This window comes from Lemur catta, chromosome 7 (genome assembly GCF_020740605.2).
Source record: "Lemur catta isolate mLemCat1 chromosome 7, mLemCat1.pri, whole genome shotgun sequence".
NCBI classification, from domain to species: domain Eukaryota; kingdom Metazoa; phylum Chordata; class Mammalia; order Primates; family Lemuridae; genus Lemur; species Lemur catta.
In genome coordinates this window covers 100,771,447-100,907,500 of record NC_059134.1, presented here as the reverse complement: position 1 = coordinate 100,907,500, position 136,054 = coordinate 100,771,447, and the positions used below count along the sequence as shown (strand labels likewise).

The 136,054-nt window shown below is 48.6% G+C and overlaps 10 protein-coding genes and 2 long non-coding RNA genes across 23 annotated transcripts in view; 6 read left to right on the top strand and 6 right to left on the bottom strand.

Annotated features, from left to right (window-relative positions):
• VPS51 (VPS51 subunit of GARP complex) overlaps positions 1 to 14,146 on the top strand; it is a 15,026-nt gene extending 880 nt beyond the window's left edge. The window contains exons 2-10 of one of the 3 annotated variants that reach the window (XM_045556067.1): positions 83 to 212; positions 10,165 to 10,311; positions 10,393 to 10,612; positions 10,752 to 11,469; positions 11,867 to 12,082; positions 12,284 to 12,502; positions 12,896 to 13,017; positions 13,101 to 13,188; positions 13,766 to 14,146. In XM_045556067.1, the coding sequence (XP_045412023.1) occupies positions 83 to 212; positions 10,165 to 10,311; positions 10,393 to 10,612; positions 10,752 to 11,469; positions 11,867 to 12,082; positions 12,284 to 12,502; positions 12,896 to 13,017; positions 13,101 to 13,188; positions 13,766 to 14,026 (2,121 nt within the window). In that variant the 3' untranslated portion in view covers positions 14,027 to 14,146. Of the gene's footprint in view, positions 1 to 82; positions 213 to 10,164; positions 10,613 to 10,751; positions 11,470 to 11,866; positions 12,083 to 12,283; positions 12,503 to 12,895; positions 13,018 to 13,100; positions 13,223 to 13,765 lie in introns of all 3 variants that reach the window. The other 2 variants (XM_045556066.1, XM_045556069.1) reach the window with 2 other exon arrangements.
• LOC123641130 (ubiquitin-like-conjugating enzyme ATG3) lies at positions 6,752 to 10,094 on the bottom strand. Its single transcript, XM_045555629.1, has 3 exons — positions 10,000 to 10,094; positions 9,827 to 9,918; positions 6,752 to 7,371 (listed from the first exon to the last, which is right to left on the bottom strand). The coding sequence occupies exons 1-3, from the start codon at positions 10,092 to 10,094 to the stop codon at positions 6,752 to 6,754; spliced, it is 807 nt and encodes a 268-aa protein (XP_045411585.1).
• Positions 14,147 to 14,213: 67 nt separating the features above from the next.
• On the top strand, positions 14,214 to 19,110 carry TM7SF2 (transmembrane 7 superfamily member 2). The gene is made up of 10 exons (XM_045556070.1): positions 14,214 to 14,509; positions 14,916 to 15,112; positions 15,214 to 15,268; positions 15,629 to 15,823; positions 15,905 to 16,008; positions 17,536 to 17,655; positions 17,745 to 17,913; positions 18,151 to 18,231; positions 18,318 to 18,440; positions 18,719 to 19,110. Exons 1-10 carry the CDS (start codon positions 14,458 to 14,460, stop codon positions 18,877 to 18,879), a joined length of 1,257 nt encoding a protein of 418 aa, XP_045412026.1. The 5' UTR covers positions 14,214 to 14,457; the 3' UTR covers positions 18,880 to 19,110.
• Positions 19,111 to 19,386: 276 nt separating this feature from the next.
• On the bottom strand, positions 19,387 to 20,737 carry ZNHIT2 (zinc finger HIT-type containing 2). Its single transcript, XM_045556071.1, has one exon. The coding sequence runs from the start codon at positions 20,634 to 20,636 to the stop codon at positions 19,425 to 19,427; it is 1,212 nt and encodes a 403-aa protein (XP_045412027.1). The 5' UTR covers positions 20,637 to 20,737; the 3' UTR covers positions 19,387 to 19,424.
• Positions 20,738 to 23,208: 2,471 nt separating this feature from the next.
• On the bottom strand, positions 23,209 to 24,784 carry FAU (FAU ubiquitin like and ribosomal protein S30 fusion). Of its 2 annotated transcripts, none has more exons than XM_045556064.1 (5): positions 24,674 to 24,784; positions 24,323 to 24,423; positions 24,084 to 24,228; positions 23,559 to 23,614; positions 23,209 to 23,384 (listed from the first exon to the last, which is right to left on the bottom strand). In XM_045556064.1, exons 2-5 carry the CDS (start codon positions 24,395 to 24,397, stop codon positions 23,259 to 23,261), a joined length of 402 nt encoding a protein of 133 aa, XP_045412020.1. In that variant the 5' UTR covers positions 24,398 to 24,423; positions 24,674 to 24,784; the 3' UTR covers positions 23,209 to 23,258. The 2 variants fall into 2 exon arrangements, with proteins under 2 accessions (XP_045412020.1, XP_045412021.1); XM_045556065.1 differs by having other exon boundaries at positions 24,323 to 24,405; positions 24,674 to 24,779.
• Positions 24,785 to 24,896: 112 nt separating this feature from the next.
• MRPL49 (mitochondrial ribosomal protein L49) lies at positions 24,897 to 29,663 on the top strand. Its single transcript, XM_045556063.1, has 4 exons — positions 24,897 to 25,032; positions 27,201 to 27,351; positions 28,050 to 28,174; positions 28,288 to 29,663. The coding sequence occupies exons 1-4, from the start codon at positions 24,955 to 24,957 to the stop codon at positions 28,432 to 28,434; spliced, it is 501 nt and encodes a 166-aa protein (XP_045412019.1). The 5' UTR covers positions 24,897 to 24,954; the 3' UTR covers positions 28,435 to 29,663.
• SYVN1 (synoviolin 1) lies at positions 29,574 to 37,178 on the bottom strand. Of its 4 annotated transcripts, none has more exons than XM_045556061.1 (16): positions 37,154 to 37,178; positions 36,147 to 36,295; positions 35,830 to 35,922; positions 35,588 to 35,740; positions 35,425 to 35,473; positions 34,896 to 34,999; positions 33,821 to 33,947; positions 33,626 to 33,725; positions 33,480 to 33,545; positions 33,270 to 33,386; positions 33,011 to 33,174; positions 32,599 to 32,727; positions 32,332 to 32,511; positions 32,058 to 32,244; positions 30,889 to 31,040; positions 29,574 to 30,816 (listed from the first exon to the last, which is right to left on the bottom strand). In XM_045556061.1, the coding sequence occupies exons 2-16, from the start codon at positions 36,276 to 36,278 to the stop codon at positions 30,710 to 30,712; spliced, it is 1,860 nt and encodes a 619-aa protein (XP_045412017.1). In that variant the 5' UTR covers positions 36,279 to 36,295; positions 37,154 to 37,178; the 3' UTR covers positions 29,574 to 30,709. The 4 variants fall into 4 exon arrangements, with proteins under 4 accessions (XP_045412017.1, XP_045412018.1, XP_045412015.1 ...); XM_045556062.1 differs by having other exon boundaries at positions 32,332 to 32,508; XM_045556059.1 differs by lacking the exon at positions 37,154 to 37,178 and adding an exon at positions 36,945 to 37,143.
• A 17,193-nt stretch (positions 37,179 to 54,371) lies between these two features.
• On the top strand, positions 54,372 to 56,125 carry SPDYC (speedy/RINGO cell cycle regulator family member C). The gene is made up of 5 exons (XM_045556057.1): positions 54,372 to 54,513; positions 54,756 to 54,814; positions 55,059 to 55,144; positions 55,250 to 55,421; positions 55,498 to 56,125. The coding sequence occupies exons 1-5, from the start codon at positions 54,372 to 54,374 to the stop codon at positions 55,906 to 55,908; spliced, it is 870 nt and encodes a 289-aa protein (XP_045412013.1). The 3' UTR covers positions 55,909 to 56,125.
• Positions 56,126 to 64,837: 8,712 nt separating this feature from the next.
• On the top strand, positions 64,838 to 90,069 carry CAPN1 (calpain 1). 4 transcript variants are annotated; one of them, XM_045556054.1, is made up of 22 exons: positions 64,838 to 64,945; positions 66,234 to 66,501; positions 66,662 to 66,731; positions 66,998 to 67,116; positions 69,265 to 69,398; positions 69,507 to 69,675; positions 70,402 to 70,485; positions 70,824 to 70,909; positions 71,222 to 71,296; positions 71,431 to 71,591; positions 83,227 to 83,402; positions 84,275 to 84,286; positions 85,000 to 85,211; positions 85,312 to 85,351; positions 85,933 to 85,998; positions 86,079 to 86,136; positions 86,870 to 86,934; positions 87,369 to 87,437; positions 87,694 to 87,772; positions 88,423 to 88,539; positions 88,925 to 88,983; positions 89,361 to 90,069. In XM_045556054.1, exons 2-22 carry the CDS (start codon positions 66,235 to 66,237, stop codon positions 89,385 to 89,387), a joined length of 2,145 nt encoding a protein of 714 aa, XP_045412010.1. In that variant the 5' UTR covers positions 64,838 to 64,945; position 66,234; the 3' UTR covers positions 89,388 to 90,069. The 4 variants fall into 4 exon arrangements, with proteins under 4 accessions (XP_045412010.1, XP_045412012.1, XP_045412011.1 ...); XM_045556056.1 differs by having other exon boundaries at positions 64,912 to 64,983; XM_045556055.1 differs by lacking the exon at positions 64,838 to 64,945 and adding an exon at positions 65,133 to 65,381.
• A 1,505-nt stretch (positions 90,070 to 91,574) lies between these two features.
• Positions 91,575 to 114,221, top strand: LOC123641378 (solute carrier family 22 member 20). The gene is made up of 10 exons (XM_045556052.1): positions 91,575 to 91,955; positions 92,028 to 92,131; positions 93,629 to 93,783; positions 96,256 to 96,424; positions 97,023 to 97,146; positions 97,973 to 98,088; positions 105,021 to 105,235; positions 107,328 to 107,436; positions 107,601 to 107,804; positions 113,710 to 114,221. Exons 1-10 carry the CDS (start codon positions 91,575 to 91,577, stop codon positions 113,804 to 113,806), a joined length of 1,674 nt encoding a protein of 557 aa, XP_045412008.1. The 3' UTR covers positions 113,807 to 114,221.
• LOC123641379 lies at positions 96,729 to 99,233 on the bottom strand. 3 transcript variants are annotated; one of them, XR_006736287.1, is made up of 4 exons: positions 98,017 to 99,233; positions 97,601 to 97,913; positions 97,238 to 97,373; positions 96,729 to 97,086 (listed from the first exon to the last, which is right to left on the bottom strand). It is a non-coding gene; the product is annotated as an uncharacterized LOC123641379 (long non-coding RNA). The 3 variants fall into 3 exon arrangements; XR_006736286.1 differs by having other exon boundaries at positions 97,601 to 98,420; positions 98,649 to 99,233; XR_006736285.1 differs by having other exon boundaries at positions 97,601 to 99,233.
• LOC123641380 lies at positions 113,852 to 120,554 on the bottom strand. The gene is made up of 3 exons (XR_006736288.1): positions 120,441 to 120,554; positions 114,591 to 114,695; positions 113,852 to 114,178 (listed from the first exon to the last, which is right to left on the bottom strand). It is a non-coding gene; the product is annotated as an uncharacterized LOC123641380 (long non-coding RNA).
• Between the last annotated feature and the right edge of the window lie 15,500 nt (positions 120,555 to 136,054).

The following is a 136,054-nucleotide window of genomic DNA, read 5'->3' as shown; positions in this document are numbered from 1 at the left end:
CACCAAAAGACTATCAGTTAGGGGTAAGGCGGGGGGACATGAGTGCCCCCTGACCTGAACACTAACCACCCAACTTCTCTAGCTGCGGAGAGAGTGCCCCCTGGCCCAGCTGATGGACAGTGAGACGGACATGGTGCGGCAGATCCGGGCTCTAGACAGCGACATGCAGACCCTGGTCTATGAGAACTACAACAAGTTCATCTCAGCCACAGGTGATCCCCACTGGGACACACCCCTCACAGTCACCCATTCCTCCCTTGGTACTAAGAAAACCAGCAGGGGATTTAGGGAAAGAAGACCCAGATTCCACTCCTGCCCTGAAATTATTCCACTCTCACCTCTTCCTCTCTGAGCCATCGTGGTTAGACTACCATACAGGTAATAGCTGCTCTCAGAGGGTTAAGAACCAAAGAGGAGAAAGGACAAAATGAAATGAATTTATCTGAAGCACTTGATAGAATTCCTGATACCAAGGAGGCCTCAGGAAGTTTCTCTTATTAGTGGTAGTTTTCATCTCTGATCCAGGTCTATCTTGAGGGTGGTCTTGTCCTTCCTTTCCTATCTTCCTTTCTCCCCCCATCCCTCCCTCCTTCTTTTCCTCCTTCCTTCTCTCCCTAATTAAGCAAGGAGAAAATTTATGACATTAAGGAACACAAAGATCATGTAAAGGCTTCTTTCTTTCTGTCCCCTTTCTTCTCTAGTACTAGACAATGTTCAGCTAACTAGCATTGACATCAGCTTCTGTCCTGTTTTAAGGAGATGGACTGCTCAGAGTTTTGTAATAATTCTGGACCCACATGTGCTTAGTCCAGGAGGCAGATCTAAAGGGTTTGCCTGCAGTCCGTCTCTGGGGTTGTGTTCTGATATCTGTTCCTTTCCTAGTGTCACAATAATGGGTGAAGTGATATATACTCATTGTTCTTTTATCTGATTTGAAGCAGGTTCAGTGAGTAGGCAACTCTTTATTTGCTAGTACTAGCATCAAAACAATAAGAAATTATAATTTCTGTGCTGAGAAATTTCTCACAAGAAATTTCTCACAAGAAGTAACATTACATTTGTCATGTTAGAATATGCATAATGTTTTGACATGTAGCTCTTGCTTAATAGAGATGGGGTTTTTTTTTTTTAATCTTTTTCCTAGGAAAAAGGAACAAAATTATGAAGTGAGGACAGGTGAAGTGACTCACACCTGTAATCCCAGCACTTTGAGAGGCTGAGGTGGGAGGATCGCTTGAGGCCAGGAGTTTGAAATCAGCCTGAGCAACATAGCGAGACCCCATCTCTACAAAAAATTTTAAAAATGAGCTGGGCATGGTGGTGCATGCCTGTAGTCCCAGCTACTCAGGAGGCTAAGGCAGGAGGCTCACTGGAGGCCAGGAGTTTGAGGCTGCAGTGATCTATTATTATGATGATGCCACTGTACTCTAGCCTGGGCAACAGAGCAAGACCTTGTCTCAAAAAAAAAGAAAAAAAAATTATATAGTGGGTGTTAGGAGTCAGGGGTTCTAAATCTGTAAAGACTATAAAGTCTTATATTCAGTCAAGAAATATTCATTGAGTGCCTTCTTTTTTTTTCTTAGTCAAAAGCTGTTTTGCACATTGGGGATATCAATGAACCAGCCAAGCAAAGCTCCTACTTTCCTGGAGCCCACTTCTAGTTGGGGAGACAGACAATAAATGAATACAAATAAAGGTGGTAATATGTGTTACAAGAAAAAACTAAAGAGAAAAAGAGCAGTGGTGTATGTGGTGTCTGCCAGTAGCCAGGATGAGTGAGTGAAGGAAGGCCACTCTGAGGTGGTGACATTTGAGCAGGGCCTTGATGAGGAAGATCCAGGCGTGGGAAGGAGAGGCTGCAGGGAGGAGACAGCAGGGCAAAGGCTTGGAAGACAGAGCATGTGTGGTGAATTCAAAGTGCAGCAGGGAAGTCAGTCGGTTAAGGGTGGGGGGAGTGGTAGACATAGGTAGGGCAGAGAGTTAGTGGTGACCAGATTACGGAAAGACTTGTAGGTAGTGGTGAGGATCCTGCTTTTTACTCTGAGTAAGATGGAATGAGCAGAGGGATGGGGTGATCTGACTTCTGTTTTATATGTATAATGAATAATTGTATGCTCACAAATTGGATAACTAAAGGAAATGTACAAATTCCTAGATAGATAAACTCTAAAACTTTCTCAAGAAGAAATTAAATATCTGAAAGACCTATAACAAGTAAAGAAATTACTAATCAAAAACTTCCCACAAAGAAAAGCCCAAGACAAGATGGCTTCACTGCTGAATTCTACAAAATGTCTAAAGGAGTCATACCAATCTTCATAAACTTTTCCAAAAATTTGAGGCAGGAACACTTCCCAAGTAATTATGTGAGGCTAGTATTACACTAAAGCCAAAACCAGACAAAGTTAACAAAAGAAAAAACTACAGGCCAATATCCATTGATATCCCATATCCCCAAATATAGACACAAAAATCCTCAACAAAACACTAGCAGAGCAAACCCAGCAGCATATAAAAAGGATCATGTGCCATGACCAAGTGGGATGTGTCCCTGAAATACAAAGTTGGTTCAACATATGCAAGCCGCTCAATGTGATATGCCATATTAATAAGATAAAGGGCAAAAAACACATGGTAATCTCAATAGATACAGAGAAAACATCCCACAAAATCTAACAAACTTTCATGGTGAAAACACTAATACATTAGGAATAGAAGAGAACTTCCCTCAACTAGATAATGATAAAACCCCCCAGCTAATATCATAACAGTGAAAGACTAAAAACTTTCCTCCTAAGAGCAAGAACGAGACAAAGATGTCTGTACTCATCATTTCTATTCAATATTGTACCACAGAGTCTAGGCTGGGCGCTAGGAGGCATCCTGATTGGAAAGGAAGTTAAACCATGTCTATTTGCAGATTTCACATCATATTATTTTTTTAATTTTTATTTAAAGCATCTAATTGAAGTTAGACATAATCTTATATATAGAAAACCCTGAAGACTCCACACTCAAAAAGCTATTAGATCCCAAATCAGATATGAATGCTTAAGGAAAAAACTATTAGAGCTAATAAACAAGTTCAGCAAGATTGTAGGATATTAGATCAATATACTGTACAAAAAATCAATTGTGAAACAGTTAAAGGTGAAATTAAGAAAACAATTTCATCTCCAAAACATCAAGAAGAAAAAACAGGAATATATGTAACAAAAGTAGTAAAAGACTTACATACTAAAAACTAAAAAACATTCAAAGAAATTAAAGGAGACCTAAATAAATGAAGACATCCCATATTCATTGATCAGAAAACTTAATTTTAACTTAACACTTAAGATAGCAGTACTTCCCAAGTTGATCCAATGTAATCCCTATCAAAATTCCAACTGCGTTTTTTGGTAGAAATTAATAAGCTGAGCATAAAAATTCATGAGGAATTGCAGAAATTCTGAGGAATTTCTGCAGAACCAGATTGCCCAATCTTACAAAGAAGAACAATGTTGGAGGACTTAACACTTCCAAGTATTAAAACTTACTACAAATGTATAATAACTAAGATGGTGTATTACTGCCATAGGATAGGCATCTAGATGAATAGAATTGAGAGTCCAGAAACAAACCTATACATCTATGGTCAATTGATTTTTTTTTGAGACAGAGTCTTGCTCTGTTGCCCGGGCTAGAGTGCCATGGCGTCAAGCTCACAGCAACCTCAAACTCCTGGGCTTAAGCAATCCTTCTGCCTCAGCCTCCCGAGTAGCTGGGACTACAGGCATGTGCCACCATGCCCGGCTAATTTTTTTTCTGTATATTTTTAGCTGCCAGGTCATTTCTTTCTATTTTTAGTAGAGACGGGGTCTCACTCTTGCTCAGGCTGGTCTTGAACTCCTGACCTTGAGCGATCCTCCCTCCTCGGCCTTCCAGAGTGCTAGGATTACAGATGTGAGCCACTGCGCCTGGCCAATCAATTGATTTTTAACCAGGGTACCAAGATTATTTTTGAGAATACTCTTTTCAACACATGGTGCTGGGACAACTGGATGTCCAGAAGCAAAAGAATTAAGTTGGACCCTTACCTCACACAATATACAAAAACTTAACTCAAAATAGATCATAGACCTAAACATAAGATGTGAAATATAAAACCCACTACGAAAAGAATCTGTTCATCTGATGGTTTTGGCAGGCCTGGAAGGAGATTGTGTCACAGATTAAATGGCTTATAAGCAAAACCAAGAATTCACTGAGTGAAGATGAAATGCCTCTTGAACTGCCAAGCCTCTGCATGTCCTCCAGCAGATCATTAGCCCATGATCCCATTCGCTCTGCTTTTATTGTTTTTCACTGCATAACACTGTCAATGCTATGTTCATTAATTCACTGTCTATGAATTGGCAATAAAATAATCATTTTTCTAACAAAATACACAACTCCAACCAATGGCTCCAAAGCAACTTTAATCAATGGCCCCAAAAGTAATATAGATGTTTCATATTTTATATGATTTTATATTGTAGTATCCTTCTTTCTGGAATCATCTCTAAGAAGGGTAAATGGTCTTACCTCATGGACCAGGTTGCTGATATGAAAGTTCATTTTGCTGATTTATGATCTACATTTTTATGTAATTAAAAAAAAATCTCTTAATTGCTTTACAAGTGTTAGCTCTGTAGGTTCTTTGTCTTGTGCAGTTCTTTCTCTTTGATTTTCTCCACTAATGTTTTCCTGCAATTTTTACGTCTGTTTGTTCCTTGTTGTCATTGTTGCTTTTCTCCTCACCTTGCCCTTCTAGCTGTCTCCTCAAGTGAGATTGTTCCCCGATCCTGCCTGGATAACCTTCCCATAGTCCAGGTGCCACACACAGATAGGTATGGGCGTGTGAAGGTTCACATGTGACTACAGTTAGATATTACCAGATCCCTCTTCATAAATATTGTTTAATTTGCACAACCAACAGCAAATAAGAGAATTCCCCTTTCCAGACACCTTGGCCAACACTAAGTTATCAAAGTTTGCAATCTTTGACAATCTGAGAAGTGAAAAATACTGTCTCATTTTTTTATAGTAGTGTTTTCAGTCTTTTTATAGGGTTTTCTGTTTATACAATTATATCATCTACAAATAGTGATAATTTTACTTCCTTCCCAATTTGTGTATCTCCATAATACATTTCTTGCATCTAATTATGTTGGCCAGTACACACAGAACAATGTGAGATAACAGTGGTAATTGAGGTCATCCTTGCCACGTTTTGACGTTAGCATTGCCTCATTAAACAGAATGCTGATTTTTGGAGGTTAAGGAAATGTTCAGTTTAAATTTTATTGAGGGCCGGGCGCGGTGGCTCACGCCTGTAATCCTAGCACTCTGGGATGCCGAGGCGGGTGGATCGCTCGAGGTCGGGAGTTCGAGACCAGCCTGAGCAAGAGCAAGGCCCCGTCTCTACTGAAAATAGAAAGAATTTATCTGGCCAACTAAAATATATATAGAAAAAAATTAGCCGGGCATGGTGGCTCATGCTTATAGTCCCAGCTACTCGGGAGGCTGAGGCAGAAGGATTGCTTAAGCCCAGGAGTTTGAGGTTGCTGTGAGCTAGGCTGACGCCAGGGCACTCACTCTAGCCAGGGCAACAAAGTAACACTCTGTCTCAAAAAAAAAAAAAAAAATTTTATTGAGATTTTTTTTTTAAAGTCAAGAATAGATGTTGAATTGTCTCTCATCTATTGATATGGTGGATTAATCATTAATGTTAATGCTAATAGTAGTTATTAGTAATCCTCTAATAGTGAACCATCTTTGCATTCATAAACAAAAGCCATTTGATCATATTTTTGTCAATTATTCTTTTAATATGCTGCTGGATTCTGTTTGCTTGTTTATCTATGCATCTCCATTTATCTAATATATTGACCTATGCATCTCCATTCACAAAAGATATGAAAGTGTATTTTTGAGGTATTTTTGTCATGTTTTCATACCAGAGTTATGTTTGTTCCACTAAGTTCATGTGAAAGCTTTTCTCATTTTCTCTGCTACAGTACTGCTTACACAGAGCATTGGAATGAGCTGTCTTCAAGCTGTAGTAACAAGCCCAGACATCATCTGGGCTTAGTGCCTTTGTGTGTAGAGGAAGGCAGTAACGGTCTTACTTTGACAACATTCTCTATTTCTATGTTTATGTTGTCTTGTTTTCTGCACTCTATTTTGGTAAACTCTATTTTTGTGGCAAATTTCATCCATAGAATATACCAAGTCCTTACCAATTTAATGTTTTTATTCCTGTTATCTTTTACATATGCTGTAGTTTCAGTTTTGATTTCTCAATAGTTGGTTAAGAGTGAGAATTTTTTTATCTCCAAATGATGGGGTCTTTTGTTTTCTAGTTGTGTTATTAATTTCTGATTTCATTGCATTATGATCAGATAGTGCTTATTGTCCGTACCATGTCAATTTCTTTTTTATTTTTATTTCAGAATATTCTGGGGGTACACACGTTTTGGTTACATAATTTGCTTTTGTACAGTTTGAGTTAAAGTTATAAGTGTGCCCTTTACCCAGTTAGTGTGCCTTGTACCTTTGTGGTTTTTTTTTTTTGGTAGTGGAACATTTTTTTATTGAATGCATAAACATATAAGTCCCTTTATTAGAGAAACTGTATGTATTGGTGAATATGGTCAATGGTCACATCTATGAGTTAATTCTTTAAAAATCAGAGCCAATAATTAGGATAGATTCTATGCTGTCTTCATTACATTGTAAAGTGCCTTGTGTAGTCATATTCTATTGTTGGAATGACAGCTTGTACAAATTTCAAGAAAATTAGAAGATACATATGAACTCCAAGTTCTCCCCCTCCTTCTGCAACAGTCTCAATGATTTTCTTCATCACCTCAGCATGCCTGCATGGGTGAACTGAACACATAGGAGGTGGTGGGAGATGAGGGTGATTTTCAATGGTCACTGTTTTCTTCACATGATCTTGACTGATGTCTTCATACATGTGCTCAACTGTTAAAGGCTGCTGTTGCTCATCATAGCCAAACAACCATAGTCGTGGTGTCTGGTAGTATTTATCATAAGTGATGTAAAGGTCGTGAGTTCTGGTTTGCAAAATAGCATCTTCACCTCCAGCATCAGTTTTAGCTTTACAAGCTTCTACTATTTTTCTTGTGTCTAGGGTAGCCTCATCTGTTTCCAACAATCCATTCTCTTCATATTCTTCCATATCTGCAGCTTCTCCTTCATCTTCCTCTTCTTCCTCTTCACTTAGTGCTGAACAATCTTGGAGTTTTATACGGTCCTTGCTTTCCAGTGTAATCTCCTTAACTGCTTCAGTTATTCCTGCAATACCTGTGTTGTGGTACCGTTAGGTATGAATTTACTCTATCCTCTTCTGCCCGCTCCCACCTACTTGATTTCCCTTGAGTTTTATTTTCCATATGTGCACGTAAGTTAGATTGATTAGTTCCAATTTGGTATTGAGTACATGCGGTGTTTGTTTTTCCATTCTTATCATACTTCACTTAGAAGAATGGTCTCCAGTTCCATCCAGGTTGTTACAAAAGATAGTAGATCACCATTTTTTTTTTTTATGGCTGAGTGGTTCTCCATGGTATATATATATGTATACATATATATATATATATATATATATGTATACATATATATATATATATATACCACATTGTATTAATCCATTCATGTATTGATGGGCACTTGGGTTGTTTCCACATTTTTGTGATTATGAATTGTGTTGCTATAAACATTCAAGTGCAAATGTCTTTTTTATAAAATGTCTTTTTTTTCTTTGGGTAAATATCTAGTAGTGGGATTGCTGGATCAAATGGTAAGTCTACTGTTAGTTCTTTGAGTTATCTCCATACTACTTTCCATAGAGGTTATACTAGTTTGCAGTCCCACCTATGTCAATTTGTTTTTGTTTTAAAAATGTATTGAGATTTTCTTTGTGATCTGTATGGTACAGTTTTGGTGTATTTTATGAAGTCTTGAAAAAAATATGGTATAAATTACTTAGGTCCACTGTATTAATAATGTAGGTTTTCTATAGCTTCACTTGGTTTTTGTCCACTTGATCTGTCGTGTATTGATGGAGATGAATTAAAGTCTCCTATGAGAGATACATTTTTGCCTTATTCTCCTTGTTTTCCTTTAAGAACATTGATGGGCTGGGCGCGGTGGCTCATGCCTGTAATCCTAGCACTCTGGGAGGCCGAGGCTGGAGGATCATCTGAGTTCAGGAGTTCGAAACCAGCCTGAGCAAGAGCGGGACCCCATCTCTACTAAAAAATAAAAAGAAATTAGTTGGACAGCTAAAAATATATAGAAAAAATTAGCCAGGCATGGTGGCGCATGCTTGCAGTCCCAGCTACTTGGGGGGCTGAGGCAGAAGGATTGCTTGTGCTCAGAAGTTTGAGGTTGCTGTGAGTGAGGCTGACACCAAGGCACTCTAGCCCGGGTAACAGAGCGAGACTCTGTCTCAAAAAAAAAAAAGAACATTGATGGTGTATGTTCAGGAGTGGAATTAAGTAAATTAGTTGGGAAATGTTGGCAATAATTGGACAAAAGATGATGGTGGGTTGGAAAGAAAATGTTGCAGGTAGACCTTCCTCAGCTTGCTGATAGATTGAATGTGAGATGAAGGACAAATAAGAATCAAAGATGACTCTTCAGAAATGGCCAGGAGCCAAGATGGAAAAGATGAGCAGAGGAACAGGTTTAGGGAATGTCAAGAGTTTTGTTTTGGGTGTGTTTGTTTAGGTGTGTTTGAGCTGCTGGTGTGCTGTCCATGTTGAGGTGTTAAGTAGGTCATTAGGCAGGGCTCTGGTCAGAACCAGAGGCAGAAATGGCTCAAGAGAGGGATTGTGGAAGGCACAGATGGTGCACAGATGTCATTTGCTCTGCAGATTTGGAGGGAGTTGAGGTTTACTTTTATTTTTCCCATGAAGTATGTGTATGAAGCAGAGTCCCCAGTTGAAAGTTAGTGAGCATGTATTCGAATGTTGAGAACTGAGGAGAAAATGGGAAAACAGACCCCTAGAGGGTTTGGAAGGATGGCTGGGCAGTGTGGAGTACCACTTTGGGACTTGAGGTCATAAAATTTAAAGGGAGACCAGTTGGGGTGATTTTGTGGCCCTTCTGTCTGTTTAGGTGTCAGGGGTAAGTGGCTAGTTGGGCTTAACTTGCATTATGGGTTTTTGTTTTTTTTTTTTGGTTTTGGTTTTGGTTTGGTTTGTTTTTTGTTTTTAGAGATGAGCTCTCACTCTGTTGCCCAAGCTGGAGTGCAGTGGCATGATCATAGCCTTGAATGCCTAGGCTCAAGTGATCTTCCCACCTCAGCCTTCCAAGTAGCTGGGACTACAGGTGCATGCCACTGTGCCCGGCCAATTTTTTAATTCTTTGTAGAGATGGAGTTGGGCTACGTTGCCCAGGCTGGTCTCGAACTCCTGGCCTCAAGCAGTCCTTCTGCGTCGGCTTCCTAAAGGGCAGGGATTACAGGCATGAACCCCCACGCCTCTATTCTATTCTACAAAAACTAGAAAAATTAGCTAGGTGTGGTGGCGCAGGCCTGTAGTCCCAGCTACTTGGGAGGCTGAGGCAGGAGGGTCACTTGAGCCAAGGAGTTTGAGGTTGCAGTGAGCCATGATCAGACCACTGCACTCTAGCCTAGGCAACAGAGCAAGATCATAAAGAAAAGGATGTGGAAAAATACAAACGTATATACATACATTCTTTCTTAAAGGGAGAGCAGGGAAAAAATAAAGAAAAGGAAAGCTGTTTCAGCTAGTGCTAAGTGCTGTGGGACCTCCTTCAGATGCGGGCATCTTCTGAGGGCAGACATTGAGGATCCCCCCCACCCCCGTCCCCTGCCCCCGCCATGTCCCCTGGGCACCAGGGCTAGGGGCACACAGAGGGGGTGTGGGTGAAAACTCCTGCTGCACTGACATAACGACCCCCATTTGTGCTGCGACCCCGCACCCTGGCAGGCGTCTGGCTCCGAAGCACCAATGCGACGCTGGAGAAGCGGGCTCAGGCACGTTGGTGAAGCGGGTGTAAGAGAGCTTTTGTTCCATGTCTCAAGCTGAGGGGGCGCCTGCCCCTCAGTCATCTCCTTTTCCCTCTCTCTGACCCTTGCCCGCCCAGACACCATCCGGAAGATGAAGAACGATTTCCGGAAGATGGAGGACGAAATGGACCGGCTGGCCACCAACATGGCCGTCATCACGGACTTCAGCGCGCGCATTAGCGCCACACTGCAGGACCGCCACGAGCGCATCACCAAGCTGGCAGGTGGGCGCCGCCTAGCGAGCGGGGCTTCCCCTCCGGTGGGCCACCCTTGGGGTCTGGGGATAACCACATCCTGGTCCGCAGGGGTCCACGCGCTGCTGCGGAAGCTGCAGTTCCTTTTCGAGCTGCCTTCGCGCCTCACCAAGTGCGTGGAGCTGGGCGCCTACGGGCAGGCAGTGCGCTACCAGGGCCGCGCGCAGGCCGTGCTGCAACAGTACCAGCACCTGCCCTCGTTCCGCGCCATCCAGGACGACTGCCAGGTCATCACAGCCCGCCTGGTTCAGCAGCTGCGACAGCGCTTCAGGTGTGGCCCTCGGCCCTCACCGCGCCCAGCCCTGGGCCTTTCTGGAGCTGTTGTCCCGTCCCACGCTTTGCTTTCCCGTCTCCCGCCCACCTACCGGTGGCCCTGGCCCTGCCCTTCACTGTGGTCTCGCTCCCTGCAGGGAGGGCGGCTCAGGCGCCCCTGAGCAGGCTGAGTGCGTGGAGCTGCTGCTGGCCCTGGGCGAGCCGGCGGAAGAGCTGTGCGAGGAGTTCCTGGCGCACGCCCGTGGGCGGCTGGAGGAGGAACTGAGAAGCCTGGAGGCCGAACTGGGGCCCTCTCCTCCGGCTCCCGATGTGTTAGAGTTCACAGACCATGGTGGCAGTGGCTTTGTGGGCGGCCTCTGCCAGGTGGCAGCGGCCTACCAGGAGCTGTTTGCTGCCCAGGGCCCTGCTGGTGCCGAGAAATTGGCAGCCTTTGCCCGGGAGTTGGGCGGCCGCTACTTTGCGCTGGTGGAGCGCCGGCTGGCACAGGAGCAGGGTGGCGGCGACAACTCGCTGCTGGTGCGGGCGCTGGACCGCTTCCACCGGCGCCTACGGGCCCCTGGGGCCCTGCTGGCAGCTGCCGGGCTCGCTGAGGCTGCCACAGAAATTGTGGAGCGAGTGGCCCGTGAGCGCCTGGGCTACCACCTGCAGGGCCTACGGGCAGCCTTCCTGGGTTGCCTGACTGATGTGCGCCAGGCTCTGGCTGCGCCTCGCCTGGCTGGGAAGGAGGGCCCAGGCCTGGCCGAGTTGCTGGCCAATGTGGCCAGCTCCATCCTGAGCCACATCAAAGCTTCTCTGGCCGCAGTGCACCTCTTCACCGCCAAGGAGGTGTCCTTCTCCAACAAGCCCTACTTCCGGGTAGGGCCTTCCCTTGGGCATTCCATATTCATCCTGCTGGTTGGCCCTCCAATACCCTTTTACTGGCACTTGGGGAACTGGGGACAGGTTACCTGGGCACACAGTCATTGCCCTGGCACTCTGGTTGTGGTTTTGGGTTCTCTTGAGGCACAGCCGGGAGGGTGGGGAAGGCTCTGAGGGCATCTGCTGCTGGGCTGAGAGTGGGAGGGTGGCAGGGTCCCCAGGATTGGCTTTCCCCTGTCCCCAAGCAAGGGAGCTGCTCTGGGGTGCTTGGAATGCAGGATGATGCTGTCCCTTGGAGAGGGGCTGGGGCACTTAGGGCTTCAGCAGAGGGTCATGAGCATCCCCTGCCTGGAAGAGGGGACTTGTAGTGCATCTGGGCCCTTCTTCCTCACAGGGTGAATTCTGCAGCCAGGGCGTCCGTGAGGGCCTCATCGTGGGTTTCATCCGCTCCATGTGCCAGACAGCTCAGAGCTTCTGTGACAGCCCTGGGGAGAAGGGGGGTGCCACGCCACCTTCCCTGCTCCTGCTGCTCTCCCGCCTCTGCCTAGACTATGAGACAGCCACCATCTCCTACATCCTCACCCTCACTGATGAACAATTTCTGGTGCAGGTGAACTGCCAGTGCATGGGGGGAAGGGGACAGTGGTGCTGGGAACGCAGGAGGCTGGACAGTTCCCTCACGGCCAGATCCAGACCAGCCGCCTGTGCTCACCCAGCCTCTCCCTTGCCTGGTCTGTGCCCAGCTACTGGTGGCAGTGGCTCCTGAGCTGCCCTCTGTACCCACTCCCTGTCCTTTGCCTCCCTGGCTCAGGACCAGTCTCCAGTGACGCCCGTGAGCACACTGTGTGCAGAGGCCAGGGAGACAGCGCGGCGACTGCTGACCCACTATGTGAAGGTACAGGGCCTGGTCATATCGCAGATGCTGCGCAAGAGTGTGGAGACCCGGGACTGGCTCAGTACCCTGGAGCCCCGGAACGTGCGTGCCGTCATGAAGCGGGTGGTAGAAGACACCACGGCCATTGACGTGCAGGTGCTGCCCAGGTTGGGGGTCCTGGGGGACAACTCTCTGAGGAATGAGACAGCAGGGGCCAGCGGTGCCTGTATCCATGGCCTTGTTCCTCCTCAGCCCTGGATCGTGGCATCATTACCCCCATTTCACCTATGGGAAGCTGAGGTTCAGGGTCACTTAGGAAGTCGGAGCAGGGCTTGTGTTAAAGATTGGGCCTCAGATTGTGTCCTGCCTTTGCCCCACGCCACTGGTTCTATAAATAGTGACCATGTACCAACTAGATACCCGGCCCTGTGGTCACTGTCCTGTGATTCTTGTAACAAATGAGAAGGTAACTTAGAGCATCCTCAGCACCTGGTGGGCTGGAGGTTCCCCATTGTCTGGCCTCCTTGCAGTACCGCCTTTCACCACCAGGTGGGGCTCCTGTATGAAGAGGGTGTTCGCAAGGCCCAGAGCAGCGACTCCAGCAAGAGGACCTTCTCCGTGTACAGCAGCTCTCGGCAGCAGGGCCGCTATGCACCCAGCTATACACCCAGGTCTGGCTGCAGCCCCAGAGGGAATGGAGCAAAGAGGACGAGGGTGCAGGGTGGGCTCTGATTCCTTGTCTCTTCCCATCCAGTGCCCCAATGGACACCAACCTCTTGAGCAACATCCAGAAGCTATTCTCTGAACGTATTGATGTGTTCAGCCCTGTGGAGTTCAACAAGGTCCAAAGTCCCCAGTGACCCAGACCCGGGGAAGGTTGGCTGGAGCAGCCCCAGTGCAAGGAGCCCTAGGGCCCTGTCTGTGTCCAACTAAGGGTGACCCTGACACCCCAGTCTCTGTCTCTAGGGCTGTTTTTAGGTAGTCCAGAGCCCCAACACCACCATTCCACAGCCTTGATCTTGGTGTGTGCCCAGCCTGGGTCTGGGGGCTAACCTAGTATGTCTCTTTGCCCTGGTCCTTGTCCCCATAGTAGTCCTGGGTCCTCCCCAAGGGTGCCTATTCACACCATGGTTTCTGCCCCAGCCCAGCCCAAGCTCAGGGATCTGGTGTTCTCTCTCTGATTCAGTAATGCTCTTCCATCTCTGCAGGCCCCCATCTCTGCCTCTGATTGCTGGACTCTACTTGTCCCCCAGTGATGGAGCTAACATTATATCCCTCTCATCTTACCTGGGCCCCGGGACTTTTTGCCTCATTCCAGCTACTGGCATCTTATGTCTCCCTGGCCCTTGTTCAGAACGTGGGTGCCCCTCCCCCAACACCTGCTGTCACTGAGCTGCATCCCTGTGTTCTTGCCTGCAGGTGTCCGTGCTGACTGGTATCATCAAGATCAGCCTGAAGACGTTGCTAGAGTGTGTCCGGTTGCGCACCTTTGGGCGCTTTGGGTTGCAGCAGGTGCAAGTGGACTGCCATTTTTTGCAGCTCTACCTGTGGCGCTTTGTGGCCGATGAGGAGCTCGTGCACCTGCTGCTGGACGAAGTGGTGGCCTCAGCTGCCCTTCGCTGCCCCGACCCAGTGCCAATGGAGCCCAGTGTGGTCGAGGTCATCTGCGAGCGCGGCTAGGCCCAGCAGCTGCTGTGCACAGGCCTACGCTGGCGTCTAGCCTGCCCATGCCCTGGCCCTGGCGGTCATTTCCAGCCGGCAGGTGTCAGGACCCGCCTAATAAACGTGTGTGGCCTCCTCCTCCCTCTTGCTTGCTGGGCGGGACTTGCTGGGGGTGGGGTTTTGAGGCTGAGGTGCCTCCTGAGGCGCCCGCGTCAGGTCCGCCCCTGAGAGCCGATTGGCTGGTGCGCTGGGCCCAGGATGGGCCGGGGGCGGGTCCATTTAAAGCCCTCTGGACAAGAGCGGTTACTGTCCGAGCTCGGCGTCGAGACAGGTGCAGGCTCAGCGGGCCGGATCCTCTGCATCGCCAAGCCCATCTCCTAGGGGATGGGGCGGTCTGTGTTTCCTTGACCGGCCTTTGTGGGCTCCCACTCTCCGGCAGAACAGAGACCATGGCCTCTCCTCAGGGTCCCCGGGCCCCGCTGGAATTCGGGGGTCCTCTGGGTAATGGGACAGAGAAAAGGGGCTTGGCGCAGAGGCTGAGCGAGGGAGAGCTGGAGGGGGTGAGCTAGGAGCCAGGACTGGGGCAGGATTTGAAGGTGGAAGGCTTTGGGGGAATCCTGGGGTTTGCGGGGAGGTGTCTGGAGAGAGAGAGCTGAGAAGGGGCCAGTCCTGGGTGCTGCAGAGCGGGGGATTTGTGGAGTGGACCGGGAGTTGGAACAGGACGGTCTTCGAGGAGGTCTGGGGGTGGTGGACCAAGATGGAAGTCAGGGAAGGGGACTGAGGCAGCGGGGAGCTTGGGGGCGGAGGGCTGGGAATGCTGAGAGAGCCCGGGAGAAAACCAGGCGCCTGTGGGGGCCAGGGGGAGGGAGCTGGGAGCGGACCCCAACGCCATGGCTCCCTCCCTCAGGCGCTGCGGCGCTGCTGCTGTTGCTGCCTGCCACCATGTTCCACCTGCTCTTGGTGGCCCGCTCAGGCCCCGCGCGCCTCCTGGGCCCACCCCCCTACCTGCCGGGGCTGGAAGCGCTGTGGAGCCCGCAGGCGCTGCTGCTATGGCTCACCTGGCTCGGCCTGCAGGCGGCGCTCTACCTATTGCCGGCGCGCAAGGTGTGGGCTCTCCTCGCGGACGCTCAGGGGAGACGGAGGGGGCTCGGCGAGGGGGAAGATACCCCCCCCCAAACCCTTATCAGAGCCCCTTGTATCCGCAGGTGGCCGAGGGGCAGGAATTGAAGGACAAGAGTCGTCTGTGCTACCCCATTAACGGTGCCTGGGGGACGGGCCCTTGCACTGCAGTTGCGCGGGTGGGGGTGGAGCTCAGGTGTTGCTGGGAGGTCCGTGGAGATTAGCCCCGACCCCAAGCTCCCTTACGTGCCTCTTCTACGCCCAGGACAGACGCCGGGGGGATCTCTCCGCGCCCATAGTCCTCACACCCCCCTACCTCATTTACTGCTACTCTATGCACCAGAGCAGTGTGGTAGGGTGACCTCCCAGAAGGCCACGGGGGCAGTCTAATGTTTGGGGCGAGGTCTGTGGCCTCCCTGAGCTTTGGGGTGTGTATGTATGTATTTGAGGGGAGGGGGTGCAGGTGCACAGCCCCAGGGCTCAGTGTGTGCTGTGGTTCAGGCTTCCAGGCCCTGGTGCTGACAGCCCTGTTGGTGGGGCTGGGGGTGTCAGCCGGGCTGCCCCTGGAGGCACTCCCAGAAATGCTCCTGCCCTTGGCATTTTCGGCCACCTTCACCGCTTTCATCTTCAGCCTCTTTCTCTATATGAAGGCTCTGGTAGCGCCTGCCTCCGCCCTGGCACCTGGGGGGAACTCAGGTGAGAGGGGGAGTCCCAGGGGGTGGAGATGGAGGCAGGCAGGGGAGCCTGCCTCCAGCTTCACCCCCCGTTATTCACCAGGTAATCCAATTTACGACTTTTTCCTGGGACGGGAGCTCAACCCTCGCATTTATTTCTTTGACTTCAAATATTTCTGCGAACTTCGGCCTGGCCTCATTGGCTGGGTATGCTGGGCTTGATTGAGCTGGCTTTGGGGCCAGGGGGAGGGGTGGGATGGTGGAGTCTTGCTTAGGAAGGGCAAGGCCAAAATTGTGCAGACATAAACCATTAATCATTTATTCATACAAACATTTGCTGAGTCCGCCATGTGCCCTAGGCACTGCTCTAGGTACTGGGAGACAAAAGAGAAAAAAATTATAGGAGAAAAAAAATCTCTGCCTCATAGAGCCTACGTTCTAGAGGAACAGACCGACAAAAAAAAAATAAGTATAGATAGCATGCCAGGAATGATGAGTGCTATGGAGAAACAAAGTACTGTGGGAGCTAGGACAGCACGTGCAATTTTAAATAGAGCAATCAGGCGTAGTCTATTTCCAGGAGAATGATCACATGCTCCTTGGTGGTCAAGGCAGTGCAGAACTTAAAATTAATCACTGGGTTAGCAATCTATCTGTCACTGGTGGCCTCTACAGCATTCTACAGCATTTTAACTGGGTTCTTTGGTTATAATCATCCATGCTGGACTGCAGCCAAGATTACCAAGGTCTCTCATGTCACCCTGGAAATGATCTCATCTGAGGCAGGGGCGCCAAGTGCCCACCATGGATCTGAATCCTGGCCTGACAACTGGCACATCAGCCTCTGTGGCTATTTCCTCATCTGTGAAATGGGATAATATTAAAGCTTTCAGCCAGGCACAGTGGTTCACGCCTCTAATCCCAGCAGTCTGGGAGGCCAAGGAGGGAGGATCGCTTGAGCTCAGGAGTTCGAGTTCAAGAGCAACAGTGAGGCCCCATCTCTACTAAAAATACAAAAATTAGCCGGGCATCATGGCGTGTACCTGTAGTCCCAGCTACTCGGGAGGCTGAGGCAGGAGGATCGCTTAGGCCCAGGAGTCTGAGGTTGCAGTGAGCTATGATGACACCACTGCAGTCTACCCAGGGTGACAGAGTGAGATTCTGTCTCAAAAAAAAAAAAAAAAAATTAAAGCTTTCTCCCAAGATTATTGTGAGGATTAGAAGAGGTAAACTTAATGAAAGAATCGAGCTCAAAGCTGCTAAAACACGGGTCCTCAGTACAGGTTGGCTCCAGCTAACCACTGAGTGCTTACCATGTGCCAGGAGTGCTGTGCTTAGCGCTCCATGGCAGGATGCCATCAAGTCCTTAGCTCCTTGAGGCAGGTCTGTAATCACCCCCATCTTCCACATGGGGGTGGGGAAAGTGGGCTTTGGAGAGCGTGAGGAATCTGGCTGAGTGGTGAAGCTGATTCAAAACCAGGTCTGTTTGAACTCTGGAGCCCCAGTGCCCACCTGCTCCTGGGCTGCTCCCCACAAAGTGAGAGCAAACAGGCTGCCAGCACCTTGGGTGGCAGCACTCCACAGTCCTTGTGTCCCTGGGTACAGGCCCTGAATCTACTCAACAAAGGGCTACCGTGTGACTGTGATAGGTGAGAGAAGGGCAAAAGCTGCCAATGTTCTGCCCAGGTGCTGCCACCTCTGTGGACATGACAACCCTGTCCCCTTTCTCCCCAGGTCGTCATTAACCTGGCCCTGCTGGTGCAGGAGGCAGAGCTGCGGGGGAGTCCCTCACTGGCCATGTGGCTAGTCAATGGCTTCCAGTTACTTTATGTGGGCGATGCTCTCTGGCACGAGGTGAGGCTGAACTGGGCAAGGGAGACAGGGGAGGGTGTCTGAGGACCTGGTGGGTACTGAGCCAGTGTGTCTGGGTCCTGTCCCTGCAGGAGGCCGTCCTCACCACGATGGACATCACACATGATGGGTTTGGCTTCATGCTGGCCTTTGGGGACCTAGCCTGGGTACCCTTCACCTACAGCCTGCAGGCCCAGTTCCTGCTGTATCACCCACAACCCCTGGGCTTGCCCATGGCCTCCGTCATCTGCCTCATCAACGGTCAGTCAGGAAGGGGCAGCAAAGTGGGCCTATCATTTCCCTTCCCCCTGTCATTCATTCCCTGTTTATGCAGCACCCACTAGGTAGGTGTTAAGCCCCAGGTGCTTCTCTAAAGCTAGGGGCAGGGTCCTGGGTGTCCAGGCAGAGTCTGGGCTGTGGACAGGTTGGGTGGACGGCCAGGGTCAGGCAGAAGGCTGTGAACCTCAACCTTGACCACCTGCTCATACTCTCCCCCAGCCATTGGTTACTACATCTTCCGTGGGGCTAATTCCCAGAAAAACACTTTCCGAAGGAATCCTTCTGATCCCAGAGTGGCTGGTAAGCTGGGTCTCTAGGGTGCCATGGGTGCAGTGGGGCAGTTGGGCTTCCTGGGAGTTCCCCACCCTGCTACCTATCTTTCCCAGGCCTTGAAACCATCTCTACAGCTACAGGACGGCAGCTGCTGGTGTCTGGGTGGTGGGGTATGGTCCGACATCCCAACTACCTTGGAGATCTCATCATGGCTCTGGCCTGGTCCTTGCCCTGCGGTGAGTGGCCTGGGTGGGCACGGGTAGGGCCGTGTGAAGGGCAGGGGTGGCATGGTGACCACAGATGCCCAGTCTAGGTGTACTGTAGTATAGTCACGGAGCTGGGTATGGACCCAGTGTGGCTGGGGCACACCTTTGTGCCAACCTAATATTGTGGGCCTCACTGCAGACCTTGAACCTTTCATTGTTGAGCCCTGATGCCCTGTGAGCCATTAGACATGGGAACGTCTATGAACTGTGGGGTGGTGGGGTGGTCACAGAGCCTCCCCTACCTACAGGAGTGTCCCACCTGCTGCCCTACTTCTACCTCCTCTACTTCACTGCACTGCTGGTGCACCGTGAGGCCCGGGATGAGCGGCAGTGTCTGCAGAAGTATGGCCTGGCCTGGCATGAATACTGCCGGCGTGTGCCTTACCGCATTGTGCCCTATGTCTACTGAAGCAGTTTTACTGCCCCAAGAGGGGCATATGCCCACCCATCCACCAGCACACCCAGAACTAGGAGCCTGGACACACTGGGGACTCACAGCCCTGCAATCTACCCAGCCTTCAGCTCCACCAGGCAGGGATGAATGGCCTCAGAGAAGAGGGGTTTGGGGCAAGGAGAAAATGAAGCCAGTGCCCCCAAATGGAAATGCTCTTCCTCCTTTGGATAAACATCTGGAACCCTTGGTGCATTTCTCTCCCATTCTGGGGCCAGGGTATTGATGACTGGTTGGGTCAGCACTGATCAGGGAGAAGCTGGGAGGCGGTATGTGGGCCCAAGAGTCTGCGGTCAGCTGGGACAACAGCTATCACTCAGAAATGGTCACTGATTGCTTGAGCACAGGAGTTTGAGGTTGCAGTGAGCTGTGATCATGCCACTGCACTCCACCCTGGGCAATAAAGTGAGACCCCATCTCTTAAAAATAAAATAAAATAAAGAAATGGGCACTGCCAACAGGGCAGACCAGTCACAGCTTTATTAAAGACAAGGGTCCCTAGTTTAGCCAGGGAGCTCCTCAATGAGAGTCCTTGGGGAAGGTGGCATGGGGCCTCGCCACAGCCGCTCCAGCTCCCCAGTGAGGGCTGCCACCTCCTCGGCTGCCACAGCATGGGTTCTGTGGGCCCGGGCACAGTCTAGAGCCAGCGGTGTGAGGGCTGCCTCATTTTCGTTGGTCCAAGCCAGCAGAAATTGGCACTTCTTCCGGGCCCGGTAAAGGCGATCTCGCTCTTCCCTATCCACGGCCTGTTTTCGGGCCCGGCCCAGGGTCTGCACCAGGTGCCCCAATGCTGCCAACGTGTAGCCTTTTTGGTTGGCTGGGCCCTCGCCCTGCAAGATGCGGGCAGCCTCGAGCATAGCACCGCGCGTACCCAGGGGCCCAGGGGGGTGCTCGCCCGCTTCTAGCACGTGGGCTGCGGCCTCCAGGGCTTCCTCCGCACAGGCGAAGATTTGCTGGGTGCCCAGGGCTCCGGAAACACCCAGCAGCGAGGCACAGAACTCAGACAGCAGCGCGTCGTCACCGCCATGGTAGAGGGCCAGAGTGTGCGCGTAGGCGAACAGCACGTTGGGCAGCTGGAAGCGAACGAGCGGCGAAAGTGGGCCACGGCTCAAGCTGGCCAGCGCGGGGATGCGGGTGGGTACGGCGGGCGTACAGGCCCCCGGGGCGTCTCCAAGAACTCGCTCGGCGGCCGCGGGCTCCGCGGCGGCATCATCCTTCACCAATCCCGGCGTGGTCCTCGCAGGGGCGGGCTCCCGTTCCCCGGCGTCACTGCCCGAGGCATCATCCACCTCCTCCAGAAGCCGCGGTCCAGTCCTGCGGCCCCACCACCACGGCCGCCACGGAGGCAGCAACCGCCCGGCCTCGCCGCGGCTCAGCAGCCGCTCGAAAGCCGTCTTCTCGGCCGGCGCCAGCCGCTCCCAGAGTCCTGACAGGCCGCCGGGCGCCGGGCCGGGGCTGAAGCCTGCCTCCGAGGGCGCGTCTTCAGTCTCGCGTTGCTGGCGCAGCCGGCGCAGGGCGCTTGCCAGTCGGCTGGGCGAGGCGCTGCGGCCTCGGAGCTCTCCCAGCACCTGGTCTCGGTAGAAGTCTTCGGCGCAGGTGCCATGCGCCCGGTAGCAGCGAAGCGAGCAGTAGGGCACGTTACAGCGAGGGCAAGTGTAACGCGCCGGCTGGGCCTCCCCTGCCGGGCAGAAACCACAAAGCCCGGCCGGCTCCATGGCAACCGCGCTGCGCGCTGCCCGCGAACGCACACCGCTCTAGTCCAACTTCCGGCGCTGCTCGGTACTTCCGCCTCTTTGCGTGGCCGACGAGGCACTCAGATAAGGCAATGCTTCCGAGGGTTCTCGGCAATGCCCACCCACACTCGGAAGCCACGCCCACCCCTCACACCCAAGTAGTGCTTGGGCAGGCGCAGAAGCCGGTCGTCACGTACAAGCCCCGCCCAGCACGATGACGCAGCGAGATCAGAAAAAGAGCTCAAGCGAGCCCTCCGCCGGTCCCAGCTCGCCCCCTAGTGGTCGCACTAAAACGTGGCCCCAAATTGCCTGAAGAAAAAAATAACTTCCTTTAGCACTATGATGTGCTGTGGCAGAAACCAGTCTTTGCTAAGCATCTGACCTGGGCCAGTAATTGCACCAGGCCTGTGGAAGATGAGGGGGGACCTTGCGTGAAGGAGCCGCTATTTCACTGGGGGGCATAGACAAAGGGGCAGTTAGAGTGCAACAAAGACCAAGACGGGGACACCTAGCCTACCCCGGGTGCGTTGGGGGCATTTCCTCTCTTCCACAGAAAGCAATATTTAAGAAAGATCTGAGCTCCTATTTGATTTCCTCCTCCAAACCGGTCTCTTCATTAAATATCTATACTCTCATTAAGTATCACCGCCATTCATCCAACTTATTTTTTAATTCAGCAATACCATTTCTGGGATTCTATCCTAAGAAAACAATCCTGAGGGGAAAAAAATCTTATCAAAAAATTGTTCATCTATGTGTTTATAGGCAGAAACTAGAGTTAGTGCCCTTCCCCTGCCACCCACACTTTCATCCAATAGTGAGATAAGGAGTAGAACTCTGGCCCAAGCCAAGATCCATAAACCCAGGACTAACTGGGAAGATGCAGACATGGTTGGAAGAGGCAAAGAAGAACGGAGAATTTAAGTCCAAATTCCTGGCAAGGCAGGCTTCTGAGAAGAAAAAGTTCAAGATGTCAAGTACGTCTAGGTTGAGCAGAACAAGAAAGCCAAACCGAAACTTGACCCGAGATCAGAACCTTCCAGGAAACATCCCATAATGTGGATCCTGTCATTGAACTTACTAGGTGTGTAGATTGCATACTAGGTGCCCAGAACACAATGAGCATCAAAAAGAGATGAGGTCCCTATCCTAGCAGAGCTTAGTCTTGTGGTACTATAGGAGTGATGAAGCAAATTGTGCTAAGCTAGGTGCAGTCTTGATCCACGGCACCCTTGGACGTAAGCCCTGTTTTATTTCCTCTCCCCTCACATGCAATCCTAAACCCTGTCATTTCTGCCTCCAAAATACCGTGTTATTTGTTTTGATACAGATCACACTATTTCCCTACCAATATCTGGATGTACTTGAAGATTTTTTTGCATCCTTACTACTACTGGTGGTCTAAGCTACCTGCCCATTCACCTGGATGACACCATAAGTGGTTTTCCTAACTTCCCCCCCAGCCCTCCAGAAAGAGCTACCAGAGAAATTGAGATCACAGTCAGATCACATCTGTCTCTTGCTCAAAACCCTCTGTGACCCCTCCATTGTACCTGGACCCAAACCCAAACCCAAACCCCTCCTCCATTGCTGACAAGGCCCTTGTAGGATCTGTTTATCCACCCTGAGACATCACCTCTGCGCCTGCAGTCCTGTTGGTGTCATTCTTTCCCTAGCTCATCGCTTGATCAGCTCATTTCAGGTCTCTCACATCTAATCTTCAGAGATCTTCCCTAGGGACACTCTTCAGTATGTCTGTCTACAACCCGCCCGCACTTTCATTATAGCACCTTTTCTTTTTTTGAGGCCCTAACACTTGTAACTGTTTTCCTCACTTTCCACCACAAAAATCTAAACCACTAGAAGGCAGAAGCCATGTCTTTTTTTTTTTTAAACAAGAGTTAAAAATAGCCAATATTTGCACACTTACTATGAGGCTGGTGCTAAGCTAAGCATTTTATATCCTTTGCTAGAGGAAACCTTGAATTGGCCCCAGAAGAACTCCACTTCTGTGAACGCCAAAACAAACATCAACTATCCAATCACAGGTGTCATTACGTAAGCAAGGCCAGCCAGGCAATCACAGAGGTACAAACATGGTCACGGTCACTATGGTGCCAATGCAAAGGCAAAATCGATTTCTAAAGCTGAGGCAGACCAGCTTCCTGCCCTGGACTCTACCAAGGTCACAGCTGGTCCCAAATTCAGGGAAAGGCCAGATTCATCTTCTACCCAAACCCTTTCCCTCCCTCCTTTCCATTGCTGTCTCCACAACAAACCTCCCATCACAATGATTCCTGCTACCTTCTGTTTGTGAGATGAAAAAGAAGGACTTGGGGGTAAATTATCAGGGATTTCCCCAACTTTCCATCTGAAGGGCTGGAATCTGGGGTTACTGCTTCTTCACAGGAAGCCTTCTCTTATAGTTTACCACTTTCCCCCGGACAAAGGCCCTTGGCTCTATCTGTCTCACCATTCTTCTAGGAGACACATGAAGAGCCCTAGAAGTCATGCCTCTCCCTCTGGCCCTGAAAATGAAGATGAAACAGTGAAATGACTGGGCTAAGTGGCTTTTTATTAGAGAAAGCCAGGATTACAAGGAACTTAAGAGTTGGCATTGGGGCCCTTCTTCTTGCCAAAGGTGGGCACAACATTGACAAAGCGCCGATTGTACTGCATCCGCCGCTTGGCCCGGCCTGTCTTCTTCTTCTTCTTCTCCTGTTTGGCCACCTGGGAAAAAGGAGGGCTAATCAGACTCTGGTTGACCTCTTCCATGCCTAGCATCCCTTCCCTTGAGTTTATCTCCAGGGAGGGAAAAGGCAGATTGGACAAAAGTCCAGGGTCTTGACTTAGGTGTGATAGGAAAAAACAAAGTCCAAACAACACACTAATACTCTCACTCACCTTAGGAGTCTGACCTCTCACTTTTCCAGCACGCGCCAGGGAACCATGGACTTTACCTGTGGTGGGAAAGGAGGACAGCAGCAGGTAAGAAAGCAAGAAGGCACCACCCAACAGAATCCCTCCTCCTTCAACTCAAGCCTTTAAAGACAAGCTGGGCCCAACAGGTAGTGAGAACAAAGTTGCAGAAATTGGCCTATGACCAAGTTCAGGATTGTCCAGACTTTAAAGAATAATTGAACACCACCTTCAGAATCCAGTCTGACCTCCTGATTTTTTAGTGAGACAAATGAGAGCCACAGAAGGATCTGGTAAGTAGCTGAAATATAACTACCGCCTGGATCAGTCTCCCATGGACCTCTTAAGTGTTCATTCAGAGGGCGGTAAAGATGAAGAATTACCCTGATATGAGGACACTGGAAATCACTATCTGTTTTGCCACGGAAATGACACTAAGTTGCCAGGACCAGGCACCCCATATCCATTAGGAGCTCATAAGCAGCTGAAACAACGTTCCTCCCCACTTACCTCCAAGCATGCGACCAGCTACTTCCAGAGTTGTCAGGGCCTCCACCCCACACTGGCCCAGGGTAGCCTCATCCTCCAGGGGCGTGCCTGCCAGGAGCACGACTTGATCTTCCGGGGCGATGCCCTCTAGTGAGGCTACATGAGCCTACAAGGAAAAATAAGACTCAGAAGTGTTCTCGAGCGGCTCGACGATGAAAAGCAAAAGAGGATGGAGTCCAAGGAGCACCAAGTAACCTTACCTTGATCTGGGCGACCGTCTCCTGGCCAGTCACCTCGAGGGTGTGTAGCTCCTGGGCGCGGACAAAGAGCTGCATGTTGGGGACTGAAGAAATAAAGGCGGCTTGTAAGAGAAGAGAAGAAATGCTCTGTTAGAAAGACGGTCAGGGAATGGAAAGCAGCCCAGAGGGATCGCGCCGGGATGAACTGGTTGCGGTGGCTCACGTGTGGAAGGCCGGGTCTGCCAGGGAGCTCGGATCCTGACTGGACCAGGGCACAGAGCAACCCCCGCCCCTCGATTTCCCCTGCGCCCTCTGACCTCGCGGGCAAGCTGCTACTAAGCCCTTCGAATTTAGCTGTGGCCCAAGCCTTACCTGAAGCACAGCTCCCGCGGCCGCTACTACGAAGATGGAGTCGAGAAAGAGGAAGGAGCGAGGACGCGCACGGCTTCACCGCCGGCTGCGTGCTACGTCACTGCTGAGCGACCGCGCGGGCTTCTGATTTTTGTACCGCCCAAGGCGGCCCTAGCTCCGCCTCCTTACGCTGTGCGCAGGCGTTCTTCCGTCCCAGGCCTCGCAGGCAAGACGGGAGTGGGGTGGGGCGGGACCAGGCCGGTTGCGCGCGCAGTAGGCTGGCGTAGGCGGGGCATTCCAACATGGCAGCTACCATGCTGCGGGTTACCCTACGCGGCTGGCGACCCGTCGTCCAGCGGGGCTGTGGGTTACGGCAGCTGGTGAGAGTTCTGAACTTGGATCTGAGGGCAGCGGGCTGGGTGTGAGGCTCACTGTTATTCGTTGTAACTCTGAAAATCGCATCGCTAGTTGGGGCCTTAGTTTTCCCTTCTAATCGGGGTCACTTGTCTCGAGTGTAGATACGAGACTGAGAGAGAAAGTGGCAGAGACTGGAGTGCGCTTTGGGAGCAGTGTGGTGGTTGGAATTTGGCTGCAGGACTGCCCAGGTTAGTCAGGATTCAGAGGAGCTGCACATCGACTCTCGCTGCCTAATTTTTCCAAGGGGAAACCGTTCCACAGAGTAGGGGTCGGTCCCAGATCATTGGCGACACCTTTGGGAACCCAGAGCTCCTGATATGCAAGCCACGTCATTCTGCTTCACTGCTCTCCTTGTAACCCGGACCCTATCAGAACTCCAGAGTGCCTGTTGAGAGAAGTGTCCAAAAAGGATCTTTAGGCTGGAGAATGAGAGGACAGACTGGAGTGTGACCTTGAGTAGATAGTTTTTAATTTAATTTTTTCTTTTCTTTCTTTCTTCCTTTCCTTTCTTTCTTTCTTTTCCATTCTTCCTTCTTTTCCTTCCTTTCTCTCTCTCTCTCTTTCCTTTCCTTCCCTTTTTTTTTTGAGACAGAGTCTCACTCTGTTGCCCAGACTAGAGTGCCGTGGCGTCAGCCTAGCTCACAGCAACCTCAAACTCCTGGGCTCAAGCCATCCTCCTGCCTCAGCCTCCAGAGTAGCTGGGACTACAGGCATGCGCCACCATGCCCGGCTAATTTTTTCTATGTATTTTTAGCTGTCCAGCTAATTTCTTTTTATTTTTTAGTAGAGACGGGGTCTCACTCTTGCTCAGGCTGGTTTTGAACTCCTGAACTCAGATGATCCTCCGGCCTCGGCCTCCCAGAGTGCTAGGATTACAGGCGTGAGCCACCGCGCTGGCCCTCTTTCTCCTCTCCTCTCCTCTCCCCTTGCCTTCTCTCCCCTCCCCTCCCCTCTCTTCTCTTTTCTTTTCTTTTCTCCTTTTTTTTCCTTTTCTCCCTTCCCCTTTTGTGAGACAGAGTCTCTTTCTATCGCCCCTGCTAGAATGCAGTGGCATCAAGATAGCTCATTGCAACCTCAAACTCCTGGGCCCAAGTGATCTATTCCTGCCTCAGCCTCTCCAGTAGTTGGGACTTAAAGATGTGTGCCACCACACTCAGCTGTATAATTATTTCTTAATGTCAACTATTTTCAGGTGTAATAAAATACCTAATCTGTCACATTGTAAGAATTAAGTGAAAACAATGCCCATAAAGCACTTATTACAGTGCCTGGCAGTGTCTATATGAAGCTAAAACTTTCTAGATAAGGGGAGGGATACTATCATGTGAGTGTGAATGGGGAATTATCGTGTTTGCTTCAAGTGCCTAATCCAGAACTAGAATGTTTCAACAGGATGTTCAGAGGAAACTTAAATATTGACAAATGCCATATTGGTTGTTCTTATGGTTGATCAGCTTTTTGGAAATATACTTGTTTTTTGAGTCCTACAGAAATCCTAAGAAAGGCAGGCTGTTCTGTGCACCTGAGCTTCTCTTCAAGTCCCACCTGCACTCTGCACCCTGGAAAACTGAAGTCTAGTGCTTTCCTATGTCAAGCTAAATAACAGGCACTGACTCTTTGGAAGAAAATGATATTTATTTCGTAATGGACATAAGCTAAGTGTGTATTCAGGGAGGTAAAGGAAGACAAAAGCTTTTAAAGGAAACATGAGGATTACATAATTGTTTTGAGATAATTATCCTTGACTACCAGGGTCAATAACAAGGGTGGCACCAGTCCAAGCTTGGATAGGTAGTTGCTGGGCAGATATCCTCAAAGAAGTGTTTTTTGTGTATGATTGCTGTGGCCTTTGTGCAAAGTTGTGGTTTTTGCAGTTTGTTGTGACAGTTCTCATTATCAGGCATTTGTGCATGAGAACCCTCTTTTCATGGCCTTCCCTGGCTCTATTTGTCAATATTTTTAACCCAAGTGACTTCGTTTTAATTCTGACAACTTTCACACCTACCCCTAGCCTTTTATTTACACCATTTTCTCTGCCTGTAATGTTTCCTTTCTCTTCCTACTGAAGTTCTGCCTGTCCTGTGTTGGGTGTGCTGTTGGAAACAAGGGTTTTTTGTTTGTTTTGCCTCAGAGCCAGACCCAAGGGCCTCCAGATTACCCCAGCTTTGTGGAGTCCGTGGATGAATACCAGTTTGTGGAGCGCCTGTTACCCCCCACCAGGATCCCCAAACCCCCAAGGCATGAACATTATCCCACCCCTAGTGGCTGGCAGCCTCCCAGAGGTGAGCTGGGTGATGGGGATGGTCTGAAGGCCGCAGGGAAGCATTCTCCCCGCCAGTGGTCAGCCTGCCCTTGCTGAGGTTCTGGATTCCCCAGTGGGTTCAGGACTCATGTTGAGATACACCCAAGGAAAGGCCCAGGAGTGGAGCCCTCTGATTCACTGGTACCCATCCATCCACACGGATGGGATCATCCCATACGGGGAAAAGTAAAGCACAGAGAGAAAACCCAAGAGCTCTTGGATCTCTCCTCTCCCCCTAGCAGACTATGTTCCATAATTGAGAACACAGCTTGGGAATCACGGAGTTCTGGGTTTGAATTGGGCTCTGCTATTTACTGCTGGTATGATTTTTAGTTAATCACTTAGTTTCTCCCAACCTCGGTTTCAGCAAAATGAAGGTAATCTGTTCAGCACATAAAGCCCTTAGTGCAGAGCCCAACATATGGTAGGTGTTCAGTGCTTGTAAATCTCAATCCCTTTGTTCCAGAGATTGATTTCAGCCTCCCTGACCCAGTGGAGAAGGGCAAGGATTGGCCCCATAGGGGGACCCTTGGGGTACCAGGGCAAATAATTTGGTCCTGACTCTAAACTGAGAAGAGATTCTCTGACCTGAAGTCTGAAGGTGGCTTCGTCCAGTTGGGTGCCCTGACCCTCTGCAGACTCTGAGGGGAAGGGCTTCACTCTCCCTCCTTGTCACAGACCCACCACCCAACCTGCCCTACTTTGTGCGACGCTCTCGGATGCATAACATCCCTGTCTACAAGGACATCACACATGGCAACCGCCAGATGACTGTGATCCGGAAGGTGGAGGGGGACATCTGGGTAAGTGGGTGGGTGGGTTGGGGTATGGTCCTGACCCTTTGAGGGCTGTAGGGATGGGAGTCCTCTAGAGGGGAGGGACTCTTGGCCAGGCCTGATTTGTCATCTTCCTCCAGGCCCTGCAGAAAGATGTACAAGAGTTTCTGAGCCCACTGCTGGGGAAGACACCCATCACCCAGGTCAATGAGGTGACAGGTACCCTGCGGATTAAGGGCTACTTTGACCAGCAGCTCAAAGCCTGGCTCCTGGAGAAGGGCTTCTGAGGCCCAGCTGAGCAACCTGCATGGTAGCATCACAACAGACTGCAGTCCAGGAGACCTCAGGAGGAGGGATGTGGGTGTTGGAGCCCCTGGGACAGGGATACAGAGAGGGCTAAGGGCTTGGGCAATGCAGAGTATCAGGCCTTTCTTGCATAAAGGGATAAATGGGACCCTATGCACAGGTGTCAGTGCTGGGGGAGAGCTACCCAACACTGGAGACCAACCAGGAACACCCAAGCTAGTGGGAGATGTTGGCTGCTGTCCCTGTCACACACTTTAGCTCCTTCCTGCATTGGGGTTCCTTGGGCTCAGCTTTTCAGATTTGAGGGGTTATTTTCTGGTGGAAACAGTAGCCCAATCTAATTGAGGGGAGGGTAGCACAGGGCAGACCCACTGGGCATGTTTCTTCCTTCGCCCTCTAGGACTCACTGCTGCAAACTTCCCTGAGCCCTTGCTCTAGGCCAGACTTGGTATAGGCCTTGGAGCACAGATTTCTGAGGTGTGGGTCCTGGAGGCCTTAAGTTCCAAGTGCAGTGCTGAGCACAGCAGCACAGAGTGCCCGTGTCAGCCCCTGGGCTCTTTCTATCCGGTGGAGAGAGGTAGGAGGCCCTTTCTGGGTCTCTGTTCCATTTCAGACCAGACTTGGGCCTGACAGCATTTCCAGCTCCTGGATGTTAAGGGATTAGCTCTGGCTGGTCCGACCACCAGGGAGTGCCTGGGAGCTCCTCGCAGCCCAGCACAGGGCCGTCCTCAGTCTGCTGACCTAGAGTCAAGGCTAGTCTTTTGTCCTGCCATCCCATCCCATCCAGCTAGCCTTCACACTTGCCCCATCCTTGGAGTCACAGGCTAAAGGCCTGATGTCCCACCCCATGGCAGCATCAAACTGGCTAAGACAGCTTTCAAATCCTGGCTCTCCTACTTGATTTCTTACCTAAGGTACCGTATTGAACTTCTCTGGGGCTCAATTTTTCCATATGTAAAACGGGCACATCTTCCTAATCAGTTCATGGTCAACAGTGTCCCAAGGGTAGTGCTGGCTTATGTGAAACCCTCACTCCTGGAGATTCCAAGCTATTCTCAAGTCTACAGCCTCAGCAAGGAAATGGAGCCCGACACACTGATGCTATGACACAAGCCCCACCAATCGTTAATGCAAGTTTTTATTTGGCCGTATATACAATTTAAGCTATTAAAATTTGTACAATATTTACAAATTAAATAATCATCTGAAACTGTCTCCAGCAACTCTTGTAACACAAAACCAAGGGGGGAAAGACCGGGGCAGGCAGGCCTTGGCTCCTGTGGTCCCTCCCTGGCCCACAGCCTTTTCTAAACTGCAAAGATCAGGAGCCTGGCACTCCTGCTTCTCTTTCTGGAGTTTAAGCATTCAAATTCAAAAGACAAAATTTAAGCCAAAAGACACACTAGCAAGGAATTCCAATTCTAAACTCAAGAAAAGTTCTGCAAGTTGAGAAGTGGCCTTCCTTGGATTCTGGGGTCTGCAGTGGTTAAGGAGCAGGCACACTAGCCTTCAGCCTGGAGGCCGGCTGGGCAGTGGCTGCTGGGTGAGATGGGTCAGTCTCACCTGAGAGAAGCTGCAGGGGAAAGGGGCCTGGGGGGAGGGGCGGGGCAGGGTCCCTCAGTGCTGCCCGCCTGCCCCCCCACCCCCAGGCACTCCTTTCCCTGAGTTGTGTGGTTGCCAGTAAGATGTGGAAATGCCACAGGGCGTAGGGGGCACAGCCACCACCACAAAGGGCTTCTGGGGAGATTAGGGCAAGAAAAGGAAATCGATACCAGTCTTGTTGGGTAGGCCGGGGAGCAAGTTCCTGGCCTGCCTCCAGCCCCTCTGGAGCCCACACTTGGGAACGGGAGCTAATACTGTTCGGCACTGCAGTGTGACTCCACACACACAAGCAGGGCTAGGAGGGGCTGCCCCTTCTCCTAAAAAGGAATGGGGGAAGAGGGCTTGCCAGAGGCTGAACTTTCTGCTGTCATAGCCCCAGCTGGGCCCCAGCAGGACACAGGGCTGAGTTGGAGAGGAAGGCTGGAACTGCGCCCCCCAACCCAAAGCCCCACAGCTGCCAGGGATTCTGAGGGCTGGAGTCAACTGGGAACTCAGGCCTCTCTGCACTTGGCCTAGGGGATGCCACCACCTCTTCCTCAGAGCTGGGGGTTACTACTCCCTGGTGCAAATAGAGGGAGCCGGCACTTGGTGGCAGGACGTGTTCCAGCGAGGGCTGCTCAAGAGAGCAAGGGCAGGGGCAGGACCAGGGCAGTGTCAGTGGGCAACAGGGGACTCCAACTTCTGCAGGCGGCGGCGACGCAGCTCTGCAGCATCAGGCTCTCCATCCTCAGGCAGTTCCTCGGTGCCCACTGACTCAGGAGCTGGGGATAGAGGTCAGAAGTGGAATCCAGGGAAGTCCTCTGCCCCACCCTCCGGGGACTGATCACACCTACCTGGAGGCTTTTCAGTTTCAGGGGCTGGTGGGGAGGCTCCTGGGGATGGGGTGGTGGCCTCGGAGCTGGGGATGCTGGTGGAAGAGGCAGCAGCGACAACTGGGGGGGCAGTCTCCTCAGTGGGATTGACTGAAGTGGCAGGCCGGGGGGGCCTGGGAAGAGAAGGGAGGAGAGGTGGGCCTGGCTTGGGTAGATTCTCCTACCCTTGGTGAGCCTTGTAGGACGGAGTCTAGACTGATGTGCCTCTGCGGCCCCAGTGACCAGCAAACACAAGTGAACACATGTTGAATGAACCCTCAAGGGCCAAGTGGTTCTGTCCCACCTGGATTGTGAGCCGCTTGTAGGCATAGACTATTGACCTGTTCACTTTTACCCTGGGGTGTCAGGCACCTTATAGGGTAAATAAGTCCCAGAGCACTCAAGCCTTGGACTCCAGTTCCTCTCCAAGCCTGTGCTGTCATTACTTGGTGCCAGGTGCTGGGTACTTGTCACTTAAGGAGAGCACCTAAGAGGAAGGTTTGGAGTGGGGGTTATGAGACGAAACCTGTTGGGTACAGTGTACACTGTTTAGGTGATAGGTATATTAAAAGCTTAGACTTCTCCACTGTGCAATTCAGCTATGTAACAAAAACCACTTGTACCCCCTAAATCTACTTAAATAAAAAATGAGAAAAAAAAATAGGCCTTACAACCCTTCTATTCTGATGAAGTAATGGAGGTCACAGAGCAAGTGAGCGATGGAACCAACACCTGGACTTGGGCCAGGATGGCTCCAAGTGACTTTGTATTACTTGCTCCCTCAGTTCATGGGCAGCAATTCCCAGTCACAGTGTCACCATACCTGAAGGTGTTATGTGTTGAACTAATAAAGCACCGCAGATTCTGAATAATTTGCCTTTGGAAAAATACAGAGGCACAAGATTCAAAGTCAGCTCTCTAATAAACATCGCTCCTACTTAGATCCAGACATGCCTTTGGAGTTGGAGGATAAAAAGGCACCAGGAGTCACCAAGAACTCCCTGAAACCCTGGGCGGGCCTGAAGATAGGTGGCCTGAATCAGCAAGTGTCACAGGTGGCAGGAGAGCCAAAGGCTGAGAACCACTGCTGGGGACCTCTTGGCAGCTCCGCTTCCCCACAAGCCCATCCCATGTTCCCCATGCAGACGCACCCCAAGGAGGCCAGCACAGTGAGGTACTGGTTGATCTGCAGCATGGCGGCGTCCAGCAGCGTGTGGATGTTGCGCAGGCTCTGCAGCCGGGCCTCCAGGTGCTGCCGCTCGTGGCCCTCCAGAGCTCGCAGCTCCTCCGGGGTCAGCCCGGCAAAGCCCGCGGGGGGCACAGGCATTGGGGGGAAGGCTGGAGAGACGTAGAGGCTCAATCTGGGCTGCCCGGGCCTGACACCACCCCAGCCTCCAGAACAACCTGGGGAGTAGCCCAGCTTACCAAAGGGTGGAGGCAGGGGCATACCCATCCAGGGAGGCGGGAAGGGGAAGCCTGGGGCAGAGCTGGCCTCTGTTGCAGAGCCAGAGCCAGAGCCAGAGCCAGAGCCAGGTGCTGGGGCAGAGGCAGCACTGGTGCCAGCAGCTGTGGTTGTGGCTGCTCCACTGGGCCGAGAAAGGGCTGCTGAAGCAAGAATGAGAAGTAACTGTTGCTGGGCCTCTCGTTCCATCCCTGCCATCCCCAGGCTGTCCCGGCACCCAAAAGGCTCACCTGCACTAGTGGACGGAGGGGCCGCAGCCTCTCCTGAGCTGGGGGGAGGTGGGACAGGTGGAAAGGGGCCCATGGGAGGCCACAGTGGGAACATGCCTGGAGGAAAAGGAGGCAGGAGGCCCTGGGGGACTGCAGAGAAAGGACAGAGTGGTAAGAAAAGGGCCAAACTGAGATAGACCCAACTCCCAGGCAGCAGGCTTGACTACTGAGAGCTTTGTCCTCTTCCCATGGGCCCCTGCACTTAGCACTTGCCAAACCGAGAGCAAGCATCTATTTCTTACCTTTTCACCCCTCCCCAGCTCTAACTGTGGGATGCTGGAGGACAGGGACTCTGATTCCCCAGCATCTCCCATACCCAGACCAGGGCAAGTACTCAAAGGTGTACTGAATGGATAAATGAGGGGACACTCACAGTTAGGGGGCTGGGGCAGAAGTGGTGGGGGATGGGGGGCAGGGGGTGGCCCCTGATCTGCAGGCTCCGGGGGTGGTGGTGACTGGGCTGGTAGCGATGCCCGCAGGACATCCATACGGCAGGTAGGGCAGGTCTGCTGCCGCTGGAACCAGGAGCGCAGGCAGCTGGGGATCAAGACCAGGCAGTGGTCAGCAGGTCACTAGGGGCCTGCCTGCAGGGCCTGTGCCCTGATGTGCAGGCTCCCCGGGGCCTCTCCCACCTGGTGTGGAAAATGTGGTTGCAGGGCAGTCTCTTGGCACCAGTCACCATCTCTTCTCGGCAGATGATGCAGACGTTGTCCATTGCCTGGAGTTCCTCTGGGGTGGCATCTGGATACCTGGTTAGGATGCAGGGATGTGTCAGATCCAGAGCTGGAAGCAGGGGGACCTCGGGCAGAGCTTGGGAGAGCAGCCAAGAGAAGCCTACTTACAGTGTGTTCATGTTTCGGATGGCTCGGCGAGACATGATGGCATCTGTCACAGCTTTCTTGAACTGTCTGAAAGGACAGTCAGTGAAAACAGAAAGAGGGAGGGGAGGGGTCAGGACAGGAGGGTGGAGGGACAGGGCTGGGCTCACCTCATGGCCAGGTACATGGGCCGGATGGCAAAGAGTGGGAAGGTGTGCACCTTGATCATGATGGTCATGAAGGCCATGTACAGCAGAACCTTGATGAAGCCTAGGGGAGGGATGCACAGGGCAGCGGGTCACCGGGTCTGGCAGGCAGAGTGGGGGATGCTGGTCCAGGTCAGAAGAGACCCAGGCTCCTCTCACCTGTAAACAGCTCCGTGTAGAGCATGTACACGGCCTTGTTGTCCCAGGGGTTCTCACTCTGGAGGTCCACGGAGTGCAGCACATACTTGATGAAGATGGTGAGCACCATCGTCATCAGGATGGCGTACTGAAGGAAGAGGGGGATGCAGGGACATAAACACACAGCTCCCCTTGCTGCAGCCACACTCTGCTCCACCCAGGCCTGAGTACAGCAGGGTGCAGTGGTACAAGCACAGGCTCTGGACACAGCCAATGTCCTCCTAGCTCTCTCACTCACTAGCTGTGACTTCATTGGCAACTCACAGAATCTCAGTTTGCACATCTGTACGTGACAGAATTAATCGATCCTTTGTAACAGTGTCGTCTTGCTGATTAAGAGATGTGGGTCAGGAGCTCAACACAGGGCCTGGCATGCAGTAAGCACTCAACAAATATGAGCTATTGGCCAGACACGGTGGCTCATTCCTATAATCCTAGCACTCTGGGAGGCTGAGGTGGGGGAACTGCTTGAGCTGAGGAGTTCGAGACCAACTTGAGCAAGAGCAAGACCCTGTCTCTAGCGAAAACAGAAAAACTAGCCAAGCATGGTAGTGCATGCCTAGTAGTCCCAGCTACTTGGGGGGTTGAGGCAGGAGGATCACTTGAGCCCAGGAGTTTGGGGTTGCAGTGAGCTATGATGAGGCCACTGCACTCTAACCTGGGAAGACAGAGCAAGACCCTGTCTCAAAAAAAAAAAAAACAAAACCCAGCTGTTGTCACTGAACACATTCTTCCTCTGCCAGAGACTCGCCTCCCCAGTTTTCCATCAAGCTAATTCCCTCCTGTCCATCAACAGCCAGCTCTGGCATCAGCCTCCAGGAAGCCTTCCCTGAGCTGCAAGTCAGGGCTCCTCCTCCCTTCCAGCCTCTTTTTGTACTCTTCCCTGATTGCCTAGGAGTGAATGTGTGAGGGCAGGGGCCAGATCTGACTGATCGATGCTCTTTGGTGGTAGCATGGGGCTGGCCACATAGCAGGTGCTCAGGCACGTGCAGTGCCACCTCAGGCTTATACCCCCAATATCCCAAGCCAGTTTTACCTCAAAGCCAAACACCAGCTGCACAGAAGCCCCACGAGTCAGGATGCTGTGATAGGCGTGGCTGACGAAGAGGAAGTCCAGGATACCCAGGAGGAACATAAGGGCTGTGGGGACCCCCCAAATGGGGGTGGGTGGGGTCAGCCCAGGGCCTGACAGCCATTTCCTGCACTAGGACAGCCCCACCCCCAAGCCCATCATGGCCCCAGCCATCTAGTCAGGTGGGCACACTCCACTAAACCCGGCCCTCTGGGAACTCCCATTTTGCCTTGGGGGGGGGTGTCACTGGGGCTGCCCTAGCTCCAGGTGAGGAGGCAAAGAGCTACGGGCCCAGGCAGCTGAGAAGCCCTGGGGTGGAACAGGACAGAGATGATGCAAATTAACTTCCTAAATTATCTTTCCTGTACAGCTGTGGGCTGAGGGGGCAGCCTGTGCTCTGGGGCGCGGGTCCATGCCTACTGACTGTTCATGGTCCAGTCCTCCATGGTGCCTTTCCTCCCTTCGGCCCCTTCCCCCCCTGAGTCTCACTCACAGATAATGCGGCAGTGAAAGAGCCAAGAGATGTTGGGGCTGCGTTCCATCTGAGGCAGAACAGAGAGGGGGCCTGTCAGGAAGGCTGGGGCTCACCCCACAACCCCAACCCAGGCTGCACTGCCCCACAAGGCTGCTCCAGGGAACCCCCTGACCCGACTCACAAAGTCCACACGGTCCTCCGCCAGCCAGTGAAAACATTTGAGGAAGAGAAGGAGAGTGAAGAGTGCAACAAAGCGGGGGCTGAAGTCGTCCCGGAAAACGGTGAAGGCCAGACAAGTTTCAGTGACAGCATACCAGGAACGTTCCAGGAGGTGCTGGGGGTCAGGCAGGGAAGAATATGGAACCAAGACATGATGTTTGCCCCGTGCCCTGCCCCTCACCTTTGGGGCAGCCAACCTCTTACCTCCATCTCTGCTGCCCTCAGCTGCCCAAAGAACACCTTGCCCATCACCTTGCCCAGGAGGAACACAAGGACAAAGGCCTGGATGTACAGGACCTAGAAGTAGGGAGAGGCTATGGTTTGAAGTCACTTTCTGCTTTCCTCTGCCTGGGGCTCATCATTCAGAAACCTCCCATGCCCATCACAGTTTATTTAAAGTTAGGCAGCCGGTGTCTACTTCTCTTCTCCCCTCCCTACCTGACCTGTAGCCCCGCCCCTGTCCCAGGCAGACTCCTCCTTCCCTCTCAGAGAGTTCCTCCCTCCCTGAGCCCTGAACTCACAGCCATGCTGGGGCTGGACTTGGTCAAGTACACCACAGTGGGGTAGAACTGGTGTTTGAGGTAGTAGGCGTGAGCCACCACGGCCCCCGTCAGCGCCAGGCTGGCCGCCATCATCACTGCGGTGCGGAACATTGCCCTGGCCTGGAGACCTGCATGGAGAAGAAAACAAAAGAACTTATGTGATGCTCATGCTGTGCAAACCCAGCACAGTGCCTGGCACAGCGTCAATAAATAAGACGGGGGGGGGGGGAGGATCGCATTTCATCCTCAGAATCATCAAATCAAGAATAGTACACGCTCCCCCATTTTACAAATAAAACTGAGACTCAAAGGGGTTAAGTGATCACACTGACGCAAGGCCTGGAACCTGGGCTAGTCTTGTTTCAAATCTAGGGCTGTTTGCACGCTGCCTGCCAAACCTCCTTCTCTAGGGAGGCAATGAGGAAAGGCAGCAACGTCGGAGGAGGTAGGAACTGCCACCACTGACCCTCGAGTGAAGGTGCTGGGATGGGAGGCTAAAGCAGAAATCTGCTCCAGGGCGGGGAACGCGGCCTAGGCAGGGAGAAGCTAAGGCGCGGGGGGCCGCAGCCTGGGTAGGCTACAGCGCTGGTGACAGCTATGCCAGGGTGGGCAGCTCGGACGCGCGCCCCACGGGAGCGAGCTAGGTACGTCAGCCTGGAACCCTGGCGCCCCCCAAGCCCCAGGGCAGTGTCAAGTCAGGGCCCTGGAGAAACGGCCCACCAGCAGGGTGCAGTGGCGGGGCAGAGTGAGACCCCGGCTGCCTTCACGGCCGCGCACCTGTGAGCACCAGGAGTTGCGAGCGTCGCAGGCGGGGCCCAGCCTTTGGGAGAGCGGCCGCCCGGGCGCTCCAAGTCTACCGCCAGCTGACAGGCCGAAAGCGGGCGTCGGGGCTGAGGGGGCGCGCCGATCCCGGAGAACTCTAGGGGAAAGCACAGGTCCCGACCCCAACCCCAACCCCAACCCGGGCTAGACTTCGCCACACTCACCAGGAGCCCAGCGCCGCGAGCCCGCTCAATCCCCGCGACTGCAGCGGCCGCTTGGGTTAACAGCACTCCCCACCCCCTGCGAACCGGAACTTCAGGGGTAAGACACCTCACTTCCGGCGGCGCGGGGCGCGGCGTGGGTCGTACCAAGGGCGTTCCCCCCGCCCCCGCGGCTCTCAGCGCTCCCTGCGGTGCCGGGAGCGGCCGTTTCTGCAGCGAATCTGGGCTTCGTGCCCACGGGGACGGGCTGAGCAAGAGACGCGAGAGGGGGTCGGAAGGGAGTAAGCGGGGCGGGGGGAATCGAGTCCCCCTGTTTATTAGTCACAGATGGTTTGTCCTGGACCGCTGGGAGGCCTCAACCTACTGGTGGGGAACTCTGGTCGCAAAGCGGGTGAGCGCGCCGTACCACTTGGAAGGGGAATGTGCAAGGGACAGACTTTACAGGCAAGGGGAATAAAATGTTTTAGAGCCTCATTCCAGGGAGAGTCACAACAGTTTGACAAGCTGTTCTCTGGGAGAATTGCACGCAGAAAACAAAAATTTGTCTTTTCCATAATCCCTCCCCGTGTTGAGTGGGAGTGAATTTGGTTCCGTGTCTGTCACTGATTGGTTGCGATAAAGTTACGCGGACCAATAAGGAAGAGAAAGGAAATTTACTGGCCTATAGAAAGAGAAGAGCAGGTGAGTGGTTGCTAGGGAAGGCTGCGTTGCCTAGGACTGGGTCCTACCCCAGCTGGCCGATAGTAGCGAAATTGCAGTCCGTGGGCAGGTGATCCTTATCCCGCCTCGAGGAACATTTGCTGCGTAGCGAAAGGGAAGAGCAGCCAGGTGTGCGCAGGACCGAGGAGAAGACACACTTTTAATTTCTGCTCATCTTGGGATGAGAGTGTTGTGTGCAAAGGAATTGACTTCAGCGCCGCATGCGCGCACCCCTCTCCGTGCCTCCAGTTTTGCTGGCGTTATATTGTTTAGCCCTGGGCCATAGCCAAGACTCCCATGGTCCTGGGCTGCCCCGTAATTCAGTTTGTGTCTGGGTCTCAGCCATCTCAGTCCGCTTATTGAGAGAATGGTGCTAATGCATCCACTTTGTGCCTTGCGTTTTCCTCCGTCATCTTATGTAACCATCAGTCACCAACGTTTGTGAGCTAGGTGGTGCTGTCCCCATTTTAAACGTGCAACCTGTGAGGTTCAGAGGCTTAATCAGACCTCTGCTAGGATTGGCGCTGGGTCTGCCTCTGAATCCCTGGGCTATTGGTCTCAGCCACCTTCCCCACCACCTGTAGACCTGGCAAGTTGGGCTTGTAACGAGTTGCTGAGTGGCCCTCCACCCCCATAAGGCCATCTATGACTTTCTAGTGACTACGTCCAATGGTCAGCTTTCAGTCCTTGCCTGACTCAACCTCTCTTCCCTTCTTGAAAGTCTTCTCCCTAAGCTTCTGTGACCCACACGACCTTACTTTTCTCTTTTCTCTCTGGCTATGCATCTGCCCCCTTCCTCTGCCCATCCCTTTATTTAAATGTTGGTGTCCACGTTGGCCCCTTCCCTTTACCTTTCTTGCATGATTTCCTCTGCTCCTGTGGATTCAACCCCCCACCCAGAGCCTGATGACTCCCAGCTGGGTCTCTCCTGCATTTAAAGTAGTTCAGTGCACCTAGACACCATCCACACCCCAGCTCCAAAAACCTGGGCATCATGTTCACTGTGTTCCTCTCCATCTGCCCCCACATCCAAACTGGTGATTAAGTCGTTTGTTCAGTTGATTGGTCTACAAATATGTATCAGCTGTCTCCTGTTTTAGGGACATGGGGTGTCAGTGAACAAAACAAAGATCTCTGCCTTTGGGGAGATTATCCTAGTAGATGTGATAAGCCACCAAACTATAGACATAATGTGAGTGAAAAATTTAATATGTTGGAAGGTAATAAGTGCCACAGGGAAAAAGTAGAGCAGAATAAAGGGGATCAGGAGTGTGGTGGAGTGTTCAAAGCAGGTTGCAGTATCAGCAAAGATAATGGGGTAAGCCTCCTTGAGAAAGCGACATTTGAGGAAAAACTTGAAGGAGGTAATGGCATGAGCCAAGTGGATGTCTGGGTAAAGAGTTGCCGCTAAATAAAGGTGGACTAGTCCTGGTTTGTTGAAGGAGGGCAACATGGCTAGAGTGGAACTAGTAGTAGGAGAGGGGGTCAAGGCCAGATTGTGTTGGCCATTACTGGGACTTTGGTTTTTACTCTTGAGTGACATGAGGAGCCATTGGACAGTGCTGAACAGCGGTGTGGCATGCTCTAGCTCCAGTGTTGGAATAGTCTGTGGTAGGATGGAGGGTAAATGTGGGAGCAGGCAAACCAGTTAGGGGGCTCTTGCAGTGTGTTATGCAAGAGAGGAAGTCCTGTTGACTCTACCTCCTGAGTATCTCTAGAATTCATTCTTTTCCTGCCATCTCCACTAGCACTGTGTTGTAGTCCAGACCATCATCATCTCATGCCTGGGCAAATGCAACAGCCTGCTTTCCCATACTCTCCTCCTTATTTATTATCTGTACAGTGGCCAGAAAGATTTTCTGACACCTCAGCTCACATCTTGCCTTCCCTGCCCACACTCTGTCCTTCAGGCATAACGCCCTGTTTGTGGGGGCCTCAGGTATACCATGCCTACCATGCCCCAAGTGGGCCCATCACCTTTTGCATATGTCTTTCCTCTTCCCAGAAACATCTTTCTCCTTGAGTATCATCACAAGAAGCATTGCCTAACTTCTCAGGCTGAGTGGGGCCTCTTCCCACAGTGCTCTGTGCTTTCTTCCTCATGGTACTTGGTACCCTGTGTTGGCATTGGCTAGATTTAAGTCCATAGCCAATGCCAACACAGATTACCCACAATGAACTCAAGGATGGGGTCCTGAGTCTTTTTATTTCACACAGAGCAGACAAGTCAATTTCTGAGCACAGACTATTACCAGTGTTAAAGAAGGTCATTTCATAACAATAAAGGGGTCAGTTAATCAAGCAGACATAACAGTTCTAACCACTTATGCATCTAATAATAGAGCTTTCAATTACCAGAAACAAAAACTGAACTGCAAGGAGAAATAGACAAATCCACAATAATAGGCAAAGATTTCAATAATCTTTTCTCAATGATTGATAGAAAAAGTAGACAGAAAGTCAGCAAGGATAGAATAGACTTGAGCCACACTATCAACTGTCTTGATCTGATTGATGTTTATAGAATACTTCACCAAAAACAGCATAACACATGCTTTTCTTAAATGCATACAGAGCATTTACCAAGACAGACCATAGTCTGGGATATAAAACAAGACTTAATAAATTTAAAAGAATTCAAGTCACATAAAGAATATTCTGCTGTGCCCACAGTGGAGTTAAATTTGCAATCAATAACATAAAAATTCCTCAAAATCTTCAAATATCTGGAAACAAAATAACACATTTCTGAATAACTCAAGGATCAAAGAAGAAATAGAGATAGAGTTTTGCATTGTTGTCTAGTCTGGAGTGCAAAGGCATGATCATAGCTCACTGTAATCTTGAACAACTGGGCTCAAGCGATCCTCCTCCCTCAGCCTCCCAAAGCACTGGGATTACAGGTGCAAGCCACTGTGCCCATCCTCTTAGAAACTCTTTTGAATCCAGTGAAAATGAAAACACAATGTATAAGAATTTGTGGGATGCCATTAAAAAGTATTAGAGAAATTTATAGCTTATAAGTGCTTATATTAGAAAACAGGAAAGATCTTAAATGTATTACTTCTGTTTCCACCTTAAGAAGGTAGAAAGATTCTGTTTAAAACGGAGCTAGAAAACAAAAAGAAAGAAAAAAAATAGAAAGAAAACAGCAGGACAAGGCTCAGTGGCTCAAGCCTCTAATCCCAGAACTTTGGGAGGCTAAGGCAGAAGATTGCTTAAGTTTGAGACCAGCCTGGCAACATAGTGAGACCCTATCTCTACAAAAAAAATTTTTAAATCAGCCGGACATGGTGGTGCATACCTGTAACCCTATTTATTCGGGAGGCTGATGCAGGAGGATAGCTTGAGCCCAGCAATTTGAGGCTGCAGACAGCTGTGACTATGCCACTGCACTCCAGCCTGGGCAACAGAGTGAGACCCTGTCTCTAAAAAATAAATAAATAAAAAACAGCAAATCAAACCTAAAGTAAACAAAATAAAGGAAGTAATAAAGTCCAAAGAAGAAATCACTAAAATAGAAAAACAATAGAGAAATCAATGAAAGTAAAAGTAGGTTCTTTGAGAAGATCAATAAAATTGATAACCCCCTTGGCAGGTGTGGTGAATCATGCCTGTAATCCCAACATTTTTGGGAGGCTGAGGTGGGAGGATCACTTGAGACTGGGAGTTCAAGATTGCAGTAAGCTGTGATTGCTCCACTGCATTCAAGCTGGGTGACAGAGTGAGACCCTATGTCTAAAAACTGAAAATAAAAATGCCTATCATACAAAGTGGTGGCGATGGTGTGGAGCAGCTAGAACTCTCATATATTGCTGGTGAGAATGCAAGATGGTATAGCCATGTTAAAGAAAAGTTTGGTAGTTTCTTATATAGTTAAACATACATTTACCATATGACCCAGCAGTTACATTCTTAAGTTACCCAAGAGAAATGAAAATATATGTTTACACGACTGGTCATAGCTTCTGAAGTGGTTGCCAGGAACACGGGCTGGAGGAGGGAATGAATTGCACAGTGGCACAAGCAAACATTTTTGGGTTGTGAAAACATTCTATAGCATGGTAGCAGTGGTAATTATATGATTTATACATATTTGTTAAAGCACACCAAATTGTATACTTAAAATTGGTAAATCTTATTTTATGTCATTGTATGTTAATTATACCTCAATAAAGTTGACACAAAAGTTGTTGTAAACAAATATACATTTTGACCTAGACTTTACCCTTTCAGGAGCCTATCCTGTTTAAGAGCTTGTACATGAGCCCAAAGATGTAAGCCCAAGGATGATAGCTACGGCATTGTTTGAAATAGTAAAAAAAATTAATAGAACCACATATTCATTAGGAAGAGAATGGTGAGATCAATCTGATCCAATAATAATCTTTTTAAAAAGCAGATTGAAAAGAATATCAGACCCTTCCATAATAAAAAGTACCAAAAACTAGAAATAGATGGGAACTTCCTCAACCTGATAAATGGCATCTGTGAAGAATCCACAGCTAATTTCACACTTGATGATAAAAGTTCGATTGCTTTCTCTCTAAGATCAGACACAAGAAAAGAAAGGTCCACTCTTGCCACTTCTTTTTAACATTGTACTGGGAGTTCTATCCAGGAGAGTTAGGCAAGGAAAAGACATAAAAAGCTTCCAATTGGAAAGGAAGAAGGAAAACTATCTTTATTTGCAGATAACTCGATCTTGTTTATAGAAAATCCTAAGGAATCTACGCCCACCTAAAAAAAACAATTATAACTAATAAATGAGTTTCAGCAAGGTTTCAGATTAAAAGATCATACGCAAAAATAATGTTTCTATAAACTAGCAATAAGCAATCCCAAAAATAAAACCAAACAAGCAATTCCATTTACAATTCATCGAAAAGAATAAAATGCTTAGGCCGGGCGCGGTGGCTCACGCCTGTAATCCTAGAACTCTGGGAGGCCCAGGCGGGTGGATCGCTCGAGGTCAGGAGTTCAAGACCAACCTGGGCAAGAGCGAGACCCCGTCTCTACTAAAAATAGCAAGAAAATTATATGGACAACTAAAAATATATACAGAAAAAATTAGCCGGGCATGGTGGCGCATGCCTGTAGTCCCAGCTACTCGGGAGGCTGAGGCAGTAGGATCGCTTAAGCCCAGGACTTTGAGGTTGCTGTGAGCTAGGCTGACGCCACAGCACTCACTCTAGCCCGGGCAACAAAGCAAGACTCTGTCTCAAAAAAAAAAAAAAGAATAAAATGCTCAGAATAAATTTAACAAAAAAGTATTAGACTTGTGCACCAACCACTACAAAACATCATTGAAAGAAATTAAAGAAGACCTAAATAAATGGAAAGACATCTCTTGTTTATGGATTTGAAAAACTTAATATTATTAAGATGGCAATACTCCCCAAATTGATCTAAAAATTTGACACAATCCCTACAAAAATTCCACCTGCCTTTATCACTAAAATTGGCAAGGTGATCCTAAATTTCATGTGTAAATGCAAAAGACCAGAATAGACAAAAAAATCAGAAAGGGGAAATGGAGGACTCACACTCCCTGATTTTAAAACTTACTATTGATAGAAAGCTACAGTAATCAAGATGATGTGGCACCACCATTAGGATAGACAAGTCAATGGAATAGAACTAAGAATCCAGAAATAAACATTTATGGTCAATTGATTTGGATTTATTTATTTATTTTTACTTTCTATTTTTTTGTGAGGAGGGGTGTTCAATTGCCTTGTTTGTTTGTTTGTTTTTGAGACAGAGTCTCACTCTGTTGCCCGGGCTAGAGTGCTGTGATGTCAGCCTAGCTCACAGCAACCTCAAACTCCTGGGCTTAAGCAATCCTTCTGCCTCAGCCTCCCGAGTAGCTGGGACTATAGGCATGCGCCACCATGCCTGGCTAATTTTTTCTATATATTTTTAGTTGTCCAGATCATTTCTTTCTATTTTTAGTAGAGACGGGGTCTCGCTCTTGCTCCAGCTGGTCTCGAACTCCTGACCTCGAGCGATCCTCCTGCCTCGGCCTCCCAGAGTGCTAGGATTACAGGCGTGAGCCACCGCGCCTGGCCGCCTTGTTTGTTTTTATTGAGACACAGTCTCACTCTGTGGCCCTGTGTAGAGTGCAGTGGCGTCATTGTAGCTTACTGCAACCTCCAAGCGATCATACTGCCTCAGCCTCCCAGGTAGCTGAGACTACAGGCCTGCGCCACAGTGCCTGACAGGGCTTTCTTTCCTTTCTTTCCTTCCTTCCTTCCTCTCTCTCTCTCTCTCTTCTTCCTTCCTTCTTCCTCCCTCCCTTCCTTCCTTCCTTCCTTCCTTCCCTCTTTCTTTCTTTTCTTTCCTTTTCCAAAGTACTGTAAATACTTTGGAAAAGTATTTGGGGTCTCACTCTTGCTCACGGTAGTCTCAAACTCTTGAGCTCAAGCAGTCCTCCCAGAGTGCTAGGATTACAGGCGTGAGCCATCACACCTGGCTCCGTCAATTGATTTTGAACAAGGGTCCCAAGACAATGCGATGGAATAGTCTTGTCAACAAATGGTGCTGGGATACCTACCTCACACCATACACAAAATTTAGCTCAAAATGGATCAAAGACCTAAAACTGTAAAAGTCTTAGAAGAAAACTTAGGCATAAATCTTCATGACCATGGTCTAGGCACCAAAAGCACAGCAACAAAAGAAAACATAGATAGATAAACTGGACTTCATCAACATTTGAAAGTTTTGTGCTTCGAAGGACACCATCAAGAAAGTGAAGGCTGGGTGTGGTGGCTCACGCCTGTAATCCTAGCACTCTGGGAGGCTGAGATAGTTTTGTAATTTCTTTACCACTTCTTATGCTTATACTTTGTTTCTCTTATCTAAGTGCATTGGCTAATGCCTCTAGTAAAATGTTGAATAGTAGTAGAGATAGTTGGCATCCTTGCCTTGTTCCTGAACTTAGTGAAATGTTTCTAGTGTTTTCACTTTTAGCAACAGGCATGAGCTACTGTGCCCAGCTAATATTTCACTTTTTATTGTTATTGTAGAGTGTATTCCTTCTACTTATTAAAAAAAAGTAAACTGTAAAAAATACCTCCTAAAAGGCAGGTCCTTCAGGAGATATTCTAGAAGAAGGCATTGTTATCGTACGAAATGACAGCTTCATGAATGTTATTGCCCCTGAAGACCTTCCAGTGGGACAAGATGTGGAAGAGGAAGACAGTGATATTGATGATCCTGACCCTGTGTAGGCCTAGACTAATGTGTGTGTGTGTCTCAGCTTTTAACAAAAAAGTTAAAAAAATTTTTTTTTAAATATTGAAAAGCTTATAGAATAAGAATATAAAGAAAATATTTTGGTACAGCTGTACAATGTGTTTGTGTTTTAAGCTAAGTGTTATTACAAAAGTAAAACATTTTTTAAATTAAAAAGTTTATAGAATAAAAAAGTTACAGTAAGCTAAGGCTAATTTATTACTGAAGAAAGAAAAAGAATTTTTAAATAAATTTAGTGTTGGCCAGGTGCAGTGGCTCACTGCCTATAATCCTAGCACTCTGGGAGGCCGAGGCGGGCAGATTATTTGAGCTCAGGAGTTTGAGACCCTGTCTCTACTGAAAAATAGAAAGAAATTATATGGACAACTAAAAATATATATAGAAAAAATTAGCCGGGCCTGGTGGCATGTGCCTGTAGTCCCAGCTACTCAGGAGGCTGAGGCAGGAGGATCACTGGAGCCCAGGAGTTTGAGGTTCCTGTGAGCTAGGCTGACGTCACGGCACTCTAGCCCAGGGAACAGAGTGAGACTGTGTCTCAAACATAAATAAATAAATAAATAAATAAATACATCTAGTGTAACCTGAGTGTACAGTGTTTACACAGCCTACAGCAGTGGACAGCAATGTCCTTGGCCTTCACAGTCACTGACCACTCACTCACTGACTCACCCAGAGCAACTTCCAGTCCTGCAAGCTCCATTCATTGTAAGTGCCCTATACAGTAGTACTATTTTTTTTAAATCTTCTATAGCATATTTTTACTGTACCTTTTCTATGTTTCAATATGTTTAAATACATAAATACCATTGTGTTACAGATGCCTACAGTATTCAGTAGAGTAACAGGGTGTAGCCTAGGAACAATAGGCCATACCATATAGCCTAGATGAGTAGTAGGTTGTACCACCTGGGTTTGTGTAAGTACACTCAATGATGTTGCCTAACAACACATTTCTCAGAACATATTACTGTCATTAAGTAGGTTATTAAGTATGAAATGTCCGATCTCCCTAAGTACTAAGTTTGACAGTTGATATCTCTGACATTTCACTTTGACGGTTCTTGTTTTATTTTTATTGTGAAGGTACATCCTCAGTCTTTCAAGCACATGGTTTGGCTTGTGATTATCTTTCAAAATTTTTTAGATCAATTTTTGTGAAACCATGGATAAGTCAAAAATTCGTGTTATTTTTGAACTTGAGTTCCATCGTGGAGCCAATGCAATGCACACAGACACAGACAGCTCAAAATATCAAGGAAGTGTTTGGGAAGGATGTGGCTGATGAACACACAGTACGTGGATGGTTTGAGACGTTCCTTTCTAGTGATTTTAAGCTTGAAAATGAGCTATGTGGGCAACCTGAGACCAAGGTGGATAATGATGAGATAAAAGCTGTAGTGGAAGTGAATTCATCTCAACCTACGCGTGAATTAGCAGCAAGGTTTGATGTTACTATTCCAACAATATTGGACCATTTGAAACAAATGAGCAAAGTAAAGAAGCTGGATAGATGGGTACCGCATGAACTAAACAAGCGTCAGAAGAGAAATCATCTCAAAGCTTGCCATTCTTTCCTTTCATGACATAAAGCCGAACCATTTCTACACTGTATTGTGACATGTGATGAAAAATGGATTCTTTCTGACAATTGCAAGCGTTCAGCACAGTGGTTGGATAAAAATGAAGTGCTGAAACACAGTCCAAAACCAAATATTCATCAAAAAAAGCTACTGGTGTCTGTTTAGTGGTCCAGCACTGGTATTATCCACCACAGCTTCATGAATCCTGGTCAATAAATTACAGCGATGTCCACTTCAACCACCTGTATGAAATGAGGAGGATGCTTGAGATGAAGCAGCCGAGATTGACATGCACAGCCATGCACATGAGAAGAAAAATAAAAATAAAATAAAAATTTAAAAAAAAAGCAGTCAAGATTGGTCAACAGAGACAGGCCAATCCTCTTGCAAGACAATGATCGACCACGTGTTGCACAAACAACGCTGTTCAAACTACAGCAGTTGGACTTAGAAACTCTCTGTCATCCACCATATTCACCAGACTTGCACCAACTAACTACCACTTCTTCCAGGCTTTCAACCACTTCTTGCAAGGAAAAATATTCAGTTCTCAACAAGCTGTGGAAAATGCCTTTGGTGACTTCATCACCACTCTCTCTCTAGGCTTCTTCGCTGCTGGCATAGACAAGCTACCCTTAAGATGGTAAAACTGTGACAATAGTTTAGGCACATACTTTGATTAATTGTACTGCTTCTTGTTTGAGATATAATAAACTAAACTTTGATTTGAAATCGAACATTTCATATTTAATGACCTAATATTTACATAGCAGTTACAATGTATTAGGCATTGCAAGTAATCTAGAGATGATTTAAAGTATACAGAAGGACATGCACAGGTTATGTGCAAATGCTACCCCATTTTATAAAAGGGACTTGAGCATCTGCAGATTTTGGTATCCTCCAGAATCCTGGAACCAATCCTCTGCCGGGGGAACCAATCCTGGAACCAATCCAAGGGACAACTATAATGGCTCTGAGTTAGGGGCTTAGAGGATGGACAAGGCCGACTTTCTAGTGGAGAAAACACACAAGAGGCAGGGAAATAAGATGATTGCAGATTGATGAGCACTACAAGTAAGGAGTTTGCATTTGATGAAAAGATCATTCCAGCTCTAGAGAGGGCCAACTGCACAAGGAGGTCTGGAGACTGTGTAGGGGACCGAGTGGTAGTCCAGGCAGCAAATGACATAGCCTTGGCCAAGGGAGGAGGCAGTGGGGAGGAGAGGAGGGCATGGATTAGGAAGATCTTTTGAGCTAGAATCCAGAAGGTTTAGTAATAAATTGAATGTTGGGGGCAAGAAAGAAGGTAGAAATATTCCCTAATATTCATCTAGGGGAACAGCAACATTCCCCCAGCAGGGAGAATGAAGCAACCTAAATGAATCTCATCCTAAGGCAGACCTACTGTGTGATTCTATAATGTTTACACAAAGTTCAAAAACAGGCGAAACTAACCTGGGATACTAGAGGCCAGAATGGTGATGAACCTTGCAGGGGTAGGGAGTGGCTAGAGATGGGAGTGGGGGTGTGGGGAGCAGACAGTGGGGCCGCTGGTAATGGGCTGCCTTTCCATCTGGGTGCTGGTTACACGGGTGTGATCTGAAAATCCATTAATCTATAGTCACTTAGGATCTGTGCCCTCTTCCCTGTGGCTGCTGTGCTGCAATAAAAAGTTTACTGACAAAACAATTTCCAGGTTTTTTGGTGTGTGTGTGGGGGGAGTCTGTGTGTGGGGGGAGTCGTCGTTTTTTTTTTCTTTTTTTCAACTACTGTAATTAGATGGGGAAAACTGAGGAAGGCACTTATGGGGCTCGTGGGGGCAGATGATGAATCCAAGTGCAGGTGTTGAAGAGGCAGCTGAGGGTACAAGTGTGAACTTGGGGGAGTAGTCAGGGCTGGGAAGAGCCTCTGGAGCCTCTGGACGGATCTAAAGCTGGTTGAATGGACAATTTGGAGAGCAAATCAGGGAACATGTGTACAACAAAGGGGGCCAGAACCAGGCCTGGAGGGTTGGCTGCCCTCTTCCCACTGCACTCAGGGCTCATCGCTACTTTCTCCAGCTCCTCCCTGCCCCACCCCACCCCCATACCCCGCATGGTCTCATAGACATCCAGCCAGGGCTTGGAAGCCCTGAGCCTCTGGCCCCTTCTCCTACAGTGGCCTGTCCTTCAGCACCTCTCTCCTCTCCCTGTTTTTTTCCCACTCTCTGGGACTTCTTATCTTGGGGAGAACCCCTGCCTTTGAAACCTTCTCACAATCCATTAAAAAAAAAAAAAACACTTGACAAATTACATTTCATCGAATTTAGAAACTTTTGCTCTGTGAAAGACAAGGTTAAGAGAATGAAAAGACAGGCCGGGCATGGTGGTTCATGCCTGTAATCCTAGCACTCTGGGAGGCCGAGGCAGGAGGATTGCTCGAGGTCAGGAGTTTGAGACCAGCCTGAACAAGAGTGAGACCCCATCTCTACTAAAAATAGAAAAAAATTATCTGGACAACTAAAAATTATAGAAAAATTTAGCCAGGCATGGTGGCGCATCCCTGTAGTCCCAGCTACTTGGGAGGCTGAGGCAGAAGGATTGCTCGAGCTCAGGAGTTTGAGGTTGTTGTGAGCTAAGCTGACGCCATGGCACTCTAGCCCAGGCAACAAAGCGAGACTCTGTCTCCAAAAAAAGAATGAAAAGATAAACTATAGTTTGGGAGAAAATATTTGCAAATCATAAATCCAACAAACAGTGTGCTTTCGGAATATATAAAGAACTCTCTAAGACTCAACAGTAAGGAAAGAATCCAGTTAACAAAGGGGCAAAAGGCTTGAACAAAGAAGATATATGGATGGAAAATGTGTTAGTTTCCTACCGCTGCCATAACAGACTGCCACAGAATAGGTGGCTCAAAATAACAGAAATTTCCCATCTGTTCTCTCTTCCAGCTTCTGGTGATTTCCCCATAATCCTTACTTTGTAGCTGTATAACTCCTTTGTCTCTGTCTTTGTCTCCTTTGTCACATGGCTGTCTTCCTTCTGTGTGTCTGCGTCTCTACCTCTCTCTGTGTCTGTCTCTTTCATCCTCCTCTTATAAGGACACCAGTCGTATTGGATTAGGACTCACTCTAATCCCAGTGAATATGATCTTAACTTGATCACATCTGCAAAGACCTGAATAAATATTCAAATAATGTCACATTCTCAGCCGGGCATGGTGGCTCATGCCTGTAATCCTAGCACTCTGGGAGGCCAAGGCCGGAGGATTGTTTCAGGTCAGGAGTTCAAGACCAGCCTGAGCAAAAGTGAGACCCTGTCTCTACTAAAAATAAAAATAAATTAGATGAGCAACTAAAAATAGAAAAAAAAATTAGCCAGGTATGGTGACACGCACCTATGCCTGTAGTCCCAGCTACTTGGGAGACTGAGGCAGGAGGATTGCTCGAGCCCAAGAGTTTGAGGTTGCTGTGAGCTAGACTGATGGCATGGAACTCTAGCCTGGGAGTGAGACTCTGTCTCAAATAATAATAACAATGTCACCTTTACAGGTATAGGGTAAGAACCTCAACATATCTTTTTGGGGGACACAATTCAACCCACAACAGAAAATAAGCACACGACAAGATGTTCAACATCATTAGCCATTAGGGATATGCAAATTAAAGTCACTATGACTATTACAATGACTAAAATAAAAAAATACTGACAATACCAAAATAGCCACTCTGGAAAATAGTTTGGCAGTTTCTTAACATACAATTACCATATAACCCCTCCTAGGTATTCACTAAGTATCTCTGCTAGAGAAATAAAAACTCATGCCCATATAGAAACCTATACCCAAGAATGTTCATACCTTTATCTGTAATAGCTCCAAACTGGAAACGACCCATTCATACCATCGGCTACTATTTGGTAACAAAAAGGAACAAAATATTCGTACATGCAACACGCTGGATGGATTTTAAGGGCATTATGTTGAGTGAAAAAACATCTTAAAAAGTCATATATGGGCTGGGCGCTCATTCCTGTAATCCTAGCACTCTGGGAGGCCGAGGCGGGAGGATTACTTGAGTAATCGAGTACCAGAGTACCAGAGTTCGAGAACAGCCTGAGCAAGAGTGAGACCCCATCTCTACTAAAAATAGAAAAATTAGCCAGGTGTGGTGGTGTGCACCTGCAGTCCCAGGTACTGGGGAGGCTGAGGCAGGAGGATTGCTGGAGCCCAGGAATTTAAGGTTGCTGTGAGCTATGATGACCCCACTGCACTCTACCTAGGGTGACAGAGCAAAAGTATGTCTAAAAAAAAGCCATATACAGTAGTTCCCCCTTATCTGTGGAGAATACGTTTCAAGACCCCCAGTGGATGCCTGAAACAGAGGATAGTACTGAGCTATATATACCATGTTTTTTCCTATATATGCCATGATAAAGTTTAATTTATAAATTAGACACAGTAAGAGATTAACAATAATAGCTAATAAAACGATTTGGCTCACGCCTTTAATCCTAGCACTCTGGGAGGCTGAGGTGGGAGGATAACTTGAGCTCAGGAGTTCGAGACCAGCCTGAGCAAGAGTGAGACCCTGTCTCTACCAAAAATAGAAAAAATTAGCCTGGCGTGGTGGCACATGCCTATAGTCTCAGCTACTTGGGAGGCTGAGGCAAGAGGATCGCTTGAGCCCAGGAGTTTGAGGTTGCAGTGAGCTATGATGATGCCACTGCACTCTAGCCCAGGGAACAGGGAGAGATTCTGTCTCCAAACAAAACAAAACAACAGTGATTATAACAATATACTATAATAAAAGTTATTTGAATGTGGTCTCTGTCTCTCGTACTGTACCTCAGGTAACTGAAACCGTGGAAAGGGAAACCTCAGATAAGAGGGGACTACTGTACTGTGATTTCATTTATAAAATGTTCTTGGAATGACAAAATTAGAGATGGAGAACAGATTAATGGTTGGCAGGGGCCGGCAAGGGGCAGAGGGTGTGACATGAGGGACAGCATGCAGGAGTTTCTTTAGGTGATGGAATATTCAACATCCTGATGGAGGTGATGGTTACACAAATCTATGCAGGTGAAAATTTCTAGAACTAGACACCAAAAATCAAAACAGAATGCATGTAAAAATGATGAAATCTGAATAAGGCTGATAGTTTATTTGTACCAATGGGAACTTCCTGGTTCTAACTGTACTATGGTTATGTGAGATGTTAACACTGAGGGATGCTCAGGGAATGGGACATGAAAATTTTCTAAATTGTTAAGGGACATCTGTGTGAGCCTAAATTCTTTCAAACCAAAGATATTTTTAAACTATTTTCCCCAGTGTGGAGTGTCAGATCTGGCCCTGAGGGGAATGGGCCTGGAAGCCCATCCAGGGGACTCACCCAGGCACAGGCTTCTCTGTGGTCTCCCTTACTGTCCTCTAGCCTTATTTACGGTGGGGAGAGGAGAGAGGTTGAAAACACAGCTGGTCTGGGGAATTCATTCGGTTTCACTGAACACCTTCTCTGTGTCAGGCTTTGTCCAATTCGGGGCCTGGACACAGGACAATTTGGAGGCTGGAACTCTCCACTTCCCGGCTGGGTGGCTGGCAGGAAGTTACTTAACCTCGCTGCAAACAACCCAAACTCTGTGTGTTAGTTGTTTTTTCATTTATAAAATGAGGCTACTGATCATACCCACTTCACGGGGTTGCTGTGAAGAACACATGAGCTGATTCCATCCTAGCCTCTTCAATAAGCACCAGAAGATGTTTAGGGCTGTGGCTGTGGAGGCTGCTGGCTTCACTGCTTCCTTTCCGGCGGAGGCCAACAATACACGAGGGGAACCACACGTGAGCATGTACACTCACAAAAACAGGGTGGCTTGATGAGACCAGGTGGTCAGGGAAAGGGAGCCCGGGAGGTGGCCTGGGGAGGCCATGAAACCCAGACAGACCAGAGACACCCAGAGATACCTAAAGACCTAGTGACCCAGAGTCCAGAGACATCCAGAAACTCTGAGAGATTCAGAGACCGAAAGACTCAGAGACCCATAGAGACCCAGGGAGACTCAGAGAAACCCAGGGGTACCAAGAAACCTAGAGAGGCCAAGAGATTCAGAGATATTCACACAGTCCCAGAGACCCTGCCCCAGCAAGGCGCAATCAGTGAGTTAAAACTTGCCCTTCAGGCCCTTGCAGCCCAGGCCTCCTTTCCAGGCTCAGCACCTTGGCGCTGCATTTATCAAGAGAGGGACGGGGGTCATGTCTCTCCGCTCCGTCCTGTGGGGTTTCAGGCCCTACGGTCCAGCTGGCCTGCCTCTATCCCTCTTGAAGGTGATGGAGCTTTGGAGAATCTTTTACCCCAGGAAGCCACAGCTGGGAGGCGGGTGGTGCCTGGGTTCACTGGTAGAGGCAGAAGGTGTGGGCCAAGCCCCGCCCCTCCTCAGGAAGGGCCGGATTGGTGGATGGGGGGAGCAGGGCGGGGCAGGACGGGCTATATAAGCCTACTGGCGGGGCGGCGGAGAGTTATTCTGTGGGTAGCTCCGGAGCTCAGGTAAGGTTTCTTGCGGGAGGAGGCTGGGCTGCTTGTGGGAACCTAGGTGGAGGTGCCCAGATTGACCCAAGGTGGCAGGTGGCATCTTCTCCTGAGCCGCTTGGTTGACGGCTCTCTCTGGGCATGAGGCCTGGTTTGGGAAGGTAGCTAGAAATGTTTTAGGTGGCCTCACCTCAACTTGCTCTAAATCCAAGTATTTGTCTAGTATCATTTCTCTCTCTGGGCCTCAGTATCCGCCCCCCCGCCCCCCACGTGGTGTACGGGGTCCGTGGCCCTTTCAACTCTCTTCTTTGGTGCAGGGTGGGGTGGTGGTGGTGGTTATGGGTTGGGTGGCCTGAGGAGTGATTAAACTCTTGGGATTTTGGAGTCAGCGGGCTTCACTTTTTTTTTTTTTTTTTTTTGAGACAGAGTCTCGCTTTGTTGCCCGGGCTAGAGTGAGTGCCATGGCGTCAGCCTGGCTCACAGCAACCTCAAACTCCTGGGCTTAAGCGATCCTACTGCCTCAGCCTCCCGAGTAGCTGGGGCTACAGGCATGCGCCACCATGCCCGGTTAATTTTTTCTATATATATTTTTAGTTGGCCAGATAATTTATTTCTATTTTTAGTAGAGACAGGGTCTCGCTCAGGCTGGTCTCGAACTCCTGACCTCGAGCGATCCACCCGCCTCGGCCTCCCAGAGGGCTAGGATTACAGGCTTGAGCCACCGCGCCCGGCCCGGGCTTCACCTTTAACCAGCTGTGAGGCCTCATGCTTCAGGTTCCTAGTTTGAAAATAGGTCTTTTGTTAAACGTGCCTTCCTGCCAGGATGGAATAAAATGACAACCCAAAGGCATTTAGCACAGCTCCAGGCACTTAGGAAGCCATCGCAGTGTTTGCTGCTGCTGCTGTTACCCTCTGGCCTGGCCTGGGGTGCCAGGAGGAAGATGGGGTGGCACAGCCTACAGCAACTCTTTGCTTCTTTTCTGGCCTCGCCCCCCTATGCATCCTTGCTGCCCTCTGCTCTGAGCTTCTAAGTCTCTGCATCAATCCCTCCCCCATCCTGGCCCCCTGTCGCCACCCCCCTTGACCTGTGCAAGGGGGTAGATGCTAAGTCCTGAGCCTGCTTTCGCTACAGGTCACCCTGCCTCGCCCCACCTCCACCCCCTGTGAGATGAGTGAGGCCCAAGACCCTGCCTATGCCCCTGTGGTTATGACCCAGGTGAGGCTGGGGGGCTGCAGCTGGCAAGGTGGGGGCAATGGGTTTCTCCATACCCCGCAGCACCAGGAGCTCCAGGCCTTCCTCAACCTTCTGGGTGAGTTTCCTTGGGAGGTGGGCATGGGAGGGGCTGTGGGGCCTGGTGCCAGAGCAGATGTGAAAGGTAGGATCCTGCCTAAGGCCTCTGTGCCCTCCCCCCAGGTGACCCAGCTTTGGCTGGTGGGAGGGGGTCCTGTCAGAAAGTGGGTTCGGTGGCGGCTTGGGCTTCAGAGCTTCTGATGCCACTCTTTGGGGGGACGGTGGTAACCCGGGTCCCCTGTTTCTCTTCTCTACCCCTAGAAGACAGCTTTGTTCAAGATTTCCTCTCCATAGACCGCTGCTTCCGGATTTCAGATAAGGTGAGAGGCACAGTGCGGGTGAGGTTGAATTAGTGGGAATTGAGTGCGGCTACCTTGTTGGGTCCCTGGTCTGAGGTGGGGGGCACTCCCTTTCCAGCCTTAGAACCCCTGTCTGCGCAGGCCCCTCCCCACCATTTTACCTTTTTTTCTTCCCTGCACCAAGACCTCCTTGGGTGCATGTGAACCTGGCTGCCAGTTCCTGCTCCCCAGAAGCTAACTCCAGCCCTCTTGTCTGTCTCTGCAGTATCTCCTGGCCATGGTGCTGGTCTACTTCCAGCGCGCCCACCTGCAGCTCAGCGAGTACACCCACAGCAACCTGTTCTTGGCACTGTGAGTGGCGGGGGCGGGCGGGGGGGGGCACTGGCCGGGAGGTGTCAGATGGGACTGGGCAGATGCTGTGGCCTCTGCTCCCTGACCCAGTGCTGCTGTGGCTAGGTACCTTGCGAATGACATGGAGGAGGACCTGGAGGAACCGAAATGTGAGATTTTCCCATGGGCCCTGGGAGCAGATTGGTGTCTTCAGGTGGGGAAATTCCTGCAGCGGAGGGACGAGCTGTGGGCGCGGATGGGCTTCCGGGCACTGGTGAGCCGCCAGTGCTGTGAGGAGGTGAGGCTGGGCAGCCTCCTGGGGTGGGGGGAAGGCCGGGCCTCCCCGCATTCACTGTTCCCTCTGCCTCTCCCAGGTCATGGCAAAGGAGCCGTCCCACTGGGCGTGGACTCGGGAGCGGCGCCCCCACCACGGTGGGGTTCAAAGGGCCTGTCCGCAGGTCCCAGCCTGCTTCCCCCGAGGCCCCAGCCTGTCACCGCCCCCTTGTTCCCTCTGTGACTTGCCCCAGCAGCGCAGCCACCACCATCCTTTGCCTGCATCATCCAAATACCCTTCCCTGACCTCGGAGTGCTATCCTCATTCCCAAAATTGTCTCTCAGGGGTCAAAAACCCCTGGGGTGGAGACTTCCTTGTCATCTTGCCCCCCCAGATGCAACTGGAGCCAGGCACATACACCCTCCGCAGTGAGTTGGGGACAGGAGCTGAGGGCCTGGCAGAGCCTGGGAGGCAAGAGTGGGAACCAAGAGAATGGGAGGGAGGAGCATGAAGGCTGGGGGCTCAGCTGGTTTCCTCTCTCTCTGAGCCTCAGTCTCCCCTCCCCAGTCTTCCCGAAGCCTTCCTCATGCCCCAGGCGCTGATGCTCCGCAGGAGGAAGAACAGCCTGCCGCTGGCCACCGACCCTCTACTGGCTGTTCCCCAACCTCCAGCGTCCTGTCTTTGGGGTCTCAGGCTGGCAGTGACACCCCCACCCCTTCCTCCCAACCTGCAACTTCTAATAAATTTGTGTCCATAGGACAACAACTCGGCTGTGCTTATGTCCTGGCTGGGGTCCTTGACCCAGGGTTGGGGTAGGGGTGGGGAGTGTGTTGAGGGAGTGAGAGGTCTGCCAGGGTTAGGATGTGTGAACACAGGCTCTGTAACAGCTCTGCCCCTTCCTACTGGTGGCCAGTTGCTATTGTCCTGAAATGCAGTTTCCTCTGTAACATCTGTCACCTATAGATGAAGAGAGTTGCACAGTGTAGATGGGATTAAGTGAGATGAGGTATATGCAGCCCTGAGAAGAGGGCCTGGAACCTATTGGGAAAAAAGCTCAGATGGAAAACAGCTCTGGACTCAGTCTAGAAATGTCTTCAGGGGCAGGTCTATTTAGGAATAAGACTTGGTCTCTTCCCTGGGCTGCAATCAAATAGAATGTAGTAATTATTATAATTATAATATAATCCTGTATCCCCAAAAAAGACAGAATGAGAACTCAAAGGGTAAATTTCTTATTAATAGAGATGATGGAAAGGCTTCCCAGAGGAGCTGGCATTTGGACTGGACCTGGATATTCATGGAAAGACAGTCTCATGCACCTGTAGTCCTAGCTATTCGGGAGGCTGAGATGGGAGGACTGCTTGAACTTAGGAGGTTTGAGGTTGCAGTGAGTTATGATTGTACCATTGTACTCCAGCCTCTAATAAAAATATTTTAAAATAAAGACTTGGTCAGTTTAAAATTTAAATTCTAGGTCCCTATGTGACTTTGGTGTGTTATTTAATCTCCCTGTGCCTCCATTGCTTCATGTGTAAAATGGTTTTTGGTTTTTAGTGATAGCATCTTGCTCTGTCACCCAGGCTGGAGTGCAGTGGTCTGATCATAGTTCACTGTAACCTTTTTTTTTTTTTTTTTTTTTTGAGACAGAGTTCCACTCCATTGCCCTGAGTAGAGTGCCATGGCGTCAGCCTAGCTCACAGCAACCTCAAACTCCTGGGCTCAAGCAATCCTTCCGCCTCAGCCACCCGAGTAGCTAGGACTACAGGCAGACGCCACCATGCCCAGCTAATTTTTCTATATATGTTTTTAGTTGGCCAGATAATTTATTTCTATTTTTTTTAGTAGAGACGGGGTCTCGCTCTTGCTCAGGCTGGTCTTGAACTCCTGTCCTCGAGTGATCCTCCCGCCTCGGCCTCCCAGAGTGCTAGGATTACAGGCATGAGCCACCACCCCCAGCCTGAGAGCAATCCTCCCTCCTTGCCTTCCAAAGTCCTGGGATTATGGGTGTGAATCACTGCACTAGGCTTGGTGGTTGTGCTTTGAGCTTTGTTTTATATATATATATATATATATATATATATATATATATATATATATATATATAATTTTAAGAGATTTGGTCTTGTGTTGCCCAGGCTGGTCTCTAACCCCTGGCCTCAAGTGATCCTCCTGCCTCAGTCTCCTGAGTCAATGGGATTACAGGTGTGAGCCACCACACCCAGTGTAAAATGGATTTATACAAAGTGAGTGTTGTGGGATTTGAATGGGTTAATCTCGGGGAACGGCTTAGAACAGTGTCTGGCATGAATAGATGGGAGCCATGGGTGTTCCAGTGGAAGGAGCTGCTGCCTTTGGAAAGGCTACAGAGGAAGGTGTGTTTGGGAATGGAGAAAGCTGGGGAGTCTGGACAGAGGTAAGAAAGCCTGGAGATTGAGCATATTAGATGCCAAGACAAGGACTAAAAAGTATTTTTAATTTTTAATTTGTTCTTCCAATAGGTATTATATTCACATGTACATTTGGAACCAAGAGTCACCCACCTCCCCCGACTTTGGCCACCTTGTGTCCTGCCCTGGAAGCAATGACAGTAACAGTTTCTTTTGTGTTTCTAGAGCAAATCTAAACATACAGAATCAAATGTGGTGATTTGAGAGCTCCCAAAACCCTTGGGATTTTCCGAGCGATAGTAATCTTTTGTTCATAGCAAGCCCCTGAGTTATTCCTAACAAGATCACACCTGAGTTTATGCTAATGAGGTGGCAGGGTTGGGGCTGGGGGCTTAAGATTGGGTTATAAACACCCTTGAGCACATAGATGTGCTGGGAGGGTAGGAGAGGGCATGGAAGCTCTGAACCCCCACCCCTAACACCCTGCCTTATGGATCTCTTCCATCTGGCTGTTCCTGAATTGTTACCTTCGCAATAATGTAATATTGTAGCAAGTAAAGCACTTTCCCAAGTTCTGTGAGTTTTCTACCGAATTATCACACCTGAAAAGGGGTTGTGGGAACCCCTGAATCTGTAGTTGGCCAGGCAGAAGTGTGGGTCCCCTGGGAATCCCAATTGTGGCTGGCATCTGAAGTGGGGTAGGTAGCCTTGTGTGATTGAACCCTTAACCTATTGCGTCTGTGCTAACTCCAGGAGTTAGTGTCAAAATGGAATTGAATTGTCAAACACCCACTTGATATTGGAGAATTGGTGTGAAAAAAATGTGTTAATATTTTATGTGAGAAGTGGTGTCAGAAAAAAGATATCACACCAAATATGCATACATTTCCCACCCCCTTTTCATTACGTGCTAGGATTCTATGCTGTGTACGCTGATGACCATAGTCTGAAGATGTTTCCTTTTTCCTACATTCCTTTGTACAGCTGTACCATATTCCCTTCATGGATACATACTGTAAACAAACTGGAGGGCTTCTGCTATTCCAAACACTGCTACGGTGAGTGACTTTGTAGGGTTTCTATTATTCAAATGTAAAACAAACATATCTGTGAAATGAATTCCTAGAAGAATTGCTCAGCCAAGGGCCAAGTCAAAATTGTCATTTTGGTGATTTTTGTCAAACGTCCCTCTATAGAGGCTGTGCCCACATGCCTTGGGACTACAGGTGCACAAGACTGTCTTTCCATGAATATCCAGGTCTAGTCCAAATGCTACCTCCTCTGGGAAGCCTTCCCATCACCTCCATTAACAAGAATCTTACACTTTTGACTTCTCATTCTGTCTTTTTTCGGGGAGGGGGTTGTATTAAAATAATTACAAGATTCTATTTGATTGCAGCCCAGGGAAGGGACCAATGCCCACCCCCCCGCAGCAGCATGAGAAGGCCTATTTTCCAGAACGCTCACCACCCAGTGCGGTACCAGACTTTCCATCTTTGCCAAATTGACAAGTGGAAAACAGTCTCTTGGTGAAGTTTTCATTTGCATTTCTTTCTCTTTTGAGTGAGCTCAAGCATCTTTTCATTAAGAGCTATTTGTCTTGTACCTGAACGGTCTTATCTGTGAACCATCCTGTCTCATGCCCATTTGTCCACTGTTTTGAGTTTCTGATTGACATTTTTTTTCTTGTTTATATATTTAGACAGGGTCCTGCTCTATCGCCCAGGCTGGAGTGCAGTGACACTAACCTAGTCACTGCCACCTCCACCTCCCAGGCTCAAGCGATCCTCCTGCCTCAGCCTCCTGAGTAGCTGGGATTACAGGTATGAGCCACCATGCCCAGCCAATTTTTTTCTTAACATCTTTAAGATGTTAATTGTAAATATTTTTTCACTTCATCATTTCATTACTGTATAGGTTTTTAAGGTAGTAAAAAGTAAAATTTTATGGCCTTTGGGTTTTGTGTCATAGTTTAAAAAGATCCTTTCCCCACTGAGGTGACTGGCCATATTTTTATTTCCCTTTTTTTTACATTTAAATCTTGAGTTCATCTGGAATTTCTTCTAAGATGCAAATTATGAATCCAAAGTTATTTTTTCCTCTTTTTTCTTAATGTCTCTTATTGAATAACTTATCTTTTCTTAACAGATTTGAAATGAACAGTACTTTCATCATCTACTAAATGCCTATTTGTATGTGGATCTGTTTCTAAATTTCTCCATCTTCCGTTCATCTATAAATGGCAGTACCCCTCTTTCATTATTACATCTGCAACATAAATTTCTCACATTTTAACATCTGGTAGGGTTAATCTCCACCCATTACTTCTTTTGTTTTCAGAAGTTTCCTGCTTGTTTAATTTTCTGTATGACCTTTAAATCAGCTTTTCTAGTCTCTCTCCACCCCCAAAAAACCTCTTAGAATTTTTTTTTTATAAAAAGCAGAGCAAACTCTGGGATTAACTGTATTGCTGATAGGTGTTAGAATTTTTAATTGTGGTACATCTATAGATCAATTTGAGAATTCACATCATTATGAAGCAGCTTTGTATCCAGAACAAAGTGTCAGTCCCCTGTCCTCTACTTCTTTTGGGTGGCATCAATGGCCAGTGATCCCCAAATTTGTACCTCTATTTTGAGCATCAGGCCTGTTCCCCACCTCCAGCATCTCCCCTTGGATGGGGGATCCCGAAGATACCACAAACTTGACCCTGCACTGTTCCCCCAGCTCAGTGTGAAGTTCTCCCTTCTCACCAATCCACTCAGATGCTCAAGCCAGGTCAAGAGTCTGGAGTTTGTCTTTAGTCTTGGTCTCCAAGGCCATATCTAACCGGTGATTAAGTCTATTGTTTTTAATATCTTTATTGACATAAAATAAACCAAACCATACATATTTAAGGTGCACCATTTTTGTTTGGGTATACACACATCTTTATAAGCCATTATTATAATCAAGATAACGAACATATCTATCTCCCCCCCCAAATTTCCTCAAGCCCCTTTGCAATCCTTCCCTCCCACCCTTTTCCACCTGCCAGTTCCACCCAGGCAACCACTGGTCTGCTTTGTCACTAGATTAGTGCATATTTTCTAGAATTTTCATATTAAAAGGAATTACGTAAATGGAATTATATAGTATGCATTCTTGTCTGGTGGGCTTCTCACACTCAGTAGTATTCTGAGATTTATCCATTGTTCCTTTTTATTGCTGAGTAGTATTCCATTGCATGGATACACCACAGGTTTTGTGTTTATCCATCACCTGGTGAGGAACATTTGTTGTTTCTAGTTTTTGGCTATTACAATTAAAACTGCTATGAATATTTGTGTACTATTCAGTAAATGCCTAGTAACAGAATGGCTGGATCATATAGTAGGTGTATGTTTAAACTTTTTAAAGATAGACTTTATATTTTACAGCAGTTTAAGGTTTACAGAAAAATTTATCAGAAAGCACAGAGTTGCCATGTAGCCCTTCTCCTATTATTAACATCTTGCATTAGTGGGGTATATTCATTACAACCAATAGCCAGTATTGACACAATATTATTAACTCAAGCCCATATTTTACATTAGGGTTCACTCTTAGTGTTGCACATTCTATGGGTTTGAACAAATGCATAATATCATGTAGCCACCATCACAGTATCATACAGAGTAGTGTCACTGCCCTAAAAATGCCCTCTGCCCCACCTATTCATCCCTCCCTCCCTCTCCAAACTCCTGGCAACTTCTGATCTTTTTGCTACCTCTAGTTTTGTCTTTTTCAGGTCATATACAGTAGTTGGAATCATACAGTATGTGGATTTTTCATACTGGCTTCTTTTACTTAGCAATATGCATTTAAGTTTTGGCCATATCTTTTCATAGCTTGATAGCTCATTTCTTTCTATTGCTGAATTTTAAAGAAACTGTCAAACTATTTTCCATAGTGGTGGTATTATTTTACACTTCCACCAACAGTGTATAGAGTTCCAGTTCTTCAACACCCTTGACAACACAGTCAATCTTTTAAATTTTAGCCATTCTTGTAGGTGGTTCTTCTAGAAGTAGTCCTTCTAGTAGGTGGTCAATCTAATGGTTTTAATTTTCATTTCTTTTTTTTTTTAAGGCAAGCACAAAAATGAACTATATTGAGGAGAGAAAGATAGGATTATAAGGCAAGAGCAAGATAGGTTACAGAGCATGATCCATACACCACAGATGACAACCGGACCCAATGTCGCAGCAAAGGGAGAGCAAAAGGAAGGGCACAAAAAGGTTTAATTTGCATTTCCCCAAGAGTACTATGTAGAGTGTTTTTCGTGTGTTTACTTGCCATCCATATACCTTCTTGAATGAAGTATCTTGAATGTTTTGTCCAGTTTTATTGGATTATTTTTTTCACTTGTAAACAAGTTCTTTATACAAGTTCTAAGTACAAGTCCTGTGTCAGACATAATTTTTGCAAATATTTCCTCCTATCCTCCTAGACTATGGCTTGTTTTTTTTTATTTCCATAATGGTGCATTTTGAAGAATGAGTGTTTTATTTTGATGAAGTTCAACTTATTGATTTTTTTTATTGTTTATGCTTTTTTGTGTCATATTTAAGAAAGCTTTGCCAAACCCAAGATTGTTAAGGTTGTCTCCTGTTTTCTTTTAGAAGTTTTATAGTTTGCAGGTTTATATTTAGGTATGTAATCCAGTTTGAGTTAAATTTTGATATGGTGTATCCTAAACAGTCATCAAATCCATCTTCTACCTGCCAACTCCCTAGTTTGAACCACCATTCCCTGTCCCTGGACACCTGTCCCAGTCTTTTGTTTGGATTCCCTTCTTTTCCTACCCCCTACCCCCAACCCACTCCCCTGCAACCTCCACTTTCCATTGTACAAATCTGGTTTTTAATTTTTTTTTTTTATTTTTTAGAGACAGGGTTTCACTCTGTTGCCCAGAGTAGAATTCAGTGGCCTGATCATACCTCACTGTAACCTCAAACTCCTGGGCTCAAGCAATTCTCCCTCCCAAGTAGCTGGGACTACAGATGTGCACCACCACACCCGGCTAATTTTTATATCTTTTGTAGAGATGGAATCTTGCTATGTTGCCCAGGCCAGTCTCAAACAGCTGGCCTCAGACAATCCTCCCAACTCAACCTCCCAAAGTCTTGGGATGACAGGTGGGAGCAACATGGGGCCCCTTTGTACAAATTTTTTCAGTCTTCTACCTCAAGTTGAATAAAATCTAAGCTCCTATGGCCCACCCAGCCCTGCCACTCTCCCCTCCCTTCTTTCTGCTTAAGCAAAACTAGGCAGACTTCAGTTCCCCTATCATGCCAAGACTTCTTGCAGGCAATTCCCCTAGCTGGCATTACCCTGACCCCTGCTGTAACTCCCTTTGATTGATACCTCCTTTAACACCTGGACTAGATCAGGCTTCAGTGGGCATTACTTTAGCACCAACTCTTTCCTCCCAGTTAACTACAGGTATAATAACTGGTTCAACATCTGCCTCCTTCCGAGGGGCTGAGGCTATGGGTCTTCACCATCTTATGCCCAGGTGAGCACAATGCCCTGTGCATGTAGGAAATGTTCAGTGCCTATTTGAGTAATGAACAAATACAGTCAGCAGAAGTGGCAGAAGGTTTGTGAAAGTATTGTGGGGACTGTAGGACATATGGGTTGAGCCAGGGGACTCTGCTACCTGTGCGGCACATCTTTCCTCTCCCAGACTTCCCTTCTCCCTGTGATCTCACCACAGGGAACAAACACTTGCAGTTTCCTTTATTGGTGTGTGTTCCTCCAGCCTCTAGGCTTTTGCCCTCACTGTTCTTTTTTTCAGAGACAGAGTTTCGCTCTGTCACCCAACGTGGAGTGCAGCGCCCTGATCATAGCTCACTGCAGCCTCCAATTCCTGGGCTCAAGCAATCCTCCTGCCTCAGCCTCCTGAGTAGCTGGGACTAGAGCTGCTCGCCACCACATACAGCTAATTTTTAATTTTCTGTAAAGATGGGGTCTCACTATGTTGCTCAGGCTGGTCTCAAACGCCTGGCCTCAAGCAATTCTCCCACTTAGGCCTCCCAAAGTGCTGAGATTACAAGCATGAGCCACCAAGCCTGGCCTGGCCCCCTTGCTGTTGTTTCTGCTAGGAACACCCTGCCTAGCACCTTTTCTAATTGACTCCTATTCATCCATAATCAGGACTCAGCTTCCTTAAACCTCAAAAATGGACCAGGAGATCACCCTCCCCCAGCAGGGGCTGGTCTGCCTTAGTCATGGGTCTCTGCTATGCAAAGACCTGCCAGAAGGGTTTAGTCAAGATAAATGGTGAATGGTGACGGGCATATAGCCCAGGAGCTGGCTCCAGCCCTGACTCACCAGGTGAGGGGGTTCAGACAAGTCACACCCTCTCAAGCCTCAGTTTTCCTCATCTGTAAACTGGGGGTGAGAGTGGGATCCAATTAGATCAGTGGCTCTTAACTTTTGGAGTCATGGGCCCCAGAGTCCTAGGAAAGCTATGCACTGTTTCCCCGGCAAAATGCTGTGTATAGGGCCTATAAAGGGTGCAGCAGCTGCGGGGCTGGGGCTCCAAGACCAGCGAAAAGGCCTGACCTCGGGACTGCTGCAGTCCCCCCAACCCCTTCTTGACTCCCCACCTTCTTGTAGTCCGTGAAGCAGGATCTCTGTGTGCTGAGTGGGCCTGCGGTCCTGCTCGCAGCCTCTGCCGCCTTCTCCCGGGTAGGGCGGCATATGGGCGCTTCCAGATGGGTGGGCTGAGGGCCTGAGGGAGGGGGCAGGAACGTCCACTTCTCCGTTTCCCGGTTCAAGAAACCCCAGAACGCTAGAGAGAAATGGGCTCCCACGGTTGCTCACCTCCAATTCATTCGCGGCACATACCGGGAAACCAAGGCCCCGCGGGCCAGGGACTTACCCAAGGTCACGAGGCGAGCCCCGGTTCCCCCGCGCCCCGCCCGCAAGCACGGGGCCGCGGAGCGGGGTGGCGGAGCCCGGGGCCTGAGCTCCAGGGCGCGGGGGTGGGGTGGGGGCGGGGAGGCGGCCCAGCCCGGAGCCGGGCTGCGGCGGCGGGGACCCGGCGGGGTGGGGCTGCCTTCTGCCGAGCGTCCGGCAGGGGTCCGCTGGCCGCCAGACCTGCGGGTCCTGGAGCAGCTGCCGCAGTCTGAGGTAATCTCGGCCGCGCGCTGGGGACCGGCTGGGAGCGGGTGAGGACAGCTGCGGCCGCGGAGACAGGGGCTCTGTCTGGGGAGGGGGCGGGCCGGGGGCTGCAGGGGGCGGTGCCACCAGTGCTTGACGACGCGGGAGTGCCCGCCGGGGGCGCAGCGCGGGGTGGGGCAGCCCGGCCCTGCAACTCGAGCTGCTGCCCCAGGTTAAAAATACCCCCTGCCCTGCCCTCCCCCACCCCCCGCGGTGCCCTTCCGTCCCCAGCCCTCCCCATCCCGACAGGCGCCGGCCCCTCCCCGGGGACAACTCTGCCTTTTACTGATTTGCCCTCTTGTGGAGTTGCCCGGGGCCCTGTGGAGGGAGGGGCTGGGAGACACCGAGAGTAAGAGATAGTCAGAGACCTTGCCCGAGAGATAAGGGAGAGCCGAGAGGAAGCGGGGTAGGAGCCCGAGGAGGAGGAGGAGAGAAGAGAGGGAGGGCGGAGGGGCGGCGGGAGGAGGGCGGGGAGGAGCGCTCTTCCTGGTTGGGCCCTGCCCTGAGCTGCCACCGGGAAGCCAGGCGCAGGGACGGCAGCGGCCCCCCCAACACCCCTCCCCCAGGTAAGAAGCTGGGTGGCCGGGCTTGGATTCCCTGACCCCAGCCACTGCTCCGGGGCTGAGGGCTGCCCCAGCTCAGCCCTTGCTCGGGGCCCTCTGCTTGCCTGGGACAGGGGTGGGGGCTCCGGAAGAGGCACAGCCCAGGCGCCTACCCCTGCCTGAGCTCACCACTGTCCCCAATGGCTGGGCTGGGGCCCACCAGCTCTGCATCCCAGCTTGTTCAGGGGTCTGGGGAGGGGGACCCCGACTGCCTGGGGTTTTCAGCCCCAGGGAAAGGGGCCAGTGTGCTAGGAGCTTGGCTAGTTTGGGGAGGGGGTTACAGGCTGGCAAACAGGGTGAGAGGCCTTCCTGGGGTGTCCCACCTTCCCAGTTCCTTGTGCCATCAGGAGGCTCCGCCCTGCCCCACCTGGCCCTCTGGCTGACTACAGAGCTGCAGGCCTAGGACAATGGGAGCCCTGAAAGCAGAGGTGGTGGCAATGTATGGGGGTAGAGAGGTGGTGGCGGGCACAGTCCAGAACTGGGGAGTCCCTTTCCTGGATTGTGGGAGCATAGGGAGGTGTCTGAGAGCCTGACTCCATGAGAGGAGCAGTGAGGCAGGCAAACCCTGGGCTTGGGGCAAAAGGGTGGGTGGGGGCAGGAGGGTAAGTGCTAGTCCTGGAAGGCCTGGGTTCTGAGCAGGCCCATCTGTCCCATAGGATGGCAGAGGAGATCATTACACCCGTGTACTGCACTGGGGTGTCAGCCCAAGTGCAGAAGCAGCGGGCCAAGGAGCTGGGCCTGGGCCGCCATGAGAATGCCATCAAGTACCTGGGCCAGGATTATGAGCAACTGCGGGCACAGTGCCTGCAGAGTGGGGCCCTCTTCCGCGATGAGGCCTTCCCCCCGGTGGCTCAGAGCCTGGGCTTCAAGGACCTGGGTCCCAACTCCTCCAAGACCTATGGCATCAAGTGGAAGCGTCCCACGGTGAGGGGGGCCATCCTGGGTGGGACTCAGCTGACTCCTCATCCTGGGTGAGGATAGGGGATGGGACTCCAGGTCCCTGGTGGGGAGGGGGGTCTGGGGTGGGTGGGTGCCAGTTTCTTGGAGAAGCCGACACAGGAACAGGACTCTGGGTCTCTCATAGGAGCTGCTGTCAAACCCCCAGTTCATCGTGGATGGAGCTACCCGCACAGACATCTGCCAGGGAGCGCTGGGTAGGCCCCTCGGAGTGGGGTTCCGGCTGTTTTTTCCACGGTAGTTCCCCATTCCCGTTCCTTTGGGCTCTGCCCCAACTCCTCCCTCCTGCAAGCCCAGACAGGCTCTGCCTATCAGCACCGGGGCTGGTTTGCCCAGATTCCTGGGTCTTTTCTGTAAGCTAAGCGGAGTTGGGCACCCCAGGTTCTCCCCTGAATGAACATCTGTGTGCACCCCTCCGGGGCAGATTGGTAAAGCAGGCCGATGTGGGTCCCTCTCATCCCAGGGGACTGTTGGCTCCTGGCTGCTATCGCCTCCCTCACCCTCAACGACACCCTCCTGCATCGAGTGGTTCCACACGGCCAGAGCTTCCAGAATGGCTATGCCGGCATCTTCCATTTCCAGGTGAAGGGCCCTGCACCCACCTGGGGAGGAGGGGTAGCAGGCACTGGGGGAGATGCGGAAAGGTGACCCATAGCACTCTGAAGTTAGGGTGGCCAAGGGCCACACCTTGCGGGGGCCAGCCCTCCCTCTGGAAGGTATTTGACCTCTCAGTGCCATCTCAGGTCTATCATGTGTGAAACTGTTGGGCAGGTATTTCGGCTGGCAGTTTTCCTGGGTGGTTGTATTTATTGGGTAGAAAGTGCTGGGGAGAGTAGAAAGACTTCTGTTATATCTTGTGGGAAAAATTTCTTTCTTCCTCGAGGTCTCAGTTTCCCCATCTGAAAAAGGAGTGTTCCACTGGGGCAAACAGATCGGCACATGTGGCCCTCCCCACCTGTCAGTCCTCCCATCTCCCACCTCCTCCTGGGCTTTGGCAACCTCTGACAGCCCCGCAGAAAAGAAAGTCTGTTTACACCAGCTTTTCCTGACGTCGTTTGCACACAGGGCCCATTTTTCAAGTCACAGAAATTAATTCTCAATGAGCTGGTGTTGGGAGAGACATACCCCAGCAACCCTGGATAAGACCCTCCAGCCTTGGTGGCCCTAGCCCTGTCCGGAGGACTCCTGGGTGTCCCCTCTTTCCGCCTAGTCAGGGAGCCCCTTACCCCACCCTGTACTCGTCCACCTTGCGCGGGAGGAGGTGGCCTAGAGGACCGTGTGGATTCACCTTAGCCGAGCGCCACACCTGCCAGGCTCTAGTCCGCAGGGGCGCGGCCTCGTCGCCTCTTTCCCCTCCCCCTTCCCTCATTCCTCCAATCTGCTCCTCCCTGGCCTCTAATTGGCCTGCTCAACACCCCCCCCCTTCATGCTCGCAACTTGTGCTCCTTGGGCCCCGCCTCCTCTCCACCCTCATTGTTCCGCCGTGGCCCCTCAGGTGGTATCTGGAGTACTTGTTCGCTTCTGGCTCCAGGCGCCCTGGGCCTGGGCCCTGACCCCTTCTCCTCCTCTGGGAAACCTGCCTCTCGTGGCATCTCTGAAGGGAACCCGGTGATTGCGGGAATCAGTCCTGCCCATCTTGTGGTTGAGGGATCCAGATGCCACATTTTCATTCTACATCCAATGGCATGCTTATCCCCCTAACCCCCACACCCAGGCCTAGATCGGGGAGGGAAGGTAGGGCGCATGACCTTAAAAGGGGCTACCTCGTGGAGAGCCCAGCCTTGGTTTGTTTCAGTGCTGCGCTAAAAGCTTTACCTGTGTGCTCTTGTTTAACTTTTCTGTGCCGAAGGCACTGCTGTTCCCTTTTATGGCTAGGGAAACTGAGGCTCAGAGGCGCTAACTTGCTCAGGGTCATGTATCTAGTTTACACTGTAGGGGCAAAGGAAAGCTTCCCCTCAGCCCTATGGAGGTTCGCTGAAAAATCAACTCACAAAAGGAGATTCATAGGAGGAATGGCATACAAATTTATTAGCATATGCGGGGAGGCAGGGGGAAATCACAGAGTGATTACCCCAACCTCCCAATGGGGTACAGAAGCTTATGTACCATTCTGAGGTGACAGAAAGAATGGAGGCTGGAGCATGGCCCAAAACCAGTTGTGGCGGCAAGACAGGTTATGAGAGGGGAAGAGGCCTGGCCAGCAAAGGTGGTCTCACTCTGTAGACGAAACCTCACGAGTAGCAGCCCTCACAGAGATGGCAAATGTTTCTTTCAGACATTTAAAGTTGTTAGACTCAGTTAATGTCTCCTAGATCTGAACAAGGGAGGGCCTCAGAGAAAACCTGGCTGTATCAACACAGATTTTTCTCTACAGATACAAATCTCCCCCACAAAAGACAGCTGTACAAGGCTGCTTCTGTTCCCAGGCCTTCTGAACAGCCATCTCAAAATATGTCAGACAAGTATATTTTGGGGTGGAATATTTTGATTTCCTTCAATACCTAGATACATGTATCTAGTGTATATCTAGTATACATGTATTTCACGTATATGTAGTATACATAATCTAGTATACACGCATCTCATGTGTATCTAGTATACATGATGATCTAGCCTACCTGCATCTAGTGCGTATCTAGAATAATGCATCTAGTAAGTGGTAGAGCTGAAGGTGGAGCTCAGGCCAGGGGGATCCCGAGGCAGGTACTCACTGTGCCCCTTCTCCTGCAGCTGTGGCAATTTGGGGAGTGGGTGGACGTGGTCGTGGATGACCTGCTGCCCATCAAGGACGGGAAGCTGGTGTTTGTGCACTCTGCCGAAGGCAACGAGTTCTGGAGCGCCCTGCTCGAGAAGGCCTATGCCAAGTGAGTAGGGGCCCAGGGCACAGCTCCAGCCCACCTTGAGGTGGGGGCTCCTGACCCTCTTATCAGGTCCTGCTTGATGCCACAGTGCTGATCTGGGGCTACCCACAGGGTAAACGGCAGCTATGAGGCCCTGTCAGGGGGCAGCACCTCAGAGGGCTTTGAGGACTTCACAGGCGGGGTCACCGAGTGGTACGAGCTGAGAAAGGCACCCAGTGACCTTTACCAGATCATCCTCAAGGCACTGGAGCGAGGCTCCCTGCTGGGCTGCTCCATTGACGTGAGTGCGCCCAGCCCCGACCCTCTCACCCTGATCCTGGTACCCTGCAGCCCTGGTATCCCGACCTGTCCTGTCTTCCAGTGGGTCCCTCTCCCCAACCCAACCCTAGCTTCATCCATCACTCCAGCCCCACCTTCCACCTCCACACCTGGTGTCACTCCTGTCCCTACCTCCCTGCTCCTTCCTCAAAACCTCAGCTCTTCCCCAGACTTGGTTTCCCAACCACCCACTGTGTCCACTTCCCTTCTCACTCCTGTCATCTCGCCCCATGCCCACCCTTCACTGCTCCTTGGTTCCCATGACTCATCTCCAGGCCTCCCTCATCTTTGATCTCAGACTTGACCCCAACATCATGGCAATCCTCAGCCTGACCCCAGCCCCCATTTCCCATCCCTACCTGGCTCTATCCTGACCTCACATCCCTCCACATGAGGCCCTCTGCAGGCTGTATGGCCAGTAGCAGTGTCAGTGGGGGTGCCTGGGTTCCTCCTGCCCCAGTGGCAGTTTTGGGGGAATAGCCAGGCTGCCCCCCACCCCAAAAAGGAGTGGCATCTATATGTGGGGGTGAGGAACTGGATGGCTAGATGGAATCAGGGTCCCTGCCTGCCACTCCCAGCAGCTGTTACATGTGCAGGTGGGAACGTCCACGACCCATGAGTGCTTGGGGCTCTTCTGATGTGCATGGGGGGCCTGGACCCCGACCACAGTGCATGTGTCTTTCTGCAGATCTCCAGTGTTTTGGACATGGAGGCTGTCACCTTCAAGAAGCTGGTGAAGGGCCACGCCTACTCTGTGACCGGGGCCAAGCAGGTACTGCCCTGGGTGGGGCCTCCCCTGCAGGGTGATTCCTGCCTCCTTGCCTGTCCTGGCCTTTCTGGCATCTGACCAGGGCTTTGGGAGGCACAGGCTCCTCCTATGACCTCTGACAGCCTTTTATCTCTCTCCTGGGGACACCCATCCTGAGATGCTTATCGTGTCCTGTCCTGATTGACTGTAGCTCATGTGCACGGCTGTAAATTCCTGGAGGACAGGCTTCATCTGGGTGCTGAGCAGGGCTCGGAGAGGGTGGGGTGGTATGGGAGGTGGGCTGGGAAGGGACGTTAAAGTAGGTGCCAGAAGCTGGTGCTGATGGGAGCTCTGGGGAACAGGTGAACTACCGGGGCCAGATGGTGAACCTGATCCGGATGCGGAACCCCTGGGGCGAGGTGGAGTGGACAGGAGCCTGGAGCGACAGGTGAGGGGCCGTGGGCAGTGCGCACTGGCTGGGGAGGCTCGAGGAAGCTCTTAGGTGCCCCTGACACTTCTGCCTGGGCTGGACTCAGGATTGAGTTACCGGGTCTGGGGACTGCCCTGATGGAGCTCAGGCTGTGCAGGGCCCTGTGCCCAGCCTGTGGCTTTGCTCAGGGCATCTGACCGGCCCTGATAAGACAACCCCATGGAACTGGGATCTCAGGGCTTGACCTTAGGAGGCCTTCTGACCTGGGCAGGGGTAGACAGGCCCCAGGGACAGAGCCCACCAGCCCCAGCAATACCCTGCTCCCCACAGCTCCTCAGAGTGGAACAACGTGGACCCTTATGAACGGGATCAGCTCCGGGTCAAGATGGAGGATGGGGAGTTCTGGTGAGTGGCCCCTGCCCAGGCTTGGCCCCTCTTGGGGCCGTCTACCCCACCTCTCAGTCCCTATAAACCCAGTCCGAGCGGCATCGTCGTGCTCTGACTGGGGCTGTGACTCACCTCTGCACTTTGATGCTCAGGATGTCATTCCGAGACTTCATGCGCGAGTTCACCCGCCTGGAGATCTGCAACCTGACGCCCGACGCGCTCAAGAGCCGGTCGATCCGCAACTGGAACACCACACTCTACGAGGGCACCTGGCGGCGGGGCAGCACTGCGGGGGGCTGCCGGAACTACCCAGGTGACCGGAGCCTTTGGGCCCTCAGGGTACACAGGGGCTGGGGCTGGGCCTCGCTGCTTTCTGGCTCCGGGGACTCCGGCAATGCACGTCACCCCGCCGAGCCTCTGTTTCCTCACTTGTAATATAAAGACAGTCAGGCTGATCTCTCAAATTTGCTTTGAGGAGTAAAATATTAAATGTCCTTGTAAATTCTAAAGAGCTGTGCTTCGCCCACCATTTTGGGGCTTGAGTCCTTCCCTCCTGGCCACCACCTTCCTCCCTTCTGCCACCTTTCCCTGGGCATCTAGATCCATGTGGCCAACTCGGAGCAATCTTTTCTTCCACCTTAGCTCAGCCCCTGCCCTGAGGGCACAGCAGAGCTGTCCTGCCTCGACCGTTCTGCTCTCTGACCTCTACTGGGACCCTTTCAGCTTCCTTACTCCACAGCCCTCGTGGAACTAGCTAATCTGTTGAACCCACCGCTTCTACACCATCCTTCACCTCCCATCATGCCTTCTCTCCTTACCTAGGTTAGAGTCATCATTTTAATCTTGTCCCTGCAAACTCTCTTAGTCTCCTGGCTCCTCCCTCCCGCTGCTCCTGCCACCTGGCACAACAATCCTAGTTGAACCCAGCTGTCCACCAGCTTGGGAAACATTGAATGTGGCAGGAGAGAAATCACAACTGAGGCTGTATTTTCCCTGTACATTCACAGCCACAAACCTCAAATGTGCACTTTGCATGCTCCCCTGCAATTCCACTACTAGCCAGGAATGTTCCTGTTCTCTCCTCAACCTCCCTCCACTATCATACTTTCACCTTTGGACACTTCATTGAAAAGATAGACCTCAGCCAGGTGCGGTGACTCACACCTGTAATCCTAGCACTCTGAAAGGCTGAGGCAGGAGGATTGCTTGAGCTCAGGAGTTTGAGACCAGCCTAAGCAAGAGTGAGACCTGTCTCTAATGAAAATAGAAAAAATTAGCTGGGTGCAGTGGTACGCGCCTGTAGTCCCAGCTACTTGGGAGGCTGAGGTGGGAGAATCGCTTGAGCCCAGGAGTTGGAGGTTGAAGTGAGTTATGATGACACCACTGCACTCTAGCCTGGGCAATAAAGCAAGAGTGTCTCAAAAAAGGAAAAAAAGAAAAGGCCAGGCACGGTGGCTCATGCCTGTAATCCTAGCACTCTGGGAGGCCGAGGAGGGAGGATCATTTGAGCTCAGGAGTTCAAGACCCCCATCTCTACTAAAAATAGAAAGAAATTAGCTGGACATCTAAAAATATATAGAAAAATTAGCCAGGCATGGTGGTGCATGCCTGTAGTCCCAGCTACTTGGGAGGCTGAGGCAGAAGGATCACTTGAGCCCAGGAGTTTGCTGGTTGAGGTTGCTGTGAGCTAAGCTGATGCCACGGCACTCTAGCCTGGGCAACAGAGCAAGATTCTGTCTCAAAAAAAAAAAAAAAGGAAAAGAAAAGATGGACTTCATCCTGTAGGACACCTAGTCATATTCCCACCTCCAAATCCCCTAGCCTTGTCTGCATCTGTGCCCGTCCTCACTGCCTGCCCACCTGTGACAGTGGCAGAACTGTCCCTGTTCATGGGGTCCCCCCACCTCTGAAGGGATTTACTCCTTTATCCATCACCTCTTTCTCCTGTGTTGTTATGAAGAATCTTCAGTCTTCAAATAGAAGCAATCCTCTGTTGACGCCACTTCCCCACCCATTTCTCTACCCCATTCAAAGCAGAATTTCTCAGGAATTACCACACCCCATGTCCTTTCTCACTTTGGGTTCATTGTTTAACCCTTGCCAGTCCAGCTGCATCCCTACCATGCTGATGAGACTGCCTTTTGAAGATCACCTATGGCTGTGGCTTTGACAGTCCCCTGCTGCTCTGTCCTTCTGTCCTGCATCCTCCAGCAGTCCCCAGTGTGGCTCACTGCCCTCTGTTCTGAAGCATTCTTCTCCCTTGTAGGGATCCGATTTCAGTTTTTCCTCAAATAGATAACCACTGTTCCCTGGCCATTTATTGAGAAGTACTTCCTTTCCTCACTGGCTAGCAGCACCAGCTTGGCCATATTAGTTCTGGGTCTGTTCTGTTCTGGGCTCACCATTCTGTCCCTTGGTCTGTCCCTCTGCCAGTAACATGTTGATTTAATTGCTATAGATTTATAAGAAGTCCTGCTATTGGACAGAGTGAATTCCTTCTTCAAGAGTCTCTTAGCTGTTCTTTTCTTTTGTTTTTGCATATGAATTTTAGAGTCAGTTTACCAAGTCCTATGAAAAATCATTTTCAGATTTTAATTTGGAATTGGATAAGATCTATAGACCAATTTGGGGAGAATTGACATTTTTACAATTTAAGTCTTATCCAAGAATGTGGTATATCCCTTTATTTTGGTCTTTAATGTCTTTCAATAGAATTATATCGTTTTCATCATAAAGAACTTAATACATCTCTTGAGATTTAATCCTAGGTACCCTATCATTTTGTTCCTATTGTAAACACTTTCGCCTTTAAAATTAATCTCCCACATAATCGTTGCTGATACAATAACAAGCATTTGACCTTTTTTTTTTTTGAGACAGTCTCACTCTGTCACCCTGGGTAGAGTACAATGGTGCCATCGTAGCTCATTGCAACTTCAAACTCCTGACCTCAAGCTATCCTGCCTTGGCCTCCCAGAGTGCTAGGATTACAAGCATGAGCCACTGCTCCCGGCCTCTATTGTCTTTATTAATCCTGTGAGGCGCTTGTTAATATTAATCTTCACAAAGAAATGACTTTTGACTTCGTTGGTCTTTTGTATAGTATTTTTTTTCTATATTATTAGTCTTTGCTTTTCTGTTCATTATCTCCTTTCTTCTACTTTCTTTGGATTGATTTTTACGCTTTATGACTTCTCAAATGTTCATTTCATTAATTTAGATTTTTTTCTATATAAGCATCTGAGGTGATAAATTTCCCTTTAAGTACCTCCTTAACTGAGTTACACAACTTTGATACATAGTGTTTTTTAAAATTGTAATATAATTCTCATACCAGAAAATTCATATTCTAATGTATCCAATTTAGTGGGTTTTAGTATATTCACAGTGTTGTACAAACATCAGCATTATCTAATTCCAGAACATTGTCTTCACCCTCAAAACAAACCCTATATCCATCAGTAGTCACTATCACTCCCCCACCCCCCACCCCTGGCCACCGCTAATCTACTTTTTGTCTCTATGGATTTGCCTGTGCTGGACTCTTTCCCTTAGCATAATATTTTCAAGGTATATTCATGATATAGTTTGGTAAGAACTTCATCTCATTTTTATGGCTGAATAATATTCCATGGTATGGATATATCACATTTTGCTTGTTCATTCATCAGTCAATGGACATTTGGGTTGTTTCCAGTTTTTGACTCTTGTGAATAATGCTGCTACGTGCATGTGTTTATGTGAACATATGTTTTCAATTCTCTTGGGCCTATAACTAGGAGTGAAATTGTTGGGTCGTATGGTAACTCCGTGTTTAATTTTTTGAGGAACTGCCAATTGTTTTCCAAAGTAACAGCACAATTTACATTCCCACCAGCAATGTATGAGGATTCTGATTTTTCCACATGGTCTTCAAGACTTGTTATTGTCCATCCTTTTTATTGTGGCCATCCTACTGGGTGTGAAGTGTTATTTCATTGAAGGTTTGTTTTGTTTTGTTTTGTTTTTAATCTCTCTTCAGTTTTATTTGGGGTCAGGGTACTTGTTGAGTTTTTGATCTGCATTTTCCTAATGACTAATGGTGTTGAGCATCTTTTCATGTGCTTGTTGGCCATTTATACATCTTCTTTGGAGTGTCTAGTCAAATACTTTACCCATTTTTAAATTTGGTTATTTTTCTTTTCATTGTTGAGTTGTAAGTGTTCTTTATATGTTCTGGATATGACTCTTACAAAATAGATAATTTTCATATTCTCCCATTCTGTGGGTTGTCTTTTCATTTTCTTGATAGTGTCCTTTGAAGCACAGAAGTTTTTAACTTTGATGCTGCTCAATTGATCTATTTGTTGTTGTTGGTCATGATTTTGGTGTCATAGCTAAGAATCCATTGCCAAATCCAAGGTCATAAAGATTTACCCCTATGTTTTTTCGAAGAATGTTATGGTTTTAGCTCTTATATTTAGGTTGTTGATCCATTTTGACTTAATTTTTGCATATGCTGTGAAGTAAGGGTCCAGCTTAATTTTCTTCCATGTCGAAATCCAATTGTCCCAACATCATCTGTTGAAAAGATTGTTCTTTTCTCATTGGATGGTCTTGGCACCCATGTCAAATCATCAATTGGCCATAGATGTATGAGTTTATTTCTGCACTCTCAATTCTATTCTTTTGGTCTATGTATCTATCCTTATGCTAGTACCACATTGTTTTTGTTTGTTTGTCTTTTTCTTTAAGAGATGGGGGTCTTACTCTGTCTCCCTGGCTTGATAGAGTGCAGTGGCATGATCATAACTCATTGCAGCCTCCAAATCTTGGGCTCAAGTGATCCTCCTGCCTCAGCCTCCTGAGTAGCTGGGACTACAGGCACACACCAGCATGCCCAGCTAATTTTAAAATGTTTTGTAGAGACAGGGTCTTACCATATTGCCCAGGCTGGTCTTAAACTCCTGGCCTCAAGTGATCCTCCAGCCTCAGCTTCCCAAGAGTGCTGGGATTATAGGCATGAGCCACTGCACCCAACCCACACTGTTTTAATTATGTAGTTTTGTATATAGTAAGTTTTGAAATTGGGAAGTGTGAGTCCTCCAACTTTGTTCTTTTTCAAGATTGTTTTGGCTTGTGGGCTTACAACTCTATATTAATTTGTGGATCAGCTTTTCCACTCTGTGAAAAAGGCTGCTGAAATTTTGATAGGAATTTCATTGACTCTCTCAATCACTTTAGGTAGTATTGACATCTTAAGGACATCAATTTGTCCAATCAATAAAAATGGGCTGTCTTTTGATTTTGTTTTTTTTTGTTTTTAATTTCTTTCAGCAATATTTTGTAATTTTTGGTGTATAAGTCTTTCACCTCCCTGGTTAAATTTATTTATTTTCTTCTTTTGGATGCTATTGTACAGGAATTGTTTTCTAAATTTTCTTTTCAGATTGTTTATTGCTGGTGTATAGATAGAAGCACAATAGATTTTTGTGTCTTGATTTTGTAACCCGTGACTTTGCTGAATTCATTTATTAGCTCTAATAACTTTCTTGTGGATTCTTCAGGATTTTCTATATATAGGATCATGTCATATGCAAACAGAGAGTTTTACTTCTTCCTTTCCAATTTGGAGGCCTTTCATTTCTTTTTCTTGCCTAATTGCTCTAGCTAGAACTTTCCGGAAAATGTTGAATAGCAATGATATAAGTGGTATCTTGTTCCTGATCCTAGAGGGAAAGCTTTCTTTTACCACTGAGTATAATATTAGTTGTGGGTCTTTCATAAATGCTCTTTACCATGTTAGGAAGTTCCCTTCTATTCCTAATTTTCTGAATTTTTTTTTTCTCATGAAAGGATGTGCTTTTTCTGCATCAATTGAGATGGATGTGGAGTTTTCTCCCCTTCATTCTATTGATGTGGTGTATTGCACTGATTTTCTTTTGTTGAACTGTTGTTGCATTTCTGGGATAAATCCTACTTTATCATGGTGTATATTCCTTGCAATATAGTGGTGGATTTGGTTTGCTAGCATTTTTTGGAGGGTTTTTGCATCTATATTCATAAGTGATATTGGTCTGTAATCTTCTTATGATGTCTTTGTTTAGTTTTGGTATCAAGGTAATGTTGGCCTCATAGAATGAGTTAGAAAGTGTTCCCTCATCTTCAGTTTTTTGGAAGAATTTGAGAAGAGTTGGTGTTAATTCTTCTTTAAGTGTTTGGTAGAATTTGCCACTGAAGCCATCTATCTGGTCTTGCACCTTTCTTTGTCGAGAGTTTTTTGATTATTGATTCAGTCTCTTTATTTTTATAAATCTATTGAGGTTTTCTACTTTTCTCGAGTCAGTTTTGGTGATTTGTTTCTTTCTAGGGATTTTTCCATTTCATCTAGATTATCTAATTTGTTATCATACGATTGTTCATAGCAGTTCCTTATAATCTTTTTATTTTTGTTAGGTTAATAATGATGTCCCTCTTTAATTCCTGATTTTAATAATTTGAGTGTTCTTTTTCCTGTTCAGTATGGCTAAAGGCTTGTCGATTTTTTTTGTTTTACTTTGTTTGTGACAGGGTCTCTGTCACCCAGGCTAGAGTGCAGTGGCATGATCATAGCTCACTGCAGCCTCCAACTCCTGGGCTCAAGCAATCCTCCTGCCTCAGCCTCCTGAGTAGCTGGGACTAGAGGCGCTCGCCTCCACACCCAGCTAATTTTTTAATTTTCTGTAGAGACAGGGTCTCATTATGTTGCTCAGGCTGTTCTCAAACTCCTGGCCTCAAATGATTCTCCGACCTCAGCCTCCCAGAGTGTTAGGATTACAGGCGTGAGCCACAGTGCCCAGCCTTTGTCAGTTTGCTGAGCTTTTCAAACACCAGCTATTGGTTTAATTGATTTTATTGATTTTTCTCTATTGTTCTCTATTCTTTAGTTCATTCATTTGGACTTTAATCTTTATTATTTCCTTTCTTCTGCTTGCTTTGATTTTGACTTACCCATTTTCTAGCTTCTTAAGGTTGAAGGTTAGGTTATTGATTTGATATTTTTCTTTCTTAATATACACACAATGTTTTCATTGGCATTCTATATGATTTCTCATTTCTATTATCATCTCTTTTTGATAAACTAGTTGTTTAGAAGTGTGTTTTTTAAAACTTCTAAACATATGGGTTTTTTTCCCCCTAGTTTTAAAAAAAATTATTTCTATCTTAATTTCCTTGCAGTCAGAAAATATAGTCTATATGAGATCATAGCTTTGAAATGGCAGTATAGGCTAGCCTGTGGCGAGTTTTCATAAAGGTTCACATGTTCTTGAAAAGACAGGCTAATATTTATACTGTGACTATATGTGAAGCACTCTTCTAAATATTTAAAATATGATAATTTGCTTAACTCTCACACTGAACCTATGAGTTAGATACTATTATTATCCCTATTGTATAGGTAAGGAAACTGAGGCACCGAGCAATTAAGGAATTTGCCAAAGTCACTGATCTATTAAGTGGTACAGCTGGGATTTGAACCCAGGCAGTGGGATCCTGGAGTCTGTTCTCTTGACCAGTACATTACTAAGTATTGGGGGAATGTTCTATAATTGTTCACCATATCAAACTTCTTGATTATTTTGTCTGCTTAATTTATCAATTACTGGAAGAGGGATGATAAAATTTCACACCATCCTAGTGGTTTTGCCAATTTCTCTTTGTATTTGTTTCAGTCATTTTTCTTTATATATTTTGAGCTATGATATTGGGTTCATCAAGTTTCGAATTATTATAAGCTCCTAATGAATTAAACATTTTAAAAAATTATCTGGGGACAACCTTCATCTCTAATAATTCCTTTTACTTTCAAGTCTATTTCAGCCATTGTTTCTATAGCTCTTCCAGGTTTCTTTGGCTAGTATTTTTATATGTCTTTTTATATTCTTTGATGTCCAATCTTTCCACAGCCCAATATTTTTTTATTTTTTGTAAGCAACATATAGCTGGCTTTTAAATAATCCAGCTTGAAATTTTTTGTCCTTTAATTACAGAGTTTAGTTCATTTATACTCACAGTGATTAATGATTTATTTGTAATTATTTCAACTGACTTAATGTGTTTACTTATTTTCTACTTGTCTCTCTTGTCATGCTGTTTTTTGTATTGAGTTTTTTTTTTTCTCTACTAGTTTTTTCCTCTATGAGTTTGAAAGACATAAGAGTTTGCTTCATACACCCCAAAGTTTGTTAATCGGTATCCTTACCCTCCTCCTGAACAATACAAAGACCTTAGAATATTTAACTTGGATCACACCCCCCCTTTGTTCATTATGCTATCATTAGCTAGCATTTTAATTCTAAACAATTTTTTTCTGCCATAAATTAAACATCATCGTTATTTGAGATAGCCTGTATTTATTTAGATTGCCCTCAAAATAATAGTATTTTTGTTCACCATTCTCAGACCTTTCATCTGAGATCATTTTCCATCAGACTGAAATATATGCTTTTACATTTCTTTTAACAAGGATCTATTGGTGATAAACTTTCTCAAGTATTTTCTAAAATTCCTTTATAGTGTGCCTATTCTTAACAGTTCTCTGGATATAGAAGTCTGGATTGACATTATTTTCAGCCCATTGAAGATACGATTATTCCTTGTTCTGCTTCTATTGTTGCTATGTGTGAGTCCAGAGTCTGTCTACCATGTTTTGTTTAAAAAAATCTTTTAAATTTTTTTCTTTCATATTCTATGATTTCATCATGATCTGTGGAGGTATGGATTTCTTTTCATTCTTCTTTGGATTTATTGAGCTTCCTGGATCTGAATTGACATCTCTCAACAATTCTAGAAAATTTTTAACCATGACCCTTTAGAATATCACCTCCTTCCCACTCTATCTTCTCCTTTTGGAATTCCAATCAAATGTGAGATGTACCTTCTCATCCCATCTTCTCTCTGGATTGTGTCCCAGGTAGTTTCCTCAGCTACATTCTCAATTCACTAATTTTCTTTTTGGCTGTGTCAAATCTTTGGTTAGTTCTTCTAAGTACTGAATTTCAATTAATTTTTTTTTATTTCTAGAAGTTTCAATGGATCTTTTCAAATCTGGTAATTCTAGCTCATGTTTCCAAACTTTTCATTTATTTCTTTAAATATAGTAAGCATAGCCTTTTTTTTTTTTTTTTTTTTTTGAGACAGAGTCTCACTTTGTTGCCCAGGCTAGAGTGAGTGCTTTGGTGTCAGCCTAGCTCACAGCAACCTCAAACTCCTGGGCTTCAGCGATCCTACTGCCTCAGCCTCCCGGGTAGCTGGGACTACAGGCATGTGCCACCATGCCCAACTAATTTTTTCTATATATATTTTAGTTGGCCAGATAATTTCTTTCTATTTTTTTAGTAGAGACGGGGTCTCGCTCTTGCTCAGGCTGGTCTCGAACTCCTGACCTTGAGCGATCCACCCACCTCGGCCTCCCAGAGTGCTAGGATTACAGGCGTGAGCCACTGCGCCTGGCCAGTAAGCATAGCCTTTTATACCCCGTGTCTGAGAGTGTTAATATCTGAAGTCTTGGTTTGTCAGTCTTTGTCCATTGTAGCTGTGGGTGCTCAGTCATAGTGCCTTGTTTCCTTGTTAAGTCTCTGCCTCATTTGGCCTAGAAGTTCACGTGTGGGAGTTCTTTTTGAGTCCTCAGTTGAAGTTCCTGCCGTGTGTTTCTATCAGTCCCTTGGAATGCCACCAACTTAGATTGGACCCTTTTAAAACTAAATTCTTTCCTTAATGTTTCCTTGACCTCACAGGCAGTATATATTAAAACTGAAGGGTCATGTGAAGGCTGGCTTGTGTTTATTTATTTATTTACTTTTATTTTATTTTTTTTGAGACAGAGTCTCACTCTGTTGCCCCGGCTAGAGTGCCGTGGCATCAGCCTAGCTCACAGGAACTTCAAACTCCTGGGCTCAAGCAATCCAACTGCCTCAGCCTCCTGAGCAGCTGGGACTACAGGCATGCACCACCATGCCCAGCTAATTTTTCTATATATATTTTTAGCTGTCCATATAATTTCTTTCTATTTTTAGTAGAGACGGGGTCTCGCTCTTGCTCAGGCTGGTCTCGAACTCCTGAGCTCAAACAATCAGCCCATCTCAGCCTCCCAGAGTGCTAGGATTACAGGCGTAAGCCACTGTGCCCAGTCTGTGTTTATTTTTTTCCCTCATCCCAGTGGGCTTTATTTTTCTTTCATCCTTAACTGCTGGCATTCCTCATGAGGGTTCCAGTTTTGTCACCGGAATCTCCTATTGGATTCTTTGCCTCCAGTAGATCCTGGACTTTATCTTCTGCCCATGTATCCAGGGTTCAGGGTATCCAGGGATCGACAGAAGTCCTTTGGCATTATTTACCTTGCAAACTCCTAGACTCAAGTGATCCTCCTGCCTCAGCCTCCCGAGTAGCTGGGACTACAGGTGCACACCACTACCACTGACTCATTTTTTCTATTTTTAGTAGAGATGGGATCTTGCTCTTGCTCAGGCTGGTCCCGAACTCCTGAGCTCAAGTGATCTTCCCGCCCCGGCCTCCCGGAGTGCTAGGGTTACAGGCATAAGCCATCGCACCCAGCCCACTTAAAGTGTATAATTCAGTGGCTTTCAGTATATTCCCAGAGTTGTGCAACCATCATATCAATTTTAGAACATTTCATTATCCCTAAAACAGACTGTGTATCCCTTGGCCCTCACTTGCCAGCCCAGACTATCACTAATCCACTTTTTGTCTGTGGATTTGCCTGCTCTGAGTATTTTATATAAATGGAATCATACAATATGTGGTCTTTTGCTACTGCCTTTTTTCAATTAGCATAATATTTTCCAGGGTCATTCATGTTGTCACGTGTATTAGTACTTTGTTCCTTTTTATTGCCAAATAACATTCCATTGTTTGGATATGCATTTTGTATATTCAATTATCAGTTGATGGATAATTGGGTTGTTTCCTCCATCTGGCTATTATAAATAGTGCTGCTGTGAACATTCACGTACAAGTTTTTTTCGTGGGCATATATTTTAATTTCTCTTGCGTATATACCTAGGAGTGGAATTGCTGGGTTATATGGTAGCTCTGTGCTTAACCTTTTGAGAAACTGCCCGACTTTTCTCCAAAGTGGCTGCACCATGTTAATTTTCACCAGCAGTATATGAGGTTCCGATTCCTCCACATCACCAACACTTACTTATCTTTTTGATTATTGTCAGTTTGGGGGGTGGGGTGGGGGGATGGGGGGGCGCTGTGGCTTATTAGTGCCTTTAAAAAGAAATTTTGCATATTCTTTCCAGTACTGGGTAGTTTTAGTCAAGAGGGTTCTTCAAGCAGCTAAATCACCAAACTGCCAGAAGCGCAAGCCCCGGCTGGCTCTCTGTGGCCTCCTATCAGACCCCTGTGTTCTCTCTTGCCCTCATCTAAGTCATTGCCCACACAGCGGCTCGAGTCACCTTTTAGAATGTTAATCAGTTCGTGTCCCTCTCTGTTGCAAGCGTGTTGCAGGGTCCTTTTGCACTTTGATTCAATCCACACACCTTAGCCCCTGACCAACGGCTGCCCACCTCTGCCACCTCCCTGGATCAGCGGGCTCCCCGGATGCCTGCTGTCCCGCAGGTGTGCAGGGCCTCTTCCCCACCTCTGCTCTTGGATCTCCCTCTGCCTGGCTCGTGCTTCCCAGCATCTTCCCAGAGCTGTGCCTTCAGGTCTCAGCTCACATGTCACCTTCACTGACCCACTTCCGCTTGCTCTCTGTCATTACTCTGTTCACTGACCTGACTTGCTCACGCTCAGGCCTTTGCTTCTGGACTGCAAGCCCCGGCTGCATGCCGGTCACCTGGCACACGTTGGGCACTTACTAATGTTTGTCGAATGAAGGAATGGACACAGGGGAGTGTGCAGGTGAGGCTTGCACAGGGCCACTCTGCCCCACCTCTGATCTCGCCTCCCCCGACCTGCAGCTACCTTCTGGGTGAACCCGCAGTTCAAGATCCGGTTGGAGGAGGTGGATGACCCAGACGACTACGGAGATCGCGAGTCAGGCTGCAGCTTCGTGCTCGCCCTCATGCAGAAGCACCGCCGCCGCGAGCGCCGCTTTGGCCGGGACATGGAGACCATCGGCTTCGCCGTCTACGAGGTGAGCCTCGGGGTCCCCCCCAGCACGGGCGGGCTTCCGCCAGGGGGCGCCAAAAGCCATCGCTGCCCGGGCCCGTCCTGGGCGCACTGGGCAGCCGCATCCTGAGGCTGGTGGCCCGGAGCGAGCCTCCAGAGGCACCTGCCAAAGCTCTCTGGCCGGAACGGGACCTACAATGCATCCCATGGGGGAGCCGGGAGAGGAAGGTGGTTGGCTCGGCAAGGAGAGATTCTGGGATTCGCCTTCATCCTCGGAGGGCGGGATGCTGCTCTGGGAAGAGGAGTTGGCTCTGCTGACACCTAGGGAGGCAGCTTCTTGGGTCAGACTTTGGCTCAGCTTTAGAGAGAAGAGAGCCTGTGCCATGGGCTGCCCCAGGGGAGTCGGGAGCTCCCTGTCTCGGAGGAGTGTCAGTGGAGGCTGGAATGGAGGTGTATGACAGGGACGCCCCCACACCCCCATTCTCTGTGGTTATAACTCCTGACTGTGTTCAAGACGGAGGTGGGGGGAGAGGGGACTTCTGGACCTCCCTGGTCAGGGCAAAGGAAGCCACAGCGTTGGCCTACACACAGAGCCCCTGGCAGCAAACTGGTGTGGACCTCTCATGTCCCTGGGCTCTAGGACCTTTTGGTTAGCCACTCTGGGGGCTGTCCTGGAGACTGTGACTCAGAGCTGAGCCCTAGGACATTCCCCAGACAAAGAGAGCCCTGCCTGGGCCCTCCCTCTTGGGATCACTCTCTGGTGTGGGGACAGGTCTGAATCCTGTCTCCTCATCCTATCACTCCCGCCTAAGAACTCAGGATCTCTGCCCAGGATGCACTCTGCCCTCTGCCTCTGGGACAAACACGCTTCTCTAACTTCCCCTGTCTCTCTTGCAGGTCCCTCCAGAGGTAGGTGTGGCACCTGACTCACCTGGATTTACATACCCCCAGCACATGACCTGAGGGTGCCCAGAGGGGAGCAACACAGTGGCAAACCCACCCTTGCATGGACAGCTAAGAAGTCACCGTGTTTTACTGCTTGAAAAGTGCTTTCCCCTGACTGTTCAGTGGGCAGAACAAACATTGCTCTCCTGAGGGTCAGAGCAGGTATAAGTGAGGGGGCCAGATTTGAACCCTGGTCCTCAGAGCACCCCCGGCATGCACACACGAGGCTCTTCCCATCTTGCCGTTGACACTGAGTAAATGCTGACTGGGGCATTTTGGGTCAATATTGGGTGCAAAGTGTTGAGCAAGTTGCTTAAGCTCTGAGCCTCAGTGTTTGTCTGTAAAGTGGGCATAACAGCACTGCCTCACAGGGCTGTTGGGAGCATTAAATGAGGTGCCAAGCTCCCTGCAGCGTCTGACATGGGGAAACTCCAAGTAGTACTAGTGAGAATATTTTATTTAAATATGTGCCTTATCTACATTTAATCACTCCTTATAACCCTCCACGCTTGCAGCAGGTAGGGTAACATTTTACAGATGAGGAAACTGAGGCAAAATGTCTTGTCAGGGTCACACAGGCTGTGAGTGACTTGGAGCCTGGGGTCTGGGTCTGGGGTTGGCCCCTGAGGAGAGGCTGAGTGGGCAGCTGCAGCCCCGCGCCCCCTCCCTCCCTCCAGCTGGTGGGCCAGCCGGCTGTGCACTTGAAGCGGGACTTCTTCCTGGCCAACGCCTCCCGGGCGCGCTCCGAGCAGTTCATCAACCTGCGGGAGGTCAGCACCCGCTTCCGCCTGCCGCCCGGGGAGTACGTTGTGGTGCCCTCCACCTTCGAGCCCAACAAGGAGGGTGACTTTGTGCTCCGCTTCTTCTCGGAAAAGAGCGCTGGGACCCAGTGAGTCAGCCTGGCCCCCTGCTGCTCTGCCCTCCCCCACCTCCAGGCCCCTTGCTTTGTCCCCCACTCTGACCCCGCTGTTTCTTCCCACTCTCTGCAGGGAGCTGGACGACCAGATCCAGGCCAATCTCCCTGATGAGGTGCGTGGTCCCAGCCCCACCAGGCATCGTCCTCTCTCCCTTTCCCCGGGTGTGTGATGAGGACCTGGATATACCAGCTCCTGGGCTCTGGGCTCCTGCCGGCCAGGCACACCCCTATCACCCCACGAGAGCCCTGAGAGTAATGCTAATCCCTCATCTGCCCGGCACTTCACAGTTTGCAAGGACTTGTGATAATAACGGTGTGATCCCTGAGCTCTCTCTCTTTGCTGGCTCTGTGCTGAGCACTTCACTTGGGTCATCTCATTTCTTCCCCGTGACAATCCTGTCTGGGTCCTGTCATGAGATCTCCTCTGAGTGGGAAACTCAGGTTCAGAGAGGTTAAGGAACTTGCCCAAGGTCATACAGCAAGGATCCAAACCCTTCCCTTTCATCACTGAGCTGAACTGCATCCCCCAGGGGGCAGGGTGGGCACTAGATCCCCATTTTATGGGTCAGAAAAGTAAGGCTTGGAGAGTCTGACATGCAGCAAAGGAGTGGTCCCCACGCTCCCTCCAGCTGCTGTCCACATGGCCGGGGTGGGCCCCTTACCTGCTTTCCCCGCTTCTCGATTCTCGGTCCAGCAAGTGCTCTCGGAAGAGGAGATTGACGAAAACTTCAAGGCCCTCTTCAGGCAACTGGCTGGGGCGGTAGGTTGGGCGAGGCGGGGTGGGCGGGGCTGCCGAGGGCAGCCGGTCCCCGGGGAGGTGCCATCCTCTCTCTTCCCCAGGACATGGAGATCAGCGTCAAGGAGCTGCAGACCATCCTTAACAGGATCATTAGCAAACGTGAGTGTCCCCAAGTGTCTTCTCCACCTTATTTCCTGCCCCCCCCCAAATTCCTCCAAGTGTTAGAATCGGGCTTCAGCTCCCATCTTAAGCTGAACCCCACTCCTTGGTGTGTGTGGGTGGGGGGACCTTCCACTGCCTTTCTGAGCCCGGCTCCCTGCCATTTTCACCCCAAACGCCTCATACTGTCCTACTGCATCCCTCTTCCCTGTCCTGAGTTCTGTGCCTTGGTTTCAAGGGCAAGGCTCCCCTTCCTCCCAGAGATGCCCTCTGGGCCAGGCCAAGTGGCTAGGGGAGCAGAACGTGGCTGGCTTCACTCTCTGTGACACGCAGCTGAAAGCAGCCGCCCCGAACCGCCCGTGCACCGCGCTGCCTCTGACCTCCGTGGCTCAGTTCCCTCGGCCCAGAACCTTCTTCCTCTACTGTGCTAGGGAAGCCCTGCCGGCCCTCTGAGCCTGCAGCGAACCCCACTCTGCCCAGTTTCTTTCACCTCTGTTTAGCGCTCATTTAATTTTGCATTAGATTAATCTGTGGCTGTCAGGACATTGGCTTGATTGCTAAAATCCTTTACCTGTATTTCCTGGTGAGAAAAACAGTCCTGCCCACTTCCTCTGCTAGATTTCACATCCACTGGCAGGAATCCCACCTCCCCAACTGCGCCCTGCCTGGCCCCAGCAGGGGCAGGCACAGGATGCTCACTGGGTTGAGGGCTTGGAACTGATTTTTCTTACAGACAAAGACCTGCGGACCAAGGGCTTCAGCGTGGAGTCGTGCCGCAGCATGGTGAACCTCATGGACGTATCCTTCCGTTTGCTTGTGCCTCCAAAGTGGCGTTTTGGGTTGGGATATGGGCAGGAGAAAGGCACTGGGCGAGCTGTCCCAGGAGCAGCACAGAGGATGGGACAGAGCTGTGAAGTGTGGATGCACCAGTGCCCCGTGGTCAGGTGTCTTCTGGGGCATCTTCCTGTTAATTAGGAGGGAGAAACTGAGGCACAGGGCTTGTGTCAAGTGAAAAGTAGAGCTAGGCCTGGTGTTGTCTCTGCACCCCTCCCCAGCCCACTCCACTGCACCCCAATTCAGAGAATGAGGCAAGCCTGGTTCCAAGCTGGTTGCACATGGCTCCTGCTGCTCCTGCCCTGCCCTCCCCACCGGCTTGCTCTCTGCGGCCCGCCTCCCCTTCTCCCCAATTGCTCTTTCTCACTAGCTGTGGAGTTGCCTTAACGGCCGCCCAGCGTGATGGCAATGGGAAGCTGGGCCTGGTGGAGTTCAACATCCTGTGGAACCGCATCCGGAACTACCTGGTAGGTCGTCCCCACTGGCTGGGAACCTCCCTTCCCCTCTGTGGCCTCAGTCACACGGGGCCAGGCTGCTCAGCTGGTGCCCAGGCTGGCTGAGTGGGCCAGGCCCTCCTCTGCAGCCTCCCCAACCCTGAGCCCCCACGTCTCAGCAACTGACCCACCTTTGGGCCTCTCCCCTCCATCCACAGCCACCCTGGGGGGGTGGGCAGGCGGGGCTAGCTGACTCGGCCTGGCTCTCACCCTCTGCCCCCCACCCCAGTCCATCTTCCGGAAGTTTGACCTGGACAAGTCGGGCAGCATGAGTGCCTACGAGATGAGGATGGCCATCGAATCTGCAGGTGAGCCCCAGAGGCTAGTGGCACCTGTGGGGCCCAGGACGGATGACCTCACTGCTCCCAGGCCCCAGGCTGCTTCCTTGACAGCTCCCCAGGGCAGTGGCCCACCCCACTGGCCCATGTCCCTGAGGTGCTAGTGATGATGTGGTAATAGCCATCTTTCGTATTCTCTCCATGGTTACTGAGCTAAGTGCCTTCTCAGCTTTCCTTCCTCCTTGCTGCAGCCTAAGGAGGACGGGGTCTTTTATGATCCCCACTGTGCACGTGACAATAGTGAGGCTCAGGGAGGGAAGGTGACTGACCTCCGGCCTTGCAGCCTGGAGGGGCGGAACCAAGCTGCAGAGCCTCCCCTGGGAGAGGAGTGGGGCCCAGCCTGGCGGCCCTGCAAGGATGAGGCCAGGGCATTTGGGACAAACAAAGCCAGACTCCTACGCCCTCGCTGGCTAGCTCCTGCTTCTCTGGCACGACCTGGGCCCTGGTGCTCCCTCTGGGACTGGCCCTGCCCAGGAGGCCCCTGGAGAAGAGATGGCCCCAAGTACCTTATCTAGCCCCACCGCCTCCCTTTCTGTTCCTGGGGACCCTGCCCCTCTGCACCCCTCGTCCTGTTGGGCAGGGGCTGCAGCCCCCTGACCTCACTCACTCTCCTGGGCCAGGCTTCAAGCTCAATAAGAAGCTGTACGAGCTCATCATCACCCGCTACTCTGAGCCCGACCTGGCTGTTGACTTTGACAACTTTGTGTGCTGCCTGGTTCGGTTGGAGACCATGTTCCGTGAGTGTCCCCAATTGGCTCTATCCCACCATCCAGCCCTATCTGAAATGCGTCCCCTGTGAGCTGGTGGGAACAGACAGATGGGTGAATGGCAGATACAGGCCAGTGTAGTAGGCATGTGCCAGAGAGGCTGAGGTCTGAGGTTGGGCCCAGGTGGCCTCAGTCCTTGGTCACCTGGAAGCTGAGGGCTAGGAGAGTGGGGCAGGGGAGGGAATTGGAGGGCTCTCAGGCAGCAGGAAGAGCCACTTCGTGCCTTCAAGGGGTGACAGCCTAGAGTGCTGTGGGAAGGTGGGGGGAGGGTCAGGCAGGAAGAGGGGCCAGTCCTGGCCCTGTGCAAATGTCCCACTGTGTTTTCACCCCATACCATCTTTTCTTGAACACACAGGATTTTTCAAAACTCTGGACACAGATCTGGATGGAGTCGTGACCTTTGACTTGTTTAAGGTGGGAACCTCCTTGGGCCCACAGTGGGGGAAGAATTTGAGGTGGTTGAGTTTCCTTATTTGACCAATATTCTCCTGTCCCTTCCTGGCAGGGGCTTGGGCCTCAGAGCCAGCCCAAAAGGCTGGGCCTCCTGAGTCCTGGAGGGCTGGGGTGGGAGGCCTGGGCTCTGGGAAAGGAGTAGGAGGGCAGGCTCTGGGGGCCTCTGCTGGAGCCAGCAGCCTGGTCTCCTGGGGGCAGAGGAGTAGGAAAGTAGCCCCCCAGTAAGGATCCCTCCAGGAGACGAAGAGATGGTGGCTGCTGAGCCTTGGGGCAGTGGGCTGGGCTTGGGGTTCGGTGGGGAGGGAGACTGAGGAAGCCGTCTGCTCTCCACCCTCCAGTGGTTACAGCTGACCATGTTCGCGTGAGGTGGGGTGTGGCCCCCCGCCTAGCTCCTCTCCTCTCCTGTCCGCCAAGCCACACCTCCTACCGCGCCACGACAGCCCATGCCAGCTGCAAGTGCCTTCCTCAGAGCTGGGAGGTGCCCACCCTCCTGCCCCCTCCTCTCCCAGCCACGCCCGGTCATCTGCCCTGAGCAGAGCTGTGTGGCTCTCCCTACCTGTACCAGCCATGGGCTTGGGATGGCCCCCCAGACCCTCCCATCACCCTACCAGGAAGGCAGCTTTCGCTTGTCCCTGCCTCAGGACAGCCCCAGGCCCCCCAAGCATCCAGATGTGTCCCCTCCCCTCACTTCAGAGGCCACCCACCCAGCCCAACCCCCAGCCTCACTTGCGGACTGTAAACTAACCACTAGCTCTGCACACGCAGTGCAGGCGTGCAGAGCCCCCTCCCGGCTGGGGGAGCCCCGGGGCTGGGACGCCTGTGCCTTCCCTGCAGAAGCCAAGGCCCCCTCTCTGCCCGGCAGCCCTGCCCAGCCTGCAGGGTGGTCAGGCCCTCGCTCCCTCCCTCTTTTTTATATTGGTGATTTTAAAGGGGACTCTTCAGGAACTGGTGTACTGGTTACGGGGGTGCCAGAGGCACTAGGCGTGGGGTGGGGAGGTCCCATGTTTCCATGTGGAGGAACCCCAAATAATAAAGGAAAAGACCCCATATCTGTCTCTGGAGTGTATTTCTCCCCAACCTGCTGCCTGGCTTATGGGGACTGTGGTAGCCTCAGCCCACCCCTGCCCTCCCACCTCTCCATCCTCCATCTCCTTCCGCATGGCCCTGGAGGCTTGCACTCCTACTGGAACACTGGGCAGCTGGGTGGGGACATTCTGGCCCTGGCAGGTCACGGAGGATGGGCCCCAGCCCCAGCTGCAGGGACAGGGCCACGGCTGAGGCCAAGGTCCTGCTCACCCCCTGCCTTTCCTGCACACTCCCGCCCCCTGAGGTGACACTCCAGCTGAAACCTACACCACTACTTAGCACAAACCTGACCCCCCGGCGAGCTCCCCCAGAGCACAGAGCCTCTTTCAGGTCTTCCTGCGGCAGGGGAGCCCCTGTGACCCAGACACCTGCAGCTTACATAAGCCACTCCAGCCCCCTCTGGGATCCCAGCTTTTTTTACCAGAGATAAGAGTGGGTTGGGGGGTGATGGGGGATGGGACGCAGCCACACATTAGGATGGCATCTGCAGGGCAAAGGCTGAAGGAGCCTGGGGGCTGCCCCTGGCAGCCTCTGCTTGGAGATTGAGGTGGAGCCCCTGCCTCCGAGTGGCAGACTAGAGACTGTCTCTGCTGTCCTGAGCTTGCATTTTGCCCTTGTCCCTTGGGAGCCCCTGGGTCAGGTCCTGCTGGGCTCAGCGTCCTTGTCAGTAAGGGAAGTGGCTTGTCTCTTCTTGGAGCCTGGGCTGGGGTGGAGGAGGCAGGCAAGGGTGGGGGTGGGCAGCTGGGCCCACTCTCCTGCTCACACCCTTAGTTGTTCTCTGCACTGGGCTGTGTTTGATGAGGGGGTTGGGACACTGTGGGTCTGGGTGATCTTGGGGGCCCTAACCCTCAAACACTCTGAGGCTGAGAGTGCCTGGGGGGCAGGGAGAGAGGGGCCTCCTCTTGGTTGCCCTATTTGGGGCATTTTTAAAGGACTTTTCCCAAGTGTCACCTGTGCAGCTGAGCTCCTGACTTCTTGTGGAGTGGGGGAGGGGCAAGCAGTGTAATCACTAGGACCCCGATATTCTGACCTCTGAGCACGTAAGCTCCGCTGCGACTCGGGGCCCAGTGACAGGAACTGTGTTCCATGTACCAGGGCCATAACTGGGCTCCTGCAGATGCCTCACGGTGGCCTCTGGAAGAGAGGGAAGGTGACGGTGCTGCACTCACTGCTGGGGTCCTGCCAATGGGGACAGGCAGGCAGGACAACTGTGCCTGCAAATCTGGGTGGTGGCTGTGAGGCAGCTCTCCGGGTGAGAGACGAGACCTGAAGAAAGGGGCTGGGGGAGGGGAGGCCTACAGTTGTGGGGACACCGGAACCCTCCTGTGGGGTGTAACTGGAGCCGTCTGACATAGGGCACACAGGGCATGTTCAGTCCTAACCCCTGGCCTGTCCCTCCACCTTCCAGGGCCCCTCCCTGGCCCCTTTACATAAGGCCCAGGCAGGCTGGGCCTCAGGTCGGACCCATGGCCATGGCCTTCACAGATCTGCTGGACACCCTGGGCGGCGTGGGCCGCTTCCAGCTCATCTACACGGCCCTGCTGCTGCTGCCCTGCAGCTTGCTGGCCTGCCACAACTTCCTGCAGAACTTCACGGCCGCCATGCCCCCCCACCATTGCCGGGGCCCCGCCAACCACACCAACGCCACCACCAATGACTCGGGGGCCTGGCTGAGGGCCATCGTACCCCTGGACCAGCTCGGGGCCCCCAAGCCGTGCCGGCGCTTCACTGAGCCTCAGTGGGCCCTCCTGAACCTCAACACCTCAGTGCACGGGGCGGCCACAGAGAGCTGCAAGGACGGCTGGGTCTATGACCGCAGCATTTTCCTATCCACCATCGTGATGGAGGTCAGAGGGGGCCGCATGGTGTGGGGGGCTGCTGCCAAGGCCAAGGCTGAAGTGTCCCTCTCTCCCTTGCAGTGGGATCTGGTCTGTGAGGCCCGCACCCTCCGTGACCTGGCCCAGTCCCTCTACATGGCTGGGGTGCTGGCAGGGGCCGCTGTGTTTGGCAGCCTGGCAGACAGGTGAGTCTTGGGATGAGGGTCCCAGCCAGCCCCCCTGGGCTGGAAAGCCCCAGGCCTCTGTGTTAAGATTTCCTTATTCAAGTTGACTTGTGTATCTTTAAGTAGGTGGTACGTAAAACACATTCGCAGGGTTCAAAATTCCAAAAAGTGCAAAGCAGCCCACAGGGAAGCATCCCTGTCCCACCTCTGCCCGTCCCTGCAGTACTTCCCAGAGGGCAGCCTGGTCTCTATGTCTCTTACCAGAGAGGTTTTATGACTTTACGCCCAGGCAAGCGGTGCACATGCCGTGTCCACACACGTTTATGCAAATGCCGGCACACTCCACACGTGGTCCTGCACCTGGCTTTTTCTTCGCGTTGAAGGCCTCTCCTATTCCTTTGGAAACAGCTTTCCTGTCCTTCCTAATGTCCACACCGCATCCCACTGTGTGAATGAGCCAGAACTGACCCTAACTGAAAGCCACTGACAGACAACACCAGGCGGCGGCTCTGCGGAAGCCGGCTCGCCTCTGTGCCTCTTCCGCTTCCTTGCCTGCTTTTTCTCCCCTTCTCTCTCCCTCTCTCCTCTTCTCTCTCCTCTGCCCCTCCTCTCTCAGTTCAGGTTTTGGGGGACCCTCCTGGATTCCAGACTCCATACCCTGGAGTGCAGATGGCTCCCGGTTCTGCATGCCGCAGGCCCCTCACAGGTGGCTGTCATGGTCCTCATCACACTGTCCTGACACGTCCTGGCCTGTCTACATGTGAGCTTGTAACTTATCCAGAGAATTTTGTATGTCACCAGCCCTCAGCTCAGGCCTGTCCCTTAGAGGTGATCAGTGAACCTTTGTGTAACAGTGAATGAGTAAGTGAATGAATGAATGCATGAACAAATAGATGACTCAATGAGTGAGTGTGTCACGGAGTGTGTGGAGAAGAAATGCCGTCCCCCTTCTTGGCCTGCTGCCCTCCCAGCCATGCTGGGGCTGTGCGCTCTGGCCCTGGACCCTCCTTTGCAAACAGAGCAGTGCCCAGGCCAGAGTACGATAACCCTGCAGCCCTGGCCTTGGATTCCTCCAGGCATGGCCACCCCACGCCCCATGCCAGCCTCCCCGGTGAGGCCAGTCCACATGAAGACCTGACCCCTGGTCCTGCTCCCACAGTCTGGGACTGGCCCAAGCTCGCCCCCTCTGAGTTCTGGTTTGAGGTGTCGCTCTCCCCACCAGCCACACCCGCTCTGGGTCTTTGCAGGAATCCTTGCCCTTTCCCAGCCCTGGAATAAATCTCTTCATCTCCAGTTTCTTCTACATCATGCCCCTCCATCTCCAGACAACCTGTGCCACTGGGGTCTGGGTCCCAGCAGCTATGAGTTCCTGTTTTGGAGGGGTGGCTTTTGTGGGGCACCCCAGCTTTCCCTTGTCTGGCGGCAGGGTCAGGTGCAGGCTGCTGCTGTTTTGTCCCCTGGGGGAATGCCACTGCCGCCTCCCAAACCCTAATGCCCGCGCCTGTCCGCTGGTCTCAGGCTGGGCCGCAAGGCCCCCCTGGTCTGGTCGTACCTGCAGCTGGCGGTTTCGGGGGCCGCCACGGCGTACTTTGGCTCCTTCACTGCCTACTGCGCCTTCCGGTTCCTGATGGGCATGACCTTCTCCGGCATCATCCTCAACTCCCTCTCTCTGGGTGAGTCCAGCCACGGAGGCCGGGACGGGTTGGGGCTGGGGAAGGAAGGGAAGTGGCAGTCCCATCATCAGACATCTTTCTTATTTCATTTTGTTGGGATTCTCCCTCCCACTAGAGTTCTGGGCTTGGGAGAGCTGGGACCGTGGCCCTGTGACAGAGGGCAGGGACACTGGGCAGCCTTTACCCTGGCTTGGGTTTCAGTTCACTCATCTGTAGACTGAGAGGGTTAGGTTTGTTTCCTTTGTGAGTTAGCCAACAATAACCACTTAGTAAGCACCCATTGTGTGCCAGGCTTAGTGTTGGGCCACAGAGGGCACCGGGACACAGAGAGGAGTGAGCCACAAGGGTCCCTGAAATTGTGTGGCTCTAAGAAAGGTGGGGTTCACCCAGGCCGCAAAGGCCAGCGATTCCTTAGCTTCATGGTGGAGACCCAGCTCCAAATGCCAGCTGGGAGTCACCCCCGCGGCCCAGTGACAAGGGACAAGATCAGTCTTCACTCCAGTCTGGTTCTGGGCAGCTCCTGGGTGATCCTGGCAGACAGCATTGCAGGGCAATAGGAGGCCCACCCTGGACACAGGCCTGCCACCTGCCTGTGCTTCACTTTAACTACTTAGCTTGCTTCTGGGGACACCACCAGACTTCAAAACTACCACCACCCTCCGCTGTCCAAAGACAGAATGGGCCTTTTATTTCAGAGTTTAGGCAGAAATCCGGGGCTGGAGAACCAGGACACACCTGACCGCCCCTCTCTCTCCTGGCAGTTAGTGGGCTCTCAGCAAATTGCAGTCTATGCACCTCATTCTGCTGGGGGGGCATCCAGCCAGGGCTTGAAACAGATATCTGAGGTTTATCTCATGCTCAAAAGGCCTGTAACACCTACACACACACACACAAACACACACACACACCCCCCAGAGATTGCTCAGCCTCTTAACACCTCCAAAGGCCAGGTGCTCTGTCTCCGGACAGCTCAGCCTATAAGGACGTCTTTGTAGAGACTCAGTCGGGTGCCCCGTCCCACATCTTGATTCTTTCACTTAACAATGCTGCCACTGGTCCACTGTTGATGGAGGGCCTCCTGCGTGCCTGGCGAGGTTCTAGGTGCCAAGACACAGCAGTGAGCAAGGACTCCTCACAGCCATGTTCTAGCGAGGGAAGGTGGAAGGTAAACACCACAAATAAGTGAGTCACATAGCATGTCAGACAGTGATAAGTGCTACAGAGGGAACTGAAGCCCGGGGTGGAGGAGAGGGGGCTGCAGTTTTAATTAGCATAGTCAGGGAAAGACCTCACTGAAAAGGTGTCATTTTGAGCAAAATTTGAAGGAGTTGAGGGAATGAGCACTACAGATATCTGGGGTAGAACATTCTAGGCAGAGGGAACTGCCTGCAAAGGCCTGGAAGGGAGATCCCTGTGGCTTGTGCAGATTGGGGGGTGAGAGGGGTGGCTGGGGGCAGATCCTGAGGGACCTTGTGGCCATTTGAGGACTTTGGCTTTGCCTCTGAATGAGACAAGTGCCACTGGAGGATTCTGAGCTGAGGAGAGGGGATCTGATTCAGGATTTGAGATGTGACAAGATCCCCCTGCCTGCCATATGGCAGCAGAACAGGAGCAGGGAGGCCAGTTAAGAGGCTCCTGCTGTCATCCCGCGAGAGGCCAGGCCGAACAGGGCCAGGGCGGTGGCAGCAGAGCAGGCGGGAATAGCTCAGACTCTGGCTAGCTTCTGAAGGCAGAAACAACAGGATTTGTGGATGGGTTGGACACATGAGCTCATTGCTCGTTGGAGAGAAGGCTCATTAACTTGTTACGGCTGCCTCGTAAGGGTGTGTCAACCAGTCCCCCTGTGGGTGGACACTTAGGCTGTTCCAAGTTTTGCTTTTTACAAAAATTAGGGTTTTTTTGTTTGTTTGTTTTTTGGTCTTTGCATCAGTTTGAGCACTTTTGCCCATATTCCTGTTGGCTTGTTGGTCAATTTCCCATTGATTTGTAAGAACTCTTAATATTAGGGAAATTAGCCTTTTTTCTGTTATTTGAGTTACAAATATTTTTTGCGTTTTTTTTTTTTTTTGCTGACATTATGACTTTGCTTATGGTGTTCTGTTTTGTTTTGTTCCAATGCAGACTTTTTTATTTTTATGAATTCATAGTTGTTAACTTTCCCTTTTATTGCTTCTGGGTTTTGTGACATTCTTGGAAAAGTCTTTCCTGGATTTAAGACTGTAAAATAATCTGCCATGATTTCTTCTAATATTTTTGTGGCATTATTGTCTACATTTAGTTCTTCCATGCACCTAGATTTTGCCTGGGTATGAGGAGAGAGGTGGGGACACCTTTGTCTGTGTCTCAGTGGGTCTCCAGAATGAGACCCAGAATGAATTTAAGTCGCCAGAGTCAGGATAAAGAGGGTGGGACAGACTGAACAGCCACGTGGGTAGCGGAATCCCACTGCACGTGCTGTCGTTTTCTCCGCAGTTGTGGAGTGGATGCCCACCCGGGGCCGGACCGTGGCGGGGGTCTTGCTGGGGTACTCCTTCACCGTGGGCCAGCTCATTCTGGCGGGGGTGGCATACCTGATCCGCCCGTGGCGGTGGCTGCAGTTTGCTGTCTCTGCTCCTTTCCTGATCTTCTTCCTCTATTCTTGGTATGTCCTGAGCGGAGTGTGTGTGGGGGGGTGCACCTGTGTGGCTGGGCCTCACCTGGCCCTATGAAGGGCTGGGGTGTGTGGTGACTGGGACTTGCTGGACTTGCTGGGGACACAAAGGATGGCAGGTCTCACAGAGGCCACAGGCTCTCCAGTGTTCATCAATGCCTCTAGGAAGCTTCAATAAAATCCCTTACATTAGTGTGGGCCTCCAGAACATACCAAGTGCTTTTGCCTTCATCAGCTCCTTTGCACCTCACAACCCCATGGCACTTTTAAGAGGGGAACTGAGACACAGACCAGAGAGGGTCCGTAGTTTATTCAAGGCCACACAGCTGGGGTCAGAAACAGATTCAGAACTGGGTTTGTTGAAGTCCCCTGTCATCTGTAGTCTCTAAGTAGACTTCAGTGAGTCTCTGAATGATGTGCTGTAAAAAAAGGGAAGCTGGCCTGTCCCCCAGTCTTCCTGATTCTGCAGACAGGAGGACAATTCACCTTTTTTAGGGGATAGAAGAAGGTGGATGAAGCTGTACTTGAGTTTGGGGAACAGAATGAACTCCACCCCATCCTGGATCCTTCTTCTTTCTCTTGGTCCCAGGTGGCTGCCAGAGTCATCCCGCTGGCTCCTCCTTCACGGCAAGTCCCAGTTAGCTATGCGGAACCTGCAGAAGGTGGCTGCAGTGAACGGGAGGAAGGAGGAAGGGGAAAGGCTGACCAAGGAGGTAAGCACTGGTGGAAGGAAGGGCAGGGGCAGTGTTCAGTCTTGAGGCAGTCTCCAGTTATGCTAGGATTTAGCAGCGTCCCAGGATTCACCTGCCTGCCAGGCGTAGAGCTTGGGAATAAGCAGGACAGGCAGAGTTCCGGTGTGAGAAGGACATTGTTTGAACATTGAATGGCTGTGTGATCTGGGATGAATAAATTGAACTGCTTTGTTCATCAGTCTCTCCATCTGTGCAATGAAGAAATAACCTGATTAACGACGACATCCAGTAGAAAATTTAATCAAATATTAAGAAAAAATGATTAAAATAGTGATCATAAAATACAAATGGAGAATCAATAACAAATGTACCATTTATTATAAACTCCATTTATTATAAGATGGTTACCATTTATTATCAATAAGTACCATTCACTGAGCCCCATGCCAAGCACTATGCTAAGAGCATTACATACCTAATCTCATTTAATGCCTTGTTTTGTCAGTGGGGAAACTGAAGTGTGGGCGGGCCAGGTAACTTGCCTGAGAACACACAGTGGGCAGTGGGAGAGTCACTTGCAACCACAGCTCTTATCCGTCTCCAAGTCTATACCGGGCGGGGGGTAGCGCTCCAGAGCCACAGAACCCCAGGAGTGCTGGGACTCGTGCTGGAGCCTCTCCTTCATCTCAAACAAAGCCCTGGGGACAGCTGGGCGAGGGCTGTCAGTCCCAGGACAGAAAGGACAGTAGGCCATCTTGCCAGAGACCTCAACCCCAGCTCGCCTCCTCCTGCAGGGACATACGGTCTCAGATCCCTCACTTCCCCTGAACAGACTTTCCTCACCCAGGTGGTGAGCTCCTACATCCAGAGCGAGTTTGCAAGTGTCCGCACCTCCAACTCGATCCTGGACCTCTTCCGCACCCCAGCCATCCGCAGGGTCACGTGCTGTCTCATGGTGGTCTGGTAGGTCTCTAACCTGAGGCCGGGGCATGCTCTCTGCCCCCACTGACACACTGTTCTGAAACACTCCTAATGTAATGAGCAGGTGAGTCTTGTGAATCCAGTCGCATTCCACACCCTTGGCCTCAGCTGGGTGCTGAGATGTGGCGATAGATGAGCCACGGTGCTGACCTAGCAACCCCACATCTGAGCAGTGGGTCTCACCTGGGGTGTGTATGGGAGGGGGCATATTGGAATCACCTAGACAGCTTTTTCAGATGCACCTTGTCCCATCCTGATAAGCCTTTGAGGCTCTCCAGGGGATTCTGGGAAGTGTCCCACTCTGGAAAACACACCTGGATTGAGAAGGGGACAAACAGGGAAACAATAATTTCCACGCATCGTGACAAGTATCCCAACAGCGGTTCTCCTGGCTGGGGCTGCTGAGGGCTTCATGCAGGAGATGGCATTTAGGTGGGTTTTAAGCGATGGTTAATTGAGTTTGCAAGGTGGGGAGGAAGGAACGCCTATCAGGCTCAGAGGCATGAAGATGTGAAATGGATAAAAGTACACAGGCAACTCACAGGCGATGGCGCCACCAACTGGAAGCTGGCCAGTCCTAAGGCGAGGAGCCGATACAAAACGTCTTCCTTAATTTCATTCCTCTGGATTTCCGGGACATTTAAATAATTGGGGATGATATTTATGCGGGGAATGTAGGCAATGGATTACTTACTATCTCTTCTCTGGGGCAGACCCCGCACTCCCCTTCAGTAGTCACCAGCTGGGCGGTGAGGCCAGACTATGCATGTGACCTGAACAAGTCGGCCAGCCTCCCGGTGCCTCAGTTTCCTCCTTCTGTAAGGCCCTTGTGAGGATTACCGGACACGTAAAGCCCTGAAACCGCACATTGCTCCTGGGAAGCTCTCGGGTAAAGAGTCTTTGTCGTCCGGCCTGGATCTGGGGCTGTGTCCCCTGCCCGCCGGGGACGTGGGGCTGCCCCGCGGGAGGCTGGGGGGCTCGGCCCCACGGTGTTGCCCGGGCAGTTCTGGGTCCCGACAGCTGGGAAGCGCTTGCGAATCCAAGTCGGGGAAGGGACGCGTCGCCGCGTCGCCCCGGGGCTTGCCCTTCGCGCCCGCCACCGCTTCGCCTACCTCTTCCCGGTAGGAAGGAACAGATCATACCTTCCAAAAAGTTGAAAGTCCTCCCTTGGATCCCACTGGAAAGACTAAGCAAAGACCCATTTTTGTTAACAAGAAAGTGACTCGGCAGCGATCCGGGACTCTGTCGGCAGGTGGGGTGATTTGTCCCCCGGGATCTGGTCCCCAGCAGGGCTCTGCCACCGGACCCGACCCGCCTACAGTTGCCCCGGGCACTGCGGGCTCGCGCCTGGGACGTGGCAAGCTGCCCTCCTCGCCCCTTCCTCACCTGTGTGTCTGGGCCGGTGGGGCGGGGATCCCTGGAGCATTAAAAAGCGAGGGGAGGAGGGAGAAGAAGAGGAGGTGTTAGGAACTGGTAAACTTCCACAAAGTTCCACCAAACTCTATTGGAAATGCCTTCCATTAACTTGGATTTTTTTTTCTTTACTAGCTTTTTTTCTAAATTACAAAAGTGATGCATACTTCGTTTAAATAATTTTTTTTTCAAACAATCCAGAAACATATAGGCAGTATAGATGTTGGTTAAGAAGCATGACTCTGGAACCCGCTGCTTGGGTTCGAATCTCAGCTCTGCTACTTACTGGCTGTATGATCCTGGGCAAGTTACTTAATTTCTCTGTGCCTCGGTTTCCCCATCTGTAACGTGAGTATCACAATAGTATCTACCACACAGAGTTGTTGTGAAGATTAGAAGAGTTAAGGTCTGTAAAGCAGGTGGAACAGTACCTGAATGTGAGACGTTTCCTGTTATCAGGTATAAGATGAAGGCGAATGTTCCTCCCATCCTACTCCTCCTCCCTTCTCCCAACAGCAAACTCTGTCAAGCGTGAGTTTGTATCCTTCCAGATCTTTGTACATACAACCCCACCCCCACACACACATGTTTCTCCAAATGTGGGATAATATTCTACATATTCTGTGACTTGGTTTTTATAACTTAATCATATCTGCACATAGCTTTATGGCTACTTACCTGTTCCTGGCATGTGGGAGTTTGATGAGTGAATGAATGAATGAATTTTAGAATATCATAAGCTGCAGAATTATAAGGCAAAAAAGAATCTTAGAGAATATCTGGCCCATTCTCCCTGCCAGTGCCAATCTTGCCTCAATGGCATTCCTGGCTGGTCGTGGTCCAGTCTCTCTGGGAAGACTCAGGTTCTGGGCTCTCACTTCCTCACAAGGCTGCCCTTACATTTCCCCCTAGTTGAGCAAACATGTTATTAAGCAAACAATCTGAATGTAAACCAGGTGGTTTCTGACTGAGTGTGCCTCAACCTTCTCAATGGTCACTTTATTTTTTGTATGATATTTTAGTCTTATATTGCTATATAACAAATTATCATAATTTAGCAGCTTAAAATCACATCCATTTATGGACTTACAATTCTGCAAGTCGGAAGTCCAGGCATGACATGGCTGGGTTCTCTGCTAAGAGTCTTACAAGGCTAAAACTAAGGTATTGGTGTGGCTGCACTGGCTTGGGAAGATTTCACATCCAAGTTCATTTAGATTGTTGGTTGGATGCAACTCCTTGCAGCTGTAGGATTGACGTCCCCATTACCTCGCTGGCTGTTAGCCAAGGGACACTCTCATCTCCCAAAGGCCACCTCCATTCCTGACCACATGGCACCCTCCATCTCAGTGGAGCATCTCCCTCACACCAAATCTCTCCCATGCTTTGAATCTCCGACTGCCTGTCTTTGACCTCTAGATCCAGATTTAAATGACTTGTGTAATTAGATCAGGCCCTCCCAGAAAAATATCTCTATTTAAAGTCAAGTGATTTATCACCTTAATCACATCTGCAAAATCCTTTCATAACACCTAGATTAGTGTTTGAATAACTGGGAGGTTTGTGCATGCCCGGGGCTGGGAATTTGGGGGGCTATCTTAGAATTCTGCCTGTCACATATACTTTTTATTGAAGTATAACACACATATAGAAATGCACAATGTTCAGCTTGACAAATTTTCACAAACTATACATATCCATTAATCAACACCCAGATCAAGAAACAGAATGTGATCAGCCCAGGACGCCCCCTGGTGTCCTCTTCCCGTCATTACCCTTCCCTGAGGGAATCACTACCTTTATTTCTAATGCCATAGACTAGCCTATTTTTGAACTTTATATAAATTGAACCATACTAGTTTCTCTTATTTAATATTATGTTTGTGAGATGCATCCATGTTGTTGTATATAATTTAATTTGTTATTTCTTCTTTTATGGCATTCCATTGTATGAATATACTACTTGTGGTAGACAGAATAATGGCCCCCCAACATGTCCTAATCTATCTTTGTAACTTTTCTGCGAATATGTTTATTCCAAAATCAAAAAAGTTATTTTATTTATTTATCTTTTTTACAAAGTCTTGCTTTGTTGCCTGGGCTAGAGTGCCGTGGCCTCAGCCTAGCCCATAGCAACCTCAAACTCCTGGGCTCAAGTGAACCTACTGCCTCAGCCTCCCGAGTAGCTGGGACCACAGGCATGCGCCACCATGCCCAGCTAATTTGTTCTATATATATTTTAGTTGGCCAGATCATTTCTTTCTATTTTTAGTAGAGACGGGGTCTTGCTCTTGCTCAGGCTGGTCTTGAATTCCTGACCTTGAGCGATCCACCACCCGCCTTGGCCTCCCAGAGTGCTAGGATTACAGGTATGAGCCACCGCACCCAGCCAAAAAAGTTATTTTTAAGAAGGTAAGCTATATATGAAATAAGATATTTGCAGAAGCCAATATCCAACAAAAACTGTATCCAGAAAATATATCTACATCTATACATAACTGTAAATATATATAACTACAAATCAATAAGTAGTGTTGATCCCCATCCTAATCCCTGGAACCTAGGAATATGTTATTTTCCATGCCAAAAGGGATTTTGCAGATGTAAACAAATTAAGGATCTTGAGATGGGGGATTATATTGGATTATCTGGGCAGGTCCAATGTAATCACAAGGGTCCTCATAAGTGGAAGAAGGAGATCAGAGTCAGAGAGCTTGGGAGATGCTCAGTCCCTGGCTTTGGAGACAGAGGGAGGGGCCAAAAGCCAAGGAATGTAGGCAGCCTCTAGAAGCTGGAAAAGGAAAGAAACAGATTCACCACCAGAGTCCTCAGAAGGAACACAACCCTGCCAACACTTTGACATTAGCCTAGGAAGTCCCGTCGCAGACTTCTGACTTTCAGAAGTGTGAGACAATACATTTGTGTTGTTTTAAGTCACTATATTTGTAATCTGTCACAGCAGTAATAGGAAATTCATACAGAAACTTTACCCATTTTATTGTAGATGGACATTTGGGTCTTTACCAGTTTGGGCTATTACAGATAGGACTGCTATAAACATTCTTGCATATTTCTCTTGGTGAAAACACATATGCATTCCTGCCAGATATATACCTAGGACTGGAATTTCTGGATCATAAGGTACGGGCATGGTTCTCTGTAACAGATAGAAGCAAACAGTTTTCCAAAGTGGTTGTACCAATTTACACTCCCATCAGCAGCATGTAAGCGTTCAAGTTGTTCTGCATCCGCAAAAACACTAGCTATTGTCTGTTACTTTAATTTTAGCCATTTTGATGAGTGTGTAGTCATATTGTATTGTGATTTTAATTTCCATTTCTCTGATGTCTGATCGTGAGAATATTTTCATAAACTTCGTGGGATTTTGGATATCTTCTTTTTTTCTTTTTTTTTTTTTTTTGAGACAGAGTCTCGCTTTGTTGCCCGGGCTAGAGTGAATGCCGTGGCGTCAGCCTAGCTCACAGCAACCTCAAACTCCTGGGCTTGAGCGATCCTCCTGCCTCAGCCTCCCGAGTAGCTGGGACTACAGGCATGTGCCACCATGCCCGGCTAATTTTTTTCTATATATAATTTTAGTTGGCCAGATAATTTCTTTCTATTTTTAGTAGAGATGGGGTCTCGCTCTTGCTCAGGCTAGGCTCGAACTGCTGACCTCAAGCGATCCACCCACCTCGGCCTCCCAGAGTGCTAGGATTACAGCCGTGAGCCACCGCGCCCGGCCTGGATATCTTCTTTTGTGAAATGCTTATCTGAGACTTCTGCCAATTTTTGTACTGGGTTAACTTTTTACTCATTGCCATGTAGGAATATATATATTTTCTCTGGATGCAGGTTTTCTCCTAGACATTGCTTTTTGCAAATATTTTCTTCTATTGTTCAGCTTACCTTTTTTCATAAAATTTTTATTTTGGGATACATTTATATTCATAGAAAAGTTGCAAGATAGTACAGAGAGTTCCCCTATGCCCTTCACTCAGTTTTCCCTCACATTATCATCTTAAATTACCATGGTACATTTGTCAAAAGTAAGAATTTAACATTGGTATTTTACTATGAATTAAACTAGAGACTTTATTTGTATTTTACCAGTTTGGACACCACATCACATTTAGTCATTATGTCTCCATCTCCTTTGATCTGTGACAATTTCTTAATCTTTCCTTATTTTTCATGACTTTGACAGTTTTGAGGAGTATTGGTTAGGAGTTTTGTAGAATATCCTTCAATTTGTTTTTATTTATTTATTTATTTACTTACTTATTTTTTGAGACAGTCTTGCTCTGTTGCCTGGGCTAAAGTGAGTGCCGTGGCGTCAGCCTAGCTCACAGCAACCTCAAACTCCTGGGCTTAAGCCATCCTACTGCCTCGGCCTCCCAAGTAGCTGGGACTACAGGCATGTGCCACTATGGCTGGCTAATTTTTTTCTATATATATTTTTAGTTGGCCAGATAATTTCTTTCTATTTTTAGTAGAGACAGGGTCTTGCTGTTGCTCAGGCTGGTCTCGAACTCCTGACCTTAAGAGATCCACCTGCCTCGGCCTCCCAGAGTGCTAGGATTACAGGCGTGAGCCACTGCACCCAGCCCTCAATTTGGGTTTGTCTGATGGTTTTCTCATGATTAGATTGGGGTTCTGGATTTGGGCGACGAGCACCATGGGAGTGATATGCCCTCCTCATTTCATCATATCGGAGCATACGTGATACCAACATGGCTCATTACTTATGACGGTAAACTTGATCACTTGATTAAGGTAGCATCTTCTAGGTTTTGCCACCGTGAAGTTAATAATATTCTCTCGTTTGTATAATGGTGAGTTAAAAAAAAAAACCCTAATATTCTATTTTAATATATTCTATTATTTGAAAGTGAGTTCAATTCATATTCAAGAGGAGGGGAATTAAGTTCAACCATCAAAAAGGTGGACCATCTACATATATTGCCTGGATTCTTCTGTAAGAAAGATTTATTTATGAAATAATATATTTCTATAGATTCATGTATACTCATGTAATTGATACTTTGGTTTACAATTCAGTCACATTATGTCCTTTATTTAGTAAATGCTACATTGTTTACTTCATTTCCCAAGGTGTTCCAGCTGTGGCCACAAGGAGCTCTTGCACTTTGGCTCCTGTGTCCTCTGACATACCTCCATCTACTTTGATTTTTCTTTATTTTTCTTTTTAGGACTGCCTTAATTCTGGCGCTGAAATGGTGTTGACAGAGAAAACCGAACACACTCCAAAGCCCATGGACTGGACTCAGGGGAATGGGTGGTTGGAAAGGGATATGGAGGAGGGGTCTGGGCTCCAAGGCCAAAGTCAGAGACTTAGGAGACCAGGAAAGGGTGTTATGGAAAATCTGGGGATTTTAACTCTCCGAAGAAAGGGGTCCTGTGTTATCCATCCTTGTATCTCCTCCCGAGTCCAGAGCAGTGAACCGTGGGGTGAAACAGGACCATTCTACCCCCTCTCCTAGGTTTTCCAACTCCCTGGCTTACTATGGCCTGGCCATGGACCTGCAGAAGTTTGGGCTCAGCATATACGTGGTGCAGGCTCTGTTTGGGATCATTGACATCCCGGCCATGCTGGTGGCCACCGCCACCATGATTTATGTGGGCCGCCGGGCCACTGTGGCCTCCTTCCTCATCCTGGCTGGGCTCATGGTGATCGCCAACATGTTTGTGCCAGAAGGTGAGCCATCCGCTTCTGCCCTACCCACACCAAGAGCTGGGAGCCTCTGGACTCTGATGGGCAACAAATACCATAAGGGAACAAGGCTGAGGGGTATTTTTCTGGATCTGGGAAAAAAGTGACTGTCGTTTAATGGAGGTTTTATTAAGCACTTAGTACCTGGTGTCAGTTAGTGGTGGAGGACTAGGACTAGAGTCTTTGCGCTCAGAGCACTTACAGTCCTGTCAGGGAGGTTAGACAAAAGTATACAATTATGGCAGCTGGACAGCCAAAGTGCTGGCCTGTGTGTGGCCACCTGGAGTCTGAGCAAGCAGCTGCCCAAGAGTTGAGAAGTTAGAGTTTGAACCTCAGCCAGGCTGCCCTGCAGCAGTGGTTTGCAAACCTGGCTGAAGTGACCTTTACCTGGAGTCCTTGGAAAGCTCCCAGTGCTCAGGCGCTCTGTGCCAGTGCGATGGGACTCTCCAGGAGCGGGACCCGATCCTCACCTTGGTGTTTTAAAACTGACCAGTGATCCTAGCAAGAAGCCAGGGTTGACCGTCAGCAACCTAGAGCATGTGCTAAACCACGCATGCAGGTGTGAGCTCTGCTTTGCCACCAGGGCCTCAGGCAGGTTGTCTAACCTCTCTGTGCTTCGGTTCCTCACCTGTAAAATGGATAAATGTTGTTATTGATATTTTGACATATTTTCTTCCAATCTTTTTTCCTATTAATAGATTTGTTTTTGACATAATTGAGATTATATTTTACGTGTGTATGTATACACACAATAATGTAAATAGGATTATACATGTATATGTGCATGTGTGTATACATATATTAATATATAATATAACCTTTTTTCATTATACATCATAACACAAACATGTAATTACATTTTTTTTTTGTAACTACAAATGTTTCATGGGGCTGACTTTTTGTTACTATGTAATATTTCATCTGGGTTGGTGTTTCTCAACTCTGGCTGCATAATAGAACCTCCTAGGGACCTTTAAAAAAATACCCAAACTTAGCCAGGTATGGTAGCTCACACCTATAATCCTAGTACTCTGGGAGGCCGAGGCAGGTGGATCATTTGAGCTCAGGAGTTTGAGACCAGCCTGAGCAAGAGCGAGACTCCATCTCTACTAAAAAAAAAAATAGAAATAAATTAGCTGGACAACTAAAAATATATAGAAAAAAAATTAGCCGGGCATGGTGGCACATGCCTGTAGTCCCAGCTACTTGGGAGGCTGAGGCAGGAGGATCACTTGAGCCCAGGAGTTTGAGGTTGCTGTGAGCTAGGCTGATGCCACGGCACTCTAGCCCAGGCAACAGAGTAAGACTCTGTCTCAAAAAAAATAAAAAAATAAAAAAAATAAAATAAAATAAAAAATACCCAAACTTGAGCCTATCCCCAAGAGGCTTTGCTAGAATGGATATTGGGTAGGGCCCAGGTATGTGTGTTTTATAAAACCTCCCTGCCTGATTCTAGGGTGCAGTGGGGGCTGCCACCAAGCAGAAGAGGTACCATGATTTCCTTGACCATTGCCCTGATGTGGGACTCTTAAATTGGGGTTTGCTGTTTCCATACAACAGCAAGACAAGCATATTAATGATGAGGGTAACAGCAAACAATGAGCACTAAGCACTTTGCACTCATGACATCATGTCCGCCTTAGGACAAGCCTGTGAAGCAGGTGTTGGTATTTTCCTCATTTTATAGATGAGGACCAGGAGGCACAGAGAGAGTAAGCAACAGTGAGCAAGGTCACCCAGCTAAGTCACAGCTGGGATTTGAACTGAGGCCTGGCTCCAAGCTTGTTCTGCCTCCCCAGCAGGACTTGGTGACAGATGCAAATAAGGAAGGAAAGAGAGAGAAGTCAGAGAAGACAGTTTGGGGGCTTCTGGGTCTCAAGTGGGAAGGTGAGGTGGTGGAAATCCTGGCTGGCTCCCCTCCTCCGGGTTCTAAGAAGCAGGCGTGCCCCCCCACCCACATGCACACACACTATGGCTCTGCCTCTTTCCCACCCATCGCCTGCTGAGTTTCCTCTCCTGCACCCCATCTTGCCCCCTCTTCCCCACCCCCTCAGCTCTGCCTCCCTCCCCTGTCTAGACATGCAGACCCTGCGCACGGCCCAGGCGGCGCTGGGCAAAGGCTGCCTGGCCAGCTCCTTCATCTGCGTGTACCTGTTCACGGGAGAGCTGTACCCCACGGAAATCAGGTAAGCATGTGGGTGGGGCGCTCCAGGCTGAGACCTGCTGGGCTGGCAGAAGCAGGACCCGTGGGTCATTCCTGCTCTGCTCTCTCACACCCAGGGCCATCCGGGCATTGCTGCCCTCTGGGGGGTCCAGGCCAGGTGCTGACCTGTGCACACACCTCCCACAGGCAGATGGGGATGGGCTTCGCCTCCGTCAATGCCCGCCTTGGGGGCCTGGCAGCGCCTCTGGTCACCACGCTTGGGGAGTTCAGCACTGTCCTGCCGCCTGTGAGCTTCGGAGCCACCTCCATCCTGGCCGGGCTGGCCGTCTGCTTCCTGACCGAGACATGCAACGTGCCCCTGGTGGACACCATCGCGGCGATGGAGAGGAGGTGAGAGGCCTCTGGCACCGCGGGGTATGGCAGCCACACAGGCCACGGGTTCTTGCGAAGCAGCCGGGAGCAAACGGGATGTTCCAGCCCCTGCTGTGTGTCAGGAACATCAGGACTGGACACGCCAGAGCAGTGATGCCTCTCCGCCTCCACCTACACCAGGAATAAACCAGGAAATACAGAAAGGTGGGATGGAAGTGAAGCCTGGTGGAGAAGCGGGGAGAGGACAGGGACATGCAATTTGGAGCAAAGATAGTCCCTGTGGTTGCCTGTAGGTCTTTGAATTTGGCTCTGAGCTTCCTCCAACAGAAAGGGAGACCCCACTCATGACTTTGCTCTTGTCGGATAGGAGAAAAAAATGCCAGTTCCTTGGGGAAGGTGAAGCTTTTCTTAGCAGTTAGCACTAGAAGAGATTTCTCTCGTGGATCTCCTTAGAGAGGTTACTGAGTAAGGTGACAGCAACATCCAGGACAATGTTCCTAAAGTAAAGGCAAGAGGGGATTTGGTCTGGCTGCTTTCTGTGGTATTTCTCAGCAACATGGGGCTCAGGGAAGACCCTTAGTTTTGGGGAACAGTGACAGGGAAGATAACAGGGCCCAAGTCTGTAGTCTTCCCTGACAGTCCAGCTGCATCCCAAAGTCAGACCCGTCTACACCCAGAGGCCTGTGTTTGCGACCCTTACATAATCCCTCCTAAACATCCCATCTCTGACCCGAACCATGGACAAAGGGCGGGCGGCACAGAGATCAAGGATATATTCTTTGGCAAGTCTTCCCTACAGAACAGACTTTGAAATCTGTTCAAATTTGAAATCTAATCCAACCCCGGGGCTATCGCCCTACTCCAAGCCGCCATCCTCTCCTCTCTGGACAGCTGTGAAAACCTCCTGGCTGTCTCTCTCTACTTTATTGTCTATACAACTAGTGTGGGCTCACGGTACAAACAGGACCACGGCACTGTCCCCCCTCAGAACCCGCCAGTGGCTCCCTTTTGCATTGAGGATAAAATCTGAAATCTCACAAGGCCCTCACAATTGGGCCCCTCAGCCCTGGCAGCCTGGCTACTGCCTGGTCTGCTCCCTCTGTCTAGAATGTTCTGCCTGCTCCTTACCTGTTTGACTCACTTATCCCACAGGTCCAGGTGCAGGTATCCCAGGTGCTGGGTAAGTATTTGTCAGGAACCCAATCCGGAACCTGGTTTGCAGGTTCTCTGAGATGTTCCTTGAGGGACACGAGTACATGAAAACACACTTGGAGAAATGTCCTCCCCTGATGCTACAGAGAGAACAGCCGAGTTGAGTCTGGCCTGGCCAGTTTTAAAATCAAGTTTTGCTCACCCTGGCTATGGAAGAATCCCAGTAATGCAAAATGAAATTCTAGCTTTAGGTAATGTGACTCTTATAGGAGCAATTTGTTATAAAAGTTATTGTATGTTGTTAGTGGATATGAACCAATTAAATTTTGAAGACCATTTACTGAGAATAATTTTAACTTTTAGAGTAGTTGATAACAAGTCATTCTTTCTCATGACAATCTGCTGATTGGGCCTGATCTGGTTGGCCCCACGCTGGGCCACCCCAACATGTGGACACCTACCTTGCTCTGCCCCATGTAATGGCTTTGGGATTGACTTGTTCAGGAAGACAGGGGAAGAAATGCTTTTCATATATTTTTGATGACACAGGTTGTTATTCTTGTAAGCAGCTGAAGTACAATCCCCTGACCTCCCCTGCCCCCAACTTCATACCCCCCTTGATTCCCTTTGTCCTCACAGATTTCCCTTTGGGATTGGAGCAAAGATAGACTAGCCAGGCCCAAGGCCTGTTTACATCTCGAGTAACCTTTGCACAAGAAATTTAAGCCTGCGGTTTTATTAAAGAGGAAACAGGCATGGTGCTTATTTAGCAGCAGAACAAATAGGGCTTTCTTGAGGAAGCAAAGCCCCACCCTCGGTAGACACCAGCAGGGCACCAGATGGAGCCGTGCCGGAGGGAGATCAGTGACTACCGGCCAGCAAGGCTTTGCGGAGTTCTAGAGGCCAAGGATTTTACCTGGGGTTTGATTTAGGCCTTTTGAAATCTAATTCATTTATTCAGTTACTAGTCACTGAGTTCTTAGTATGTGTCAGACACAGTGCTAACTGTGGGGTGTAGAATGAACAAAACAGGTGTGATCTCTGGCAGCCACTGGAAAATCAGCTCAATTTGGGTTACATCCTTTACCACCATCAGCAATAGAAGGTCCAACTCCGGTTTCAGCCCTCTTGGAGCTAACAGAGTAGGGGAGACACAGAGAAAAAGTACACACAAATAAATCACACCAATTAATGCAGAGTTAAGAGACACCATGTAGGTGGTTAGGGATGCCTCTGGACTTGAGCCTAGACATAAAGGAGGAGGAGGAGGGATTAGCCAGGCTGAGAAGGAGAGAAATGTGTCCTTGGAGGAGGAAAAAGTCTGTGAAGCCCCCGGAGGTCCCAGAGAGCTGGGAGTTGCTGAGAGCCAGCCGGGCGTGATGCCCAAGATGGGGCAAGAGAGCGGGCAGGGGCAGCCTTAGAGACCACGCTGGGAATTTAGGCTTTTATTTTAAGTCTATGGAGAAACCACCACACGATTTGGATGAAGGGATTGATGTGGTCTGATTTACATTTTTCAAAGTCTTTCTGTCTCATTATGAAATCTCAGCCCAAATGGGGCCTCAGCCTGGGGTCTAGCGGGACAGTTGCTCCAGAACAGCATTTCTCAACCTTTTTTCGTTATCATCCTTCAAAAGCCTTTTTAGACATTTTTTTTTGTTAATCACACTCCTCCACTTCGATAAAATTTTAAAACCAAAGATACACTGTGTATCTGTTCATGTACCGTGGCCTTTCGAAAGGCCACAAACTACTGTAATATCTGAGATTTTTTTTGCCCTCCAAGAAACAGTGTTTGCCCTGTTGGGGGCAACATCGCCGCCAGGGAGAAGCACACTCTAGAACTCGGCTTACGTGTTCCAGCAGCCATAGGACTCCTTGCAGTTAAGATTTTCAGAGCTACCAAGAAACTCATGATCAGATGCGCATTTAGTACGTCCTTGTGCGGCTTCGCAGGTGTTCTGGCCCATGGGCTTCCTCATTAACCCGGCCAGGGTTCCTCTGGGCAGTTCTTGTCCAACCAAACATGGGACAGGAACAGCTCGACTAGTTCTCGTTCAGTAGGAAATGGATGCTGGGGGCAGGTGAGAGACAGCCTCTCGCGAGAGTCAGTCGATGGACTTTCAGGTGTCTGGACAGTAAGAATCCAAGAACTCCCAGGCCCAGCTCATTTTTCTCAATTTCTGATCTTACCAAATAATTACGGGAGCCAGTCACAGGCTGGCTCAAGGATAAGGATGAGAAGAAAATGGCCCTTTGCAAGATGCTCATCCCCGAGATGGCGGCGAGCAGAGCGGGATTAATTCTCATCTCCTGACACTGCTCCTGCGGAGAAGATGCGAGTGGGCTTCCCCCACGTTTATTTCACAGGCCAACAAACCCATGTGTGAATACTGCAATGTATTTCTGCGTAAATTGCCAGATAGGTCATTAATCATGAGATCAGGTGTGATTCTTCAGAATGTTCTGAGTGCCTGATGATGTGCTGGGGTCGGCCCAGGTGACCCAGTTAGGGTTGTGTCCCGGTTTGTTGGAGTAACACCCAACAGCTGACTAACCGCTTCAAGATAATCCTTTCAGGTAAGAATAGAACATCCACAGCGGAAGAAATACAAATAGAAAGTTATCAGAATAAAAGTATCTGCTGCAGGCAGAAACAAAGAAACGCAAATTAAAACAGGGCGACATAATTTTTAACTATCCAATAAGGAACTATTTTAAAACATAGTAATATTCAATGCAGGAGCATCTATGGGTAATGGAGAAGAAACCCCTACACTCTTTCTGGAAACTTCTTTGGCATTACTAGTCATGAGCTATAAAAAGTTTCATATTCTTTAAGTAGAATGACATTTCCAAGAATTTGTCCTAAGGAAATAAGCTGAAATGTGGACAGAGATCATATACAAAGATATTCATCACCAGTGTTTATTGTACCAGAAAAAATGTAAACTCTCCAAATATCCAAGAATATAAGTAAATTATGATACATTGTACAATACTTAAAAGTTATATTATGAAGAGTTTTTAATGGCATGGGGAATGTTCACAAATACTGTTAAGCAGTATATTAAAATTACTTATGATATTGATATTTTCTTTTCTTTCTTTTTTTCTTTTTTCTTTTCTTTCTTTCTTTCTTTCTTTTTTTTTTTTTTTGAGCACTGGACTCCTCATAGGTCATAGCAACCTCAAACTCATGGGTTCAAGTGATCCTCCTGTCTCAGCCTCCCAAAGTGTTGGGATTACAGGCGTGAGCCACTGTGCCCAGCCAATATTTTCTTAATTATGTCATGAAATAGAGACTTGAAAGTGAGAAAGAAATATGTTGAAATAGTGACAGTGTTGCCTCAAAGTATGGGTGATGTTTTATTTTTTTCCTGGATACTTTACATTTTAAAAATTGCCTCCAAATTATCTATATTGAGTAGATTTTCTTTGGTAATCAGGGGCAAAGGTACATAATTTTGAAAAATTATAAAATTCAATGAAGCAGTTTCCCAGACCTCGGGCAGCCCCTCACTTCAGGCGTAGCAGCTGGGGGAGGAGCCGGGGAGAAGGTGCTTCCCGAAGCCTGCCGAGGTGGCAGAAGTCCCAGAAGAGAGGCAGCCTGGCCTGCAGAAGCTTCCGAGGCTCCAACCACTTACCTCTCATGAGTGTTTCTCACTGGCACAGACAGATAAAACCAAGAAGCCAGAAGATACCAAGGGACAGAAGTTAGAAAAATGAGAAGGCTCAGAGGGCAGAAAAAGAGAGATGTAGGATGGGAGAATGAGAAGAAAATTAGCAGTAGAGAAACGAAAACGAAAGAAAAAAAAGAGAGAGAAGAAAAGAATCTCACGTGTTAAGAAATAATCACAAAAAGTAAAATTAAAACAAAAAATTCAGCTAAAATTAAATTAAACCAATGAACTAAAAGATTCGAAATAGAGTTACAAGGTAAGGATGGAAACATTGATAAAACGATTTGAATGTTGAAAAATTTCTAAAAGTGGAAGCAGCTAAAAAGCAGACAGGAAAATGGGCAGGATGTGTAAATGACTGGAACCAGAAGATAACAAAACTAAGGCAATCCAATGAGAAAACCAACAATTATCAGTGTGTACAACATGAAGATAAAATAAATGAAAGGAACTAGAAAGAAAATTATTTCAAAGATTAAAGGAGTGAAACAAAGGCAAAGTTAGGTCTGGGCAAAGGCTGGAAAGCCGTGTGGGGTCGCCCTCAGCTATTTGGGACTAAGGGGGGCCTCAAAGTCCAGGTGACTTCCCTGTCCTCACCCCTCCCCTGCCTCCTTGAGGAACAGCCCAGACCCCTGCCCCTCGGCCCTGTCTGCCCCTGTGGCAGGGAAGAAGGGCACTGGTGGTGCACAGTCCCTGGGGGGCTCTGCTGGTGGCTCTGGTCAAGGCAAGCATGTTTGAGGCCTGGCCCCCCATTCACCAGCTGGGTGACCTTCGGTACATGCCTGGCCTCCAGGTCCTCGTCTGTCAAACTCTTTGTTGGACTCCTTGACCCTGCAGCTCTTCCAAGTCTGTTACCAGCCAGGCCAGCCTCTGCCAGCTTGAGACCCAGAGATGGAGCCAGGAGAGAGGGAGGGGGAGGGTGCCTGCCAAGGTGCCCAGGAGAACCCAGAGGAAGGGCTGCCACAGCCTCCACCCCACTTCTGGCTTTGGGAGAGTGGAAATACACACTGTGCATGTGGTAATCCTCCCTTGAGACACACACACCACCTGTCCCTCACCACCTCTCTTTCACCTTTTCATTTCGACAGAGTCAAAGAAGGCCGTTCCAAGAAGGACGCAGAAGAGAAGAGTGAAGAAATTTCTCTTCAGCAGCTGGGAGCTTCTCCTCTCAAAGAGACCATTTGAGCTGCCATGAACCTGGCACTGGTTAGCAGCACCTGAGCCGGGGTTCCCACCGCCCAGGGACTTCTTCTGGGAGCACCTGGGGACACTGGTGCCAAACTGGAAGAAATGTCGCTGGAAAGGTCCTGGCTCAGCTAGAGAGCCATGCACAAGCCAGGGCCGGGGCTGCTCGGAAGGAAGCCCAACCAACAATGGCCAATTTGCATTACAAATATACAGAAAGTCAGGAGTCACATCTGCCCCTTAAAATGTCTCTGTTTATTCCTGAGAACACACTGTCTCTTTGCAGAGTTAGCATTAGGTCTTTGCCACAGGGTTGTCCCTGGAACAGCCCCACTTGTGCTTGAGGGTCTTTGAGAACTCCTTCTGCTCCACCTATTTGGAAAGAGTAAATATTTTTTCCTGCCTTATGGGATAAGGCTCCTTTTCCCTGTGTGTATGACTTATGTCCTCAACTGGCAAATGTCCCCACAGTAAGCCTTCGTGCCTGCCTTTGTGGCCCAGCAGCCCTCGTCGAGGGCCTTGCAGGTAGTACATGCTCAATAAACAGTCGAGGAAATGGTGATACCAGACGCAGGCAATGGCTGGAGAACTTTGTCGTTTGCATTGCTGGCAATACCACCTTGCAGAAATGGGATATGCTTCAGCCCCCCAGAAGTCTTAACCGAGGGGAGAACCCCTGGCATGGTACAGTGTCCCTCTGAGCACTGATCCACTCCCAGCCCAGGTGTCAGGCACGTGCCTGCACCTTGACCCCAACCTCCACCAGAATTCAGATTAGACTCACAGGGTATTCAAGTCTTGTCCCATTGGATGGTCTTGGTCAGATTTTCAAGGGTCAAATGAGATCAATGCACTGAGTCCTCAGTCCCTCCGGTGGATTTAATCTTTCCTGTTGAACGTGTAAAGGAATATCTGTCAGTGACCCACCATGTGAGCTTTCTCATTAGAGTTGTTCTCAACCCACAGCCTCAGCAAATCAGTAAGTTCAAAAGACAGAGGGCTGCCGTGCCTGGCCATGCTTTACAATGGGGGTCATCTCCTCCAGGCAGCTCTCGCTGACTGCCCCTGCCTGCCCTGGGCTCCCACGATGCCTCCATATGTCTTCCTATGACAGCTTTGCCAGTGTGCTGTGATGGGCCCATTCACCTGCTGATCTCTCCGGTGGCTCCTCGAAGGCAGAGTTAGGTCATCTTTGCCTGACTGTGGCCTCCACATAGTAGGTGCTCAGTTCATGTTGCTAGAGTAAATGCAACATCCATAGGGGGAAAAAAAGACCTAAACTTCCAAATGCCGAGGGAGGAAACAGAACTAAATGGAAGACCTGGGTAGAAGAACACATCTACAAATCTTTTATAAGCACGATTTTATTCTTATTTTTGAAGAAAATTTAAAATAATGGTTCTCAATCTTGGAATTACCTGCAAGCTTTAAAAAATAAATATACCAGTGCTGGGGCTCTGTTCCCAGTATTCTGATATGATTGATTAGGGTTGGGGCCCAGGACAAAAACCACTGATCCAGAAATAGTTTTCTTAACCAGAAAGAGAATGTATACAACTTAACCCGGTAGATAAGGTTAATTGTAACAAGACTGTGAACTCCCAGTTACCAAGAGGTTAGTAAGCAAATGTGATTTCCCAGAACAAAATTCATACCTTTAAGTGAACAAACCAGATTTTCTATAAATATTCCGACCATGACGTTTCCCATGACAAGCATAAATAATCTTGAGGTTGCAGGTGGCAGCCACTGGATAAAACCATAAAGCCTTTGACTACTCTTGTCCTTCTTTGCAGAAAACACTGGCCAGAAACTATTAAATGAAGGCAAGTTCCCAGTGATGATACAGAGACTGAAGTGTTTAAACAAGACTCCATTTGGCTGGTGCCCCTTATGATAATCTGTATAATAAATAGTAACTGCCCAATAGCTTCCAGATTCCTTTACGGTTCCATTCAAAGGCACTGACTAGCCAGTGCGTTTTATTTTCAAGAGCCCCTGTGACAACAGCCTTCTGGAAATCTCTAGGTTTTTGAGTATTATTGGGCCTCGTGGCTGTGGCGAGATGGCTTGCCAACGTGCTGGATTCAGTGTACCACTGATTGCCTGGGCCTGGTTCATGGGCAGATCAGCTAAATTCAAGGCTGAGGGTGTCCTGGGCCACTGCTGCTCTGCAGCCCCAGAGGAAGTTGCTGACGACTGTGCATGGAAAGGGGGACTCTGCTCAAGGCTTACACTTTCACTGACCCATGATCAGGCTGGTCAGACCTGTGTGCCAGGCAGCAGGTGCCATCGAAGACGGACTTCAAGGGAGAAAGTGAAAAATACAACTGGATGGCTGGGACTCAGCGCCCAGGGCGGCACACACTTGCAGTTGGGGCTCTAAATGCAGCAATTCCACTGGAGGAACACCCCCACTTGCCCAGAATGTTCACTTATGAAACTGGGGAGGGGTGAGGAGGCCCAGGCTGGCTGCAAGAGAGCAAACCACAGAATTAACTTCTCACCACACTTTTTTCTTCCCATGCCTACCCTGGGAAACCAGGCTACCAGACTTTGCCAATAGCAAAGAAGAAGGTGGGGGGTGCAGTGCGAGGATGAGAGGACTCTAACCTGGTGCTTCTTTGGCAGCCACTCTGCTTGCTGCATTTGGGCAATTATAGTTATTGATGATAATGATCATGAAGGTCAGGTGACAATTCCTAAGGTGGACCTGGCATGGCAGTGGGAGATGGATGTCTTAAAATGGTACAAGGTGCTTAAGGAGAAACTGCCCAGCCTCCTAGGGACAAGACTGGGCAAATGGTATGGGGAAGACAAGGGGAAGATTGGAAAAGGATGAAGTGGTGGCTGCAGGAACTGGTCACAGGGACCCTGGGGCTGTGGAAGGAGAAAAGAGCCATGGCTGCAGGGCAGGAAGCACCTATAGACCTGGGTGGCCAGAGTGGAGGCAGGGACAGGAGCTCTTTCTCTCAGCTCTCGTCCACAGGGCGTTTGGCCAGTTTAACTCAGACTGCCACCGCCACCCTCAACTTGACCACTGACCAATGAGGAACCTAATCAGAAACCTCCCAACAACTGACTCCAGGATGGAACAGCCTCTGCTCAAGATGATGGAACAAGATTCACTTTCTAGGCATTGGTTTGGTCCCCTTTGTTTCGTCCTATTATTGCTGGATGGTTTTGTATCTTTCTCCCAGACTGATTGTTCGGAATTGTCCAACATGGGTGGCCATGGAAAATCATATTGCCCTGGACTTCCTTTGGGTCAGTCAAGGCAGGGAATGTGTGGTAGCCAGCACCTCTTGCTGCACAATTTCTTTAAAGGCATATTTCAGGGCTTGGCTCTGGATGGGAAGCCTGGCTGTGAGCCTGGTCAGCCCGCTGGGAGTCACAGTCATGTCACGCTCACTGATATTCTCTAAGGCAAATACAATGGCTTTGGTCCAAGTCCAAGTCTATAAGCAGCTGGAGTACCTGACGGGGGAGCCCATACTCCCGAGAATCCTTTCTTGGATATGAAAGGTCGGGGGCAGAGTGCTCAGGCCAGCAGACAAAGGCTGGAGCCGCAGTGCATGAAGTCTTGACAGGACACTCTGTGATCTTCCTGCAGCACCGAGGATGGAGGCCTGTGGGAGCTGCTACCAGGCCAATGCCACTGCCTCCCTGACTCCCCCGGGCAGGAGGGCTGTCATGAGAGGCTTTTGCATCACTTCTGGGTTCTGATGAGGTCTGAAGCTTTCCGCCCTGCCCTCCTCAGCACAGAGCTCCAGAGCATAAAGCACTCAGCTCGTCCAGAATGGCTCCTCAGTTGCGGGGTATCCCAGCACCCTCCTTGCAGTGGGGTCCTTTATGGTGTATGGGACAAAGACCACAGGAGCTGGCACTTTGGCTCGTTCTCCTTTTTGCTGTCTATGTAAATAATAAACCCTAAATCTAAGAGTGGCTCATCGTGTCTATATAGGTCAAATCAGTCAGGCCTTGACCCCGACCTGGCCTTGTCTCGGGTGCGAGCTCCACAGTGGCCGACAGCCTCACCTCTCATTTTAACCAAGGCCAAGTCAGAACATTTGGGGTTAGAATTTTTGGCTGCCAGCTCTATGATGCCCCTGAGCCTGGGAGACGACTGGTTTATAAAACCTCAGTAAGTGTTGGTGACTGACTAATGAGATTAAGACAGGGAATTGATCTGGAAGTCTTCCATTTAAATGATTGGCATGAAAGCTTTAGTCCCTGAAGGAATATTCATATATCGAGGATACTTTGTTTCCTCATGGATAGCTGACAAGACGGAAATATATTAATACCATGGTGCTGGACAAATACCTGGAAGCTCTGTCCCAAGAACCCACTGGAATAATGAGGCAAGAGAGTATATTTCACAGACCACGAGCACATGTGTGGAGAAGCCCGAGTGACCAGCAGCAGCGAGACAGCAGGATGGTTCTCTGAGTTGCTCCACACCATCGGGGGCCTGGGGGACTTCCAAATCCTCCAGACGGCACTCTTGCTATCCCCTGCGTGCCCGCTGGCCTGCCACAACTTCCTGTAGAACCTCACAGCCTTCACCCTGGAGCATCACTGCCAGCCGGGCTACTGGACCAGTGGGTCTTGAGTCTCGAGTGGTGTCAGGGACAGGAGCCTGCTGGGGGTCTTCATTCCACTGGACTTCCTTCCTCTCAGTGCACCAGCCCTGCTGACCAGGCTTGGGTCATTCATTCGCTCACACTGTGTGCTGCATAATTACATGGTGTATACCACATCACTCTGGCCACATGTGGGCAAGGCCCTAACCCTGCCTTCCCTCTCTGTAGGCAGAGGGGAATAAGTGTTGGGATGTTCACCTCCTGCCTGGGCTCCCTCCTCACACCCTGGTCTACATCCTCAGCAGCTACAGCGCAGCGCTGTGCGCCTGGTCTGCCTGGTCCCACTCCTGGCGGCTACACCAGGCTTCCTCCGACAGAGACCAACAACCTGCCACTGCGTTGCTCATTGCTCGACACCATGGAGGAAACAGAGAAGAGGTGGGCCCCTCCCCATCTCTCCAGCACTTCCGAAGGCCCATGTGTCCTGTGGGAATGGGGCAGTGGGGTTGGCTGGGTTGTTTCTTCCTTGGCAGGAGCAGGAACTGACAAACTATCCCCTGGCCAGTGCCAGGATGCCAGGCAGTCCCCACTGTTCCCGACCCTCCATCCGTAAATGTAATAATAGCTTCCAATTTATTATACTTTGGGGTGACTGCCTGGGAGTCTGACAAGTCATGTAGGAGACCGTGCACAATTCTGCCAAATTCTGCCCTTACTGAATACATCATCACTGTGTACATGGAAGGAACCCACCACGCAGCCAAATTCCCTGCAAACAGAAACATGAACAAAAGTCATCCTCAAGAACACTTCGGACCTCAAACCAGTAGCATGTGTATGCACAGGATCAACGTACAATCATTACTTTAGATTCAGTACTTTATCACTGTCACTAGCCAACCCTCCCAAAGCTAATACTCTACGCAGATGTGCTAAGTCATTCTGCTCCCCCTAAATCTCCCTTTGCTTCGGAGTCCTAATTTTCAGTCATACTCAGACATTCAGACCTAAGACCTAGGGACTTTGTATATACCTGGGGGTCTAAATCCTTAGAATATCATCTGCAACTATTAATATATCCCTGCTCTGCAGCTTGTGACCCCTGTCCTTGCTGTCTTTCTGGCAGATGACATGATGACATTACTATCATCACATTTCAGGGTTGTTTCTATGACCAAGAGAGTCTACAGCACAATCAGAAAAGGGCTAAATAAGCTCTGGGTCACTTCAGCTTGTAGATGCCATCATTTTTATAATACATCTTGGTTCACATGCCATGTTGGCGATTTCTCCCCATCAGTGCAAGCTTCTGGAAACAGGAACGGGTGGGCTCCTCTGCAGCCTTCCCAGAGCTTCGCTGCACCACGATTTGCCCACACCAGAACACTTCCTTAATTTAACTATTTTTTTACATTATTTGATTTTGTACAAATATTTTAAAGTTGTTTAGGGTTATAGGGTTCTAAATCTAAACTCTAGATTTAGTCTGTGCTGTCTAATCAGGTTGCTACTTGCCACATGTAGCTATTGAAATTAATTAGAATTAAATAAAATTTAAAATTTGAGGCATCCCTCATGGAGGCAGCCAGTGCAAGGCTGGGAGCACTGAACCACTCGTGCCCTGCACTGCTGGACTAGCAAACAATACTGTCAGGATGGCCACGGTGACCCTAAGAAACCAAAGGGACCAAAGGGCAGGTGTCCGCTTACGCCTTCTGTGTGCAGACAAGCAGGGAAGAACATAACAAGAAAACCCAGATGTTTCTGTGAATTTTGCAGAAGTTTTCAAAACGTGCTCTGAGAGGTGGAAGACAATGTCTGGGAAAGAGAAATTCTAATCGTGCTGGAATGGCAAAGGCAAAGACAGTGCGCTATGATGGGAAACGGAGGACAAAGGGACAAAGGAAGAAGGACCCTAATGCCCCCCAAAGGCCGTTCTGTGGATTCTTCCTGATCTGTTCAGAATTCTGCCCAAGATCAAACCCGCAAACTCTGGCATCTCTACAGGAAATGTGGCAAAAAAGTAGGGTGGGATTTGAATAACTTACGTGATGGTGAAAAGCAGCCTTAGGTCCCTAAGGCAGCCAAGGTGAAGGATAAGCATGAGAAGCATGTTGCTGACTCTAAGTCTGAAGGAAACGTTGATGGCTCAAAGGGTCCTGGAAAAAGGTGGAAGAGGAAGACGAAAAAGATGAGGAGGAACAGGAGGAGGAAAAAGAGGAAGAAGATAAACAAAAAACTGTTTATCTGCCTCCTTGTGAATACCGCTGACATGGTCCCTACAATACCAACTGAAAGCAAAGGGTTAAAACCTTGCTAGAATTCTAAGCCTTACAAGGAATAGCCATAGTTAAGGATTAACCAGCTTCTGCCCCTCACCTGCTTCCCTACGATTGCTTGCTGCTTAGGAGTTTGCTAACTTCCCTTAATTGCTTCTATAGCTAACACCTCTATTGTAAAACCTGGGACTGAACTGATACCAACCAGATGTGGAACTGACTCAGTGAGAACGTAGTTTCTACATCCCTGTGATTTCATCCCCCACCCAACCATCAGCAATGCCAATTCCCAAAGCCCCCTGCCTACCAAATTCGCCTTAAAACCCCCAGCTTCTCTGAGAGGCAGATTTGAGAAATTTCTCCCCAGGCCGCATTCGCATTTGGCTGCCAAACGACTATTAAACTCTGCTTCCCTGCTGTCTCAGTGGGCAAAAAGAACCCAGCTGGGCAATAACACCTTAGAGCAGGGGGGCACAGTAATGGACGCCCCTCTTATTTGGGGCATGTCTATTGCCTGCATTAGGTTTCATTACAAAATTTGATCATGATCATGTCGTAGTCTCAAAGTGCTCTAGGAATTGTCAGTGGTTTACGTGAAGTGGCCGTGAGCGTCTGGAGCTCTCTGAAACACTCAAATTTGTACATCTTTCCAAGGATTTTCAAAATGAAAAGGTGCTTTCGTGTTCTCCTTACTCTGTGCACTTTGCTGTTGGTGTGACAAGGCATTTAAAGATGTTTCTGGAATTTTGTTTTTTTAATTTGTAAGGTGGTGTTAACTATATGGTTATTGGCTAGAAATCCTGAGTTATCAACTGTATGTCTCTGTAGTTTGAAAAAAACAAAATATCCGAGACCTACTCTTGGTGCTTCTTGCTTGGTGTTGAGGCTGTGGCAGAAAATGCCCTCAGGAGGGGCTGTACCTGTGTGGGCATCCTTTCAGCTTCACATTGTCTTGTTTCTGTATAAGGCGACATAGCATTCTGCTGCCATTCTTAGCTGTGGACAAAGTGGGTCAGCTGGCATAAGAAGTATTTGAATTTTTTTTAGTTAAGCATGGTAGTTGCAAAACTGTTTATAAACAAACTGTAGGATTCTTCATGATCAGCAAAGGGAAGAGCTGCTGCATCGAGAGTTCAAGAACCTTCTCTACTTAAACACAATTTGCAACGTTCTGTTATTTCTTTTGTGTGTTTAGAATGCTGAAATGTTTTTGAAGTTAAGTAAACAGTATTACATTTTTTAAAAATTTATCCAACCCATGGAGCAGCAGGCAAAAAAAAAAAGAGTAAAAAAATTGAAATAAAAATTATAAAAAAATAAAATAAAAGAGAAATAAGAAAATAAAAAAAATTAATTCCTCAGCTTCTCTAGACCCATCCAAAGTACTCAGTAGGCACATGGGGCTGGTGGCTCCTGAGTTGGGCAGCACAGATCTAGAACATTTCCGCCGGGTGCGGTGGCTCACGCCTGTAATCCTAGCACTCTGGGAGGCCGAGGCAGGTGGATTGTTTGAGCTCAGGAGTTTGAGACCAGCCTGAGCAAGAGTGAGACCCTGTTTCTACTAAAAATAGAAAGAAATTATATGGACAACTAAAAAATATATATATAAAAAAAATTAGCTGGGCATGGTGGCGCATGCCTGTAGTCCCAGCTACTCAGGAGGCTGAGGCAAGAGGATTGCTTGAGCCCAGGAGTTTGAGGTTGCTGTGAGCTAGGCTGACGCCAGGGCACTCTAGCCCGGGCAACAGAGTGAGACTCTGTCTCAAAAAAAAAAAAAAAAAAGAGTAAAAGAAAAAAAAATAGAACATTCCCACACTGGCCCTGCTCTGTCTACTTCCACTCCAAGGCCAGCATGTCGATGTTAGAGTCCCGCTGCTGAAGAGGCAGTGGCATAAAGTCACCTTCATTTGCAAGAGGGGCCCCTCTCCTGATGTGTCCTAATTACTTCTAACAAACAGGGCAATGTATGAAGAATAGGACTGCTCTGGCTGATTTCCTAATACTTCTGGAGGGAAGTTCTGTGCAAGAGAGGATGACTGTGCAAAATGTCCGAAAGAAAAAGAGTTTAAAAATAATGCATCCATTGTTATCTCCTCAGGGCAGCCTTTCATGGGCTCCCGGGGCCACTTCTCTCTTTAGCAACCATTCACTCAAGGACAGCCCAAGGTCAGTTGTCATATAATCCTGGCCCATATCCAGCTCTGTCTGGGGAGGCAACCCAGCCAGGTCTTCTGGCTCCCCAGCCAAGGCTGTTCCTAGCACACGCCTCCCCTCTCACAGGCCCGTGGCAGGTCCAGAAGGCTGTGGTGAGAATTATAATATAGCCCCACCAAGCAGAAGTGGAGCAGCTGAGAAGCCCAAGTCCAAAGAAGAGGAGCTAACCTGAGTGGTCCTGGCTTCAAGCAAAGGGACCCTCTGGCATCAGCTGGAAATGACTGTAATCACAGCCAACATAATGGGCATGTAACACTGTGCAGTTGCATGGGGCCACAAGCTCAGATGGGTCCCACTTTTGGTTTCATGCTCTGCTGCCACCATCTTGAAATTCTTAATCATTTTTGAACAAGGGGCCCTGCATTTCAATTTGCATTAAGCATCTTAAATTACATAGCTTGTCCTGACTGCATAAGGGCAGGACTTTTCCATGGAAGGTGTTAATATGTGAGCAAGAGACCAAAGAGGCAGGGAAGAAGGGACGTGGAGAAGAAAGGCTGGGAAGACAGCAGAAGAGCCGGGCAGCAGCTTCAGAGAGCTAAGCGCCCGGCCAGGCAAAGGATGGAAGATACGAGGAGGCAGCAGCTTTCCAATGCAGGGCACCCTCAGGTGCAGCACTTGAGGTTTGGGCATTTAAGCAGCCAAATGCTTGCTTACTGCAGAAACATTATTATTCAGAGAAACTCCGATTACACATAACAAAGGTTTTTGTGTTATAACTTTGACCCTAATGTCAACAGTTCATTCTCTTCCCAAACTTTTGTCTAACTTCATGTAAACTGCCCAAAACTCAGAACTGACAGATCCTTAATGTCCATTTGAAGCAAAAACTCAAATGTTTAAAAGTAACGTCAATCATTAAATCTGTAGTTATAATTTTTCATCCAATGTGCCCAACAAGATACTGTTATTTGACAGCAAGCCATACCACAAGCAATCCATTTCTGGTATTTACAAGCAAGAAGTAACTTTAGAACACAAAGGGATCATTAAGTTTACACAGAGGAGTAGAAATAGCTAAGTTCCCTCTTTTATCTGAGAAAGGCTCAAAATGGTCTAGATTTCTTTTTTGCCTGATTAGAAAAGGAGATATAACCAATAAACTAAATACATTCATTGAAAGAAAACAGAAGAATGATTAGAAAATGGAACCTCAAAGTCAACCTGCTAAAGAATTATGAAAAATAGGACATCAGTGCACCCACTAACACAGATCGAAGACGTGCTGTTTACTAAAAGCAGGATGACATAAACAACTATAGATTTAATTCTATATAAATAGAGCTGGAAACCCACCACAGCTTTGTAGCTACTTGCTAGTTACCTACAAGCATTCAGGGTATTTGCTTTGTTTAGTAATAAAAATCAGCTAATTCTAAAAAAAAGAAGAAAAAAAAATTTGCCTCCTTGACAACTGCATCTTCCAAACCTTACACACCCTCTTGTCTTCCTGAATACTTATACAGAAGAACATTTTGATTTGTTAAACTTGGCCTGGCCCTCTAAGAAAGCCAGAGCACTTAAGCCGACAGCATGACAGCACTGCTCTTACTGGATCTTAGGATGAAACAGCATCCCTCCTTGGGAGAGGCGCCGGGAGGACGTGCTCTTAGGGAGGATGTGCTCTTAGTTACTGGATGGGCAGGGAGGAGGGGGAGGCAGAGGGAGCACCATGTGAAGACGGGCGGCCTTGGGTTGCCCTTGAGTGAGTGTCTGCTAAAGAGAGGAGCAGTGTTCATCTGGTACGTCCACATGTCCACAGGTCCTTGGAGACCCAACTCAACTCCTATAATGTCGCCTGTAAGGACAAGACAAGCAACCAAAACTGGGGCCCCAGCTCAGTCTAGCCTGGCCCTAAGGAAGAAAGTCTACTTGGAGAGAGTCGTCCACCCTGAGAGCAGGGCTGCGAAAGTGAGGGGAAGAGCAACTGCGATTATTTCCATATTTTCTCTTTTGTACACAGCACTCCCAAAACAAACAGTTCCCTTTTTCTTCCTAAGTTTCTAGATTCCTAGAGTGGAGAGTGTGTAATTGAACTGAAACATGCAAGTAAGCCCATCTTTTTTTTTTTAGAGACAGGGTCTTGTTCTGTCACCCAGGCTGGAGTGTAGTGGTCCAGTCATACCTCACAGCATCCTCTAACTCCTGGGCTTAAGCGATCCTTCTGCCTCAGCCTCCCAAGTAGCTGGGACTACAGGTGCACTACTATACCCAACTGATTTTTTTATTTCTTGTAGACATGGGGTCTTGCCTGGGCTGACCGTAAATCCAAGGCCACCTAGCCCATACACCACCCTTGTGTGAACTTGAAAAATCTACCCCTTAGGGGAGATGCAGCTCTCTGGGCACTCAGCTTTGGTGAGTGGATGGTGCCTTTGTGCAAGTCAGCAAGGGTCACTCTTTCACCCATGGGAAGATATAGCTTAACAACACGATGTACAACTTGACTGTCAAAATCATGGCCTCGATTTCAGCACCACCTGACCTGCTTGTCCAGGAACCCTTGCTCAGTGAACAGCCTGCACAACTGCACTTAGAAGTTCTGCTTAACCACTAAACATTAAGCCATTCTACCATAGGAGGAAAGCAAGTTGCTTGTCTATTTTCCTGTCATGTGCAATTTACTGATATTTCTTAAAACCTACTAGCAATAACTATTCTTTTTTTAAAACAAAACAAAACAAAACAGAGAAGACTTGTTAACTTAAGAGAATCCCGGGAAAATAGCAGGTTATATAAAAGAAATGAAAAAGTTTAGCAAGATTCAGGAAGCTATTTGGACAAAGGTGCAACAGAGGGATGGGGGTGTGGCCTCTAGGGTCAGCTGGAGCATCTTCATGACACGGCAGCTGGCTTCCCCCAGAGCAAGTGATCCAAGAGAAAGGCTGAAGCTACTGTGGGTTTTAAGTCCTAATTTTAGCCATCACACATGGTCACTTTGACCACATTCTAGTCACTAACCATGAGTCACTAAGTCCAGCCCAGAAACAAGGGGAGGGTAACTAACCTCTACCTTTTGAAGGGAGGAGTATCAAAGAATTTATGGACATACTTTAAACCACTATACTGAAATTACATAGTCAAATTCTTTGACATAAAACAGCTCCTTTCTCCGGGTTTCTCTATGGCTTTCCACATTCTGAGGGAGTGGGCATTGTACCAATTTCTATGAATTTCCCCAGCTTGGCAATGACCACCTGCTATTACACCCAGAGCTTTCATTCTATCCTTTTGAGAAGACAAAAAGTGAGATCTGAGTTGGGAACTGACACCCCTGAAGGCCTAATCGTCTACACTGCACCTCCAGGGCTCTGAAGACCTTCCAAGTCTGGACACAAAACGTCATCACATCCTCAGGAATGACCAGGCCCTGGGGAAGTTGTTCACACTGAACTCACTTTTCAAAGACTAATTCGTAAACCAGAACACCTGAGTACTTACAGTCACCGGGAATCCTTCAGGCCTGATAAATAAAGGTCCATCCGGGGCCACGCTGGATCATGCACCCACCCACTCTGGGCAGCTCCAAGAGGACCTGGCATAAATAGAAATATCTGTCACTTTCCAGTCCACCCGATAGTCCAAGTCAAAGCCTGCGTTTGGCCCATCCAGCTAATTCCAGAGCATGTCTAAACCACCATCACCTGCAACAACACAGTCCAGTAGAAATGCAATGTGAGTCACATATGTAATTTAAAATTTTCTAGTGGTCACATTAAAAGAAATAAAAAGAAAGTAATGTATAATGTGCATTATAATTAATGTATAATAATGCAATAAAATTATAATATACATTGTAATTATAATGTATACTGTAGTGTTGGCAAAACTCCACCTCCATCCTCTTACGGTCCTGGCTGGGCCCAAGAAGTAAATTGACATAAGATAGGTCAACAAGAGACATGCACACAAATGTATTTAACACAAGTTTTACCTGGCATTAGAGTCCTCTAGGGAAACGAAGACCAAAGTAAGCAGAATCAGTTCCTTATATACTGAATTGGACAAAAATAGTAAGTTGTGAGGAAGCTACTAAATTATCTGAGGAGGTTTCAAAGATAAGAGTTATTTTAATAAAGTCTGTACGGGATTCTCTTGGTTTCAACTGTCCTTCCTTGATGATTGGATGTACAGGGAGGACATCTCTCACGTGGGAATTTCATCTCTCGCTTTTAAGAAACAGTACCAAGGTCAGAGTGACCTTGTCTCTGCTGCTTTCAAGTGCCTTTAACTTAAATAGTCATTATGCCACAATGGCATGTTTTTAACCCTTCAATACATCACTTAACATTTTATTTAACCCAATATATTCAAAATAGTATCATTTAAACATGTAATCAATATAAAAAGTGTTAATTAAGATATTTTACATTCTTTTGTTGTTGTTCTGAGTCTTTCACACTGACAGTACAACTCAGTTCGGACTGGCCCTATTTCAAGGGCTCAGTAGCCACGTGGGGCAGACAGCTGCCATGCGGGACACTGCAGCCCCGATCTGCTCCCGCCTACTTGACTCTGGCTGCCACCCGGGGCTCTACCCTGCACTCCAAGGGCTTGATCTTCGCCTGTGGCAATTGGTTCCATCTTCACAGTCACCCTGAGGTCTTCCAGCAGTCCTTCCATGTGGTTTTGTACCCACTTGACAAGCTAGGAAACCGAAGTGCAGAGATCAGGTAATTGTCCAAGGTCACAAAGGGCTCAGAGCCAACTTGAGTACAGAGTTCAGATCTGCTCCCGGTCTAGATTGGCCCCTGTACTGCCTGCGGGACCCTAAGCAAGTCTCTCTGACCTTCAGTGTCCTCCTCCCTTCTTCCTCAGGCAATGGTGTCTGTGGAGAGCCTGCCATGTGTCAGGAGCCAGGATGCAAGAACGGGACATGCTGTTGTCTGCCACTGTGGAGCTTACAGTGAATTGGGCCAGAAAGACACTCATCCAAGAATGACAAAAATAAATGTGAAATTAAAGCTATGATAAGGGTTATGAAGGACAGATCCCAGAGGCCAGCGAAGACAGCCCTGAGAAAATGCCGCAGAGATGAAATTTGGACGAGGAATTGGCATTAGCTCCTGGAAGAGCAGTCCAGGCAGGGGCACAGCAAGGGGGAAAGCTCTGGTTGGGTGGAACAGTGTGGCCCGAGACAGAAGAAAAGGGTAACAAACAGGCCTCGGGTTAGGGGTCCTCAGGTCAGGCTGAGGGCTCGGCCCTCACCCTAAAAGCAAAAGGAACCCACTGAAAATGTTCTACGTGGGGAGCGGGGCTGACACTATCATATCTGAATCTCAAACAGATCACAGCAGCTGAAATAGGGAGAACATGTGGGGCGTGGGGGTGGGTGACAGTATGGCACCACTGGGTTGCCGAAGGAGCAAAGAAGAAGAGGCGTCCAGCATGAGCCCACACCAGCTGGTGTTTCTCGTTTGTTCGTTTGTTTTAGACATGGAGTCTCACTCTGTGGCCCAGGCTGGAGCACAGTGGCAATTCACAGGCATGATCACCACAGCCTGCAACCCCCAGGCTCAAGAGATCCTCCCACCTCATCCTCGTCAGTAGCTGAGACTACAGATGTGCACCACCATCAGCTCCAGCTGCTGTTATTAACCCTCTGGGCTCCCACCATCTCCCTACAACATGTCTAACCCAGTGCCTCAGACATAGTAGTAACTCAATAAAAAGTTGTTCACTGGTTCAAGGTTCATAGCTTTGTTTTTAAAAATCTTGCCTCCCACTATCCAGAAAGCCTTAGTTTCAGATGACAACGTTTGGGGAGTTGGGGAGGGAAGGACAGAATTTGAATAACAATAATCTTGGAGAAATTTAGACCAGACCGGGAGACCATGCTACACTGACGCCACCTGGTGGCAACATACTGCAGCGCAGAGCAGTGCCTTCAGGCAACATTAGCATCGAAAATAGAAGGTGGACCTTACGCTACTGAACTGTACACTTCAAAATGGTTAAGATGGTAAATGTCATGTTATGTGTTTTCTATGACAATAAAAATAGAGAAGTGTAAAATAAATGAGATAAAAGAGTAAAATAAATCCTTTCTCACCTGATTTAGGAAATAATGTTGCTTATCCCAGGGTTATGTTGTAGCACCCTCGAATTTTACTCCCCACTTGTAATGTTCAAAGTATTTCTGTCCTATCTTTAAACTTCTCTCCAAGCCCTTTAAAATTCCTCTTTGGCATCCTTGGGGGTGTGTGTAACTATATACTATTATACATTATATCTTATTAATTATAGATGTTGTGCAGTATATAAAATATTATGTTATGTATTGTATATACCACTGTTATTTGATTCAGTTCTCTGAAAGCCACCATTTACCCTTTTGCAGTTTCCAAACAAATTCTTGCACCACGTTCCATCTGATTTCGACTCTGTGCCCGTTCCTGCAGGGCTACAGAATGCACATGACCTACTCACCCTGTGTGTGCCGACGACAGTGTACAACGGGACCTTGGCATTAACCTCTGCTATCATTTCACACTAACAAACATCTTCTCAGCTGCAATAGAAAAGAACTGGCCCACAGTTAACTGTTACTTACTAGCTTTGTGACCTCTGGCAAATTACTTGCCCCTCTGAGTTTATGGAATTCATTGTTAATCTCCACCAGTAAAATGGGATTAACAATGTCTTTCTCATAAATTGGAAGGCACTATGCAAATATCGTATTCTTATTTTAAGATAGATTTTTTTTTCTTCGCTGCAAACATGGACTTGGGGTGGAGACCTGGGCTGGACTGAATCTGCCCTTGCCATTTAGTGGAGGACTTTCCCTGAACATACCATGTCCCTCTCTGAGCTTGCACAGGAGCATGTGTGAAATTGAGGTAGCAATACCAATGACGCACAGATTGCCGCCATCGTTACATGACATAGCAAAGGTCAAAGGGCTATCTCAGAGCAGGTGCACAGTACATGGTACTCGAGCTGAGAGCTCCTTCAGATCGAAGACTGGTCTGGGGGCCGCCCAGTGGCCCTTCCCTGACTGGCCACTTGGACTAGGAGCTGCCCCACCCTCCATATAGGTAGCCCAGGTTTTCCTCCCACAAACTTAAGTTTATATTGGTAGAACAGCATGTCACTGCATGGGACATCGCACGTATTTTATTCCCTAACCAAACCACACCTTCAAGATGACAAGCCACTCTAGAAAATGATGACGAATCCTCCCCATCCCACCCCTTCAGGATTAGAAGGTTTATTCACAGCTTAGCAGGCCTTATGTTAATTACATAGTACCTCACATTAAAGAAAATAATGAACATTTATACTGTCCTATATTGCTTACAAAACACAACTACATGATCTTTTAAAAAATAATAGCTTCATTGATATAATTTACCCTTTCAAAGTGTAAAATTTAGTGATTTTTAGTATATTCACAATGTTACACAACCATCACCACTATCAAATTCCAGACCATTTTCAACCTCAAAAAGAAACCCTACACCCATTAGCAGTCACGCTCCGTTCCTCTCTCCCCAGCCCCTGGCAACAGCAATCTATTTTCTGTCTCTATGGGTTTGCCTATTTTGGATATCTCATATCAATGGAATCATACAATATGTAACCTTTTGTGTCTGGCTCCTTTCACTGCACAGAATGCTTTCACAGTTCATCCATGTTGTGGCATGCATCCGTGATGGCTGAATAAAATCCCACTGCATGGATATACCACATTTTATTCATCTATCCCTTGGTCGATGGATATTTCAATTATTGCCATTCTTTGAATATTATAAACAGTGCTGCTATGAATATTCTTGTAGAAGTATTTGTGTATACATATGCTTTCAGTTCTCTTGGGTATGTACCTAGGAGTGGAATTGCAATTCGATGTTTAACTGTTTGAGGAACTGCCAGACTGTTTTCCACTGCAGCTGCACCATTTCGCATTTCCACTAGCACGTTTAATGGTTCCAATTTCTCCACATCCTCAACAGCATTTGTTATCGTTCATCTTATATTATAACCATCCTAGTGGGTATGAAGTGATATGATAGGCATTTCCCTAATGATTACTGATGTGATTGAGCACCTTCTATGTGTTTATTGGCTATTGGTACACCTTCTTTGGAGAAATATCTGTTTTAAGCCTTTGCCCATTTTTTAATTGGGTTGTTTGTCTTTTTGTGGTTGAGTTGTGAGAGTTCTTACAAGGCACAGTGTAATCCCAGGACTTTGGGAGGCCAAGCGAGGTGGGAGGATCATTTGAAGCCAGGAATATGAGACCAGCCTGGGCAATGTAGCAAGACCCCATCTTTACAAAAAATTTTAAAAATAGGTGGGGTGATGGCATGTACCTGTAGTCCTAGTACTCTGAAGGCTGAGGTGGGAGAATCACTTGAGCCCAGGAGTTCAAGGCTGCAGTGAACTATGGTGATGCTACTGCACTCCAGCCGCCTGGGCAACAGAGCAAGACCTTGTTGGAAAAAAAGAGAGTTCTTTTTATGTTCTAGATACTAGAACTTTATCAAATACATGATTTGCAAATGCTTTCTCCCATTCTATGAATTGTCTTTTCACTTTTTGTGTCCTTTGATACACAGAAGTTTTTAATATGTGATATTTTAAAATAAATGTCTGTCCTTATAAAAGTGACACATTTTATTACACCCATGAGTTAAAGGAGAAAATCATTTCCTTGTGGAATTGGGTGCAATTCAGCAGCCATTCCTAATAAACTCTTTAACTAAAATAAAACTAGAAGAAAACAACTAAACCCTAATTATGCATTCTTAACACAAACTGGTAGCCACCATCAAACCAAGAGGCATGCTGAAGACGTTGCCATCAGAAACAGGATGCCCACTGTGATTCAACAATGATTTCAAGGTTTGCTTCAATGCACCAAGACAGGAAAATAAAATGATCAGTATTAGTATTTGAAAAGAAGGAAAAAAACATATTTTTATTTGTAAATATTATTACCTGGAAAATCTGAGCCTCTCCTAAAACATTCATATTAATAAGAGAATATGGTAAAAGAGATTGGTTGAAAGAAACACGACCAAAAGCCAATAGCTTTTCTTTGAACTGACTAAATAGAAGACAATATGAGAAAAACATTCCATTCATAAAAGCAACAAAAAATATGGTATCAATAAATTGAACAAAAATAAGATCTATATGGAAAAAACTATAAGACTGGATGGATAGACAAAAACAAAACACCTGGAAAAAAATGAAGGGATATGCCAGTATCCTGTTTGGAATGTTTAATATCCTAATAGTATCCATTCTTCCCAAGTACATAAAAATTTTAAGAACTTCCTATCGGAATGGAGGGGAGTGGGATGTACTGTATAAAATGATTTTAAAGTTTAAAATGATTTTTTTAAAATTTTAAACAAAAATATAGCAAAATGCTTCAACAGTTTTTAAAAGTTACTATACAGCTCTTTGAAGCAAAGGCAACTAAGTGCTTACCTAGTACTAACTTTCCCCTCTTTCCTTACTGACAAATTTGTATACTAGTGGCGTAGCCATGTGTCTCCCCAATAATGTTACATTATAACTTATAAACTCATATTTCCCAGCCTCCCTTAAAAATACAGCTATGTGACTAAAATCTTATCAAAACTTGTTGGGAAGGACTCCTAGAAAGACTCCTTCAAAGAGAGACAGACAAAGGTTTAGAAAAGTCAGTTTCTTTTTGTGTCCTTTCATTTCTTTTTTTCCTCTCTCTTTTTTTATTCTTTTTAAAATATTTAATTTTTGATTGACTTATTAATTGCTCTTTCCTTTTACTGTTCCTCCTTTCTGCTACCTGGAATGAAATGTGAATGTGATGGCTGGAATTCCAGAAGCCATATTGGGCTATGAGGTTACCTTATGGGTAGAGGACAATTTGAGGACAGTGGAACACAAAGACAGAAGGACCCAGTCCCTAATGAACATGAGGCTACCATATTAGCTCAGAGCTACCTATCTCTGAAATTCTTTTATCTAACAGAGAAATAAACTCCTGTTTTGTCCAAGCCACTGTTGCTTTAGGATTTGGCTATATTACTCATCCAAAACCCACTTGATATACTACTGTAAACAAAATATTATGACACAGAAAATCCAAGTAGTATTATTATTGACACAGAAAAGACAACAAATAAATCAATGGAATAAAACAGAAAACCCAGAAACAGATCAAAATATTTATGGGGACTTGATACATAAAAAGATCATAGTTTGGCAAATGTTTTACTTGCTAAGTGTAACCGACATATTGGCTGTTTGAAATAAAACAAGGCAAATCCTTCCTCACAGCATAAATAAGATTAATTCTATGTGGATTAGAGATCTAAAATTAAAATGCAAAGTAATTAAATTAATAAAAGAAAAATTAGGCTGGGTGCAGTGGTTCACACCTCTAATCCCAGTACTTTGGGAGGCTGAGGCAGGAGGATCACTTAAACTCAGGAGTTGGAGGTTACAGTGAGCTGTGATTGCACCACTGTACCCCCAGGCTGGGCAAGAGAGTGAAATCCTGTTTCTAAAAAAAACTAAAAGTATTTTTATGAGACTGATGTACAAACATTAGGAGAATATTTACATAAGCTTAGGCTGAGGAGAACTTATTAAGCAAAGCAGGAAGCCTAAAAGCCATAAAGGAAAACGGTAGACAAAAAAACTGTAAAATTTTGTGTGGTAGAAGAAGTCACAAAGTTAAAAGTCAGGTTGAAAAAAAATTTTTATTTTTAATGAGATTGGCTGGGTGTGGTGGCTTGAGCCTGTAATCCCAGCTAACTGGGAGGCTGAGGAAGGAGGATTGTTTGAGCCTCGGACTTTGAGGCTGTAGTGAGCTATGATCACACCACTGCACTCCAGCCTGAGCAACAGAGTGTGACCCTGTCTCAAAAAAAAAAAAAAAAAAGAGTAACCGATTATAAATTCTAATGACATCCACAAATACCTTCACAACAACATATAGACTCACAGTTGACCAAAACCAAAAACATCAATAGTCTAGCCTTTTTGACACATTAAAAAAAAAAAATCAGGCCGGGCGTGGTGGCTCACACCTATAATCCTAGCACTTTGGGAGGCCAAGGCAGGGGGATTACTTGAGCTAAGGAGTTCAAAACCAGCCTGAGCAACATAGCAAGACCCCATCGCTATAAAAAATTTAAAAATTAGCCAAGCATGGTGGCATACACCTGCTGTAGTCCCAGCTACTCAAGAGGCTGAGATAGGAGGATCGCTTCAGCCCAGGAGTTTGAGGTTGCAGTGAGCTCTAGCCCAGGCAACAGATTAAGACCCTATCTCAAAAACAAAAACAAAGCCTGATGTTGCATAACTCTGTGAATATACTTTTAAAAAATTAAATTGCTTAAATGGACAAATCGTATGGTGTGTTCATTATATCTCAATAAAGCTGTTTTTAAAAAAGATCAGGTTGGGAAAAATACGTACATAATACATTTTCTATCCAGTGATTACTGTGTATACCAGGAATCTGCAAATGTTTTCTGTAAACGGCCAGATAGTAAATATTTGCGGCATAAGGGCTATACGTCTCTGTTGCAACTCTGTGTAGTGCAAAAGCAGCCATAGACCACATAGAAACAAATGAGCATGGTTGTGTTCCAATAAAATTTTATGGGTGTTGAAATTTGGGTTTCATATAATGTCTACACAGCACAAAATATTATTTTTCTTTTGTTTTTTTCCAACCATTTAAAAACGTAAAAATGATTCTTAACTTGCAGGCCTCACAGAAACAAGTGCCTGGCCAAATTTGGCCTGAGAGACACAGTTTTCAACCCTTGGTCTATGACATACAAAGAATTCCTGCTACTTGGTAAGAAAAGGCAAAAGACAAAGGATTAAATGTGCAAGTTGCAGAAGAGGAAATTCAAGTGGTCAATAAACATTTGTAACAAGATGTGGAATGAGTTTTCCTGTTGTCTTAAGATATGACAAATAACCTCACATCGTAAAGAAAGGCTCATAACATGCTCTCGAAAACTTTCCATTAGAGACCAGAACCAGTGCTTTGAATATCAACTCTCGTCGTCCACCTCCAGACAATTAACTGAAAAAAGGATTGGAAAGGGTGTGAGGGCCAGTGTCATACCTAGCCCATTAGACACCCAGAGCAGATCACTTTCTAACTCCTCCTCTATACATTATTTTTAGTAATTATTATGAAATGAAACTAAACCCAATGTTGAAAGTATTAGATATTTTAAAACAGATTCAGCCATTGTTTCAATAGCCTCCTATTTCACTGTTTATTTTTCTTTGTTATGCTCCACTGGGTCAATGTCTTTCATGTTGGGTCAGTGTCCCTCCTCACACTAATCCAAGTACTTCTGTAAAGGGATTTTGCTGATGTAATGTAAAAAAGGTCCCAAATCAGTTGACCTTAAGAAAGGGACATCATCGGCAAGGAGTTCGAGACCAGCCTGGGCAACATAGCAATACCTCATCTCTACAAAAAATTAAATTTTTTAAAAAGCATTATCTGCGTGGGTTTGCCCTAATTATATTAGTCTCTTAAAAGCAGAGTTCCTCTGGCTGGTGGAAGAAACCTCTAGGAAGAAATGCAGCTTGACCCCCCAACACCTAGTATAGGGAATGCTGAGTCAAGAGGGATGGACATTTTTAAAACTCCCTACTATTTTCTAGAAAGGCTCTACCAGTCTAACATCCCGATAGCAAAGTAAGATGCCTACGGTAATTTGATCTAAGCTGAGCCAATGGAGATTTTCTCTCAAAGAATTACGAAGTATTTCAGAAGGAGAACCCACTTCTCATCTTACCCCGAAACTTTCTATTTTTGGTGACATACCCTCATTCCCAAGCATCGTCACCCACTGGAAACCTCTACCTAGAAATCCCAAAGGCACCCAAACCTAACGTGTCCAGAACTAAATCATTTCTCTCACCTTTCACCTCACATCTCCCCAAATGCCTCAGATTCATAAAATAGATCCATCATGTGACTGGCACCACACCGATAATCACGATAACCATGGCAACCAGATTTCCTACCGAAGCCCTTTTAGGATGAACCTAGGGCACAACAGGCAGAGATAACAAGGGGAACAGAGAAGGGGGTACTGCGGGGACCACACGTCCTTCATCTCCCGTGCTGGGCACAGTAAATTCGGGACAGTCCAAGGCATGTACACAACAGCGCCTGCGCACCAACGCAC

Bases quoted from the DNA above. Each gene is read 5' to 3' on its own strand.
- LOC123641130 (XM_045555629.1), bottom strand. From the start codon at position 10,094: ATGGAACAAAAGCTCTCTTACACCCGCTTCACCAACGTGCCTGAGCCC. The intron at 9,919-9,999 runs GTGCGGGGTCGC...GTGTGCCCCTAG, and splicing joins GGAGCCAGACGCCTGCCAGG to CCCTGGTGCCCAGGGGACAT. The intron at 7,372-9,826 runs GTCCCACAGCAC...AAATTCATACCT, and splicing joins GATGCCCGCATCTGAAGGAG to AACGGTACCACAACACAGGT.
- TM7SF2 (XM_045556070.1), top strand. From the start codon at position 14,458: ATGGCCTCTCCTCAGGGTCCCCGGGCCCCGCTGGAATTCGGGGGTCCT. The intron at 15,269-15,628 runs GTGCCTGGGGGA...GCTGTGGTTCAG, and splicing joins TCTGTGCTACCCCATTAACG to GCTTCCAGGCCCTGGTGCTG. The intron at 17,914-18,150 runs GTCAGTCAGGAA...ACTCTCCCCCAG, and splicing joins CGTCATCTGCCTCATCAACG to CCATTGGTTACTACATCTTC.
- ZNHIT2 (XM_045556071.1), bottom strand. From the start codon at position 20,636: ATGGAGCCGGCCGGGCTTTGTGGTTTCTGCCCGGCAGGGGAGGCCCAG.
- FAU (XM_045556064.1), bottom strand. From the start codon at position 24,397: ATGCAGCTCTTTGTCCGCGCCCAGGAGCTACACACCCTCGAGGTGACT. The intron at 24,229-24,322 runs GTAAGGTTACTT...TTTTCCTTGTAG, and splicing joins AGACGGTCGCCCAGATCAAG to GCTCATGTAGCCTCACTAGA. The intron at 23,385-23,558 runs GTGAGTGAGAGT...CCTTTTTCCCAG, and splicing joins TGAGAGGTCAGACTCCTAAG to GTGGCCAAACAGGAGAAGAA.
- MRPL49 (XM_045556063.1), top strand. From the start codon at position 24,955: ATGGCAGCTACCATGCTGCGGGTTACCCTACGCGGCTGGCGACCCGTC. The intron at 25,033-27,200 runs GTGAGAGTTCTG...GTTTTGCCTCAG, and splicing joins GCTGTGGGTTACGGCAGCTG to AGCCAGACCCAAGGGCCTCC. The intron at 28,175-28,287 runs GTAAGTGGGTGG...ATCTTCCTCCAG, and splicing joins AGGTGGAGGGGGACATCTGG to GCCCTGCAGAAAGATGTACA.
- SYVN1 (XM_045556061.1), bottom strand. From the start codon at position 36,278: ATGTTCCGCACCGCAGTGATGATGGCGGCCAGCCTGGCGCTGACGGGG. The intron at 35,923-36,146 runs GTGAGTTCAGGG...CCCTACTTCTAG, and splicing joins AGTCCAGCCCCAGCATGGCT to GTCCTGTACATCCAGGCCTT. The intron at 35,000-35,424 runs GTGAGTGAGACT...GGGTCCCCACAG, and splicing joins CTTTCACTGCCGCATTATCT to CCCTTATGTTCCTCCTGGGT.
- SPDYC (XM_045556057.1), top strand. From the start codon at position 54,372: ATGAGTGAGGCCCAAGACCCTGCCTATGCCCCTGTGGTTATGACCCAG. The intron at 54,514-54,755 runs GTGAGTTTCCTT...CTCTACCCCTAG, and splicing joins GGCCTTCCTCAACCTTCTGG to AAGACAGCTTTGTTCAAGAT. The intron at 55,145-55,249 runs GTGAGTGGCGGG...TGCTGTGGCTAG, and splicing joins AGCAACCTGTTCTTGGCACT to GTACCTTGCGAATGACATGG.
- CAPN1 (XM_045556054.1), top strand. From the start codon at position 66,235: ATGGCAGAGGAGATCATTACACCCGTGTACTGCACTGGGGTGTCAGCC. The intron at 71,297-71,430 runs GTGAGTGGCCCC...TTTGATGCTCAG, and splicing joins ATGGAGGATGGGGAGTTCTG to GATGTCATTCCGAGACTTCA. The intron at 86,137-86,869 runs GTGAGTGTCCCC...TTTTTCTTACAG, and splicing joins TAACAGGATCATTAGCAAAC to ACAAAGACCTGCGGACCAAG.
- LOC123641378 (XM_045556052.1), top strand. From the start codon at position 91,575: ATGGCCATGGCCTTCACAGATCTGCTGGACACCCTGGGCGGCGTGGGC. The intron at 92,132-93,628 runs GTGAGTCTTGGG...CGCTGGTCTCAG, and splicing joins TTTGGCAGCCTGGCAGACAG to GCTGGGCCGCAAGGCCCCCC. The intron at 93,784-96,255 runs GTGAGTCCAGCC...TTTTCTCCGCAG, and splicing joins CCTCAACTCCCTCTCTCTGG to TTGTGGAGTGGATGCCCACC.